At 40.4% G+C, this 144,179-nt stretch overlaps 2 protein-coding genes, 1 long non-coding RNA gene and 1 pseudogene across 5 annotated transcripts; 2 read left to right on the forward strand and 2 right to left on the reverse strand.

The window, feature by feature from the left end:
- Positions 1–1,746: 1,746 nt before the first annotated feature.
- On the reverse strand, positions 1,747–34,081 carry CCNC (cyclin C). 3 transcript variants are annotated; one of them, XM_066254449.1, is made up of 13 exons: positions 33,322–34,081; positions 25,529–25,635; positions 23,215–23,299; positions 22,987–23,056; positions 19,733–19,784; positions 11,528–11,583; positions 10,659–10,694; positions 9,887–9,978; positions 9,195–9,262; positions 5,641–5,720; positions 4,399–4,517; positions 3,544–3,638; positions 1,747–3,009 (listed from the first exon to the last, which is right to left on the reverse strand). In XM_066254449.1, exons 1-12 carry the CDS (start codon positions 33,582–33,584, stop codon positions 3,587–3,589), a joined length of 1,080 nt encoding a protein of 359 aa, XP_066110546.1. In that variant the 5' UTR covers positions 33,585–34,081; the 3' UTR covers positions 1,747–3,009; positions 3,544–3,586. The 3 variants fall into 3 exon arrangements, with proteins under 3 accessions (XP_066110546.1, XP_066110552.1, XP_066110540.1); XM_066254443.1 differs by lacking the exon at positions 3,544–3,638 and having other exon boundaries at positions 1,776–3,009; positions 33,322–34,066; XM_066254455.1 differs by lacking the exons at positions 3,544–3,638; positions 23,215–23,299; positions 33,322–34,081 and having other exon boundaries at positions 1,752–3,009.
- A 13,465-nt stretch (positions 34,082–47,546) lies between these two features.
- LOC136319905 (uncharacterized) lies at positions 47,547–51,085 on the forward strand. Its single transcript, XR_010728240.1, has 3 exons — positions 47,547–48,165; positions 48,911–48,952; positions 49,802–51,085. It is a non-coding gene; the product is annotated as an uncharacterized lncRNA (long non-coding RNA).
- Positions 51,086–70,251: 19,166 nt separating this feature from the next.
- PRDM13 (PR/SET domain 13) lies at positions 70,252–78,473 on the forward strand. Its single transcript, XM_066253035.1, has 4 exons — positions 70,252–70,550; positions 71,980–72,111; positions 72,412–72,532; positions 75,968–78,473. The coding sequence occupies exons 1-4, from the start codon at positions 70,407–70,409 to the stop codon at positions 77,713–77,715; spliced, it is 2,145 nt and encodes a 714-aa protein (XP_066109132.1). The 5' UTR covers positions 70,252–70,406; the 3' UTR covers positions 77,716–78,473.
- A 2,137-nt stretch (positions 78,474–80,610) lies between these two features.
- LOC136321664 (U6 spliceosomal RNA) lies at positions 80,611–80,727 on the reverse strand (annotated as a pseudogene).
- Between the last annotated feature and the right edge of the window lie 63,452 nt (positions 80,728–144,179).

Here is a 144,179-nt window from a genome sequence, read left to right on the forward strand (position 1 = left end):
TTACATTTGTTTTATACTTAGTATTTGAAATCCAGTGTGTACTTTCTTACATTTCCAGCACATCTCAATTCAGACTGGCCACACTTTTGAGTGTTCAATAGCCACATGTGGCTAGTGGCTATCACATTAGACAGTGCAGCCTACGGCAACACTTGACTTTTTTTAAAAAAATTTATTCATTTTAGATAGGAGAGAGTGAGAGAGAGAGAGAGAGAGAGAGAGAGAAGGGGGGAGGAGCAGGAAGCATCAACTCCCATATGTGCCTTGACCAGACAAGTGCAGGGTTTCGATCCGGTGACCTCAGCGTTCCAAGTTGATGCTTTATCCACTGTGCCACCACAGGTCAGGCAACACTTGACTTTTAAAAACAATACATATCATCAATGATTGCTAAATCACAGAAAGACACAACCAGACATTATAGCCTCCTGATGGAAGAGTCTTAAAAACAAAAATTTTCTGAATCTGAACCTGACCAAACCTTTAAATTCAATTACTAATTTGTACAAGGGACAGGAGAAAGGAACATGTTAAGGGCAATCAGCAAAATCCAATATGGTGGCAAACTCTTAGTAAGACAAGCAAACCAAGACTTAAAAATGAGATGGAGGAATCTATGAATTTTAAGATTTAAAGTACTTATCAATGAATCGCAATGTGTAGTCTTTAATTAGGTCCTGACTAGAATTATTTTAACTATTTTTCATATGTATGAGAGAACAGAAAATTTGAACACTGAATATTTGATATTACAAAATATTATGACTAATTCTTGTTTAGGTACAGTAATATTTTCATAGTTCTTTTCCTAAAAAGCAATTATCTTCTAGGAATACATACTGAAATAATTACGGATGAAATGTTATGACAGCTTGGACTTGCTTCAACATAATATGCATGTTGTGGGAAGTGGGTGTAAGTTTACATGAAACAAAACTGGCCATGAACTGCTAATTGTTGAAGCTGGGTTATAGGTACATGGAGGTCCATTATATTTTACCTACTCTTATATCTGTTGTTTTAAAATTTCTATAAGAGATTGAAAACAAAAACTTTAAGTCATATGTATTAATTCTCAAAATAAAAATTTTAAAATAATATAGTATAGGTTAACTTAAAGGAAAAGTTATGGTTAAGTCAATGATTATGATATATAATCACTCTTGGAACATACTGCTCTCCCAACCCAAGCCCAATCTTTTTTTGCAGCGGGGGGAGAGAAACAAGAAGGTTGAGAAGCATCAACTCCTAATTGCTTTCACTTTAGTTGTGCATTGATTGTTTTTCTTTTGTGCCTTGACTAGGGCTGAGCCAGTGCCCCTTGCTCAAACAACAACCTTTGGGATCATGTGGACTATCATCCATAACCCCCACCCCCACCCTAAAGCCAGTGACCCTGTGCTGACAATCCTACACTCAGAGCCAGCAAGCTCAGGGTTTCAATCCGGTGATCTCAGCATTTTGGGTCGACGCTTTATTCACTGTGCCACCATTGGTCAGGCACGAAACCTTAATTTCTTCCGACCTCAGGAAAGCTTTTTTTTCTTCTTTCTTATCTTGCCCAAGAGCTTAGGAGACCTATATTTGCATTGGTACTGACTTGACACATAATCTTCCTTTCCAGATTCTCTGCTCCTCTCCACAAGGAAGTAGAACTTTAAAGACTATTTATAAACCATGTGAAATTACCTACTTAACAAACTGTAGAAGACTTTAATATGTCTAAAGAAAGGACTCTCAGAAAACAACATAAAACAGATTCAAAAATGATAAATATTCAAGACACTGGTCAATATAGCTGAAGAACGTACTTTATTTTTGCAGTTTTATACTAGGAAATCAACATTTAATTTCATAATTCATTGTTCACAATTGATTTATAAAAAATTTTTTGATCCTTAAATTGTACATCAATATCCTATGACTCCAAATTTCATTTATCACTCTCCTTCAAGTCTGAAGAAAATGATTAATTTATTAAGTTCCACAGACAGCACGGTCCCACTGACATAACATTTAGTCTTATGAGAATTAAGAGCCAGTATCAAACTGGCCTGAAACCTGATTGCGTTCCTGGCTCAGGATACCTGTAATAAATTTGTAAATCCACACTAAGACATAAAAATAAACTAGAGTGTGTATGTCATATAAAAACTTTTCACAGTAGAGTAAAAATTAACATTAAAATGTCACCAATTTCAACCATATGTTTCATCCAATTAGCTCTCTAGATGCCTGATTTAGTTGCGAATCAAATGCAAATAACTTCATGGAGGTTTTTTTAAGTTTGCCCAGCATTTCAAAATGGTTACAGAATTAATATAACTTTTAAAATGTCAAAGTATGCTATACATATTGCACTTTTCTGCTAGGCTGGGCTAGTATCTTCCATGGCAAGATACTAAAACTACTGAATAAAATACACTTTAAAATCAATAGGTACTTGATTAATTTCCCTGAAATTATCAACATCATTACCAAAATCTTCCAGGATTTTGTAAGATTTGATTCCTTAAATACAGATTTAAAGTTTAACTTAAGGAGGGGAAAAAAACCCTCATATATTTCACTTTTTATGTCCTTTTTCGGTCTTCAATGACCAAAGAGAATTTTAAACAAATTATGTTTCATGTTTTGTAGCTTAATAAAAAGCTACAATTTCCATTATCCAAATTAAGAAAAATTATACTAATCAAAAGCTATTAATTTTGAAATGTCTGTCTGTAGGTCCGTTTAGAACCTTTCCAAACTTTTATAATCAATAGACTTTAATTAATTATGTACTAGAACCAAATTAGGTAAGGAAAAACTTATTTTGCAAAAATAAAATCACTTCCCAATATGCTTGACAGAAACAAGCTATTCATTTTCAATTGTGTTCCATTGAAGACATTACTGAAATCTGTCCAATGGTTTATTTCCAACTGGTCCACTATGGAATTCTTCGGAATGTGTTAAGATTGGCTGTAGCTAGAATTCTGACTTCCATTTGGACCCTGCTCTCCTTCACTGTTCAAGTAGGGAAGAAAGAGATTTTATACCAATTAAAAGACTCATTCATTATCAACACCCTGATAAGCCTACTCATTTTTAAAGTTAGTTATTCTGTGGTACAAACATATAAAACAAGGACATTCCCAATTGTTAAGACAACGATGTAGAAAAATTAAAATCCAGAAGACTAACATTTGTTTTTATATTTTTATTCTTATGTAACTTAGTGCCCTCACACATAACAAGCATTCTGAAAGTTAGTGTCCATATACACTTAAAAATTTAGGGTATGGTACTTCATTGTCATTACAGGTATCATTCAACATATATGATTAGAGATTCTGAACAAGTTTCTTATAAAGTTAAATCTTACATAAGAAATCTTATTCCTACTAATCAATTATGAAAATCAAGTGTTCTTTCAAAAAAAAAAATTGTCCAAAGGCATACTAAAATTGTATGTAAATACAGCAAACCTTTATAATCAGAAATGTTATTTCCTGGACAATGTTGAATATTTAAAATAAAAATAACTAAAACTGAAAATACCAGTAACTGTTGCAATAGGATTATTGCCTTATCTTGTCCATCATCATCTTGTAGCTTCAGGCCCTGCTACTAGTGGAGAATCACTCAGGGAATTTCTGCAAAAAATGCATCCAAACGTAGCTGTTTGAATGACTGCTTAAAACAGCTCCTTGTGTAAGTCAAGTATTTATTTTTTCCAAACAGTTATAACTTAAGTATAAGATGGGTACCATTTCTTTCCTGTCTGAACTTGTTTCCCTATCCCAAATGATCTGACGTACAGTAAAAACTAAGAACCACTGAACTAAATGTGAATATTTTATTAAAGCAACAACAAAAACTCCTTAGCACAATATTTAGCTAAATCATGTTATTGGATGCCATGGATCATTTGGGTCACTCAAAAGCCAAAATTCTTTATCTTTATAAATCAGATCAATAATGTTAAGTTTTTAAAAACTGCTACTGAAATTTATACAATAGGATTAACAACTAGTAGTGGGGTGTGGGAGATGTCACAGAATCATACTGACATAGGAATACTACAGAATTCTTTCTCTCTGAATTTCTGATAAACTGGCCTAATTCTGTACTGTTTAAATGAATATATGTATATATGTATAATATATAACCATATGTTGAGGGATACCTGTAATAGACCTGCCACTGCATTAGAAAAAAAGTTACTAAACAGATGACTGGATTAACTTTTTAAAAGAAGACAGTCTTCATCTATTAGGTCACAAGTTTTTTAAAAAAAAACGTATTACAAAGTTTTGGAAGAAATTTTAGGTAAAAAAACAAAATGTAATCTACGAAAAATGTGATAATGCGTATAAAATATATAATTAAACAGAATTAAAGTCTACAAAGTACCTGTTTGGAGGAGGTTTTGGTTTTGGCATCTTACTAAGAATAGTTGCCATCTCTTTTCTCTCATCAAAATTCTTCCATTGTTCATACAGTTTTAAAATAACCCTGATTATTTCCAAAATCTAGAAGAAAATATTTGAAAAGTACTCAGTGGCAACATCAAGCAGCAATTAGCATATAAAAAAATACATATCTCATACTAGGCATCCTTCACAAAATAGTGAAAAGACAGTCTCTGTCCTTAAGTACCCAGGCTGGACAATCCTGAGAAACGTGAGAGCAGTATTTTTACCACACTGCTATTTAGGCTCTTCCTTCTAGCCTCTCATCTGTTAGCTCGTATGATTTGTCCATCTTTATTCATCTCTCTGCATTTCTTTATTCATTTCCTTCTATCTGCTGAAAACTAAACCAAAACAAAACAGTGAGGTACTAGGAACAGAGGTCTAAATCATGGTTTATCACTATACAGTATGTTCTAATATCAACAGTTTCGACAAACCATTTAATGGGAGGTAGTGCACAAAAGACATTTTCTCTGTTAACTATTGTACATGAGCTAAGGTGCTGTAAAACTGGCAGCTACAAATCTGTCATACTGAGTTTCCAAATTAGCCTTTTGTTCCTCACTTAAGTAGACCTAACCTTGTATTAAGTGTAATGCTATGAACAACAAACATTTCAACAGGGAAGATGGAAAAAAGGGCAAACATCACTTTGCTGGGAGACAAGCTGTGTTCCAGAAGTTGACAGTAGTATTTAGTAGTCACTAGGTAACTTTAAAAATAATCCTGAAAATTGGAGGTTGCTCTTCAAGTAATCAAATAAAAGTTTACTATTCTGTTTAAGGCTACACCAAAAAGAGAAATAGAACCTAGTCAATATCAATTCTTCCTACCAAACATGTTTCTTCATTTCTAATTTTTATTAATTTTAATTTATTGTGTTTACATGGATTCAAGTGTCCCACTCAATATAACACCCTCATCCCAGTGTCCCCATTTATACCCCCTTTGCCCCATCCTTCCCCTAAGTCCCTCCCCTCATCCCTCTGGGATTTGTTGCCCTGTTATCTGTACCTCTGTGTTATGTATATATATAGTTCCACTAATCCCTTTACCTTCTCTGATCCCATCCTCTCATCTTTTTAGCTTGGCAGACATAAGATTTTAGGCTCATGATAAGTATGACATTAACTTTAAAATGTTCAAGTTTATATTCCACTAAGGGAATTTTAAAGAATACCTTCTCCATATCCACAGAAAGCTCAGCAAACCACTGCCTGGCATCTTTCTGCTGTACAACACAGGCTACATGTAGGCAAGCTGGAAAGAAATTGGGAGACAAAGGCCCACATTTAACTACAAACATGTGAAGTGTGAACTCAGAACTAAAAATGAAATTTTCACTTAAAATTTTCATGTAGGCCCTGGCCGGTTGTCTCAGTAGTAGAGCATCGACCTGGCCTGTGGATGTGCTAAGTTCAATTCCCAGCCAGGGCACACAGGAGAAGCGACCATCTGTTTTTCCACCTCTCTCCTTCCCCTTTCTCTTTCTTCCCCTCCCGCAGTCATAGCTCAATTGGTTCCGGGGCATGTTCCTGGGCGCTGAGGATGGCTCCCTGGAGCCTCCACCTCAGGCACTAAAAATAGCTCAGTTGTGGGCATGGCCCCAGATGGGGGTTGCCAGTTCGGTCCTAGTTGGGGTACATGCAGGGGGGTCTGTCTCTCTATCTCCCCTCCTCTCACTTGGAAAAAAAATTTCATGTATATTTTCCAATAATCTTTTTAAAAATTGCATAGGTTCATATAATAGTTACCATCAACCATTCCATCAAGTTAATCTGATACAGACAGAAAAAAATTACAAGATACTGAGGTTGTTGACATCTCTAGTTCTGCACTGTGTGCTGCACATGATGATGCAGTTGCCTTGAGAGTTCAGGGCATATTAGAGAGGGAAAAAAATCCAGTAAGGAAATCAGAGCAGGGAAATGGTCCCTGAAGAGTGATACAAAGTAGTGGTCAAAATGTAACCAGAGGTCAGTGTGATGAAAAACAAAACAAAACAAAACAAAACCCCCAGTCAATCAATACACTAATAAATTTCAAAAGTACTGACTATGTTTTGATACCTCACCTAAAAGTAGTGTTTGCTGCCTCTGCTTTTTAGTTATTAGAGTATCAAATTAGGTGAAAACTGGGCACACTAGTACAGAATTGAGTATTATAATAAAGTAGAACTTAGAAAAATACACAATGCATTCTACATAATTATATTCATTATATACAAATAACAAAGATAGTAAAAATGCTCAAAGAAACAATCTACATCATAATTTTGCCCAAGATAATTCCTATGAGCAGCCTGACTAACCTGTTCCCCACTCCAGCTTGTTAAGAGTTATATTTGTTGACGTGGTTACACAATAGGACTTTCCAAAGGATGACATTCTAGGAAAATGGTGACTCAAATGTGAACTGTTGCAGTGGCTTCCCCAAGACAAATGAAGCAATAAAGGAGGGTTTAGGTCCAAGAAGGACTGAGAGGCCAAAAAATGAAATGATAATAGGTAATTAAAACACAGTGACAAACACCATGATAAGGGTCTACCTAGAGAACATTAGATTTAGAGACACCCTAAATCAGTGTGATCTGATGTAGGGAGTTTAGGTAGGGGGATGGTGTCACTAGAAAGGTGAAATCTGAGCCAAGAGTTAACAAAAGGTGAGAGTCGGAGCAGAGAATAGCATGCATACAAACAGTAAAAAGAGGCCCTAACTGATGGCTCAGTGGATAGAGCATCAGCCTGGCATATGGACATCCTGGGTTCAATTCCCTGGTCAGGGCACACAGAGAAGTGACCATCTGCTTCACTCCCCCTCCAGCAGCCAGTGGCTGGACTGGTTAGAGTATGGCACTGGGAACTAAGGATGGCACCGCTGGAGTGCATCAGCCTCAGGCACTAAAAAAGCTCGGTTCTGGAGCAATGGTGCCAGATGGGGGTGGATCCTGGTCAGGGGGCATGCAGAAGTCTGCCTTACTATCTCCCCTCCTCTCACCAGAAAAAAAAAAAAGAAAAAAAAAGCTGTGGATGAATTTTATACAAAAATTGGAAGAAGCACTTACAATTTTTAATTGGCAGACAAATTCTACATCAAAGTTTCTCTACCTTGGCCCTTTTGACACTGTGGGCTGGACAATTTTTTGACACTGGCTTGCGCACTATCGGATACTGAGCAGCATCCCTGGCTTCTACCCACTAGATGCCTGTGTCACCCACCACAGCTGTGAGAACCAAAACCCCCGTCAAACATCCCCAGAGGAACAAAATTATCTCTGGGTTGAGAACCACTTGCCCAGCTCAAGTGTGCAGGATAGACTGACTCTCTGAGAATAGGGATGCTGGAGGTCTACTGGTCAGGAAGAAGACTACTGTGGTAATCTGAATAGAAATAAGATGATGACTATGAGATTACGAAAGGTATTGGTTACCAATTCTCAACAGTGAGTATTGGTTACCAACTCCAACTATGTGGAGATCCTAAGGGAGATGAAAGAACCTAACAACTGCGTTTCCAACTAAAGTAACTAGTTAGTGTTATTCATGAAGCTAGCAAAGACATTAAAAGGAACATATCAGGGGACAAAGTAATGAGGTCAGGCCTGTTCATGAGTCTGAGGTGCCAGTAAGAATGCCAAGTGAAGCTATCTCTAAGGCAGAAGGATATAAAGAAATGCTCAGAAGCAAGATCTTGGTTAAATGAAGAAACTTAAATGTTTCAGAAGCTAAGAAATAGAAGCCACAGGCCTCAGTGAGACTACCGAGGAAGAATAAAGACAGGAGGGATTACAAAGATGTGACATATGGGCTGCTAGTCCCTCCATCCTATTCATGCAGATCCCAGCATTCTTTCCACTGAACTAGAGGCCGCTTTAGAATCCTCCCAAATATAATGCTTTCAGGGAGCCTCCAGCACTGCAAAACTGTAATAAGTATAACCTATGTGCCACCCCTGATGTAAGAAAGGTAATAAATACTAATATTTAAGGAACAACTGAAAAAGGAGAAAACAGTAAGTTTAGACTGATAAAGAATGAAGGGGACAGAATCAAGAAAACAGTTATGGATATCAACAGGAAAAAGAACAAAACAAAAGCAGTAAGTACCTAATACATTACAGACAGTATTTGGTGCTCTACAAAATAATCTCATTTAATTCTTAAAACACCCCTATATGAGGTTAGTATCCCCCAAATTTTACAATAAAGGAAACAAACTCAAAATGGTTAATTTTCTCACAATTATAAAAGAACAAAATTTAAACCTAAGATCATCTGATTCTAAAAACCATGTTCTAAGCCATTTCAGTACTGCCTTCCAAATATAATAGAATGGTAGTAACTTCTCCCTCCAAAAGTGTGTTAAGGGACCACAGAGGCTTCTTTACACTCAACCACTGAGGACTTGATTAAGCTCAGGAAATGAAAGGCCCAGTTATTTATGTAAGTTATATCTAATATTATCAGGCTTAACTCTTAACTTTCCCCCCTAAACAAATACTGGCTAAAATTATTTTAAATGATTTAAAAAAACTTACTAAAAAAAGGGCATGGGGGGACAATAATCCTGATTTGTGACAGTTACAGTTCATATTATTGAAAGCTCACATGCAAGGATTAGTCTACTACTTCATGAAATATAAAAACATAAAGTACAATAGGGTGAAATTTATTTTAGGATGACCTAAATAGCTTTATAACAATTTAACTAATAAAAGTACACCACACTTACATACCTAAAGCTATCATGAAAGGAGGATACAGTAGGCAAAGATCCGTTCTGTAGGTATCATTCACTATCCTCCTATAGAAATGTAAATCATATTATTACTGAAGCAGAACTACCTCATAGGGTTATACAATTCCCTCCAAGGAGGGCTGTATTTCCCATCTTTGTATACATTATTCCTCTTTTATATTACTGAAGCACAGATATAAAAGTGAAAATATCACGGGAAAATGATGGGTACATGAATGATTTAATAAATAAGCATATTTTAATAAATAAAATTACAGCTAAATATATTTAAAATTTTAAATCACACAAATTTTAAACAGATTTTTTTCTAATTTTTGAAAAATTAAAAAATCAGATAGGAAACTAGAAATCATACAATGAATATGTGTACTGAATACCACTAAAAAGTATTCTTATAATTTTAAAGATAAATTATCTTTTTATGTAAACAGTCTGTTTTTCATAATAATTTTAATGGGAATATTCATTAAGTAGGTAATTTAAGGATCCTTATAATTTTAGCATTTGTACCAATACAGTTATTAAAATTCAACAAGTAGATATTTTGTTCAACATAAAATATCTTGGGGCACTACTTGAATTACCTTAAAATTACTAAACTTAATATTTAGTCATCAATCTTCCTAGCTAATAACATGTTACACTATGAATAACTTCTGTTCTAATTACCATGCAAGGGGAAGCAACATGTCTTCTTGGCCCATGTCCTGCACATACTGGAGCAAAGGTCTATAAGGATGATACACTATCAAGCAACAATCCTAGAAACAGTTTAAAAAATGTGTATGTATAAAAACAGCTTTATTACATCACAAAAACCTTATCATTACCCAACTTACTTGTAATTGTGTGTTTCAAATGTACTTCTCTAACTCATGCTTGCTTCCCTCTTATTTTCTTAAGAAAGCAGTATGGCAGCCCTGAACTCTACTATAATAGTGAAGGCAGTGCTCTCTCTGGAATATACCTTGGTAAATCGGTTGGCAGTCAGTCAGCCAGCATCCATTCCCTTAGAGACTCAAAGTGTCACATCTGCAACACACTGAAACCTCTTATTAGCCTATAAATCCGTTAATTCCCACCTAGAGGAGCAGAATTCTGCCAAAGACATAATCTATCTTTAAATAATACCACACACATACACAAATTGTGCAAATAATTGACAGTGGTTTAAACACCTGTCAGGTTTTTTTGTAATCCTTTCATTATAGTTACTATAGAATAGAAAAATATTCCCATCCTAAGTAGGATATACAAATTATTTTATGGGCTTCCAAGAGGATACAGGTGATAATGCTACTAGGTACTATGATTTCACTATCATGTATCACTTGGATGGTTTTAAAATGCACCTCCCTACAAATCATTTTTTAAATTTCTGACATCACTAAATTTGAAAATAAGTTTTACTCTATTAATAACAGGGAAGAAATATACTTACCATTAGTTCTAAAAGATAGAATTCACATTCTAATATCTGTTTAAAAAAAGATTATAAATGTCAACATGAAACCAAATTAGATGTCTACTTAGTCTAAAAAAATTTATAGACATAGCAATTTATCACAAATTTTTACTAAATTTTTTTTAGATCAAGAAAATAAACACAATGGCTTATATTAGAATTAACAAATGCCATGAAAATTATTTTTTTGCTACTACAATGCATGCAGTTATGATTATAAAGCATATTATTCCCTAAAGAAAACCAGCCTTATATAAGCATTACTTATTTTTATTTAAAATATCCTGTGTAAACTTCAGATTTTCCAATATACTTTCCATTCAACAAATGTAAAAATTATTTTAAATGTTATTCTTATTATTCTATAAATCAGTAAAAAAAATAGTGAAAAATAAGAAACCAAAAAATACAGGTTAAATGGAATGAAGAAATTCCTTGCAAAGTGGAAAAGAACATGCCTATTAAAACGTCACTAAAGATTTACCTTCTAAAACAATGTAAAATTTCAGATATGGTTTTCATACTATTCCATTATAGTATATAGTTCCAGCTGCACACAATCATCACCTGGGAGCTTTTAGAAAATACCAAGTCACCAGGCCTCAAGTCACCATTAGGTTCCCAAAGTAATTTAATGGGCACCCAAGGTTTAAACCACTTCTACAAGCTTATTTTTAAAACTAGTAGTAGCACTTTTGCTTTAATTTAGAATTAAAAACTACTACTCTATATTGTAGTACTTGAAATCATCATTTCTAGGAGACTATTCAGTTCATTCTAATATAAAATAGAGCTAATTTATATGCAACTTTGACAAATAGTTTTATTTTATACAATATACTTACATGGTTCATCCTATAAGGAAATTCCTTTGGAAAGGCATATGAAAATCTAGTTTTTACTGCAGAAAACAAAAAACAACTTAAACTGAGAAAATGAGAACATGAATTAACTCTAATTTCTTTAACACTGTATAGTATATTGAGGTGGAGCGAAGTCATTTTTAGTAAGGAGATGCCTAGAGACCCAGGTATGTTTTGTTTTCAGGAGAGCAGAAAGCCCATGCTCCCATCTACATTACAATTACAGAGCCCCAGTTATATGCTTAATACATTAAGCATTCTGCAGTTTAAAAAATAAAGGGATTAGAAAAAAACCCACTAGGTTTCATCTCTAAAATCTCTCTAGCTCTAGACTGGTATCTTCTTAAGCACCATTTCCAAATAATTCACACCCAACTGGACAAAACACAGAAAATTTTGGTCATAAAGATTTAAAAAATATACTATAAGTAAATATGAAAAGATACATTCTAGAAATAGTTTTTTTATCCAAAATTCTTAAAGCAAAAACTTCCACTTGGTAATTTAGGTTAGAAGGAACATGTTCATAAATACACATATATATAAACTGGAAGGATAATACAACCAAAAAATGTTAACAATAGTTAACTCTGAGATTTAAGGATTGTTACTAATCTGTATTTTCTAAACTTGTTATAATAAATTTATTTCTATATATTTCTATATTAAAAGATGTATTTTCATAAAAGCATGAATAAACATGCAAAGGTCTCTAAGACTTTTTTCATACCACACATAAAGACAGACATACACAGTTACTAGTCTTAGCCACTAAGTACAAATGAGAAAACTATTAATCAATCCTCCATTTCCTCAAAATGATATGAGTATATACATTTAAGTATTATCTGACATAGTTATACTCGTCATTATGATACATTTCATTTAATCAAGTGACTACTGACAGGTTTCAGAGGATCTAGTTCTGTGATCCCTTCCATTTGTACAAAGCCCATGTGACCTCGTGGAGATAAAAAAAGAATTTCGTTAATTTTATGTACTGTATTTTCAAAGTTTTATTTTGTAAACTGATTATCCCAACAGCTAATTTAGATAGGTAACATCTGCCAAAATTTGAAACCTAAAGCATTTAAACTTGACATTAAGAAATTTATGATCTTTCCTTTCCTATTCTTTCGGTTTCTGAGTTTTACAAAATCTTTTTGTGTAAACAAGATGTAAAGCGTTCAAGTAAAACAGGTACTTTTATAACGATAACCAATCAACAAGGTAAAATGATCTCTATAAATAAAACAAAGCTATACCCCTAATCCCTGGACCTTGATACGTAACTTACTGAGATTAAATTTACCTATGGTGTCAACTTCTCTCCTACTCCATGGTAAAAACTACTACTCTGCATTTTGATTTTCTATCTTCTAATCCTTTAACTCTAACTTGGGAGGAAAATGTATCCCTCTTCTCTCTATTGCTACTATACCACTTGTGCATTTGCTTTCATGTACTCAATTGATAGTTCGTACATTTTTTTTTTTGCATCTTTAACCATTCCTCCAACAATAAATCTGTCCCATCAATTACTAATATGCTCAAATTTCCCTTAAAAAAAAACACCAAATCCTCTATCAAATTACATTCCTGGTTTTTTTTTTTGGAGTAATCTGTATTTTTTTAGAACAGTTTTAAATTTAAAGAAAAACCGAATAGAGCCTGACCAGGTGGTGGTACAGTGGATAGGGCATCAGCCTGGGATGCTAAGGACTTATGTTCAAAACCCCAAGGTCACCAGTTTGAGTGTGGGCTTATCAGCTTGAGCATGGGGTCACCAGCTTGAGCAAGGGATCACTGGCTCAGCTGGAGCCCCCAGATCAAGGCACATATAGTATGAGAAAGCAATCAATAAACTAAAGTGCTGCAACTATGAGTTAATACTTCTCATATCTCTCTCTCTTACTGTTTATCTTGCTCGCAAAAAACAAACAGCCTGCCCAGGTGGTGGCGCAATGGATAAAGTGTCAGCCTGGGATGCAGAGGACCCAGGTTCAAAACCCCAAGATCGCCAACTTGAGCAGGGGCTCATCCGGCTTGAGCGCGGGCTCACCAGCTTGAACACAGGATCCTAGACATGACTCCATCGTCTCTGGCTCAAGCCCAAAGGTCGCTGGCTTGAGCGCAAAGTTGCTGGCTTGAGCAAGGGTCACTTGCTCTGCTATAGCCCCGGGTCAAGGCATATATGAGAAAGCAATCAGTGAATAACTACGGTGACACAACAAAAAATTGATGCTTCTCATCTCTCCCTTCCTGTCTGTCTGTCCCTATCTGTCTGTCTCTGTCAACAACAAAAAAATAGACAAACAAAATAAAAACCAGAATAGAATTCCCATACATACCCTATTACAGACTGAATGTGTGTTCCCCAAAATTCATATGTTGAAACCTTAAACCCCATAGTATGTTATTTGGAAGTTGGGCCTCTGGGAGTTAAACAGGTTTAGATGAGATCATGAGGGTGGGAATTCCATGATGGAATTCTTCTTATAAGAAGGAGAGAGACTAGAGATCTCTCTTCTCTCTGCCATGTGAGAACACTATGAGAAATAGCTGTCTGTAAGCCAAGGAACAAAGAAAATGGCTGAACCAGAAAATGATCAAGGTAGGCATTTTGATCTTGAACTTCCCAGCCTCCAGAACTGTGAGAAATAAATGGCACCCCATCCTCAAGTTTCACCTGTCATTACATTAGTATGGTACATTTGTTATCATTAATGAACCAATCCAGATACATTGTTATTAACTAAAGTCCACAGTTTATTCAGATCTTCTTAGTTTTTACCTATTGTTCTCTTTCTTTTCGAGGCTCTTATCCAGGATACCATATTATATTTACATGTCATGCCCCCTTAGATTCCATTTGGCTGTGATGTTTTCCAGACTTTCCTTGTTTTTGATGACTTCTGATAGTCTTTAGGTGTACTGGTCAAGTGTTTTGTAGATTCACCTTTTACTGAAATCTGTCTGGTTTTTAATAGTTAGACTGGGCTTTAGGGTTTTTGAAAGGAAAATTACAATGGCAAAGTGCCACTTATCGGGTATATACTATTTAACACTATTGATACTGACTTTGATCATCTGGCTGAAGTAGTTTGTCAGGTTTCTCCACTATCAAGCATGTGCCCCGCCCACTTTTCAATATGTATACATTAGAAAGGAGTTACAATGCACAGCACCTAAGGAATAGAAATTTATATTTCCCATACTTAAGTACAGACTTAGCTTAGTACAGTATTTGAAATTCTACATGGGAGATTTGTCTTTTCTCCTCCCATTTATTTAATTATTTATATTAGTATGGACTCATGGATATTTATTTTACGCTTTAAGTTATAATCCAATACTTTTTTCTTTTAATTTTGTTGCTGAAATTCTTCCAGCTTTGGCCAGTGAGAGCTCTTTCAGCTGGATCCTGTGTCTCTTTGACATACTCCCAATTAATGTAGGCTTTTGGTTTTGACTATTTCCTTACTTAATGGTACTATAAGATGTTCCATCTTGTATTTTTCCTCTCCCAGTCCTAGAATCAGCCATCTCTCCAAGTAGCCCTACTTCCTTTTACTGGAGATTGGTATTAAAAACAAAGATTGGGGCACTAGGAGAGCTCACTGCTTCTAGGATGTCTCAATGCTTACAGACCCTATTAACTGACAAAGCCTACATACACATGCACACACATAAACATTCATTCACACACATAAATCCATGTATCTACACATACTTATGTGGATCTATGTGAAGGTAAACATGAGTTCATACTGATGTCTCTAATCCTAAACTGATTACCACAATGACAATTCTGGTCCCCTTTCCTTGCTTATCTATAAATTCCCATTCAAACAGTGAGAAACCCAGGTCTTAGCACCTGCAATCTATTTACCATGAATATAACCATTTAGTGGAATCGTTCAACTTCACCATACATTTGTAGCAATATCAGAATCGTTAACTTGTACCACTGCACCAATTCTTGCAATATGGCTTCTACCTACACCCCTTAGTGCTTAATCACATCATGTTCTCTAAGGTCACAAACAAAAGGTCTGTTTTTTTCTTTGGTACACATTTTCTAGGCAGCACAACACACTATGCAACTCTATTGTTTTCTTAAAATTTATCAAGTTCCGCCTGACCAGGCGGTGGCAACAGTGGATAGAGTGTTGGACTGGGATGCGGAAGACCCAAGTTCGAGACCCCAAGGTTGCCAGCTTGAGCGCGGGCTCATCTGGTTTGAGCAAAAGCTCACCAGCTTGGACCCAAGGTCGCTGGCTTGAGCAAGGGGTTACTTGGTCTGCTGAAGGCCTGCAGTCAAAGCACATATGAGAAAGCAATCAATGAACAACTAAGGTGTTGCAACACGCAACGAAAAACTAATGATTGATGCTTCTCATCTCTCCGTTCCTGCCTGTCTGTCCCTCTCTCTGACTCTCTCTCTCTCTCTGTCTCTAAAAAAAAAAAAAAAATTATCAAGTTCCAAGTTCCTATCACTGGCTTCACATTTCTAATGCAATGTTCTACAGATACATTCACATCCATGTAGAATGTCTAAGATCAAATTTAATTCCTTTCAGAACCCACTTATTCCCCTCTCCTGGTAACACTATCACCTCTTCAATGCCCAGGCATAAAAGCTCAAAATTCACTTCTGACTCTTCTCAAATCTTTTCTCTTTAAAAGTCCTGCTGACCCTGTCATTCAACCTAGCTTGCTTGTTCTTCTTGTTGGCTGCCAAAATGTTTTTTAATCCTTCATTAGTGCTGACCTGGATTACTTCAATAAGTTAAAAAAATTTTCCCACCTTAAACCTGTTAGTTTTTATTTCTCAAAGCACCCTATAGTGACAGCACTCAATAGTTTGCAGTTTTATATGTATTTCAGAGGGCTTTTTTGGGGGTTATTTTAAAATTATGGTAAAATACACATTAAATAGAATTTACCATCTTTACCCATTTTTTTTTTGTTTTTTGTATTTTTCTGAAGCTGGAAACAGGGAGAGACAGTCAGACAGACTCCCGCATGCGCCCGACCGGGATCCACCCGGCACGCCCACCAGGGGGCGATGCTCTGCCCCTGGGGGGGGGGGGGTCGCTCTGCCGCGACCAGAGCCACTCTAGCGCCTGGGGCAGAGGCCAAGGAGCCATTCCCAGCGCCCGGGCCATCTTTTGCTCCAATGGAGCCTTGGCTGCGGGAGGGGAAGAGAGAGACAGAGAGGAAGGGGGGGGGGTGGAGAAGCAAATGGGCGCTTCTCCTATGTGCCCTGGCTGGGAATCAAACCCGGGTCCCCCGCACGCCAGGCCGACGCTCTACCGCTGAGCCAACCGGCCAGGGCCATCTTTACCCATTTTTAAGTATACAATTCAATAGCATTAAGTACATTCACACTGTTGTACAGCCATAACCCACAGGTCATGTCCAGACCCTTTTCATCTTATAACACTGAAACTCTACACTCATTACATAATTACTCCCCGTTTCCCCCTCCTTCTGGCCCCCTCAGTCACCCTTCTCCTTTCTATCTCCATTATTTTGATTATTCTAGGTAACTCATAAAAGTGGACTAATACAGTATTTATCTTTTTGTGACTGGCTCATTTCCTTATAATAACGTCTCTAAAGTTCAACCATGTTGTGTAGCATGTGAAAAACTTCAAAATGTGTCTAATTCAATTCATACTCTCCTTCAATTCATCTAACAGTTCTGCCAAATTCACCTTCCTGATGCTTAATTCTGGCATCAACCTCATGTGGAAAATAAAGTTTTCAAATGTACCACTACTGCCAATAGAATAAAATGCAGACTCCTGACTGAAAGCCTTGTTACCTGGCCCTCGCCAGGTAGGGCTGTCCCCCACTATTTCCTTACTCAACATTCACTGAATGTAAATCATTTGCTTTCCCTATTTTTGACCAAACTGTCCAATGTTTTTAGACTGTCTTTCCCCTGCAATTCCCCAGGTTCAAATTTTATCTTTTTTCACCAAATTCTTTTTAAGCCTTTCTGGATTCATCTAAAAAGTAATCTTTTCCCACTCCAGACATTCACTGAATTCTCTAAGTCTCTTATGCCAGTGGTTTTAAACATTTTTACACTTGGGGGCCAGTGAAAATAGGAGAATTATTTCGGGGACCGCTAAAGCAAAAATAAAAACCACAATTAGGCCTGACCAGGCGGTGGCGCAGTGGATAGAGCGTCAAACTGGGATGCAGAGGACCCAGGTTTGAGACCCCAAAGTCACCAGCTTGAGTGTGGGCTTATCTGGTTTGAGCAAAAAGCTCACCAACTTGGACCCAAGGTCGCTGGCTCGAGCAAGGGGTTACTCGGTCTGCTGAAGGCCCACAGTCAAGGCACATATGAGAAAGCAACCAATGAACAACTAAGGTGTCGCAACAAAAAACTGATGATTGATGCTTCTCATCTCTCTCCATTCCTGTCTGTCTGTCCCTATCTATCCCTCTCTCTGACTCTCTCTGTCCCTGTAAAAAAAAACACCAAAAAAACCCAACCATAATTAGTATTTTGTACATTATCTTTTAATACTATAAAATGAAAATTCTCTAAAATAACCAGAAAAACAGTAATATATTTTTAATAAAATATAACTGAAATTTCTAGAGAGCAATATTTAATTAAGTCAAGCTAATCTGAATGCTTTTTATCTATTGCACATGATTTATAAATCTCTGCATGGTGCACAAGGTTGTTTGAACAAGCCTACAAGTTCCAAAGATATCTAAAACAACCTCAATGATATTTTCATCGATGATACAGGCTGATAAGTGGCAATCACCCTTAGCATAAGTAAATTCAATTAAGATCACTGGGTCTATAATCTTTATACAATATCAGGGTGGTTAACTCATCTGCAGATTTTGACATGAAATTTCTGGCAGACCAGCATCAGTCTGCAAACTGGTAGTTGAAAAACAGTGTCTTATGACACTTACTTTCTTCTGTATTAATAGTTGCTTATGCATGTCTTATTTTCTTGTTCTTAAAGTACTGTGTATTTCTCTGTGTATCCACTACTGCATGCATACAGCATTTTCCAGTGATAACAATGCTGCTGTTAGTGATGACAGTAGCCACTAAAGTTTAAAAGGATTATGGACTAAATTGTGTCTCCCTACAATTTCATATGTGGCAGCCCTAACTCCCAATGTGACTGTACGTGGACAGAGCCTTTAGTGAGATAATTAAGGTTAAGTAAGGTCATAAGGGTGGAGCCCTAATTCTATAGGACTGATGTCCTCTTAAGAGAATAGACACTAGGGGTACACATGCACAAAGAATGGGCCATATGAGCCTGACCAGGCAGTGGTGCAATGGATAGAGCATCAACCTGGGGCACAGAGGACCCAGGTTCGAAACCCCAAGGTCACCAGCTTGAGCCCAAGGTCGCTGGCTTGAGCAAGGGGTCACTTGGTCTGCTATAGCCCTCCAGTCAAGGCACATATGAGAAAGCAATCAATGAAATAAGGTGCTGCAATGAAGAACTGATGCTTCTCATCTCTCTCCCTTCTGTCTGTCTCTATCTGTCCCTCTCTGTCACCAAAAAAAAAAAAAAAAAAAGAAAAAAGAATGGGCCATGTGAGAATACAGCAAGAAGGTGACCATCTGAAAGCCAGGGAGAGAGGTCTCAGGAGAATCTAATTTGTTGATATCTTGATCTTGGACTTCCTATGTCGAAACTACCCTGGTGGGCGTGCCGGGTGGATCCCGGTTGGGCGCATGCGGGAGTCTGTCTGACTGCCTCCCCGTTTCCAACCTCAGAAAAATACAAAAAAAAAAGTGGATAGTGCTTGACAGAGAGGAAAGAGGGGGAGGGGTGGAGAAGCAGATGGGCCCTTCTCCTGTGTGCCCTGGCCGGGAATAGAACCCGGGACTCCTGCACACCAGGCCGACGCTCTACCACTGAGACAACCGGCCAGGGCCAGGAACTATCTACTTTTTAACAATGTCTTAAATGTAATACTATTTTTAAAATTTTGTATTTTTTTTAACTTTATTTTTAGTCAAATACACTAGCCATAAAAGTGACCTCAGGGGATTTAATAAACCCAACTAATCTGTCACAGATCTTATAAACAGATCTTATGTCACAGATCTTCATCTATGCCTTATGAAGCTTTCCAGAGAATTACAATGTTAAAGCAGGATATAGTTTTTGCACTTACATACAGAAGTAGCAGCAGCACTCAGTCTTGTATTTGAGACTACTCCGAATTCCTAGAGAAAGAAAAGTACACAAGATCAGGTACATAGAAACCCACAAACCTAAGGGTATCTGAAGTCCATTCAAAACAAACTATTTCCTGTGTTCTTCCCATTTTATAATATAGTCTGTTCATCTTCTGCCTATTTGAAGTATGATGTATTTAAATCCCTAAATGTATACTTTTTAAAGAATTGCTACAATTTAAGACAAGTGTTTAAATAATTTTATAATTTAACATTACTGAAATGTACCAACTAGAAATCAAGCCTTAAAATGACATGATAGTTTTCTGCACTCAAATTAGTTTACAAGGAGATTTTTTACATTCTACACTTAAATGCAAGAATATTAGGTATGCTTTCTATTTAATTGGGCCTGGACTAACATGTATTTCATGTCATTTAATAATAAAATAACTGAATTTCTGAAGAAGATAAACTTTAACCTAACAAGATTACAAAAGCCTTCACTTCATTTTAAAATGGAAAAATTAAGAATTGGTTCCTTAGCCTACAAAAGAAACTAAACTAAATCGAGTCTGTTCAAATATCTCAACCTACATCCCTACCCTTGAGAATGGAGGGTGTTGGGGACACGTATGCATATATATACTCACATTTAAACTTCAAAACTATAACAAATCAAAAGTAAACACCTGAGACATCTTTTTAAGTACCATCTCCATACAATCCCCACACAACTGGACAAACACACAAAGATCTGGTCATTGTTAAAAATGTGCTATAACCAAATGTGAAAAGACAGTGAAAACTTCCACTAAGTAAATTATAAAACAAGGTTCTACTTAGAAAATCACATAATAAAATCAATTAAGAAATAAGAGAGCCTGACCAGGTGGTGGCACAGTGGATAGCCATTGGCCTGGGACATGGAAGACCCAGGTTCGAGACCCCGAGGTTGCCAGCTTGAGCACGGGCTCATCTGGTTTGAGCAAGGCTCATCAGCTTGGGCCCAGGGTCGCTGGATAGAGTGGGGGTTCACTCAGTCTGCGGTAGCCCCCTGGTCAAGGCACATGTGAGAAAGCAATCAATGAATGGCTCTAGGGTGCCATAGCAAAGAGTTGATGCTTCTTATCTCTCTCCCTTCCTGTCTGTCCCTATCTGTCGCTCTCTCTGATTCTGTCTGTCACAAAATATACAAACAATAAGACAAATGAAAACTCCCAAGTTAATCTATTAAGAGTACAGTTTTATCAAAATTTTGTTTAGGTTCTCACACTGGTTGTGCTTCAAATACATAAAATTACATGGTAATATTTAGAAAAACCACCCCATAATTCAGGACTTTTATAAATATTTTCTTTTCCATTAAAGAACTTAACAACAACAAAGCTGGTTCTGCCTCCTTAAACTATCACTTATGATGAGAAAACCTTAAATCTTTAGTAAGCTTGTCTTTTTTTTTTTTTTTTATAATTTTTTATTTTTTTTTTATTTATTCATTTTTAGAGAGGAGAGAGAGAGGGAGAGAGAGAGAGAGAGAGGGGAAGGAGAGCGAGACAGAGAGAGAGAAGGGGAGGAGGAGCTGGAAGCATCAACTCCCATATGTGCCTTGACCAGGCAAGCCCAGGGTTTCGAACCGGCGACCTCAGCATTTCCAGGTCAACGCTTTATCCACTGCGCTACCACAGGTCAGGCTAGTAAGCTTGTCTTAATATAATTTCCAAGAGTCAACTCTCACTATTTTAAGTAATAAATAGGAGAGATGTCATGAATAATCCTAGATAAGGGCTAAAATAAAATTCAAAATGAGTATCAAAAGGAATGTAAACTACTAAATTAAAATTACATTTAAGCCCTGGCAGGTTGGCTCAGCGGTAGAGCATTGGCCTGGCGTGCGGGGGACCCGGGTTCGATTCCCAGCCAGGGCACATAGGAGAAGCGCCCATTTGCTTCTCCACCCCCACCCCCTCCTTCCTCTCTGTCTCTCTCTTCCCCTCCCGCAGCCAAGGCTCCATTGGAGCAAGGATGGCCCGGGCGCTGGGGATGGCTCCTTGGCCTCTGCCCCAGGCGCTAGAGTGGCTCTGGTCGCGACAGAGCGACGCCCTGGAGGGGCAGAGCGTCGCCCCCTGGTGGGCGTGCCGGGTGGATCCCGGTCAGGCGCATGCGGGAGTCTGACTGTCTCTCCCCGTTTCCAGCTTCAGAAAAAAAAAAAAATTACATTTAATATTCAAGAATATAATTACTATTCTAAATACCTAAACTAAAAATAGAAACATTACACAAAACTTTCATTATGCTAATGACTGCATGGATTTTTATATAACCCAGTCATTACCTGCTACTATTATCTGGACTTTACCTGAGTTCTCAAAAATACTAAAAGTAAGGTAAACAGAGATTTGGTTTCAGCTGCACATTTCCTTCTCTCTTCTCTCCTCACCTAATTTCTCTACTTACTGCTGAAATGACTCCTCATAAGACTCTACATAGCTTGAGCCATCCCCAATCCTGGCCTTCCCTACTGCTTCCCTGTGGCTTTGTAGGCAGCCAGTCATCAGGAGGCAGGAGGGAAGACAGTAGGACATAAACAAATAGAGAAGAGGAGATACTGTCCGGTTATAGCAAGAAGCTATAGCACTTACAGAATACTACTTAGTGCCAAACAATAAATCTTAGTGCCTGACCGGTGGTGGCACAGTGGAAGAGCACTGACCCAGATTGCTGAGGTCACTGGTCACCAGCTTGAGCCCGAGGTCTGATCCCTGATCAAGGCACGTATGAGAAGCAATCAATACACAACTAAAGTGAAGGAACTATGAACTGATGCTTCTCTCCGTCTCAAAAAAAACCTGTCTTAGAAGCAGCACAGCAAAGCAGTTAAGTGCATGGCATGGGATCAGGAGCTAGATACCCATTGTCCAAATACTGGTTTTGCTGCTTAAAAGTTCCACAGGCAAGTTTCTTAACTCACTGTGGCTCAGTTTCCTCATTTATATATCTCTCTCTCTCTATCTCTTTGTTATGAAAATTAAGTCAGGTATAGTTGTAAAATAGCACTTAGTAAATGCTATAAGTTTGTTAAATGAATATAAAATAAAGATATATGTATATTTCTTTGTTTTTGTACAAATTTCAATATTTTGCAAAGATCTCCATATATTATTATTATTACATAGGTAATGTAAAGACAGGCAGAATAGCCAATCCACATTGAGGACACTTTGATGAAAAACAGAAAATTATTTCCTACCTCTACTTTGGATGCCAAAAACACACACGTAGGAGCCATTAATACAGGATCTATACTTTTCAGAGAATACCTAATAAAACAATAAAACAAAGTTAAATATAGGAAAAACACTGGGAAAAAAAATTAAGATAATTCTATGGCAAGCACATGATCCATCTATCCTAATGTGCATCAAAATTAGTAAGAGTTTCAAATAAGCATAACATTCCCGAAATAGAACAGTCCTACCTGGCATAGAATCTCTTGAAGTAGACTGTAGCAGTAGCAATAACTTGTTGTCTTAATTTAAGATGTTCACCTAATGCTTGGATAACTAAAAAAAATAAAGTTTTAAATATTTCTAGTATCATTATAAGATTAACATTGAACAGTAAGTTCCACGTGGTTAAATCATAACTACATTCATTTTTAACAGAGAAAAACCTATGTGTGCTATAAAGCTCTACTTGGATCACAGTGCTAATATTAGAACTTATAAACTTGTCAAAAATATATAGGTATGCATAAACAACAAAAAATACAAACTGCTCCACAGCAAATCCTATTCTTGTATTAAGGAGGTTGAATGATAGGTATTTCTCTTCTTCTAAGAATTTTCAATGCCTTTCATATTACCTTTAAAATAAATATAAAAAGAAAATATTAAATACCTATCAAGCTCACTTTACTACTGATTTATAAAATTTATTTAAAAATCCATAATGGTCCCTGGCCGGTTGGCTCAGTGATAGAGTATCAGCCCGGCATACGGATGTCCCAGGTTCAATTCCAGGCCAGGGCACACAGGAGAAGTGCCCATCTGCTTCTCCACCTCTCCTCCTCTTGCTTCCCTGTCTCCATTTCACTTTCTTCTCCCCTCCTGCAGTCATGGCTAGATTGGAGCAAGTTCGCCCCCAGGCACTGAGTACGGCTCCATGGCCTTCCACCTCAGGTGCTAAATAATGGCTCCAGATGGGCAGAGCATTGCTCCCCAGTGGGCTTGGCAGGTGAATCCAGTCAGGGCACATGTGGGAGTCTGTCTCTGCCTCCCCGCCTCTCACTAAAAAAAAAAAAAAAAAAAAAAGCTTCCCTCCAAAGCAAACTTGTAAGATAGGAATGCCCAATATAGGCTATCAATCCAAAGAATCACTTATCCTCAAAGTAATCTCCTTTAGCCAATCTTAAACTTAGTTTAATAGGCCCTGGCCGGTTGGCTCAGCGGTAGAGTGTCGGCCTGGCGTGCGGGGGACCCGGGTTCGATTCCCGGCCAGGGCACATAGGAGAAGCGCCCATTTGCTTCTCCACCCCCCCCTCCTTCCTCTCTGTCTCTCTCTTCCCCTCCCGCAGCCAAGGCTCCATTGGAGCAAAGATGGCCCGGGCGCTGGGGATGGCTCCTTGGCCTCTGCCTCAGGTGCTAGAGTGGCTCTGGTCTCGGCAGAGCGACCCCCCGGAGGGGCAGAGCATCGCCCCTGGTGGGCATGCCGGGTGGATCCCGGTCGGGGGCACATGCGGGAGTCGTCTGACCGTCTCTCCCCATTTCCAGCTTCAGAAAAAAAAACCAAACAAACTTAGTTTAATAATGCATGATAAAAAAAATGCATTATATAGGCTTAGAAAGATTGATGAATACTTTGAAAAAAGTCTTGGATGTCTCAAATACTAAGATTCAAAATAACTTTATTTAGATCACTTAAAAAGATACTCACTGGCCTGACCAGGTGGTGGCACAGTGGATAGTGTCAGACTGGGATGCGGACGACCCAAGTTTGAGACCCGGAGGTCGCCAGCTTGAGCGTGGGCTCATCTGGTTTGAGCAAAGCTCACCAGCTTGGACCCAAGGTCTCTGGCAGAGCAAGCGGTTTCTCCGTCTACTGAAGGCCCACGGTCAAGGCACATATGAGAAAGCAATCAATGAACTAAGGTGTCCCAACAAAAAACTAATAATTGATGCTTCTCATCTCTCTCCATTCCTGTCTGTCTGTCCCTGTCTATCCCTTTCTCTGACTCTCTCTCTGTCTCTGTAAAACAAAACAAAACAAAACAAAACAAAACAAAAAGATAGGCACTGGCCAGTTTGCTCAGTAGTAGAGTGTCAACCTGGCATGTGGAAGTCCTAGGTTCGATTCCCAGTCAGGGCACATAGCAGAAGCCAACATCTGCTTCGCCCCCCTTTTCCTCCCCCTAGTCTCTCTCTCTTCCTCTCCTGTGGCCATAGCTTGACTGATTTGAGTGCGTTGGTCCTGGGCACTAAGGATGGCTCCATGGAGCCTCTGACTTAGGCGCTAAAAATAACTCGGTTGCGAGCACTGGTCACAGGTGGGCAGAGCATTAGCCCCAGATGGACGTTGCCAGGTGGATCCCAGTCGGGGAGAGTGCAGGAGTCTATCTATCCTCCTCTCACTTATAAAAAAAAAAAAAAAAGATAAATGAGCTGTAAACAAATTACATGTATATTTCAAATGTTAATTAGGACTAAAACAGCTCATCACAAATTACTATACAAAAACATTTTAATTCAAAGGTAAAAAAACTGTACCATTTAAATCAATTAAAATAAGTTTACCATTTGTAAAAAATATTTGTAATTTCCAATATTCTTCTTCTGAGAGAAACTTTAAATCCTTTTGGCGTTCCTTCAACAAATCTTGTTTATCCAAAATCCATTGCAAACTAGAAGCAAAGATACAGACACGCTATAGAAAATCAACTAACAAAGTCATAGAAAAAATTCTAAGATTGAACAAGTTATTAACATTCTGAGAAATATGTACAAAGTACACATAACCCTCAGCCAGTATTCTCCACATTTCTTGAAACTCCGACACAGAATTCTCTTACTAATGTAAATATTCCCTAAAAAAAATTTATCTTTTGTCTGCTCAGCTTTGCTGTATTTCATTGATTCTAAGATTTTTATATCAAGATGCATCTTATAATCAGTGATGCCTTAGACCAGGGGTCTCAAACTCAACTCAGCATGTGGGCCGCAGAGCAAGATCACAGCCGCTCAGCGGGCTGCACTAGGTCTACAAAAGGCAACTGTTACGCAATACTTTTCTCACTGCAGTTGAAAAAAAAAAAAATCAGTACAACAAGCACAATCCTACATGCAGTTTACTCAGTGTCACAAAACGACCAGAAACTGTAGTTCGCATCACAACTGCTGTTAACTAAGCTAATATCTAGCTAGGATGCTAGAGAAATGAAAAATACAAGTAGGCCCCTAGGCTTACTTAATTTTATCCAAAATATTTTGAACTTCGTGGATTAGTCTGCGGGCCGCGAGTTTGAGACCCCTGCCTTAAGACTTTTAATTGGCAGCACATTTATTCTTTAGTGATACATAAAATAATGGTGAAATTATTTGGCACCTAATGATGGTGCCCTGCATGTGACAAAGTATATACATCTTTTCTCAGTTGTTCACGGGTAACTCGAGTATAGAGTATTTAATTTCCCTACTTCACAATTCCAAGCATTTTAAAAGCTGATTCAGAATTTATTCATTGATAGCTCCCTTCCTCCTATCTAGTTGCTTTTTTTTTTTTTTTAAGTGAAGACAGTCAGGAATGGAGAGATAAGAAGTATCAACCCGTAGTTGCAGCACTTCAGTTGTTCATTGATCGCTTCTCATACATGCCTTGACCAGGGGGCTCCAGCCAAGCCAGTAACCCCTTGCTCAAGCCAATGACCTTGAGCCTAATCAGCAACCACGGGATCATGTCTATGAGCCTGTGCTCAAGCCAGCAATAGGGTTTCAAACCTGGGTCCTTAGTGTCCCAGGTCAATGCTTTATCAGCTGCACCACCACCTGGTCAGGCTAGTCAAGTCTATTTTTAATCAGAGATATGAAAATCAGAGACATGACCCCCCCCAAAAAAAAAAACAAACCCATTCTCCACCTGCTTTGGTCACTCAGAATGTACTGGAAGTCTTTTTGTCATTTTATTATTCAGCATCCTTTTAAATTGCTGTACAGCGCTATAGCTGAATCATTATTTCGTTAATCCCATTGATAAGCATGTAGTTTATTTTTCAACCATTACAAGTAATAGTTTCATTACTATCTTTGCAATTCATCCTTGTATATTTGATTAATAACATATTTGGAATAATTTTGTAGAAGTACAACTGATGGGGCAGTTTTGCTGGTAACTCAAGATATAAATTGTCAGTTTAAGCTCCATAAGTCACACAATTTCCACTTCTATTAACAGTACATGGTTTTTTAAAGATTTGATTTTTTTTAGAGAGGAGAGGAGAGGGAGAGAGAAAGGAAGACAGGGAAGCAGCAATTTGTAGTAGTTGCTTCTCTTATGTGCCTTGACCAGGCAAGCCCAGGGTTTCAAATGGGCGACCTCAGCATTCTAGGTCCATGCTTTATCTGCTGCACCACCATAGGTCAGGTCTACATGGGTATGTTTTAAAGTATTTAACCCTATGGTTATTGACAATCTTTTAAATACTTTACAACTTATAGACAAATTAGTGTCTTACTATCTTGGTTTTAAGTGTACATCTGAGATGAAATATTTTCCATGTCTTTATTGGCCTAATATAGTTTTTGTACATTATAATTCTAATATGTCCATTCTTCTAATGAGATAGTCATCTTTTTAAAGATATTCTGATCTACGGTTTGTATATTACAGATAATCATTTGTCTTATCCAATATGCTACAAACATTTCCCATGTTTAGCATATCTCCATTTATTTGTATACAGAAATCTGAATCACTTATATACTGAAATCTACCCATATTTTACTTGAACTTTATGCTTGTTATGCATAAGGCCTTCCCTGACAAAATAATAACCTATATATGTATTTACTCATATTTCCTAATATCCTTAAGGGTCTTTCCTTTGATCTGTGATCCATCTGGAATTTGTTTTGGTACAGTGTAGAGATCCAGCTAAACGTTTGTCAACGGTCATCCAAATGTCACCAAAGTATTTTCTAATGTATAATTTTATTATTGTATTTGTATCTTCTTTATAATTTCCTATTTTTAATTTTTCTTTTTTCTATGCCAGGCTATTTTAAAATATATAAAAGTAAACAATTAAAATCTGGTATGAAAAATACCCCTCCTTGATACTGTTGTTCTTCAGAAAATTTCTGGCTATTCTAATTATTGCTCTAATAGCTGAATGTTACGTCCCAAGAAAAGAAATTCATTCAAAATTTCCTTTGGAATTGCATTAAATTTAAATATTAATACAAATAGAAATAACTCTACAATGCTAGAATTCAAACTCTATTTATTGAAATTTTTATGTTCTACTTTAGAATTTAAAATTTTTCTTCCTGTAGGTCCTGTACATTTATTTTTGAATATTCCCTATTTTTTGTTGCTATTGTAAATTAAATTTTTCTATCATTCACTTAATAGAAAACTTTCTACTTCAATATTTTATAAATTGTGATGTTATTAAACCTTTATTTCCAATAATTTTTCAATTAACTGAATTTTCTAATTTTATCTCCACATATTGATACTTTCATCCTTTTTGTATCTCTATCAATTGCATTAAATAGTAAATTCAAAACTGTTTATAAAGCACAGTAATTTTTCTAATGTTTCATTATTAAATATCTCTTGTTGATACTTTGTTTTTATCAGGTTAAGAAAACATGCTATTTTCCCTGGCTGGATACCTCAGTTGGTTAGAGCACCTTAGTGAAGCAGAGGTTAACAATTCAGATTCCTGGTCAGGGCATATACGGGAACAAATCGATGTCTCTGTCTCTCTCATTCTCTTCCTTCCTCCCTCTAAAAAATCAATATAAATAAATAAGTAAAACAAAACAAGAAAACATCCTATTTCTTTTAGTAAGAGCGTTAGTCAAGAATAGATGTTGAGCCTGACCTGTGGTGATGCAGTAGATAAAGCATCGACCTGGAATGCTGAGTCTGCCAGTTCAGAACTCTGGGATTGCCCGGTCAAGGCACATCTGAGAACTATGGCCTGATGCTTCCAGCTCCTCTCCTCTACCACACCTTTCTCTCTCTCTAGTATCAACAGTAATAGTAATAATAAAATAGATGTTGAATTTTATTAGATGTCTCTTTGATACCGTCATTGTCTATTAACAGATTTCCTAATATTAACTATATTACTGTAATAAAAATCATTCATTTTTATACTTTTAATGTAATGTTGGACTCCATTTGTTAATATTTCATGATGCCTACATCAATATTCAAAAGTGAGACTGTTTTTAGTGATAGCTTTGCTATATTTTACCAGTGTTGTAGCTTCATTAAAAACAAAACTTGAAAATACGTGAACAGGACCAAATTCAATAGCAGATCCTCTTGAAAGTGAGAAAAAAATTTATCCAAGAAATAATGTGGGCCTGAGCAGTTTTTAAGGAGTAGCTCTTTTTATAAATGTTTTGATATTTAAATTTATTGCCATGGAAATAATCCAAATGTACATCTGAGTTTATTTTTCTTATTCCTAATTTTGTATCAGTGTATTATCCCTTTTTGCCCAATTCAACTAGTAGTAGCTCAGTCTGTTTTGGTTTTCCCTTCCAAAGAACTAGTTCTTACATAATTTCTATTTTTTTTCCTTTAATAGATTAACATCAGTGTTACTTTTATTGTTTCAATTTTTCCCCCAGGTGTATTTCCTTTTCAATATTTTTATTTGTATGTTTTCTCAATTATGCAGGATATTAATTTTCTTATAAATTTTACTTTGTCTACAAATATATATGTATATATGGTCTACCGGAAAGTTCTGTCCATTTCTATCACAAGTTTCGACACGTAAGCACGTTTATTTGGCGCATGTGTGCTTCTCTATTTTTATCACTTAATGTATACATGCTGGTGTAGCAAATTAAAAGTTGATTCACGTTAGTCTTATGTGTGAAGCGATAGTGTACCCATGGCTACTGATAAAGTTCAATTACACCACTGTATTTTGGTAACTTGTCAAAAAATTGCAGAACTAGGCTGGGAAATTCTGTCGCATCCACCATATTTCCCGTACTTAGAACCCTCCGACAATCAGTTGTTTTTGTCCTTACAAAATTTTTTGAAGGGCAAAAAATTCAAAAATGAAGAAGATATCAAACAAGCACTGGTTCAACTTTTCGCATCAAAAGATAAAACATTTTTCAAAAATGGGATATACAAATTGTCCTCGCGCTGGCAAGAAATCATTAATAATGGCAATTATATTACTTAATAAAGTTTATTGACGGTAAGAAAAATTTGTATTTTTATTCCAAAACGGACAGAACTTTCTGGTAGACCTTATATATCTATATCTTGACCTCATTGTTATTCCTTGATATTATAGAACTATTTTCCCCTCTTTGACACAATAAAGTATCCAAAGTTGGTTTTATACTTTTAATTTTTGTTTCCTGTTCATTAATTCATTCAGTCTGCCAGCCAGTTTTTAGTGTCCTCATTTGATTGCATCATGATCAAAGAATATGTTGTTCTAATACAACTTTCTGGAAAATATCATGCTCTGTTGCAGATTTATCATTAATTTCATCTCCACATTCATTTTACGTTTTTTTAAAAAAACAAACTTCAGCCTGACCAGGCAGTGGCGCAGTGGATAGAGCGTCGAACTGGGATGCTGAAGGACCCAGGTTTGAGACCTCGAGGTCGCCAGCTTGAGCATGGGTTCATCTGGTTTGAGCAAAAGCTCACCAGCTTGGACCCAAGGTCGCTGGCTCGAGCAAGGGGTTACTCAGTCTGCTGAAGGCCAGCAGTCAAGGCACATATGAGAAAGCAATCAATGAACAACTAAGGTGTTGCAAGGCGCAACAAATAACTAATGATTGATGCCTCTCATCTCTCTGTTCCTGTCTGTCCTTGTCTATCCCTCTCTCTGACTCTCTCTCTCTCTGTCTCTGTAAAAAAATAAAATAAATAAAAATTATATAAAAAAATTTTTCAAAGATTTAAAAGTTTTCCATCATAGTACATAGCATGTAGTATAAACCAAGACGACACATAAATACTACATTTCACCAAATTTAAGATGACATTGATTTTGAGTCACCATTATTTTATGTGCTACTAGGAAAAAATGCCTCACTGAAATGTTAAAATGTGCACCTTAAAGCCATAAAATACAGCATATTTCAATGGGGAGAGATAGACAGAAACAACAATCTGTTCCTGTATGTGCCCTGACAAGTGATGGAACCCTTAACCTTTGCATACAGATGCCAGGTTCTAACCATTGGTCAGGGCTATTTTGTGTGTGTTTTTTTAGAATGGTCTTGTGTTTCATACTTGTTGCCTTTTGGGCAAGGGACTGCATGATTCTTAAAGAACCAGAGTAAACCTAACCAGGCAGTGGCAAAGTGGATAGAGCTTCGGAATGGGATGCAGAGGACCCAGATTCGAAGCCCTGAGGTCATGGGCTTGAGCACAGCTCACCAGCTTGAACCCAAGGTTGCAGGTTTGAGCAAGGGGCCACTCTGTCTGCCGTAGCCCCCAGTCAAGGCACATATAAGAAAGCAATCAAACCTGACCAGGTGGTGGCGCAGTGGATAGAGCATTGGACTGGGATGTGGAGGACCCAGGTTCGAGACCCTGAGGTTGCTAGCTTGAGCGTGGGTTCATCTGGTTTGAGCAAGGCTCACCAGCTTGAGCCCAAGGTCGCTGGCTCCAGCAAGAAGGATCACTCTGTCTACTGGAGCCCCCGGGAAAAGCAATCAATGAACAACTAAGGAACTGCAATGAAGAATTGATGTTTCTCATCTCTCTCCCTCCTGTCTGTCTGTCCCTATCTGTCACCCTCTCTGACTCTTTGTCTCTGTCACCACACACACAAAAAAAAACCCACAAAAATAATCAATGAACTAAGGTGCCACAACAAAGAATTGATGCTTCTCAGCTCTCTCCCTTCCTGTCTGTCTCTATCATACATACACACAAAATAAAGAATCAGAGTAAGGCAAAGTGTCCTCTTTCACCAGGACTATTCTAATTGGGAAGCAAGGACAATTTCAAAAAAGCACAATTAATGTTACAATAGTTTGATATTTGAGAAGTGGAAAAAAAAACAGAATTATTTTTATAAATTAGATCCAGCCCCTGTTTTGATAAGCATTCTCACTATAGCATAATGCTTATCAATAGGGAAGCATGATCTTTTTTTTAAAGTTGAAAAGTCTATAAACTCCTAGAAACAGCTAGCTAGTTACCTGTCAATTCTCTCACCTTCATTTCAAGTTTGTCATAATACCTTTCTCACTTTCTGAATTTTGTATTTTAATTTTACCCAAGCAAATATTTCAGTGAGTTTACAGTGAAAATAAAAATAGCAGAACTAAAGCTTCTGTAGCATTTCATCGACACGGAATTACTCTACAGCAAGAGGAAAACCTGCTTTTCTGAAAATAGACTTCCAAGCCTATTGTTTCTCCCCCCCCCCCCCCATAAAGGGCTAAAAAAAGAAGGAACAATCGAACCATCTTTTTCACAAAATCAAAAACTAAATTACAATTACTAATGCTCTCTGGACATTAAAAATTATTTATACTAAGATATCTTTTTATCAGGTTGGATTCATCTTTCAACAGTACAGTCTAGTCCAAGTACAATTAGTCCCATCACCCACCTTCCTGACTAGTTAAACAAATGCATTCAGGGAAAAATGTTTTTAATATTACTCTAGCTCTTCCATGGTTACTAACAGAAACAAAAACTTATTCATGAAAAAGGTTAAAGAAATCGGCGTTACTGAAAAAATACACTGTTAAAATAAAAGGCACTGACTAATGGCATGGATAAATTTTTAGAGCACCTGCCTTATATTTTACTAACATAAAACTCCCTGTAGACATAAAGTAGAGGTAGAAAGCGGTTAGTGAGAAGAAATAAGCCTCACTCCCTCCACTCGAAATAATTTGAAATCTACTTAAGACAGGAGGTGAATGACAAAGGAATATGATACCCACCCACTGACGAGATCCCAAGCAAAAAGTGAACCACAGCTGTCCCGAAGAGCCAGCGTCACAGTTCTGAACTATGTCACGCTTCCCATACCTGACCCCACGCCACCCCCTTTCCAGGCCTCGCTAAACCAAGAAGCCGAAATTAAACTCTCGAACCTTTCTACCTCGGAGACTGAACCCCCTTCCCCCATCCTTCCCGCTCACAGATCCCTTCCTCTCGAAACCCGGCCGAAAGGCGGGGAGAGGGGAGTTGCCAGAGAAAGACGCGTCCCGCTTCCAGCCGCCGCCGCCTCCCGGAGACTCCGTGGCGTTCGGGACAGGGGTTGGGAACCAGGCCAAGGGGAGTCGCAGGCCCCGTCCTCGCCGACCCCCAAGAGCCAGCCCCGGCGAGAAGACGGAAGATCACTTACTAATGGGAGCTCTGCCAAAAGTTCCCTGCCATGAAATACAGCTTGCCCTGATAAAAAAGCACCAGCCGGCGAAGCGGCTCGCGGAGCGACCATAGACCCAGCCCGCCCGGTAACCGCGCTCTTCGATTTGATCTGCTCGGTCCGCTCCGCGGCGGCGACGGTAAGAGGAAGAGGATGGCACCCTTCTCTTTTTGACGCCGGCCTGCAACACTCTCCTGTGTATACCGGTTCCTAAGGATAAAAGTTCCGGGCCGCCCCGCCATAGGAAAGGAAGCTGGCTGGGAGGAAACAGCCTGGGACGCTTTGAGATAGTGGATAGGAATTGGTGCTCACGAAAGCTCGCGGCGGTCGAGAAGCTCTCGCGAGCGCTTACTGCCGGTTCAGGCCTAGACCCTGCGCCGCTTGGACTTCTGGGGGCAGTAACCATACGTTGAGTGGGAGTGTAATGCTTTTTTGGTTTTGTTATTCATCTTACAGTCCTCCAAAGCAGCACAGTGGCGTGTTGTATTAAAGGTTTTCCGACTTTAATTCTTTCTCTTGCAATTGGGAAGAGAAATAAGAGTTTATTTTGGCTTCAAGGACCTACCAGAATTTACTGGCACCAAGTGGAGTACCTTCTTAAGGGAGTTATGTTGGAGTGAAGCGGCAGCATCATTCTGTTTCCTTTAAATGCTAGGAAACCACTAGTTTTGCAGAACAATATTTGCATATGTGTGTATAAATATATCTATAGTGTATTCTCATATATGTACTAAATAGAAACAGCCAAAATGCGTTAAATTTTGCAAGATGAAATAATCCGATTCTCATTTCTATTATCATTGTGACACTTTAGTTATTGTAAAACTTTCCCCAAAAAAATGGATACACGTGAAAGTTGTTCATAGATAACCACTGTTCTGAGATAGTTTGAAAAAGTATTTTTCACTCTGGGTGAAGACCAATTAGGGTGTGGTGAAATTGAATATAATAAGCATTTTCCTAAATGAAATAAAAAAAACAGGTATGTTAGAAATTGCAAGGATATTATTTAAATTTTTCATTCAGTTATATATGAATGAATGTACAATGTTGAGATGTGAAATACCATATGATTTCACTTATATGTGGAATCTAAAGAACAAAATAGAAAAAACTCATAGATAACTGAGAACAAATGAATGGTTGTGAGAGGGGGTTGGGTGAAAAAGGTGAAGGGATTAAGAAGGAAAAATTGGTAGTTACAGAATAGTTACTTGGATGTAAAGTACAGCATAGGGAATAGAGTTAATATTGTTATAACTGTATATGGTGCCAGGTGGTTACTGGAAATAACTGGGGAGAAATTTTGTAAAGTATATGATTGTCAAACCATTATGCTGTACACCTGAAACTAATACAAAATAATACTGACTGTAAACTGTAATTGAAAAATAAAATTTAAATTACAAAAGAGGTATAAAATGCATCTTAATAGTTTAACATAAAAGTATTTTATATCACATATTACTCTCATAAAGTCCCATGAAGTCTGATGTGGATTAGATTGCTCTCCTTGATGGTTGTTCTCTAGATCTTCAAGGATCTAGTGTTTCCATCTTTCTACTACTCTATCTTGTCTCTTTGCCTCCATGTTGGGCAGATAAAATATATTATGCTCACTTTGTTAAAGATGGTGCTGCCCACGTGGAAGCCCGTCACCCAGGTGATGGTATTGGTTGCCCTGCTTGCTTGGGATGGGCGTGATTATATTAATGTGTGTTGGGGGCAGGCAGTGGGCAGGCTTTGGGACTAAGCCTTTCCCACCCTTTTTGATGTGGGGTGGTGCACTCTCATGAGGAATCCCATTATGCCTCAGATAAGTGACTTTGTATCAGAGACTTCCTTGTTTGTATATTGGATTAAAGGTTTTGGTTTCTATACTATAAAGTGGGGCAGACCGGGAGCTTGCTCTCTCTTGGTTCCTGAGATTAGCATTAGAGGAGAGAGCAGAGAGGAGAGCAGAGAAAGGCCACAGGGAGGAGATGAGAGAAGCAGCCAAGATGGCAGAGTGCTGAGGGAGAAGCCAATTTGTGCAGTTTGTGCAGAGAGAAGAAGATGGGGAACAGAGGTGAATGGGGCTGGTGAGCTAGAAACTGATTCTAGGAAACTTGGATAAGTCTTTGTGACTCGCTTTGTGAGCGCTAAATGAGTGGGTTTTGAAGCCCAGTGTGTGTTTTTACTCTCCGGGTGCAAGCTAGGATTAAAGGTAATGACCCACCAGTTCCTGGCTCCATTGTTTCATTACCATCTGTCCGAATCCTATGAGAACCTGCATGTGAATGGCCACAATGGCGGCTCCTGGCCTTACACTCCAGTCTTAAAAATCCTTTTAGAAAGAGTCCCTTAATCAGTGTGAAGAGACTTGAACTAGAAACACGATCATCACTTCCTCCCTTCCCATTGACCAGAATAGGCTCGTCTTTCTATTGATAATTTAACTGCAAGGGAAGCTGAGAAATGTAGGGAGCCTGTGGTATATTTAATGAACACTACTTTCTGCTACACTGCAGGTTACACTCAAAAAAAGTTTGAAAGGCAGTAGCTTGAGAAACACCAGACCCAAAGCTACTTCACATTGGTTTGGAATTTCTTCAACTCTCTCAGAGGTTGCCAGCTAAAAATTGAAGATACTGTGACAAATTAGTCCTGTTAAATGTTTTGTTCTGTGTTCCCCAATTACACTGTTTCTACATCTAGGCTAGTATTGTTTCATACCTAATTCTGCACTCTTCCCACAAAACTGTGAGCTGCTTCATCCTTTTTTTTTTACGCTATTAATTCATGATCTAACAGGCACAGCAGATTCCAGTAGTTGTGGGGAGGAGTGTTTAAAGAAAAACAATATGACATTTTGAATACACAATTAGGTAAAAATGTATTTAGAATGCAAAAAGAAATTGTAAATTACTAGAACCTTAATATGTAGGTCTCTTCCTTCTGTGAAGTCTCTTAGGAAATTTACCAAAAATACTAAGTAGAAATGCTTCCTGCCTGCAACCTGGTTTCTGCTTCACACCCAGAACTCCAAATACTCAGCAGCTCCCAGTGCTGCAGGGGCTGGCTGCAAAAGTCAGACGCCTGAAGCTTAGGCTTCATTAGTTTCAGAATAAATAATCTTTGAAGGTACCCTATAAAGGTTGGTTTAATTAAATAACTTGAGCTAAAAGCTAACTTCATTTAAAGATATCTGATGTAAAAGCAATTTACAAAAGCTGGGGTTTTGTTGTTGTTGTTTTTATTTTTTTACAGAGACAGAGAGTCTGAGAGAGGGATAGACAGGGACAGACAAGAACGGAGAGAGATGAGAAGCATCAATCATTAGTTTTTCATTGCGCGTTGCAACACCTTAATTGTTCATTGATTACTTTCTCATATGTGCCTTGACCGCGGGCTTTCAGCAGACCGAGTAACCCCTGGCTGGAACCAGCGACCTTGGGTTCAAGCTGGTGGGCTTTTTGCTCAAACCGGATGAGCCCACGCTCAAGCTGGGTCTCGAACCTGGGTCCTCTGCATCCCAGTTCGATGCTCTATCTACTGCGCCACCGCCTGGTCAGGCTATAAAAGCTGTTAAAATGCCTAGTAATCCCAGTTTACCTGGAATCAAAAGATGATGGTCCATATAGTTTTGCTTCATTTTATTAACTATATATCTTTTGTTTTTATTTTCTTTATAGTTTTAAGAATATTGTTTCTCAGTCCTTACTACCTACATAATTTAAACTTACTGGAATCAATCTTGTTCCTTTTAATTTTTCATTTACTTTTGTGCTTTCCAAATAAGAATATAAATTCTTGATACTAATGTTGATTCCCCTATGATAAAAAGAAAAAAAGCATTTGCCCTTTTTATTATAATACTTTCTCCAGCAGCATAAGTACCATTTTTCAGAAACAAAAGCCTAGAAATTTAGTGCCTTTATCAAGCCCCCTTAGCTAATTAGTGGCAAGAACAGCTAGAATCCATTTGTGATTTGCAATGAAATGAGCTTTTCACCCAACTATTCAGCTTCAATTGAATTATAATGACTAAACTACTGTTAACAAACACATTATTCCAGGTTTGAGGTAAGTTTCTCCTCCCAAACACTATTAATGAAGACTATCTTCTCACTTTTAATTAAACTATTATTTTAATTTGCTTTGGTACTAACAGTCATTATTGTGAAAATATTCTTTCCTTTATCTAATCATTTACTGTACATCCTTTATTTAAATTCCTAAATACCTATGTTTATTGAAGATGACTAAACCTCTAAAATTTCTGGTAAAGTGTTAGTTAGGAACTCAATCTCTAAACTAGATTGATCAGGTTCGCATAATAGATTTGCCACTTCCAGTAACTGTCTTGGTCAGCTCAGACTACTGTAGCAGAATACCATAGTTTGGATGGCTTAAACAACAGACATTTATTTCTCACAGTTCTAGAGACTGAGAGGTCTAAGATCAAAGTGTCATCCCTGTTTCTGGCACCTGGTGCTTCAGTTTCTGGTAAAAACCATCTTTCTTCTTGCTGAGTCCTCACATATCAGAAAGAGAATAAAGAACTAATTCCATCATGTAGCCCCACCTTCATGATCTCATCTAAATCTAACTAACTCCCCCCTCCAAATATCATCACATTGGGGTATTAGGGCTTCAGCATATGAATTGGCAGGCACATACATTCCATCTATAACAATAAAATTGGTCATGCTACTTAACCACTCTGAACCCCAGTTCAGAGTTAATAATAATATTTAACAGTTTTTCATCTGTAAAACAGGAATAATTGTAGTTCCTAAGTCATGGTGAGATTTAAATAAGCTTTAAATGAAATTAAAATAATGCCTATTACATGGTAAGAGCTCAATAACTCTTTTCTTTTACTCTTAGCTTTTATTATTTAAAACAAATTTAGATTCTACCATCTGGACAAGAAAGAATTCTGTTTCCACAGATAAGGAATATAGTGCTGCCTTGATACAAACAAAGATGTACTCTACTATGATGCTTTGTCCTAGCCCTTTGTACTTTATTGCATTTGTACTCCACAGGACACAATAGTAAAATATGTTGATTTATAATGTGCCAGTGTGCTCATGCCATTAGGCATTTGTTCTGCCCTGTACACTTCTAGATCTGGAAGCTCCAGTTTGAGGGGTTCTGGAGTTCACTTTCTCCTTTCAGTTAGTCTGGAGTGGCCTTTGAAAGAGCACAATGTATCAATATGAAACCTTAGAGCTGCAGCCCAGTATTCTTATTGTCTGAATATTCCAAAGACCAAGAAATGTCTCATTCTCAAAAAGCTTCCCTAAAACAAAGAAGTGTCAAAAAGTTAGAAAAAACCATATTCAGTCAAGGTGATTCAGCTGGGGAAGACTGTCTGGATTGCAACTAAAAGTTTACACCAAGTTGTATTATTTTGCAATAAGTAGAAAATATTTAAGGAAGGGAAATTTATGGAGCAGATAAATGGAAGTCAGAAAGGTTAAATTTTGCAGGGTGTATACATGAGTTTTCATTGCTGCTATAACAAATTACCATAAACTTAGTGTCTTAAAACAACACAAATTTATAATCATGCAGTTCTGGAGGTCAGAAGTCCTCACTGGGCTAAAATCAAAGTGTCATCAGGGCTGTGTTCCTTCCTAAAGGATATGGAGAATATTTTCTTGCTTTTTCCACCTTCTAGAGGCTGCTCACAGTCCTTGGCTCATGCCTCTCTTTCTTTCATTTTCAAAATCAATAATGGCCAATTGACTCTGACATAGCATCATTCTTATACTTACTCTTCTGACTCTTCTTTCCATATTTAAAGTATTCTTATGATTACTTATTTGAGCCCACTTGGATAATGTAGCATAATCTAATTTTAAATTTAACTGATTACGAATCTTAATCCCATCTGCAACCTTGATTCCATTTGCTATGCAATCTAACATACAGAGATTCTGGGGATTAGGGTATCTTTGGATGGGAGTATTATTCTGACTTTTGCTGTTATTTCAGATTGTTCAGTGGTGCTGGCTCATAGACAAGTATCTAACTAAGCTCTTCAGCAGATATATTCTTAGAATAGCAGTGGATGCATCAGAGTATTATAATTTGATAAAACTAACTCCTACTGATCTAAATTATGTATTTACCAAGCAATCTTCCAATAATAATTCATTTTTCCACATGGATTTGTCTATAGAAATATGATGCTTTGAGCAATGAACAAAAGCATCTGGTCAATTTGGCAATTATTATTATCCTTATAAGTGAACTTATATAGATTTAAAAATTTTTTTTTTAATTTTATTTTATTTATTCATTTTAGAGAGGAGAGAGAAAGGAAGAGAGAGAGAGGAGAGAGAGACAGAGAGAGAAGGTGGGGAGGAGCTGGAAGCATCAACTCCCATATGTGCCTTGACCAGGCAAGCCCAGGGTTTCGAACCGGCGATCTCAGCATTTCCAGGTGGACACCTTATCCACTGCGCCACCACAGGTCAGGCAAATTTTTTTATTATATTGATTTTAGAGAGAGGAAGGGAAAGAGACAGAAACATTAATCTGTTTCTGTATGTGCATTGACCACGGGTTGAACTGGGAAACCCTGCATATCAGGACAATGCTCTACCCAGCCAGGCTATCCGGCCAGGCTATATTGGGTTTTTAATATAAGGGCTTTTGTGGGCTTGATCATTGTGTGCCTTAAACCTAAGAGGCTTAGTAAGCTGGCAGCCCAGTTTTCTGAGTCTGCAAAAAGGAAGATAAATCTTTGGACCTTGAGAAAGTCCTTCTGTCTCAGTGTTTTTCCAAATGATTAAAATCTGACGTTAATATACTTTTTCTCTTCAAACTGAAAAAGAATGGATCTCACCATATGGCTATGAATTAAATGTTCTCCTAACTTCTTCCATGACATCTGTATCCCTGAAACATTGGCAAATGCTCTTTTCTTTTTACTTTTTTTTCTTTTTTTGTGAGACAGAGAAAGAGACAGACAGACAGACAGGAAGGAAGGAAGAGAGATGAGAAGGATCAATTCTTTGCAGCAGCTCCTTAGTTGTTCATTGATTGCTTTCTCATATATGCCTTGACAGGGGGTGGGGGGGTTGGAAGTGGCTCCAGCTGAGGCAGTGACCTTGGGCTTCAAGCCAGTGACCTTGTGGGCTCAAGCTAGCGACCATAGGGTCATGTCTATGATCCCATGCTCAAGTTAGCAACCCCGCATTCAAGCCAGATGAGCCCGCGCTCAAACCAGTGACCTCTAGGTTTCAACCTGGGTCCTCTGCATCGCAGGCGCATGATCTATCCACTGCACCACTGCCTGGTCAGGCTCTTTTTACTTATTCTTATTTCAAATCTGTATGCACATCTCTTTTCATTGTGATTCACTTTATTGAACTTCACAGATGTTTCCATTTTACAAATAAAAGATAAGACCCTCCACCAGCAAAAAATCACAGCTTTCTTTATTGTGATACCTGCTTTATTGTGGTGATCTCTGAAGCCAAATCTGCAATATCTCTGAGGTTTGCCTGTATTTTATTTATTTTATTGATGCAATCATTTCATTCCTAGAACTGATCTACCTAAAATGGCTAAAATATGCCTGTATTTTAATTAGACTCTTTTAGTTGCTTAAATTACTTCCAGATATTTACAGTTCATTATAAAAAGAAAATGGATAAACAGTAGAAATTGTAACTAGAAACTATCCAGAATTGAGGTATGCTTCTCTCTGGTGTGCTCTTTGTTTTCCTGTTCATAGCCAGTCCAAACTGTTTCTCCACTCTGTTTACTTCATAGTTTCTGCTCACTTAAACTTAGTTTGTATGTTTTTTAGAATTTCTGTATATCATGAACTTTTAGCCTCACTTCCACTTTACTATAGTCTGTGCTCATTTCTTTTGCTCACTTGTATATATATATAGCTAGCTAGCTAGCTAGATGATAGATAGATAGATAGATGACAGGTAGATAGATAGATAGATAGATAGATGACAGGTAGATAGATAGATAGATAGATAGATAGATAGATAGATAGACAAAAAATATTTGTCTGAGGACCCACACACCTAGAGATAGCCCTGATTAGAATTACTATTATTGGCTTAGAGTGATGGCCCTTAATCTTGACTGTACTTTAGAATTACTTGGGTTCCTTCTAAAAAATTCTATTTCACAAACTACTACCAGACCAAGTCTCTTCTATAGAATACACATATATAGATATTTATATGCCTGCATTCTTATTGAGATATGATCAAAGAGAAAAAAATGTAGATAAATATGCATTAAGACATTAAAACGATAATGGGATTAGTTGGATAGATAGAACAAGGCCACTGCTAGGTTGTGGTATCTTGGGAAAAAATTTTTGTGGGGTTTATTTCTTTTTTTTTTTTTTTTTCCTGAAGCTGGAAACAGGGAGAGACAGTCAGACAGACTCCCGCATGCGCCCGACCGGGATCCACCCAGCACGCCCACCATGGGGCAACGCTCTGCCCACCAGGGGGCGATGCTCTGCCCATCCTGGGCGTCGCCATATTGCGACCAGAGCCACTCTAGCGCCTGAGGCAGAGGCCACAGAGCCATCCCCAGCGCCTGGGCCATCTTTGCTCCAATGGAGCCTTGGCTGCGGGAGGGGAAGAGAGAGACAGAGAGGAAGGCGCGGAGGGGTGGAGAAGCAAATGGGCGCTTCTCCTGTGTGCCCTGGCCGGGAATCAAACCCGGGTCCTCCGCAGGCTAGGCCAACGCTCTACCGCTGAGCCAACCGGCCAGGGCTGTGGGGTTTATTTCTGCATAAACATTCTGATTAAAAAATATATCCAGCCTGACCAGGTGGTGGCGCAGTGGATAGAGCATTGGACTGGGATGCAGTGGACCCGGGTTCAAGACCCCGAGGTCGCCAGCTTGAGCGCGGGCTCATCTGGTTTGAGCAAAAAGCCCACCAGCTTCAACCCAAGATTGCTGGCTCCAGCAAAGGGTTACTCAGTCTGCTGAAGGCCTGTGGTCAAGGCACATATGAGAAAGCAATCAATGAACAACTAAGGTGTTGCAACGTGCAATGAAAAACTAATGAAAGATGCTTCTCATCTTTCTCCGTTCCTGTCTGTCTATCCCTCTCTCTGACTCACTCTCTGTCTCTGTAAAAAAATAAATTAATTAAAAAAAATTTGTTAAAAAAAAAATACAAATATGGCTGGGTAGCTTAGTTGGTTAGAGCATCATCATCCCAATATGCCAAGGTTGTAGGTTCAAACCCTGATCAGTGCACTAACAAGAATCAACTAATGAATGCATAAATAAGTGGAACAACAAATAGATATTTCTCTCTCTAAAATAAATTAATAAATTTTTAAAAATGTATTCCACTGGAGATCCTGTATAGCTAACCACAAAAGGATCTGTGCATAGACATTGTACTCTGGCTTGCAAATTTGTTCTTGAAGGAGTATAGATGAACAATTCTGAACCTGCTTTATATGCATGCTGAGACTGAACAAATAAATGAACTGTAGATAACGGAATCCAGGTTTTTCACCTGGATAGTTATAAGTCATTAAAGAAGAAAAGATAGAATTTATTTTATGATAATAGATTGGAGTCGGAGATTACTGAATTAACTCTGTCTACTAAATTGCCAAATTACCAACTCTATCTGAAATCTTACTTGATCTTGGAAACCCAAGAAACAAGTTCCAGTTGTTGTTGAGATACTCAATTGAATACTTTCATTATATTAAACTACACTAATTTTATTTGTGTAGGAAGTATATATATTGTGTAGGAAGAATATATACTCAGGAAGTATATATTACACTAGTTATATATTCTTTGAGGAAAGAACTGTAAAACTTCTCTGTTCAAATATATTTAAAATGCTGAAAAGAAAAAATAGCATGATCTCTTTAAATCTGCAATTTAAAAATATTTTTTGAAACTCAACTTGGAAAATAATTTCTCATGTCAACTATTAAAACATTGGGTAAATGTGACTATTCTCTTTTCTTTTTCTCTCTCTCTCTTCTGATGTAATAAGAGGGGGAAAATCAAGTAAAAGGCTTTATATGGTCTTATAGGAGCTATTTTACAAGAGATGATTGGTGGTAACATTAGAGGCAAGAGAATCAGGCATGGCCAGTGAGTGAAGTGCCTTGGATAAGCTGATTTAAAAGTTTTCTCTAATTTGAAAGTAATGTTTCAATCAAGTTGTAACAAAATTTAATGAGCTAGTGACACAACATTTTATCTAAGATTTTATCTTATGCTACTCTAATGGTATTTCTCCTTACAAATTGTAAATTTAATAATGATTAAGAAATAGTTACCTAATTATGTGGTGGTGTAGTGGATAGAGCATTGGCCTTGGATGCAGAGGATCCATGTTCAAAACCCAGAGGTCACCGGCTTGAGTGTGGGCTCACCAGCTTGAGTGCAGGGTCTCTGGCTTGAGCATGGGACTATAGACATTACCCCATAGTCACTGACTTGAGCTCAAAGGTCACTGGCTTGAAGCCCAAGGTTACTGGCTTGAGCAAGGGGTCACTGGCTTTGCTGGAGCCCCTGGTCAAGGCACATATGAGAAAGCAATCCATGAACAACTAAGGTGCTGTAACTACAAGTTGATGCTTCTTATCTCCTTTCCTGTTTGTTCCTGTCTGTCTTTCTTGATAAAATAAATGAATGATGATTAAGAAATATTTAATATGAGTAGACCTTTTAATTCCCATTATTAAATACATAAATCTTAACTCAGCTACTATGTAATCAATTTTTGACCTCCTTTATGTGTAAAATCTATTTGCTATCTAAAATGTCACCATGGTTAATAATCATTACATATTCATATTTTATTTAGACTTATTAACAAGCCTATTAAGTAGATATTATTATATTTTTATGGATAAAGATAACAGGTTTAAAGGTTAAATAATAAGCCCAAGTCTGCATATGTAGTATGGTGAAGCAGGATGCAGTAACAGTCTATGTGCCTGTGGTGTGTATAACTTCATATTTTACTGATGGTACCAAGAAAAACAAACCAGCTATGTGACAAGATTAAACATACTAAGGAGTAGCAAATATTACATTCTCACAGGCTCTCCCACAGTACTGAGCACTTAATTACCAGTGGTTCCTCAATAAACGTTTATTGACAAATTTTATTTTTACTTATTTTTTCCTTGTTATGGAATTTATTGGGGTGACACTGGTTAACAAAAGTATACAGGTTTCAGGTGAACAGTTCTACAACACATGATCTATATACTGCATTATATGTTCACTACTGAAAAGATTTTAAAATGTCATTGCTAAAATATAATTACCATTGGCCCTGGCTGGGTAGCTTAGTTAGTTAGAGCATAATCTAGATATGCCAAGGTTGCAGGTTCGATCCCTGGTCAGGGCCCAAACAAGAATCAACCGATGATGACATGAATAACTCAAATTCATGTTTCTCTCTATCTCTTCTTTGTTTCTTTCCCTACCCCTCTCTCTGAAAATGAATCAATAAAACTTCTTTTTAAAGATTTTTATTTATTTTTATTCATTATAGAGAGGGGAGGGAGAGAGAGAGAGAAGGGGGGGAGGAGCAGAAAGCATCAACTGCCATATGTGCCTTGACCAGGCAAGCCCAGGGTTTTGAACCGGCAACCTCAGCGTTTCCAGGTTAACACTTTATCCACTGCGCCACCACAGGTCAGGCTCAATAAAACTTTTTTAAAGAAGAACTATAACTACAGCACCCAGCTAATCGTCAGACCCAGATGCTATGAAGGACTCTTCTATTAACTAACCATGCGGCCTTGGAAAAATTATTTAACTTTTCTGAAGCTTCATTTAAAATCAGAATAACAGCCTGACCTGTGGTGGTGCAGTGGGATAAAGCGTCGACCTGGAACACTGAGGTTGCCGGTTCGAAACCTTGGGCTTGCCTGGTCAAGGCACATATGGGAATTGATGCTTCCTGCTCCTCCCCCTTCTCTCTCTCTCTCTCTCTCTCCTCTCTCTAAAAAAATCAATAAATAAAATATTTTTTAAAAATCAGAATAACAGTGCCTGTGGGCCTATTTGCCAAGTTTTGGGCCATATATGGAAAATATGATTTGTTGAACAAATGAAAGGCTTTACAGACTCAAATTCTAATTTCAAAGAAGCCCATTAGATAGGGAGCCACTCCTTTGGAAAACTGGCTCAGCCTAGCTCAACATCCCACCATAAGTCCGGCTAACAACTCTGGAATCCCTTATTAGATTCTACTTCCTGAACCTTTCTGACTTCTTCATTTAATTTTATCACCCCTCCACTCAAACTAATCAGCTTCCTTTCCAAAGTCATTTTCTATAGCTGAAGAGAAGTATGCTGTCCAGAGGTTAGACTCTTCAGGCATTGTATTCAAAGAACATAGGAATCAATGTCCTTTAAATTTTCTGTATGTTATGATATTTTGACATCTTTAAAAATATCTTTCTGGCTGGGGAGAGACTGCCCCTTACAGGGGTAGCCAATTCTTAGAGATTACAGAAGGCCTAACCTGAAGCATGTTTTTTCAAACTATCCAATCCAGAGCCACACCTCCTCTTTCTGGCCCATACATCCTGAGAAACATATTCTTTTGCCTTAATCATCCAGGGCCAGATGACAAGCAATTAGGGACCATCCTTATATCCCCAAATCCAAGGAAATTATTCAAAATAGTCAATCACAAATGCTTCCCCCTGCCTTGCCTTACCTTTTCCACAGAAGCCTCGATACTCTGGCCTGAACATATTGCTTGCTCCTGCCTTTGCTTTCTACCAAAACCTGATGTTCCTCCAGTGCTCGTGTGTGGTGATTGGTGTCTTTTGTTTCTAGGGGAGCTGTATCATTAAACCTTTCTTCAATGGCATTGACCTCTCTGTGTTGTCACTGAGTCACCTTTATAATTAACATCTACGCACAGAATATAGGCCCAAGCCAGTCTTTTCAAACCCAAACGCTAGAGTAGCTTAAGGGGCAGTGGAATAGCTAGTATTATCAAGATTTCTACTTCAGGGTGAGGTTGTCAGGATATACTCATGTTATGATCCTAATTTCTTTAATTGGCAGTCCTTGATCTAAGTTGAGACAGTAGAGTTGCTATGACTTAAACTCACGTTTTTTTTTTGAAAAGGGAAAACGGATTCCAATGTTAGCCTCACCATTTTGTTTTTAATCGTTGGACTGCCAGTGTACATTTTTCTCCTCATTCCATGTTTTTTTCATATTAGTCAGCTCTCCTTCTTTTTGGGTGTTCTAATTCAGACTACATTAGCAGATTATGTATAGACCTTAAAAACAGACCGACCTAACCTGGTATATAAAATACACTGAATATCTTAGTCCATTCAGGCTGCTAAACAAAATATCATAAAAAGGATGACTTAATAACAGCAAACATTTATTTTTTTTATAGTTCTATAGGCTGAAAAGTCCAAGAGCAAGACTCCAGTAGAGAGCCTATTTCCTGGTTCTCGAACAGGGAAAGCAGTCCTCCCAGGATCCCAAAGGAAGGCAGTTCTCTGGATTCTCCTTTATAAGAACATTAATCCTACTCACTATAACTCCACTTGTATAGCCTCTGCACCTCCTAAAGGCCTCACCTCCTAATACCATCACATTGGGTATTAGAATTCAACAAATAAATTTTGAGAATACAAACATTCAGACCATAGCACTGAAAATAGGTTGGTAAGGGAAGTACGTAATACTTCCTTAAACCCTAGAACACAGAGCTGATACTTCAGGAGATCCCGCCAATCATCCCTTGCCTCATCCCCTCTCCCTAGAGATACAGGGGATGGTTCTATCTTCGGGCCCTGTTTTCCCTTCTTGTTTCCTGTCCTTTTTGAGGTGACTAAAGGGGAAGAGGCCAGAGCTGTCATTTTCTTTTCTACAGTTGCTCTTGATACCTGACTTTTTCATTTTTTCAACGAACGGAAAATGTAAACTTGCTGAGGCCAGATGCCTTGTTTGTGTTGTTCACGATTGTGTCAGTGCCTGGCACATAGTGGGCGCTCTACAAATACCTGTTAAATGAACGAACCATTATTTTACTGAGCGCTGCTGTGTGCCCGGAACCTCTCCGGGAGCTGAGAATAGGGACAGAACGACTGAGCGCTGAAACCGACGCGCTAAGCGTCCTGCCTAGCAGGAACTCGGGGCTCAGACAACGGCAAGGCGGCGCTGGGTGGCGTGCGTGTCTGCAGAGTCTATTCCGGTCGGATTCAAGCTTCTCTGGCTCCCACGGCGCGGACAGATCTGCAGCTCCAGCAACAGATCCGGGAGCGGCTTGAACGCCAGATGATCCCTCCCGACGGACTCGCCGCGGGCATTCCGCTCTCATTCCCAGGCGCCTCCTGGTGCCCCGGCGGCCGCAGCACACACCTGTCGACCTCCTCCGCCCAGCTGAGGCTCAAGCCTGCGGGGCTCCAGGAAGCGACCCCCACCCCATCCGCAGGCTGCGGGCCTAAACGGCTAGCCTTAAAAACAAACAAGCAAAGGAACAAGCCAAACCGCAAAATTGTTCCCGGCGCCTTCCCCCACACCGCTCTGCGGATGAAGGGTGGACTCGGGTTCGAAGCCTCGGGAAGTGCGTGGGACACAGCCTAGAGTGCGGCTGAGGCGCAGCGCGGCCCCGCCTTGCTTCCCCCTTGGGTCCTCGGCGTGATGCTTCCACCTCGGTCGGGGCAAGGTCGACTCCCCTCTATAAGGCTTCTCTCCAAGCAGGTTTAGCTGGAGCCAGAGAAACCCGCTGTGCCCAGGGGCCAGTCTCCGGGTGCAATTCCAGAGATATCTTGAAATTTCTCTCTTATCTTAAACTCCTAACAGGTAGGAGAGACCCAGAGGAGGGAGCGTGGCTGCCCTGAAGCTGGCGGGATGGGGGGGGGGGGGGGAGGAGGCGTTAGTAGCAGCACCAAAAGCTGCAAGCTGTGCGGTTTGCGCTCCTCCTTCTGCTCGCAGAGTCTGCCTTTGCCAGTCTGCAACCGCTCGGACACCTGGGGAACCCACTAACCATGCTTTACTTAGGCAAAGAGCTGTGAAGCTCTATTACCGCTGCCCGACACCCCAAACACTGTCAACCCTGCCACTGTTGTGGTGAATTCGTGGGTGGAGGTGGGAGGGAGGACTAGCAGAGGTAGAGTTAATGACCCAGAGAAATATTGCATCTGTGCCCTCTTGTCACTGTGTTTTATTTAAAGATAATGTTAGATAATGTTATTTCAACTGACAATCTCAACATTTCACCTACAAAATGTTCTAAAAAAAATCCTCCTTCTTGATAAGCACGCGTTCATTTCTGTTTCATAATACAGTACACAGAATTAAATTGCCCACTGTAGACACAGGGAACCAGCCACTACCTTTTACAACCAGCGCCATCAATTTTCTGTATTTTTTCCTTAGGATATGGATACTTACATTGACACAAGTTTATTCAGATGTGGTAACTTTTTGACTAACTAGAATAGATTTTACACATTCAAATCTTTGGGGGGAAAAAGTAAAAAGTAAGGATGATAAAAATCATCTTTAGAGTTTTCCTAGTCTTGACGTTGGTCTCTTTTCTCCCAAGCATCAAAACCTGCACCTGACTCCAGACTTGACCTAGGACCATGTAAGCGAATTGGATAACCTTCTTCTGTGTGTCATCATGCCTTTCTTTGTAGAGGCCATCAAACTCTTCAGATCCTTTGAAAACTATGTAACAGCTGCCTTGCAGTGCTGCTGAAAACGTGTGTGTGTGTGTGTGTGTGTGTGTGTGTGTGTGTAGGGGGGAGATTATACATATATCTAAGTGCCTGGAAAGGCCTAGGATGATGCTTGTCAAGCACGTAGAGCCGCCCCATAATAAGTGCTCATTGAATGTTCATGGATGGAAACCATGAATGATGCCTAAATTAATATAGGGTGCTTATATCAAGAGGCCTGTCACTCAAACTTACAAAAGAAGTGAGCTCCTGCTTCTCTTTTATTATCACTTATGTCCTCCTCAGTAAAATGTATTTAATGATATTATTTTTAAAGTCTTCCTGTCTTGGCAGTGCGATGCCAGCCTGGTACAACCACGGAGGCCCAATCTCCGCACGACTGTCCCAGCTGTGCTAGCCGTGGGGCGCTAAGGCCCGGCTCGCCGCGCTTTACCTTAGCATGTTAGGTAGGGGATCTGGCCAGGCGGGGCGCGGAGCAGGGTCTGGGCAGCAAGTGCTGGGCAGTAGACCAAGGCAAGGCGGAGGGGTCCACGGTGAGCCGCGGGGCTCCGCCTGGCCTGTGGGGGTCACCCTGGAACCCGCCCTGCGCGCGCCGCTACACCTACTGCGGAGAGTACTAATGTCAGAGCGCGGAGCTCCGGTGCCACCGCAACGCCAGCCCATCGCTAGGACGGCGCTACCGCGGCCTGGAGCCTCGGGGCACGGCCACAGGGAAGAGGGCAAGGTCGGCGAGCATTTCCTCTCTGTCTCCGCAGGAAGCAGCCTGACCTGCCGGCGAGTCCAACCCCAGGAGGAGAGCAGAATGGACCCCGCGCCGGTTCTCAAGCCCAGGGGGAGGCCCAAACGCTCCTCCGCCTTGCGGCGCCAGACTAGGGGAGGAGGCGGGGCCTGCGAAGTCGGCTCCCGAAACCCGCTGTCTTGCGAAGCCCTCTCCCCGAGCCCCACGTGCGGTCCCGCCAGACTAGGGGAGGAGGCGGGGCCTGCGAAGTCGGCTCCCGAAACCCGCTGTCCTGCGGAGCCCTCTCCCCGAGCCCCACGTGCGCTCCCGGCCTCCAGCCCAGGGAGTGGGCGTGTCGCCTTCGCAGCAGGGGCGAGTTGCGGCCGGTCCCGCAGAGAACCCCAGCGGTCCGCTCTCTGCCTGGGTTTCCTCAGCATCCACGTTTCTCCTGACACCCAAGAGCAGAGAGTTTTGCAAGGGACCTGAGGAACCAAATGGGGGACCTGGTGAAGGCTCACACTTCGTTCCTTTCTCACTTCTGTGTTTGTAGAAGGGCAGTTTGTGTGGAGCTTTCTGCACCGGAACGTCAAATTAATGAAGTGAAGTAAAATCTTACGCCCTGAGGCATCATTTCTTGTCCGAGATGATCCATTTAACCATTGGAAAATCCGGCTAATTGCATTGCTCCAACAGTACTCGTTGTAATATTTGGTACCTCCAGAATGTAGAATCGATTGTTCGAATTTATTTTCTAAAAAGGGGAAGCAGTTGTAATGTTACAATTTTTAACCAGTTTTTAAGAGACCAAACAATGCTCAAAGGTTAATTAGTAGCGAGCACAGGAGGGAAAATACTAGTTAAAAATTAGTTAAAACACCTACTTAAAACTGACCCCACTTTTAAATCCTCTCAATAATTTTCTTTTTTCTATGTCAGCCCCCAATTTGCAAGAGGAAGAAGCAAAGCAAAATATCTTTATCTCACATTCAGATTACAGATATTATCGAAGGGTTCAAACTAACACCCAACATTTCTTTATTCTTTGATGTGCAGGTCCGACTGCCCTGCTGTAGAAACTTTCCTCAGGACAGAAACTTAGGCAGAAACGTTCCTGAGGACAGAACTTTTCCATAGTTGAAGCACCGGCTCTTTTTAATGTATAGATGTAACCTGAAATCTGTATAGTTTTATTAAGTAATATCACCTCAATAAATTCAATAAATAAAGAAAAACAAGCTAACTTCCTTGATCTCCTCAGATTGAACAATTCTACCAAGCAACGAAGAAAGTACTGCCTAATTTGGAATGTGTTTTGGAAGGAATAAATTTATGGTGGTGAGAGTATAACTTCTTTCCTCTTTTTAGTAACACCATTTCTATGTAAGTACTTTCTTTTAAAATGAGTGTTTCAGCTAGGCAGATCTAAATATCTTGAGTCATAAATTTATTTGGTAATAAATACATGTATTAAACAACATGGTCATAGTCTTCATTTTAACTTTTCCCATGTTTATCGTCTTTGATGCCAAGAATGAAAAGTTATAGGTTACAGTTATTTAATAAATCACAACCATCCTTTTTTTTTTTTTTTTAAATTTTATTTATTCATTTTTTTTTTAGAGAGGAGAGAGAGAGACAGAGAGGGAGAGAGAGAGAGACAGAGAGAGAAGGTGGGGAGGAGCTGGAAGCATCAACTCCCATATGTGCCTTGGCCAGGCAAGCCCAGGGTTTTGAACCGGCGACCTCAGCATTTCCAGGTCGATGCTTTATCCACTGCGCCACCACAGGTCAGGCCACAACCATCCTTAATTCACAATTTCTTTCCAACTTGGAAGAGGGTGTATCATTCTTCCTGAGGTGAAACAATATTTACTTTTCTCTTTCATATATTATTTCCTTGGCCTCCCATTCTAGTAACAGGGAGCCTTGAAAATCTGTTCTCTATTATATAGACAGTATGAAAGAAGTAGGAATGGCTTCAGTGGTCAACACACAAACTGAATTTATTTTCCTTGTTAATATGTGGAGTCTAGTTATTCTCCATTGTCATTATCTTCAAACCTAAAATAATCAAAATCAGAATTTTGAAGGTAATGTTATCCAGCATTGAAATAATATTAATCATTAAAAAATTGCTTCATTGGCTATCTGGGTAATTTTGTTCCGACTGAGTAGCTATGTTTCTGTAAAACGGAATAAAAAATTTAAAAATGTAGTCCAGCCTGACCTATGGTAGCACAGTGGATAGTCAACTGGGAGCGTTGAGGTCACCAGTTGGAAACCCAAGGTCACTGGCTTGTGCTTAGGGTTGCCAGCTTGAGCTCAGGGTTGTTGACACGATCTGAGGTTGGTTGCTGGCTTGAGCAAGGGATTGCTGGCTAAACTTGAGTCCAAGGTCACCAGTCCCATCCTCAGTCAAGGCACCTTTGAGAAGCAATAAATGTATAACTAAGTGAAGCAAAGAATTGATGCTTCTTGCTCTCTCTCCCTTCCTGTCTCTGTCTCTCTATCTATCTCCCTCCCCCGCAAAAAAATGTAATCTGTATCTTTAGTATTCTTACTATTAAAGAAACATTTTGTCACTTTTTATCACTCTAGATATTTCAGTTGCCCTCAGGTGAAGTCTTTAAAATTGTTTGCCCTCAAACACATCAAAATCATGAGGTGTTTCTACAGAGGAATATTATGCTCTTTGATGACATTAAAGAGACTTTGTGGAGGTTTTCTTTCATTTTGGGGCATAATTTATTTGCTATAAGGAAAGAGGAAGTATCTCTCTTCGTTGTATCATATAATATTGAGCCCAAGGAAGCTCTAATGAAACTCAAATAGAGGAATAAAGAAATGAAGTAGAACCTATAGCTCTCAGTTGGTCACCTGTTTCAGTATCAGTAAGAATTAAATTAAGATGTCTTATGGGATTTATTTTAATTGAGCAACCTAGAAGAGTCCTATTTATTTTATTTGACTTATATCATACCTATATAAATTTGAACTTAAAAATAATTATCTGAAGGTTGGGACCTGAGCCTCTAGATGTGCCATTGGTTCTGAGATATTTGGCTTCATGAGATATAATAAAAGTGGCATTAAGGAGTTACTTAGTAATTAGGTTATGGTGGTGTTTGGTAGGGCTGTGTATAAGGATGAAGTCAGCCAAGCTTGTGAAAAAAAATAATGGTTGCCCAGAGGAGGTGGTCAATTTAAACTAGACTATAAATTAACTTAATTTCAGACCCCAGAATCAAAACTGTTTAGAAGAATACATCTAAAAGTTTATTTAGATCCTGGTCACCCAAATTAACTGGAGCCACAGTGCTTTTAGAAGGAAAGCTGTTGGGTCACCCTGGCAATTCAGGTTAGCTTTGCTGCCTGCAGCAGAAGAGCACTAGGGACAGGACCAATGGCTCTGACTTCCAAGAAGAGGATGAAGATGGAAAGCAAACATTGTTTCTCTCACTTCCTCCCTTTAAACTGTGCTGGAGGAAGCATGGTGAGACAGAAAGGGAAGGTCACTCCTCTCACTGGTTTTATGGCTTTGGGGCAGGTGTGACTACCTTCTATGCCTTCGTTTTCTTTTATAAAATGAAGGGGGTTGGACTAGATGATCATTAAGGCCTTCAGTTTTGTGATTTGATGAGAGAGGAGAAGGAATAGTAGTAGGGCCTGAATCTTTGAGCCTGTTTCCCAATGTGCTAGAAGTTTGCAGAGATTTGTTGGTTATCAATCGTTCTGATGATATTAACTCATTTCTGATGAAATGAGTTAACTCTCATTTAACTCAGCAGTTGTCTCCTCCTCTTTCTTGCATTATCAATATTTTCTTTTGAGAATCAATGTAATGATACAAGCCTGTTGGTAAATATCAAGAAACTTTTTAAAAATTTTTATTTTTTTGAGAGAGAAAGAGAAAGAGAGACAGGAAGGGAGAGAGAGGGTGAGAAGCGTATCAACTTAAACTTTCTCTTTAGTTGCACATTGAGCTTCTTGTACATGCCTTGATTGGGACAAGCCAGTGTCCCCTTGCTCAAGCCAGTGATCTTGGGCCTTTCTTACCAGTGACCTTTGGGCTCAAACTGGCAAGCTTTGGGATTTTGTGGATGATTCCCCTCCCCTCCCAAGCCAGTGACTTCGGGGCTTTGAACCAGCAACCTCATTGTTCTGGGGTGATGCTTTATCCACTGTGCCATCACTGATCAGGCTCCTAATTCTAAATTTATGCATTCCAACTTCCACCTTAACTACTTCACCTGAATGCTAAGAGCCACCTCAAATTTAATACAAACTTGTGTTTCTCTTCAAATTTGCTGTTCCTTTTCACCTGAGTAAGTGACAAATCCACACTAACATTTTGCTTAGGCCAAAAACCTAGGATTCACCCCCTGAAAAAAATTATGTTTTTCACATCTCAACCCAATTCATCAGGAAATCTTGGTGGCTCTGCCTTAGAAACATCTTCAGAAGTTTGCCTCTTCTCATCAGAACTACCATTCTGGTCCAAGCCACTGTCATCTTTCCTTGGATGTTGTTATAGTCTTCTAGTTAGTCTCTGCTTCCACCTTTGTTCCCCTTTAGCAGTCTTTTTGATCCTTCTGAAGTAAAATTCCAATTCTGTTACACCCCTGTTCAAAATCCTGTAATGATTGTTCATATCACCAGAATAAGATCCACAATCTTTAACATGACTCTAAAGCTCCTACATGAATAGGCCCTATTATTTTCTCTCTAATATCATCTCTTGTCATTCTTCCCCTCTCACACTCTCTGCTAGTCACGCTGACCTTTTTGCTATACCCAGAAGTTACTAGGCACACTTCTATCTTAAGGCCTTTGCACCTATTTCAGATATCTTACATAGCCTTCTCTCTTACTTCCTTTGAGTATCAAACATTATCTTATCAGAGAGACTTGTCCTAGCCATCCATATAAAATAACACTTCCCTCCATCAGTCTTTTCCATTTACCTTGTGTTTTTCATATCACATCATCTCAGATATCACAGAGTTATCTAAACACAGAACTGTTCTAAGGTTGGTTAATTCAATGGCTCACAATGACAAGTCTCTGGCCTCCTTAGTATGTTGATTTCCGCCTTCTGATTTGTTCTCTCATGATAGTTATTATTTCAGGAATCTCAATCCCACACAACATTCAACACCTCTTTTTAAGATCAGGATAAACCTTACCATGTGTCTCCAAGATACTTTCTTTTTTTTTTTTTTTTTTTGTATTTTTCTGAAGCTGGAAACAGGGAGAGACAGTCAGACAGACTCCCGCATGTGCCCGACTGGGATCCACCCGGCATGCCCACCAGGGGGCGACACTCTGCCCACTGGGGGCGATGCTCTGCCCCTCCGGGGTATCGCTCTGTTGCGACCAGAGCCACTCCAGCGCCTGGGGCAGAGGCCACAGAGCCATCCCCAGCGCCCGGGCCATCCTTGCTCCAATGGAGCCTTGGCTGCGGGAGGGGAAGAGAGAGAGAGGAAGGAGAGGGGGAGGGGTGGAGAAGCAGATGGGCGCTTCTCCTGTGTGCCCTGGCCGGGAATCGAACCCGGGACTTCTGCACGCCAGGCCGACGCTCCACCACTGAGCCAACCGGCCAGGGCCAAGATACTTTCTCTTATGTCTTTTTGGCCAGAATTGTCCGACTTGCCCATTCCTTGACCAATCACAAGCAAGAGGAAAAGAACTGTCATGGTTAATAAAAATGAATCAAGATTCACTTCCTGAGATTTGGAAGGATTTGGCATTCCTAGAGCCCTTGACCACTTTGTATACAAATAAACTCAGGGTTCTGTTAGCGAGAAAGGAATGGGAACAATGGTTGTTGAGTGAACATCTTAATAGTGTTTTCTATACTTATGATCAGTCAAAACCCTCATGTTGTTGGCCATCTCTTTTGATAAATAGGTTACCCTCTCACATTTCTACAGCTGGGTCATTTGAATCAAGATAATCCCCCCATTTTTCTCTCGTATTTAATTACATTCACTTATAGAAAATGTATCTATTATGTTATACTGAGTAGTTAACTACCTTGAAACATAGTGGCATAGAACAATTATTTACTTACTTGAGATTCTGCAATTTGGGCTGAAATTTCCAAGATGGATCTTTTGCTGATATCACCTAGGCTCATTCAAATGGCTATAATCATTTGGTGGGCAGCTGGGGGCTGGATCCCTCTCTTTCCATGCGATCTTCTATTAAGAAAACTAGATCAGGGTTCTTCACACAGTAATCAACAGTGTATTAAAGGGAAGCCCCAATGTGCAAATATTTATCAACTTTGTGCTGGTGTCACAGCACCAGCATTTGCTAATTCCCATTGAGCAGAGCAAATCACACGGCCAAGCATAGAGTCTTTGTGATAGGAAATTATACAAAAGCACAAATATCAGGACATTTGATCACTGGGGATGATTATGTAACTGATACCATGGAGATAAAACATTATACAATTTCTTTAAGCTGTGACTGAGCTAAATGTAAAAATGAGAGTACCAAGTTTATGGAATAAAACTTTTGCTATGTATGATTTATTATATATTTTAAAATTGTAAGTTAATGAACTAAAACTAAACTTAACCTGTTCTTACTTCTTGAACTTAACACAGTTTTGCATTTGTTACTTTTTCCTGAGAAACCTAAAATGTGTTACACAGCTATTTGATATGAGGAATAAATAAGTAAACTGATTTTAAAAACTAAAAAACTGAAGAAGATAGATGCTGCGCAAATAGTTTACTTTTTTATTTTATTTTATTTTATTTTTTGCATTTTTCTGAAGCTGGAAACAGGGAGAGACAGTCAGACAGACTCCCGCATGTGCCCGACCGGGATCCACCCGGCACGCCCACCAGGGGGCGACGCTCTGCCCACCAGGGGGCGATGCTCTGCCCATCCTGGGCGTCGCCATGTTGCAACCAGAGCCACTCTAGCGCCTGGGGCAGAGGCCACAGAGCCATCCCCAGCTCCCGGGCCATCTTTGCTCCATGGAGCCTTGGCTGCGGGAGGGAAAGAGAGAGACAGAGAGGAAGGCGCGGCGGAGGGGTGGAGAAGCAAATGGGCGCTTCTCCTATGTGCCCTGGCCGGGAATCGAACCCGGGTCCTCCGCACGCTAGGCCAATGCTCTACCGCTGAGCCAACCGGCCAGGGCCCAGTTTACTTTTTTATTAAGCAGCTACTGAAATATATTTAAACCTTGAGTCACTAACAATGTCTATAATTTATACCACAGATCACAAATTTGTGAATACACAACAGAACTTACAGAACCATATCTTACAGAATGGGATTTAAAGGAAGTCTTTGTTTTAAAATTTTTAATGGCAGTTTTCTGGAGAATCATTTTTGTTTAATAATAACTTGAAATTTTTATTCTCCAAGTGTTTTGGGGTAAATTAAAATCAGTAGTATCTCAAGTTAAAAGGGTTATTTCTTGGACAAGAGTGTGGTGGTTACCGGGGGTAGGGAGGGGAAGGGAGGGGGGGGAGAGGAAGGGCACAAAGAAAACCAGATAGAAGGTGACGGAAGACTATATGACTTTGGGTGATAGGTATGCAACATAATCAAATGTCAAAATGACCTGGAGATGTTTTCTCTGAACCTATGTACCCTGATTGATTAATGTCATCCCATTAAAATTAATTTTAAAAATACCAAAAGGTAGTTTATTATTGCATGTATTTATTAGTTAAATATGAGCAATAAAAGAGGTACACAAAACTACATTGTTATAAGACTTTTAAAATATTAATGAGGCCTGACCTGTGGTGGCGCAGTGGGATAAAGCGTCGACCTGGAACACTGAGGTCGCCGGTTCAAAACCTTGGGCTTGCCTGGTCAAGGCACATATGGGAGTTGATGCTTCCTGCTCCTCCCCCTTCTCTCTCTCTCTCTGTCTCTCTCTCTCACTCCTCTCTCTCTAAAAAAAAAAAATCAATAAATAAAATATTAAAAAAAATATTAATGAAAAAATATTAAATAATATCTGACAAAAACCAATAAAACTATTATATATGAAAAAAGGGTTATTTCTTTATAAACTTCTTGAATATAAAAATTAACATAAATTACAAGGAAATCTAGGAAGTCAATTCACTGATAACAAAAACAAAGGCAAAGCCCCACCCCACCCCACCCTGAATAAATCAAGATCTTTTAAAAATACATTGTATTGACTTTAAGTAGAGAGGAAGGGAGAGAGAGAGACAGGAACATTGATCTGTTTTTGTATGTTCCCTGACTGGGGATTGAAGCAGCAACCTCTGCTTATCAGGACGATGCTCCAACCAACTGGACTATCTGGCCAGGCCCAACGTCTCTCACTTGTCAGTAGTATCACTTAGGAACTGCTTTCCACTGTAATAAGACTGTCTTTCTTTATCCTCCTTCTACTCATGCACCCAAAGTGTGCTTTAGAGAGACCAGTGTTTATTTCAACTAAAAGAGTTCAACATATAGGTAACCCAGGGTCAATGTGGTGTTTCCATTAAGTTATCTAGGATTCTGCTTCCTTCTGTCTTCTGTTTGGGCATCCTCAGTACATGGTTTCCATACACAGAGTCATTTCATAGACTAAGATGGCTTCTGTAGTGTCAGCCATTGTGTATCTGTGCAGGCATGAGAACAAGCAAAAGGTGGCTAGTTGTCTTCTTAGTCACAGACAACTCTGCTTACATCACATTAACCAGAACATACAGAACCACATCTAGCTACAAAGAGGTTGGGGACACACAGTCTTTGTTCACGACAGCATTATAACCAGCTGTAATGTAAAGCAATCAGGGTTGTGTTAGAAGATGGGGAGAATGGATATTTGGGAGGCAAATAGAAGACTTTGCTACAATGACTAAGACAATGTAGTCAAATTGTGTTATGCATTTTTCCCCACCAGAATGTATGAAGCTCTTTCAACTACGAGTGGGAATATCCTCTCTGTAACCCCATTCTTCTATTTGTAAGTCAAAAGCTCGTTTTCTCAGCCTTCCTTTTGCTTCTAGGGCATTGCAGTGCAGCTTGGGATCCAAGTCAGATGCTAACCCACAGGACTTTTGTTTGGAAGTGATGTGAAAAAGACAATGCCCCTGTGGAATCCATTTTTGTCCTCATCAAACTTTTGAGGCAGCAATGGCAAAGGTCCATGCTCAGTGATGACAGTGCAATTTGTGGTTGTTTTTTTTTTTTTAATCAAGTGAGAGGCAGGGAGGCAGACAGACAGACTCTTGCATGTGCCCAGACTGGGATCTACCCAGCAACCCTGTCTGGGGTTAATGCTCTGCCCTTCTGGAGCCATTGCTCCATTGCTTGGCAACTGAGCCATTCTAGCTCCTGAGGCAAGGCCATGGAGCCATTGGCAGCAGCAGCAGTATTGGGACCAACCTGCTCATTTGTGCCATGGCTGTAGGGAGAGAGGAGAGTGAGAGAGAGTGAGAGTGAGAGAAAGAGAGGAGGGGAGGGAGGGGTAAAGAAGCAGATAGTCCCTTCTCCTGTGTGCCCTGACTGGAATTGAATTCAAGACTTCCACATGCTGGCCCACAGTCTACCAATGAGCCAACTGGCCAGGGCCTGGGTTAAGATTTAAACATATAGCCTGACCAGGTCGTGGCGCAGTGGATAGAGCATAGGCCTGGGATGCTGAGGACCCAGGCTTGGAAACCCTGAGGTTGCTGCCTTGAGCACAGACTCATCTGGCTTGAGCACAGAGTCAAAAACATGACTCCATGGTCATTGGTTTAAGCCCAAGGTCACTGGTTTGAGCAAGGGGTCACTGGCTTGGCTGGAGCCCTCCACCCCCAACCCGGTCAAGGCACATATGAGAAAGCAGTCAATGGACAACTAAGGAGCTGCAATGAAAAATTGATGCTTCTCATCTCTCTCCTTTCTTGTCTATCTGTCCCTGTCACTCTGTCTGTCTGTCTCCTTTGCTAATAAACAAGCAAACAAATAAACTTGGGGGAGACACAACAATGTAACCCATAATAATGCATAAGGACCCTCACTGATGCAAGTATGTATGTCTTGGGACACCAAGTTAAGGATATAGTACCCCCAATCTCAGTAGTAACACAGAAGACTCTTCCCCTCCCCTCCACCTTCCCTCTTTTTTATTGGCGTCAAAAATAAACTGCAGGCCTTCAAAGATCAAGAATGAATAACTAACATTTCTGAGTGCATCCTACAACCCAAGTGCTATACTAAGCACTTCCCATCAACATCTCATAATCTTCTCAACAACCCTGTGAGGTAGATTGAATCACTCACATTTTACACCTGAAGAAACTGAAGAATAGAAAGGTTACCCTAACACATGTTTAGTAAGTGGCAGAGGCAAGATTTGGATCCAGTCGGTTTGACTCTGGAGTCCACTCTCTCAGCCACTAGTATATCCCATGAGCACTTAATGATCCTCATATAGAAGAACAGATAGCAATCAATTAACCTTCTGGGTGTGTGTGGTTAAGTTAAAATAGCCTGGGCTTTTAACTCAGAGGATGTGGGAGGAATTCTGTCTCTATTATTTACTGTATAACCCTAAGCAAACTTCTTAGCCTCCCTGAAAATGTCTTATTGGTAAAAAGATAAATAATGAAATCTACTTCATGGTGTTGTTATGATGGTTGAACCTAATAAGCTGTTTTGTGTTGGGCATTTGAAAAGTTATTTTAAAATGTTTGTATGCTCAACAATAAAAGACAAACAACTCAATTAAAAATGGGAGGCCCTGGCGGGTTGGCTCAGTGGTAGAGTGTTGGCCTGGCGTGCAGGAGTTCCGGGTTCGATTCCCGGCCAGGGCACACAGGAGAAGCGCCCATCTGCTTCTCCACCCCTCCCCTTCTCCTTCCTCTCTGTCTCTCTCTTCCCCTCCTGCAGCCAAGGCTCCATTGGAGCAAAGTTGGCCCAGGCGCTGAGGACGGCTCTATGGCTTCAGCCTCAGGCGCTAGAATGGCTCTGGTTGCAACAGAGCAACGCCCCAGATGGGCAGAGCATCGCCCCCTGGTGGGCATGCCAGGTGGATCCTGGTTGGGCGCATGAGGGAGTCTGACTGCCTCCCCGTTTCCAGCTATGGAAAAATACAAATAAATAAATAAATAAAATTTAAAAAAATGGGAAAAGAATTTGAATAAACATTTCCTCAAAGAAGATATACAGCCTGACCAGACGGTGGCTCAGTGGATAGAGCATTGGACTGGGATGCAGAGGACCCAGATTCGAGACCCCCGAGGTCACCAGATTGAGCGCAGGTTATCTGGTTTGAGCAAAAAGCCCACCAGCTTGAACCCAAGGTCGCTGGCTCGAGCAAGGAGTTACTCGGTCTGCTGAAGGCCCGTGGTCAAGGCACATATGAGAAAGCAATCAATGAACAACTAAGGCAGGAGTCCCCAAACTTTTTACACAGGGGGCCAGTTCACTGTCCCTCAGACCATTGGAGGGCCAGACTATAAAAAAAACTATGAACAAATCCCTATGCACACTGCACAGATCTTATTTTAAAGTAAAAAAACCAAAACGGGAACAAATACAATATTTAAAATAAAGAACAAGTAAATTTATTTTTTATTTATTTATTTATTTTTTTTTATATATAATTTTATTTTTTTAATGGGGTGACATCAATAAATCAGGATACATATATTCAAAGATAACAAGTCCAGGTTATCTTGTCATTCAATTATGTTGCATACCCACCACCCAAAGTCAGATTGTCCTCTGTCACCTTCTATCTTGTTTTCTTTGTGCCCCTCCCCACCCCCTATCCCTCTCCCATTCCCCCCTCCCCCCCCGTAACCACCACACGCTTATCAATGTCTCTTAGTTTCACTATTATGTCCCACCTACGTATGGAATAATACAGTTCCTGTTTTTTTCTGATTTACTTATTTCGCTTCGTATCATGTTATCAAGATCCCACCATTTTGCTGTAAATGTTCCGATGTCATCATTTCTTATGGCTGAGTAGTATTCCATAGTGTATATGTGCCACATCTTCTTTATCCAGTCATCTATTGATGGGCTTTTTGGTTGTTTCCATGTCCTGGCCACTGTGAACAATGCTGCAATAAACATGGGGCTGCATGTGTCTTTACGTATCAATGTTTCTGAGTTTTTGGGATATATACCCAGTAGAGGGATTGCTGGGTCATAAGGTAGTTCTATTTTCAGTTTTTTGAGGAACCACCATACTTTCTTCCATAATGGTTGTACTACTTTACATTCCCACCAACAGTGTATGAGAGTTCCTTTTTCTCCACAGCCTCTCCAACATTTGCTATTACCTGACTTGCTAATAACAGCTAATCGAACAGGTGTGAGGTGGTATCTCATTGCCGTTTTGATTTGCATTTCTCTAATAGCTAAAGAAGATGAGCATCTTTTCATATATCTGTTGGCCATTTGTATTTCTTCCTGGGAGAAGTGTCTATTCATATCCTCTTCCCATTTTTTTATTGGATTGTTTGTTTGTTTGTTGTTGAGTTTTATGAGTTCTTTGTATATTTTGGATATTAGGCCCTTATCTGAGCTGTTGTTTGAAAATATCATTTCCCATTTAGTTGGCTTTCTGTTTATTTAAGAACAAGTAAATTTAAATCAACCAACTGACCAGTATTTCAATGGGAACTATGCTCCTCTCACTGACCACCAATGAAAGAGGTGCCCCTTTCGGAAGTGCGGCGGGGGCCGGATAAATGGCCTTAGGGGGTCACATGTGGCCGTAGTTTGGGGACCCTTGAACTAAGGTGTTGCAACGCGCAATGAAAAACTGATGATTGATGCTTCTCATCTCTCTCCGTTCCTGTCTGCCTGTCCCTGTCTATCCCTCTCTCTCTCTGAAAAAAAAAAAAAAGAAGATATACAAATGCAAGAAGCACATAAAAGGATGCTTAAGCATTAGTTTTTTAGTTATTAGGGAAAGTGTATTGAAACTACAGTGAGATACTAGTTTGCCTCCAGGAAGGGAAAAATAAAAAAGACAGATAACAAGTATTGGAGGATATAGAAAAGCTTATACCCTCATACACTGCCGTGAAAATGTAAAATGGTGCAAGTAGCTTGACAGTTATTCAAAGAGTTAAATATATGGTAAACCCTGAAAAATCACACACACAAAAGAAATAAAAACATATACTGGGAGTGGGGGGCAGGGTTACAACACAGTTCCATTTCTATGACCGTGACACAAACGGAACACTTGCATGTTTTTTTTGTATTTTTCTGAAGTTGGAAATGGGGAGGCAGTCAGACAGACTCCCACATGTGCCCAACCGGGATCCACCCGGCACGCCCACCAGGGGGCGATGCTCTGCCCCTCCGGGGAGTCGCTCTGCCGCGACCAGAGCCACTCTAGCACCTGGGGCAGAGGCCAAGGAGCCATCCCCAGTGCCCGGGCCATCCTTGCTCCAATGGAGCCCCGGCCCGCGGGAAGGGAAGAGAGAGACAGAGAGGAAGGGGGGGGGTGGAGAAACAAATGGGCGCTTCCCCTACATGCCCTGGTCGGGAATCGAACCCGGGTCCCCCACACGCCAGGCCGACGCTCCACCGCTGAGCCAACGGGCCAGGGCCAACACTTGCACTTTTAACAGTCCAAAATGGCCTAGGTAAGCAAACTGGGAAACACCAACTCCCTTACTCATATGCTGTATTACTGCCTATTCTTTTGCCCGGGCAAAACCAAACTAGTTCATCCACGTAGTCCATAAGTACGATGCTGATGGCGTAAGCCGAAACGCTCACATCTAAATTTTTAAAAATTTTTATGGGAGTGAGCGTCATAAACTCGAAACATTGTATATCGATACAATTGTAACTCAAGAACCCCCCATGTACACACACAAAATTGTGAGCAAATGTTCCTTAGTGGCATTATATATACCAGCAAAGAAGTAGAAAGAACCAAAAGTCTATCAAGTAATAAATGAATAAATAAAATGTGATATAGCTGTACAATGGAGTATTATGCATCCATAAAAGGAAGAACATACTGATACATGCTACAATATGGATGAACCTTGAATAATTATGCTAAGTAAAAAAATACAGTCACAAAAGACCACATATCATATGGACTCACTTATATGAAATGTGAAGAATAAGTAAAACTCGGCAGACCGAAAAGACATTTAGTAGTTGCCATAACTGGGGAGTTTGGGAACAAATGGGGAGTAATAGCTAATGGATATGGGTGTTCTTTGGAAAGGGTGAATAAAAATGCTCTAAAATGAGCTTATGTGATGGTTGCACAATCTTGTGAATATACTTTAAAAAACCCACCATAAACATTGAATTATACCCTTTAAATGGGTGAATTTTGTGGTATGTAAAATATATCTCAACAGAGCTATTTGGCCAACAAGACATTTTCGTGACTATGCATAAAGATTCACCTTTTGTAACCTTATCTAATTTTTCTTATAATTATGTATATATTTGAAAGGTTGTCTGAATGTGAATCCCTACTGTAAAATGAAGGCTATAAACACTTCAATCATCTTTCAGGAACTTGAAATGCATCATCATTAGATCATGGACATGAATAACATGAGTGATATCACTGCATTTAAAAACAAACGTAATTAGCAGTGACATTAGGAGAGTATACAGGGTTCTACTAGTGAACTTACTAATTGTTATTCAGAGATGCTGGTTATGAAACTGAATGCAGTTTTTGGTTGTGACATAAGCCATATATTTTTATTGTCCCCCCTCCCCCATTGCTATCATAATGACCACTTAATGAACTCCCATCACTCACAGATTGTCCTAGTGGCCAGGACAACTTCTTTCTGTTATTCACCACTTTCTGAAGAGCTGAAAAATGGGTAATAGATTAAAGGAAAATTCTATCCTTTCTGAACACATATTTACAAGTTCTTTCTTCATGATGTGGGCCAGACTGGGGAGAAAGAAGGGTCTTAGGTTTGCAGAGGAACTAAAATATAGAAAGAAAAAAGCCTTATGGCTCACCAGGGCTCACCACGGGGGCTTCTCCCAAGCTGAGACACCCGGGGCTCCTATCCCCACAGGTGGATTTAAATAAATTTAGAAACAAAGAAAGAAATCCAGATAAGTTTGGAACTACCTGCTCTCCCTCACTATTTTTTGTTTGTTTGTTTGTTTGTTTAGTGTCCACTTGTCATTTCTGGCTTCTCTGCTCCTCAGGGGCTAAAAGAGGCTGTCACTGCCCTCTGCTTTTTCAGTTTTTAAAAGGTTTTGTCACCTTCATCTGTCACCTCAGGGTGGAGATTTACAAAAAACTCTATATCTAAGTACACTGTCTGAATGTATACGAATACTTATCCTTATGTTTGTGTTTTCACATAGGGTGTGTATATTTTACACACAAAAGCACAGAGAAGGAAATATTTTCATTGACTTGTTTGGTTGTGAAGTTCTCTTTAGCGTACAAAAGAAGACACTTTTGTTTCTTTTGACTTTCCCCCCTTTTAATTAAAATACCAAATTGTTCTTGTTATTGCTCAAGAGGGGGGGTATACGTTCTTTGGGGGATGGGAATGGAAGGCAGAGATAAAGAAAGCAAGCCAGCCAGCTCTTCAAGAAGAAGGGGGAAAAAGAAAAAAAAAGTCTGGGAATCTCAAGAACATCTTTATTTAGCCTTTTAACTCCCCCTTCTTTCTGATTAAAGAGTTCAGACTCGCTCCTCCGCCCGCGTTTAATTATGCTCCAGCATCTTTTCTCTGAAGCTGTCACCACCACTTTCTGAACTGCAGCCCCCACCGTGAGCCATTAGCCCGGGTCTTTTCCGTTTCGCTTTTCTTTCCTCAGTTTCTCCCTGCAAGCTTTATAAATCTCCCTTGGAGGAGGAGTGTCCAAGCGGGTGGAAGTCTGAACACAATGCAACCTGAGAATTTCTGTCACTCTCTGCATATGCTCCTAAGTGCTTTAATCCCAATTAGGGGCGGCTGACACACGGTCCTATTCATTTCCATCAGATCTTGAATACATTTGCCTAGAAATGAACTTCACAAATAGAGCGCTCCTAAATGTGCCCAACAGCAAGGAAAATCGAATTGAGTGCGGGCTCATTCGGCAGCGGCCGGCAGAGGAGCGTTGAATGTGGAGGTGCCCCGAGACATTGCAATTCAACAACATGCTCGCTGACTTTTCTTTGCACCATGTCAACCGAAAGAACCGAGAAATAAGTTGGGGAACTCCGGTTAAAAGGCAACTTGAGAGAGACTCTGAATACTTTTATTGAGCCGCTTCCAATGAAGGACTTAAAAACAACAAAAAAGGCATCACAAAACCCACCAGTGGCGTCCGGGATGCGTCCTAGCCTCGCGTTTAGAGCCTCTCCGCCGCCACTGGCCTCGCAATTAAGGGGAAAAAATGGTCCCGTCGCCCGCATGTCATCTGGTGGCATTCCCAGAGCCCATCCCCGCCGCCCTATTCAGGCGGGGCCTTAATGTCCCACCCGCGCCTCAGGGGCGGCGCAGCTGGTCCGCGCTGACCCCGCGGCCTTGCGGGCGCGGCACCCTCAGGGGGTGCGGCCCGGCCACCTCGGACCCCGGCTAGACTGTGTCTCCAGGCCTCGCCTGCAGTCCCTGACTCCGCGCGGCTCCCTTCAGCTCCGGGTTCGGGACTCCGAGCACCGTCGGGGAAGGGGGGGCTGAAATCGAGGGGGTTGGTGACTCCCCCACACCCAGGTCCGCCAGCCCAAAGGCCACAGCAGGGTAGCCGGCTGGGTCCCCCTGGGGTCCTCAAGCCCGAGAGCTTTGCGCGCCCGAGGCCGGCCGCTTTGGAGAACAGTGTTCCCAAAGGAGATCGCATCCCCGAAGTCGGGTGGGGAATCTTTTCGTCCAGGCGGAGTCCAGCTCAAAGCACACGTGCGCGGCGCTGGCAGCGTTCGGAGCACCGCGCAGGGACGCACACGGGGGTGGACGGGCTCGCCCCTGAGGCAGCAGGCCCGAAGCAGGGCCGCAGCGCGGGCAGCGTTCGGAGCGCCGCGCAGGGACGCACGCGGGGGCGGGAGGGGTCGCCCCTGAGGCAGCGGCGCCCGGAGCAGTGCCGCGGCGCCGGCAGCGTTCGGAGCGCCGCGCAGGGACGCACGCGGGGGCGGGAGGGGTCGCCCCTGATGCAGCGGCGCCTGGAGCAGTGCCGCGGCGCCGGCAGCGTTCGGAGCGCCGCGCAGGGACGCACCCAGGGGCGGAAGGGGTCGCCCCTGAGGCAGCGGCGCCCGGAGCAGGGCCGCGGCGCCGGCAGCGTTCGGAGCACCGCGCAGGGACGCACGCGGGGGCGGCGCCCGGAGCAGGGCCGCGGCGCCGGCAGCGTTCGGAGCACCGCGCAGGGACGCCCACGGGGGCGGATGGGCTCGCCCCTGAGGCAGCGGCGCCTGGAGCGGTGCCGCGGTGGCACTCAGCGCCGGCGCCCCGCTCCTCTGGCTGCTGCTCCGAGAATCCAGCGGCGCTGGAAGCAACCTGTTACCGGGCGCGCTCCCGCGGTGGGCGGCGAGCAGGGCGTCCCCGAAAGCTCTTCTCCCCGCATCTCGGTGCAGAAGGGATTTCGCTTTATCGCGGCCTCTGGACGCCCATTTTAAGTCTATAAAAAAGCCGAATGGAATGTTTTGATTGAGTCTCAACATTGTCTTTGACTAAGGCTGAGACCATGTAATTAATGTGTCTTTTTAATAAGGGACAATACGGCCGTTCAAGCTATTTAATTTCATTTAATTTTCCATCCCATTTGCTGCACAGCCCGCTTTTACTTTTAACATCCAGCCTTTCACGGCCCATCTTGCTCCACTGGGCACATTAGATTGGTTTCACCCTTGCTTTTTAGGGGAGGAAAAATAAAAGAAAATGTGTTCCTTTCCTCCTTTGTGGACAATTTATTTCACTTGGAGAACTTCAACTCAGAGCCACAGGACAGAATAAAACTCGGCGAGCTGGTGTGAATGCCTCTGGCGCAGTCTCTTTCTTCTCGTGGGGCTGGGAACCAGCCACAATTGGCTATATTAATAAATAACTTTCCTCACAGTCGGCCTTTACATGGTCCTATTGATAAAATTGTTCGCGTGTCGTTCACGCTTTTTCACTCATTAAGGAGGGCCGGGGAGGAGCCTCAGACCCAAGCCCTGCGCTCGCCCCTTCCCGCTCACAGTGCTGGCAATTTAAACGGGGTGTCATCTCGGAGTCGCCAGGCCAGAGGTTAGAGGGACATGTTCATGGCTTAAATTTATTGCCCTCGACTCTTCGGAGCGGCTTCCTCTCCGCCTCCCCTCCCCCGGCTTTTGCCATTCATGGGCCGCGGGATCAAAGGCTCCCTCCTCTGTCGCAGGCAGCGCTCGCGGCCCGCGGAGGGGCGTTTGGAGTGGTAGGAGGAAGAATCGGTGCAGCTCACTCAGAAAGTGGCCCTGGGCAGGGTGGGGCTGCAGGGTCAGAAGTACCGTGGCGAGCGGCCACCCAGACCCGCTCCGCGCCGGTGAGTGTCCTCTGCCCCGGTCCCCGCGTCTACACGGGTCCTGGAGTGAGCGGTGAGGCCGCCCTTCCTGTGTCATGTGGACCTGGCCTGATTCCCCCCTTGAGCAAACCACCAGTTTCGGAGCGCCTAAAACCCATTCACTGTACAGATCATTGTTATTTTTTTAAAAAGATTTTATTTATTCAATTTTCAGAGAGGAGAGAGAGAGAGAGAGAGAGAGAGAGAGAGAGAGAGAAAGGGGAGGAGCAGGAAGTATCAACTCCCATATGTGCCTTGACCAGGCAAGACCAGGGTCTCGAACAGGCGACCTCAGCGTTCCAGGTCTACGCTTTACCCACTGCGCCACCACAGGTCAGGCCAGATCGTTGCTATTGACCTTTGCAACCACTGGGTGGAAACCAAGGGTCTGCACCATCTTTCCCATTTTAAGGATTAAGAGACTGAGGCTTTGAAGCAACTCACAGAAGGTTCCCTGAGTCTTGAGCGACAGAGCACAGACTGAGTGAGCCTCAGTCGCCTGAAGGTGTCCAAGTCTCCATCGAGGGGTGCTACACAGAGCTTATTTGGGGGCCTTGCGGGACAAACTGCTGAGTTACGGGAGTCACACTACCTTTGTGAATCAGAGTCACTCAGTCAAAGGCCTAAGAACCACATCTTTCCTGGGCCTCGCAGAACCCGGTGGAGAATTCGACGTGAGACTGCTGGGAGGTCTCTTCCCCTCTGTACAGCGTCTAGCCCGCCGACACCAGGCTGGAAACCCAGAGTCACTCAGACCTTGCCCGGAATTCCCCGTCGGGCTCCGGTCCAAGTCCAAAGGGTTTGAGGGGCAGTGCCTGGGATTAGCAGCGCACGGCTGGTGTGAGCAAAGCTGTCACAAATATCTGATGAGCTCGATTACTCAGATGTATATTATGAAAACAAATGTCCCCGTACAAATTGAAGACTTCCCTAAAAGAAAATGCGGAGTAATCTGATTTAACTTCCAAGTACCCATTCTCCTAGTTCACGAACTGGGCTTTTCAACGCCCACCTCAGACTCTTTTTCCCCCCCAATCTTTGATAGAAAGTTTTCTGATTTGCAAGTCCGGTTTATTGATTCTCAGGAAATTAGTCTCAAACACTTCTTAATTTTTTTAAATTAAAAAACAAATCATGGTTTGGGGCAGTTGGTTGGCACGTGTGGGGAGACGTGATGAAAACCCCAGTGAGCAGAAGCCTTCTTCTCCCTCGGGTGCACTCAAGGTGGGGCGGCCCCGCGGGCCCGGGCTGCTTCCTGTTCTCCGCAGCAGTGGTCCCCGCAGCGTCCGAGACCAACGATGCACAGCTGACCTCGGTTCCCAAAACTGGCCAAGACGCTTCATATTTCGGGGGTGAAACTGGACAGAGGGAACGATAAAGCTGTTCTAAATAGACCACTGGCCTGAAACCAACCCCCTCAAATGGTAATATGGTCGTTATTTAAAAAGTGTAGGTATTTTCTGGTGTTTTCCCATCAAGTACCTGCCTAATTTCTGTATGGCACACGCCAGAAATCAATAGAAGTTAACAAGTCCTCCTAACAGTCCACATCTCTTTGTTTAATCTCCTTTACAATAAAGCCAAGGGGAGAGAATTAAAAATCTTTGAAGTAGACCAAGGCTCAAAGGAATCAGCCAAGTAGACTTAAAGTAGTCACTTATTTCCCAAAACTGGTTTGTCGGCGAACAATAAAAGGAAGTAAAATTTATGGAGAAATTATACAGTGGATTTGTCACTTAAAATATCGTAACTGTCTCGAGGACAATACCCCATGCTGAGGATTAATGGTCCCGCCGGACCTTTGATTCACCAGCGCCTTTTCTTCGCCCTTGACAAATTGGATTTTTAGGAATGGGAAGGTCGCCTGGACCATTGTGCGCCAGCCATTCAGAGGCCTCGATTATGCAGGCGGCTGAGGGAACCACTCCATGTGACCCTCTCGGGTGGGACTTTGCAGCTGCTTCGCAGCGCAACTCTCTCACCAAACTCCGCGCCCTTGCGCTGGCGGTGCCAAAAGGCGCCCGCCCAGATTGAAAAGGCGCAGTGCTTGCCTGCCCGCGTCACTCCGCGGGCGGAGGGCGCACGTCGGGGCGCTGCTCCCTGGCTCGCGCGCCACTGAGTCTCTGTCACTGGCGCCCTGCGGAGGACTCGGAGCACCCAACCGCCTGCTCGGCGCCGTGGCAGCAATGCACGGAGCCGCCCGCACTGCGGCCACCAGCGTGAGTGCCGATTGCTGCATCCCAGCCGGCCTGCGCCTCGGGCCGGTGCCCGGAACCTTCAAGCTGGGCAAGTACCTGTCAGACCGCAGGGAACCTGGGCCCAAGAAAAAGGTATTAGCCATTCCGACCTTCGACCACTGTCGTTATCCCCCCCTTATCCTAGCCTAGGAGATGGGTAGGAAGCGTAGATAAGAAGGGGGTGATAGAATCGTTAGTTACCTGTTAACTATGCCAGGTGGACGGGGACTCCGATTATTCCCCTCAAGTAGCATTAACTGCGAGTTGAACGCGGGTAGGGCTGAGGGAACAGGACGTGGCTGAGAGGAGGCAGCCGCCGAGAGAGGTGCGCCGGGATCTTTGCGGGCCAGGACCATCGGAACCCGCGGGTTCCTCGCACTCTCAGCAGAAGCGTGGGGGTCCCCGGCCTCTGACCGCAAACGCTCCTCTCCGCTGTTTTACAGCGCTCAAGCGTTGAGGACTTTTCTTACCTTTTCCCCCTTCATTATGCTAATTTAAGACTTAAATTGACCTTAACATAATTTAATTTCATTAGTGAAAAAAAAAATCTTTGAGAAATCTTAGTTTCTAGAACCTCGCCGGATCCCCCCCCTCCCATGTCTGCTTGTGGGTTTAGGATAAACGGATAGGAGATGAGCCCAGCAATGGCTCTGACGTGGGCTCGAAGGCGAGGAGCGCCCACTCGCGTAGGGCACTGGGTTCGGGTTGCAACTAGGCGGCGTCAGGAGCAACAGTCAGCTCCGACTCCCCGAACGATGTCGCGACACCTGACCTGAGAGGCGTTTTCAAGACCCCCGCCCGCCCTCCGGCGCCCCGGCGGGCGTAGACCGACTAACAGCCCCTGGGAAATAAAGGTGGTGATGTGGGAGAAGACCCTGGCTTGCTCTCGCCACTGCCTAGAGCTTTCTTTTAAGAAATTGCTAGGTGCTCAGCCAGCGGGACCCACATCTGGCGGCTCACGCAGTCATCTCTTCCATGGTTTAAAGCCGGGTTTGCAGCGCACCACTCCTTTAAATGTGCGTTAATTGCTTTTAAATTGCCAACGTGCAGCCGCTTTGTTCGAACATTTTCTCTGCCGCGGTTGCCGGCACTTCCTTGCGGTGCAGGGAGAACGGGCGTGGGGGGGGGACACGAGAGGAGTTCGGGGGACACTGGGTCCTGGCACCGACTTGGAAACGTCATTACCCTGGTAATGGGGCTGCTCTCAGAGCCGCAGGACGGAGAAGTGGAGTGGGGGTGGAGGATGTCTCGGTACAGATGCGCCCAGCAGCACAGGGGTGACACTCTCACCCCCATGGTGCTAAGGTGAAGGGAGAGGAAGGGACTGTTACACTAGACAGCCTCCCCTCTTCCCTCTTCTCCCAGCAAGGGTGTTAAGTGATGATCCTCCTTCCAGCAGCCCACAGCGGTCTGGCTACACGAACTGCCATTTTCCTGTGTGGGGTGGGGTAAAGGACGCTTTCCCTCTGGGTTGTGGACTTGACCGTGGTGCAGGGAAGAACGACCGCTGCTTGTGTTGCAGGTGCGCATGGTGAGAGGGGAGCTGGTGGACGAGTCGGGGGGCTCCCCTCTGGAGTGGATAGAGCTAATCCGGGCAGCCCGGAGCCCCCAGGAGCAGACTCTGGAAGCCATTGCAGACCTACCCGGAGGACAGGTACTGTGGGCTTTCCACCGCCAGTTCTATCTACCTGACTGTCACCGAGGGGGCCGCCAAGATTAAGAGCAAAGAGCTTTAGTTCCAACTCGCCTTTAAACTTCCCAGCAACCACATCATATGGTAGATATTATTTTTCCTGTTTGGAGAATGAAAGAAGTGAGGTTTAGATAAGTTCAATAACTTTTCCAAGGTCACAGAGCCTCAGAGCAGAGATTCAAACCGAACCTTTCCTGTCAGTTGCTTTCTGACCAACTACTCGGGAAGTGACAGCAAGCTGTCTTGTTCCTTGTGTCCCAGATCTTCTACAGAGCGCTGCGAGACGTCCAACCAGGGGAGGAGCTGACTGTGTGGTATTCCAACTCCTTGGCTCAGTGGTTTGACATCCCCATAATTGCAACTCCAACACACGATGAGAAAGGTACTACCTCTGAGAGGGCCTCTGAGCGGGTGGGCAACAGTCCAGCCCACCCGGGGGTCTCTGGGCAAATCCCCAGACTTGAAAAAGCCTTTTTCTTGTTCTGTGGTAAAATCGAATTCATGATTCCTGTCTGTGTGGGCAGAGAGTCACGTCACCACTACCTCCTTAAAAGCAACATTAAATTACAGTGACAATAATCTGGTTCTCCAATGGCAGGGAAAAAAAATCTTTATGAACTTCACAGAGTTCATCCTTTCCTACTGTATATCCAAAGAGACAACTATTTACTCAGTTAAGAATCAATAGAGAAGGCTTAACATATTATTAGAGTAATCGCATCAACTCCAAAAAGCATAACAAACTTGGAATGCTTTTAGAAGGTGGAGGGGCGTCTCTTCTATACTGGTTTGAAAGAGAGTAATGTACTTCTACAGCATTTTAGAAGCATTACGGTACTTACAGCTGGTCAGTTGGCAGGTACTGAGGCCCTTTCATTTAAATGGTATTTATACACGTCCCCCTCCTTACTTAAATTGAATTTGGGATGTATCCCGGTTTCTTCTCAGATTTATTTGATTCCTTCCAAAGCTAAGAGTGAGTTTATGCAAATCAAGGTGTACTAACTAAAGCAGAAGACATTTTCAAAACCTTTCCAAAACACTGAAGAACACTTCCTGTGGAAAAAAAAGCTAGGAAGTGCTAACGTATTTAAATCCTGAGAAGCCCTTGAAGTGATTTCATGACTTTTTCCCTGGCCAATTGTTTGATTATCTGTAATTTCCCCTAAAGCACAGTTACTATTTGAAGTCAACATAATAAATGCTGTGAAATATTTTAGCATACTTTCCTCCTGAATTGCCTGCTCAATCTCAGCTTTTTACAAATAGGGTGAAAAAAAAATCAAACAAATGTGGGAATTAATGAACACTTCATGAACAAGATAGAATAAGTTTATTCATAACAATGAGTTACTTCACTTCAAAGTATCACTGTCTTCAGTAAATTAATTTTATTCATTTTGTGGGTACATTTGTATGTACAGTATTCATAAAAATTATCCTCAAGTAGTTCGTTACTTGCATTACATTACATTAAATTCTCTTGTCAATTTCTTCCAGTAAAAGGAAACATGATAAAAGCCCCATAGTGGAGAACTTAAAAATCTGCCACTACAGAACAATCCCAAGGGTTACTGGCCTTTAGGGGCCGGGCATTTACAAACAGAACGCTGTTCTTTAGGCACTATCAAATAGTATAAAAACAACTTGAGTGGTGGCCCTTGTGTTTTCATTGTAACCAATCAAGTTTATAAAACATTATATGGTGACAGATGCCAAAATATACACTTTTCCTTTTGGAGAATGTATGGGTTGTTTTAAATTCTGCTTTCCCCACCTTTGAGATAATTAAAAATCTTGGCAACCTTAGGGTTACATGAAGGAAAGGAGGTGAAGTCACTTATGAAATATGTTTGATATTTTTGGCATAGGTTGGATTTCAGAGTCCAGAGGACATTTCAGTTGGTTAGATAAACTGAAAAAAGAATCATATTGAAACTGAAAATATACATTTGCTTTAATTTTAAAAGAGAGGAAGAAATAAGTAGAGATGGCTGCTATTCTTCCAATATTCACTAATTCCAGTGGATTTCAATTCCATAGTAACAGTTAAGAAAATAATGATCCTTTGTTTTTAGGAACAAAGCTAACTTGGCTTTGCACTCAGCTGAGTCATTCTGGGGTGGCTTCTGAAGACCCCCCTTTTAAAAAGCAGCGATGGCAGGGAAGTTCTGAACATAGGAGAAAGAAAGTTATTTAAAATATTACACCAACATACCCAGGTCTCTTCTCTCTTTTCTTATCAAGATATATTTTGGCTTTTCAATACAAGGAACAGAAATGTTGAAATAATTTTACCCAAGTCTTCCATAAACAACTGGGATGGGATCTGATAGGCAACCCCACCCCCTTTTCCTTTCTGCTTTCCCTTTGGCTTCAGTTGGAATAAACTGCTTCTTACTTGAACTTTCACTTTAGTTATGGGGGGGTGGGCGTGGGTGGGGGGTGGGGGTGGTATTGCTTTATGCAAAGCCAGATGTAAAATACACGAAGGGAGGAAGATCTGCAGTTTGTTCCCGTTGTTGTTCTCTAGTAATGTTTTAGAAGTTTGAGCTGCTTATGTGCAAGGAGGGAATATTTAGCTTTTCCATTAAATTTAATGAGACTAACTTTTACTTTGTATACTTCCTTGCAGCCCAACTAACTTCTTTTTCACAGAAATCCTTCCATTCAGTATTATCAAGAAACCACAATATTAAAAAAAACACCCAATTGCAAATATCTATTCTCTGTACAGATGTAACACAACCTTTTTGATGATCAACTTTGACCATGTGATGAGAATCTGTTTCATACATGTATCTTTGTATTCACAGACTCTGGCAAAATTAAAAACTAGTGTTAATAATACTGAACACAAAAAAGATTTGACACAAAAAACACGTATATAGATCCTGGTAGAGAATTGTACACTTATTACAAGCTGAGTAGTTATATCTATATCACTTAAATATGTTCATGTAATAAAAATAAATTATATAGCTTTCCCAAAGACTTTTCTAAGCTTGAATTTATGCAGCTATCTAGAAGTGAATTAATTAAAAGCTGACAATGTAATGCAACATCATTCTTCAGTTTTTAGAACATCAGGACATAGGACTTTTTCTTTTCTTCCATCAAATTAAATGGGGTTAAAGAGGAAATAAAGATACAAATAATTTTGAACAACAAATCATAGTCCCTATGTGGTCCTTCAGTTGGTCACGCTCCAGGAAAACCCCCAGGCAAAGTGTTTAAGGCTGGGAGGGGGTGGGAGGGTGGGTAGTAACATAAAAGACATTGTTTTGTGAAAAGGAATGATTACATATGGCCCATACATACAGGATATTGTCTCGCTTGGTAATGAGGAGCTCACGACCATTAGATTGGCCTTTGTTCAGTTTATCCAAACTCCTTGACATACGCCACTTATTCTGCAAACGCCAACAGATGGGCCCGGACACAGCGCAGCCTCAACACTTGATTTAAAGCAACAGCTGCTCTCTATCTCTTCCCTGGCCAGCCTGCCTGAGTTCTGCTCTCCCAAAGATTTGCTCCGATGGCCCGGAGGAAGTCTTCTTTGAAAAGGTCCAGATCACCCCTCTTGGCCTCCAAGTAGTCCTAGAGGATGGAGATGATGACAATATTGGCGATATGGGCGCTTTTTGAGGTCCTTGTTATAGTGAGGCTACGAAACTCAATTATTCGCGGGGACCCAAAAATACTGCTTTTCTCCACAACACTGGTCAAAACTTGGTTTTTACCTTGGGTTAGCCGGTTCTTTCCCTCTTGCTTGTTCGACTTTCACGGGGTCGCTTTTCTATTCTTTCTTGCCCAGGGGAGGAGCGCTACATTTGCTGGTACTGCTGGAGGACGTTTAGATACCCCAACAGCCTTAAGGCGCACCTGCGTTTCCACTGCGTGCTCAGCAGCGGCGCGGGCCGCGCCTACCTGCACCCAGAGCACGCGTCTCGCCAAGGGGCTGCCCTGGCCGCGGATGGCCTGCGCTTCTCCCCGAAACTCGCTGTGCCCGACTTCGCCGCGGCCGCCCCGGCGGGCACTCTGCGGTCACACCCGCAGGCCCCACAGCCTGTCCAGGCCTGCGGGACGAGGGAGCACATCAAGCGCGAGGCCTCCTCTGTGCCCTCGGCCACCTCTGTGCCCTCGGCCACCTCGCCGTCCCCCGGCAAGTGGGGGCCATCCAAGAAGAGCAAGGAGCAGCCTGACCGCGCCCTGGACATGAGCGGCGCCGCCCGGGCACACGGCCACTTCCTGGGCATCGTGGGCGGCACCCCAGCCGGGGGCGGCGGCTTGGCCTTCTACCCCGGGGTGCGCTCGGCTTTCAAGCCCGCCAGCTTGGCCCGGACTGCCGCGAACCCTCCAGGCGACGCCTACCGGGAGGAGGGTGGCGGCAAATCCGGGGCCGGCCTGCTGGGCGGGGGACGCGCAGGAGGGCACCCTGGAAGCAGGGAGAACCCGACGGCGGGCGGCGCGGGCCACCACCATCACCACCACGCTCACCACCACCACCCGAAGTGCCTGCTCGCGGGGGACCCGCCGCTGCCTCCTCCGCCCGGCTTGCCCTGCTCCGGGGCCGCCTTGCGCAGCTTCCCTCTCCTCCGGGGCCCCGCGGATGAAGCGTCCGCCTTCAAGCACGTGGAGCGCGCCCCGCCTGCCGCCGCGGCGCTGCCCGGAGCGCGTTACGCGCAGCTGCCCCCGGCGACCGGGCTGCACCTGGAGCGCTGCGCGCTGCCCGCCCTGGACGCGGGCGGACTCAAAGCCTGCCCTAGCGGCGAGTGCGGCCACCTGCCCGCTGTCCTGCCGGCCTTTACTGTCTACAACGGGGAGCTGCTGTACGGCTCCCCGGCCGCCGCCGCCGCGTATTACCCGCTCAAACTGCACTTCGGCGGGCTGCTCAAGTACCCCGAGTCCATCTCCTATTTCAGCGGGCCGGCGGCGGCGGCGGCGGCGGCGGCCACGCTCAGCCCCGCCGAGCTGGGCTCCCTGGCCGGCCTCGACCGCGAGATCGCAGTGCACACGCAGCAGCTCTCCGAGGCGGCGTCCGGGAAAGGCCGCGGCCGCCTGGACGCAGGGTCTCTGCCCCCCGCCGTCGTGGCGTCGGGTGGCGCGGGCGGCGGCGGCAGCGGGGGCGGCGCGGGCAAGCCCAAGACAGGCCACCTGTGCCTCTACTGCGGCAAGCTGTACTCGCGCAAGTACGGGCTCAAGATCCACATGCGGACGCACACGGGCTACAAACCGCTCAAGTGCAAGGTGTGCCTGCGGCCCTTCGGCGACCCCAGCAACCTCAACAAGCACATCCGGCTGCACGCCGAGGGCAACACGCCCTACCGCTGCGAGTTCTGCGGCAAGGTGCTGGTGCGCCGCCGCGACCTGGAGCGCCACGTCAAGTCCCGTCACCCCGGCCAGAACCTGGTCGCCAAGGCCGGCGACGGTCCGGGCCTGGAGCCTGACTATCCCCCAGAGCCCGGGGAGCCCAAGAGCGACAACGACAGCGACGTGGACGTCTGCTTCACAGACGACCAGAGCGACCTGGAGGCTGGGGGCGGCGGCGAGCGCGTCTCCTAACCAGTGGTCCCGGGAAGGGTTGCGTGCGCGTGTGTGTGTGGGGCGGGGCGTGGACGGAGAGAAGTGGGCATTTTGTTCCAGAAGAAGAAGAATCCCAGGGGGTGAGAGTTCCGGTTGACAAAGTTGTTTTTATTTGGGTGGGGGCCCCGGTTTTAGAACAGGGAGTGGCCCCAGGTCCGATGCTGACACTCAGAACAAAGATTGAGAGGTGGCTCACAGAACCCTGGCCGCCTGGGCACCCTGCGGGGCCGGGGACCCGCGAGCTCCGGCCTCTGGACTCCGTAGGTGGGCTCCCCACCAACGCCCAGGCCGTCTGCTCTGGGGGTTTAGGATCACGTTAGTGTGAACATCACAGAGCTCTTGAGGTCGTCGATTTAAACTGCCGCATATTTTTAAATTGTTCTTTTTCTGTGGAGGAGATTGTGCCTTTTGAAACCATGTTTTGTGTATTATACTTTAGCATTTCACTACGTAGGGAAACAGTAGTCACAATTGGGTAGACGTGGCATCCATACAACTGTTCTGTCAAAGACTATGCCTTGCCGCATTGAATATATAGTAGTAGCAGGTGTATAAATTGGTTAAGTTGCAATTATTTATAAGAGAATAAAAACAAATGTAAAATACCTGAAGCATGAATTTAAGAGCACACAATTTATAACTTTAAAGATGTCCTACTTGGTAGCGTACAAATGTGATGTATGTTGTTTTATAATGAATGATGTACAGTGGATTCAGTATTTTGGTCTTGGTTCCAGTTTGTGCAATCTTTAATATAATAAAAATAAAGATACAGATGAGAGTTGTTTACTTAATTTCAGCAGGTTCTTAAATTATTATTATTATTATTATTATTATTATTATTGAGAGGCAGGCGGAGGCAGGGAGGCAAAGACAGACTCTTGCATGTGCCCCCACCAGGGATCCACCCAGCAAGTCCCCTACAGGGCGATGCTCTGCCCATCTGAGGCCTTTGCTCCGTTGCTTGGCAACCGAGCCACCTTAGTGGGTGAGGCGAGGCCATGGAGCCATCCATCCTCAATGCCCAGGGCCAACTTGCTCGAACCATAGAGTCATGGCTTCTAGAGGGGTGGAGAAGCAGATGGTTGCTTCTCTAGTTTCCCTCGATTGGGAGTCGAACCCTGGACATCCATTGCCAGGCTGACGCTCTACCGCTGAGCCAACCGGACAGAGCCTAAACATTTAAAAAAATATATATTGATGTTAGAGAGAAAGGAAAGGAGAGAGAGAGAAACATTGATTTCTTTCCCACTTATTTAGTATTCACTGGTTGATACCTGTGTGCCCTGATGGAGACTCATACCAACAACGTTGGAGTATCAGGAGGATGCTCTAACCAACTGAACTGCCCAGCCAAGGCCAATTTCCGCAGATTCTTTAAAGAAATTATTAAATTTGAGAACAATTTTTTGAGATGACACATAATTAAATAAATTGCAGGGCACTTGAATATTTTGATTATTCATAAAATAAGTATTAAATAGTGTTGTAGTAGAAAAACACCATTTTCAATGTGAATTTCCCAACAGCAGGCAGGAACACTGTTTTCTGAAACCATTGTTAATCATGCAAAGTGTCTTCATGTTTATGGGAAGAAGCTAATGACCTTCAATAAACACACACACACATTTCCTGTCAAAAAGAGTTATGGAACTGTACAATCACTCTTTCTTGTTATGTACTATTTTGACAGAACTTTCCTTGGAAGGCAAAAAAAAAAAAAAAAGGGAAATTGCTGAATACATTTTATGATTCACACACTTTAATATTCATACAACAATACTAAAGGAGGATCAATTTTTATTGGAGGTTCTGTTCTATTTGCTCTATTTAGGTTTCTTTTGTGCATGTATTCCTTCCAACAGTTTCGTGCTGTGGTATAGGTCCTACTTTGCCGAAGAGAAAATATACTCTTCAAGGTCGCTGGGAAGGTCCATAATTAGAACAACAAAGTTAGAAGCAGCCCTTTATCTCAGGGTATAAAAATTAATGTTAGCTAATATAAGGGTATCCATTATATAATTTTGCTGGCTAAATTGGAAAGCACTGTTTTTCCTTTCTCCCCACTTCTCTCCCCACACAGACCCTGGGGAGAATTGTTCTTCAGTTACACAGAAAGTGGGAGGTTAGTCAGCCCCTCAGCCAAGGGGCAGGCACTCTAAGAGGCGGGTCTGCAGTGCCCTTCCCAGGGGATGGTGGGAAGATTCTAACCAGTCACTAAAAGTTCTGGGTTAGTTCCTGATGATTTAAGTCAGTTAAAATACCCTTTATTCTTAAATCCTTGAGTACTGCAGCAGTCTTCACCCTGCTGCCTCCCAGTTAGGAACACGGCCTCAGTCCTATGGCGGCTGGCAGGGACTTTGCCTGCTCATCACAGTGGGAGGCATGGTTGCGGAGGTAGGGTGTCTGACTTGCTGGTGATCAGTAAAATGATTTTTTTTTCTATGAGAAAACTTTTGCTGAGAATTACAGTTTTTTAAAAAGTGTCAATTGATTGAAAATGTGTTGCTTTGTAAAAGGAAGCCTAAAGAGAAACAAAAATATGTGGATTAACACCTACATGTGGTGATAAGAATAGTACATTTGTTGAGGACCTACTTTGTTCCAGATCCTTATCTATTTGCAATTCCTTCTCCTCCACAGATGATGGCCGTCAGCTTGTTCCACCAGGTTCAGTGATGGACCTGTCACACCGCACAGAACTGGAAGTGAGTCTAAGCATCTGCCTGTTCAGCCTGGGGTCTTGCCCTTTGAAGCAATTATTACTTAAAACCAAGTCTACTCTCATAGAGAAATATTGGAACACTTTTGTGAAGTCATATCATGCATATCATTAAGAAAAGTGAGAAGAGTTGTCCAGATTTGAAACACAGGAAAAATTATTTATCTTTCTAATGCGTCACAAGTTTTGTGTGTCATTCTTGTGCAGTGGCCATGCTTATCTGCCCTGTATTATTTCAATTTTAGTATATGTGCTGCCAAAGTGAGCACAGGAAAAGTTTTTATCAGCTATAAAAATTAAGTTTTCTTCTCCCATTTCCTAGTTCAGTACTAAGTCTTAACTTTTGTTGTGTAAAAGTATATGTTAAAGAAATAAATTAAAAACAGTTTGATGAAAAGAAATACACTTAGAATTGATAAAGATTTAATAAAACAAACAAACACCCCCCCAGCCTTCTGTTTTCATCTTCACAAATTGATATCTGCATATTATAAAAAAATGAAAATTGAATATAGATTTAAAAGGCTTTTAATGGTAGGTCATTTGTAATTCTCTATAAGTTGCCTCAGTTAACCTGTTTATATGTCAATAGATGTGTATTCTCTTGTACACAATTAATGCAGTTATTTATTTCAATGGTAAAGTCAAATCAGCAATATACAACCTGTAACAATATTACTGTACCTATTTCAAATGGCTCAGTTGAATTAGTGTTTCTTAGATTATTTATTTCAATCTCCTGTCCCCTTTTCTCCACTCTCACCAACAACCCTCAATCCTTCTCATCCTGGTGACCACAACGTTGAGGCTTATGCTAAAAGCCACTGGCATTCTCTGACATTTTAACTGACTATTTTGTACCAATTTTTTTTTTTTTAAAGGAGGATTCATGCGTTTCAGAAGTGAAAGACTCTAGGTTGTTTTGGTCTAGTTAATTTGATTATTAAAAATGTTTTGCTAACCTAAATAAATTAGATAGAGGTGAGTAACAGGCTTCTCTCCACCACTTACTAGCTTGACCTCCACCACTTCCTATCTTGGGAAAAATCTCTCTAGTGCTTCAGTTTCCTCATCTGTAAAACATGTCGAAAAAAACAACAGGGTAGCTGTGAAGATTGAATGAGTTAATGCAGATAAACCACTTAAAATCAAGCTTGACAGATATTAAGCTGTCAAACAATGCAGGGAGCGGTAGACATCAGGAGGAGGGAGAGGAGAAGGAGAAGGGACAGATGAAAGGAAGAGAAGAGGAGAGAAAAGGAGAGCAGAGATAAGGAAAACCCAGCCTGACCAGGTGGTGGCGCAGTGGATAGAGCGTTGGACTGGGATGTGGAGGACCCAGGTTCAAGACCCCGAGGTTGCCAGCTTGAGCGCGGGCTCATCTGGTTTGAGCAAAAGCTCACCAGCTTGGACCCAAGGTCGCTGGCTCAAGCAAGGGGTTACTCGGTCTGCTGAAGGCCTGCGGTCAAGGCACATATGAGAAAGCAATCAATGAACAACTAAGGTGTCGCAACAAAAAACTGATGATTGATGCTTCTCATCTCTCTCTGTTCCTGTCTGTCTGTCCCTATCTATCCCTCTCTCTGACTCTCTCTCTGTCCCTGTAAAAAAAAAAAAGAAAAACCCAGAGATCAAGTTATAAAATGAAGAGGGAGAAGAAGAGAGAGAAGGGAAGGGAAGAGAAGGGAAAGGAAGAGGAGGGGAGAGGAGGGGAGAGGAGGGAGAGGAGGGGAGAGGAGGGGAGGGGAGGGGAGAGGAGAGGAGGGGAGGGGAGGGGAGGGGAGGGGAGGGGAGAGGAGAGGAGGGGAGGGGAGGGGAGGGGAGAGGAGGGGAGAGGAGGGGAGGGGAGAGGAGGGGAGAGGAGAGGAGGGGAGAGGAGGGGAGGAGGGGAGGAGGGGAGGAGGGGAGAGGAGGGGAGGGGAGAGGAGGGGAGGGGAGAGGAGAGGAGGGGAGAGGAGGGGAGGGGAGAGGAGGGGAGGGGAGAGGAGGGAAGGGGAGGGGAGAGGAGAGGAGGGGAAAGGAGAGGAGGGGAGGGGAGAGGAGAGGAGGGGAGGGGAGAGAGAAATGGAGAGAAGTGAGTTTTTGTGCAGGGTTGGTGTGTGTGTATGTAGGGGCGGGCTCTTTGGCTTCCCTCCTCCCTCTTTAAACAACTCAGAGATAGTAGTAAATTCAACATCTGGTAGGGTCCAGCCTTTTCTTTCAACATCCAAACAAACTTTTTAATTATAATCTATTATAATCTTATTATGGTTCCACAAGCCATACGCTATATGCGGTAGGTCAACCACTAAAACTATGCCTGCCTGACTATATTAAAATAACTAACAATTCTTTGTGATTTAATCTTGAAGACGTTAAGAACCGATATAAGGCTTGCCGCCCCTTTAAAATGTATTTATTAGCATGTTTTCACAGGGGTACTCGCTCTCCTCTTGGTTCGCTTCTACTCCCGTATAAACTCATACCAACTCCAGGAAATAAAGCCTTTAACACTTTTGCTAAAGAGAAACTTTTTCAGACCCCGTATCAAGCCATCTTTCTATTTTGAACTCAGACACGGATTCAGATGGCTCACTACGGTTAAGTGAACCTAAAGAAGAATACCTTTCTTCTGTCTTCACTATTCTTTCAAATGCTGAGCGATGCAGTAGGTGAGGAGTTTCAGCGGAGGAACGCAGAAGTGAACGGCCGTTCCTCTCTTTTCTTGAACCCAGCAGGGAGCGGGGCGGACGGCAAGTGCTGCAATTCCTCCAGGCTGTAATCTGGGGAAGTTTATAGACTCTAAGCCTAAAGCAAGGAGCTGAGTGGCGGCGACGCTCCAGGTTGAAGCTGCAGTTTAGAGGAGCTGCAGGAACACTGGTGGGGCCGACGCTGGGCTTCCTAAACCGAAAGGGCGTGGACTAGCCGCCCCTTTAGTCCCAGAGATATCATTGGCTCATCTTTTGGAGACAAGGTTGCAACTGGTGACCCGCGGGCAGCGCGCTCAGGTCCGTGCAGCGCTGGCCCCTGGGCTCACCTCGCCCTGGGGCCGTGTCGACGCTGGGGAGGGTGCTGCGGGGGCAGCCAGTGCGTGTGGTGCACTTGGCAGCTCACAACTTGGCTCTCTCTGCGAACAGGGGCTCTCGGGATCTGTGTAGGGGCAGAGATCGGGGAGTCTCCCAACGTTTAGGTGTACAGTCTGGAGAGGAGGGAGACTTGAGAGCCGCCTCCCCACCCCCTCTCGGCACCCCGCTAGTCCTTGTTTAAATGCCTGTGCCCTGCTCTGGCGGGAGCCGAGGCACCAGCGCCGTGCGCCCTCGCCATCTGCTGCTTCTCCAAAGCGAAGGGGCAGAGGCGCTGGCGCCATCGGGAGGTCAGACTTGACCCTTGGCCACCCAGGTGTGAGTTGTGAAGCGGAATACTCAACAGACGGCGTGGGCAGCGTATTTAGTTCCAGAAGGAGCGTGGCGCTCTCTCTGGGCTGGGTGACCTTCTTACAAAAGATGAAAGGAGCGCTTCTGTCATCTGCGACTGTAGTTTAATTCAAATTAGGTGTAACTGGTTGTAGACAGACAACTTTTCAATGGCTTTGGCTTGCAAACCACCCGAGGTTCTTTCAAAAAGGGACCGATTTTGGGTGGACTGCATGTATATATGCGTGTGAACTCTGAAGATACTGATTTTATTTCAAGTACAATTTGTTTTAATTGTTTCCATTTATCTTTCTATGTAAGGTAAGTCGATAAAAAACTAAAGCACAAGTTAAGAAAGAATATGAAAGTGATAGCATGAAAACAGTATTTTGGTAATAAAAAAGAGATTAAGAGGACTGTTTTCATGTTGAATGAGGAAACTTTATTAAAAAAATAAATTAGATATCCAAATATCATGAGTATTCTCTACTTTTTTTTCCCTATCCACTGATGAGTTTCCAAAATTCAGTATTGTAGAAAATGGCTGCAAATACACATTTCCTGTTCTTTTTTTAAAAAACTTAATTAACTATTTATTTATTTATTTTGAGAGAGAGACAAGAATGAGAGAGAGAGATATGGGGGAGGAGCAGAAAGCACCAACTCCCATATGTGCCTTGACCAGGCAAACCTGGGGTTTTGAACCAGCGACCTCAATGTTCCAGGTCAATGCTTCAGCCACTGCACTACCCTCATGTCATATTTCCTGTTCTTAATGCTGGCAGTACTGTAATGTTTTCAATTCCAACATTCCATGGCAAGTTGTTTGAATGGGAGAATTTCAACTCCATGATTTGTGTTGAAAGCCTTAGGTGGAAATGTCTTCTGTGACAGGAGATGCAGTGAAAGGAGATGCAAAGCAGAGAGCTTTACATAAGAACAGAGTGAAGGTCAAAGATAGTTCTTAGTTTTTTTTTTTTTTTTTTTTTTAAAAATCCCTTTCAACCGGCAGGAAGATAAGCTTTCATACTTGACACTGAGCAGTTGATTCCTGAGTTATCACCTTAAGGTAAATGGAGACATGACCAGGTCAGGTTTAAGCTCACTTGAGTGCATTGGACCAAAGCAGAACACATCGATGGGTAACAAAATGCTTTCAGGTATGCTAAAAGTCAATTCAATGAGAAATGAGTCAATGTAAGATGTCACATTCTATAAGGTTATTTGAGATGTTCAGAAAGCTGGAGAAAAAAAAAATGCCTTAGCAACCAAGAAGATGTTGAGAAAAGAAAATGTTTTTGAGTTATTTAAAGCTAACATGCTGTAATGTGGTCTCAGAGTACTGGCTTTGCCATTTATAGGTGTTTGTACATATGCTGTGCCTATGTTGTTTTCAAAGTCAATTTGTTTATTATTGTCTTGAATTAGTAGTTTGGAACTTCATGATACACATAGCAGCCAATATTTTCCTCGTAAAGGGAGAAATAAAATAGCTTTGCCTTGAGGTTTCCTTGACAGCACTCATTTCATTAAATCTTCATAACAGCCTATTTTACAGGGAAGGGAAATGCGGTTCACATGGCACAGCCAGCTAGAAATATATATTTCCAAGATGTATTCCTAGGCCTGTCGACTCCACAGCCTCACTCTCAAAGTGCGGTTCGATGTCCTTTTTAAAGCCCTGTCATCTGATGTAGAAAGAGCTCAGGATCCTTGTGTCCATCCTTCATAACTAGATCCGGTCAATGTTTTAAAGGACAAAGATGAGGTGAGCTGAAACATCAACGAGTTCTAAAGCTTTTTCAGCTGAACCAGAGTTAAATTAGAGATCACTTTGGCTTGTCTTGTACTTGAAATTATTTGAGATCTGGTAAATCCCTATAAAGATGAGTTCTATCTAGCCTTGCTTGGTTAGGGCCAACCTACACATGGCCCTAATAATTCTAGAAAGAAAGGTATGATAGTCTGAGTCTGTTGAGAATTTCCAGACTAAGTATGCTCTGCCAGAGAATCACCCAATTCCTAAATTAGGACTTAAAATTTCCCCAGTCTTCTTGCATTTCTTGGGACTGATCACCTGTGCTATATATTGGTCTGTCAATTTTTAAACTTTTTTTTTTTCACAGGTAGCAGGCTAGATTCCTGAAAGTCTGAGCCAGGGAAGGTACAGGGATGGGGCTGGATTGGTCTAAAGCTCCTGTACTGATGGTAGGGCTGAGGGTGATCAGAAAGAGAACTACAGGGACCAAATCAAAAACAATGCCAGGTACACTACCATGTAGAAAGAACCAGGCTGAGGCAGAATCTCAGTATATACCAGCCAGCAGAATGAAACCAAAGTAGAACAAGAAGTTTGGGATAGAATGAAAGGAGGAGGAGAAGGCATGAGACCTTGAACAGCTAAAGCATCACATTAAAAAAAAATTAATTTTGCTTTTTAAATAGGTAATATGCTCACGGGTTCAAACATAACTGTATAAATGAGTTTATATTAGAAGTATTAATTCAATCTTATTTCCATACACTCTTATCCACCCAGAGATAATTATCAGAGATAGATTTATTATGAAGCTCACTGGCATGAGTTCCTTTCAAGACCTGTACCTAATTTTGTCTTCTTTTTTTTTTAAAATTTGTATTTATTTACTTTTTTTTTTTTTAGATTTTATTCATTCATTTTTATTAGAGAGAGAGGGGAGAGAGAGAGAGAGAGAGGGAGAGATAGAGAGAGAACAGGGGGAGGAGCAGGAAGCATCAACTCCCATATGTGCCTTGACCAGGCAAGCCCAGGGTTTTGAACCTGGGTTTTGAACCAGTGACCTCAGCATTCCAGGTCGACGCTTTATCCACTGTGCCACCACACGTCAGGCCTGTCTTCTTTTTCTTAAAGTGGTTCCCCCAAATCCTATGAGAGTCAGAACCTACAAAATCTGGATCTGTACTTTGTAACCACTTATTCCAATTTCTTGTATACTTCCAGTGTTTCTTTTTGTAAGTATAAACACTCAAGAATGGATACATATAATAATGTATCCTGGAGGTCTTTCCAGAAGAGTCCAAGCCTTTCTTGTTTTTCTTTTCTTTTTTATTTATTTAAAATTTTAGAAAAAATTTATTGATTTTAAAAAAAGAGAGGATTGGTGAGTGGGGGAGGGGAGGGAGAGAGAGGCATTGGGATGATGCTCTAACCAACCTAGCTACTTGGACAGGGCTTATTTTCTTTTACTGCTGTATAGTATTCTATTGTGTAGACCTATATAGATGATTTAACTAATTTTTCTATTAATGAAAATTTGGGTTATTTTGTATAAAGAATACTTTAATGAATAACTAGTGCTAAGCAACTTTGTAGGTGGAATGCAGGTATTTTCAGAAGGTGTCACTGCTCTGATTATAGTGGGGAGTTGCTTAGTGAAAACTGTGCTAGCGGTGATAAGTGTCAGAGCCAGATCAACCTCTAGGTGGTGGATAAGTGACAGGTTGCTCTTTTTCTCTGTGGTGCAAATCTCAGAGACATACCTTTAGCTCTTGACCATTCATTCTGCAGTAGGGATATAAAGATGGGTCCCCCATCCCTGTTTTTGTTCTTTGGGAGTTGGTCGAAGAATTCATGGGAGACCTTAGATATAGAACTGTACTTCTCCAGACCAGGCAACATGGAAAGCCTTTGTGTTTGTGTGTATAGACATTTGAACCTTTAAAGTTCTCTCCTATCAACACTACCATAAAATTTTGATTTCCTTATGATGTCTATTATTTAAAAGTACCTTATCTAAACCCATCTTTGGGATTATGACTCAGACCTGTAACTGGAGTGTGGGCCTATGGTAAGTAGCAGGTACAGAGCATACCCCACACCAGCTGTAAAATAGTGGCAAGCACTCCAACAGGGAAACAAACGAATGCAAATGAGATGCACTTGGCCATGGAACAAAGATGAAAATAACATTCACTTGTAAATGAGTTTTCTGTGTTTGATGTAAACAGAATGACATGTATTTTGTAGGAAGACCTCTAGGACCTTAGGATAGTTGTTGAATTCATTACATGGGGCTGCACATGTTTCTGACATTTTGTCATTATTAGTGTATCTCATGATCTAACAATCTCTAGGTTTTTCATTTATTTAGAAGCATTTCCATGATTTTCCTCCCTAGGATTTGGTCTAAGAGTTAGGGTGAGATGCTCACTGAGAGATGAAACACCCTCGCATAAACCTTGAATTCGGCACCTTGTACTTGGATAAGGGCAAGGCTGATCAGATAGAACTCAGGATCAAGAAAAAGGAGATCAACTTTTCAGCTTTGCCTTTCACTGCCAACCATGGTCCTCAGCCTAGAGATTTGTTCAAGCATTTGACTTAGATGATTGGTATGTATATAACTTTTCTTTCTGAGCCTTACTCATCTTTCAACTTCCATTCAGCATTTTTCCTCTTCTTGGTAGCCTTCCCTGAGTGCCCCAGCCCAAAGTGCTCTTTTCCTCCTCCAAACTTCCAAAGCAGATGGTCCACGATACTCAAGAATCACTTATTTTGATAAATGCACATATTGAGCATAAATTATATCATTTGATTTAAAAAATATACTTGACATAATACTTTAGACATAGATATTTAACAAGTTTTCCAGAATTGATTAAATACTCTTTGAAGCCTGACCTGTGGTGGCACAGTGGATAAAGCGTCGACCTGGAAATGCTGAGGTCACCAGTTCGAAACCCTGGGCTTGCTTGGTCAAGGCACATATGGGAGTTGATGCTTCCAGCTCCTCCCCCCTGTCTGTCTCTCCTCTCTCTGTCTTTCTCTCTCCCTCTCTCTCTTCTCTCTAAAATGAATAAATAAATAAATAAATACTTTTTGAGTTTCTCATTCTTCTTTAAAAATTTTTTTTCAAAAAGCTTTATTCATTTTAGAGAGAAGAGAGAGAGAGAGAGAGAGAGAGAGAGACTGTAAGATGGGTGGAGAGGAGCAGGAAGCATCAACGTCCATATGTGCCTTGACCAGATAAGCCCAGGGTTTCGAACCAGTGAACTCAGCATCCCAGGTCGATGCTTTATCCGCTGCACCACCACAGGGTAGGTCCTCATTTTTCTAAACTTTATGATGAAGCACTAAGAGCCTGTTACATGCCAGGCACAGTACTGGGTGGGACACAGGGTGGTTAAGATTTATCAAGCTGCTCGTGGCCCAGGGGGAAAAGGTAAACAGAGGAACAAAATTGATAACATAATGTACTCAGAATAATGATGAGATAAGTACAGAAGAAGGGCACCTCCTCAGTCAGAGAGAAGAGGGTGAGGTCAGGAGCAAGTTAAATAAAAAAAGACTTGCTAGAGGAGGTGACACCTGCAATGAGTCTTAAAAAATAGGTAGGAGCCACTTAGTCCAGGGTAAAGAGAGATGGAAGGACATTTTCTAGAGACAGGGTAGCATGAATGCAGAGACTGAGTGGAAAATTAGCATGGATGTATGTGAGAAATTCCAGGCAGTACAGTGTTGCTGGGGTGGGGGACAGAAGGGCAGGCTATTGCTGAGAAATGAGGGCCCATCTCTGAGGAGGTAGGGCCAGGTGGCTTTGGAGTGAGGCAGAACTAAGTTTGCATCCTGGCTCTGCATCATCCTAACTGTAGAACTTCGTCAAATGACTTAAGTTCTATATACCTCAGTCTTCTCATCTGTAAAATGGGAACAGCAGCAGCATTGTATTTAAATGGTTCTTGTACCTGACCAGGCAGTGGCGCAGTGGATAGAGTATTGGACTGGGATGTGGAGGACCCAGGTTCAAGATCCCGAGGTCGCCAGCTTGAGTGCAGGCTCATTTGGCTTGAGCAAGGCTCACTAGCTTGAGCTCAAGGCCTCTGGCTTGAGCAAGGGGTCCCTCGGACTGCTATAGCCCCCCGGTCAAGGCACATATGAGAAATCAATCAATGAACAACTAAGGAGTTGCAATGAAGAATTGATGTTTCTCATCTTTCTCCCTTCCTGTCTGTCTGACTCTGTCTCTGCCACCAAAAAAAAAAAAAAAAAAAAAAAAAAAGGTGAATAATTTAAGTAATATTTGCAAAGTGCTTGGCACAAGGTAAACATACAAAAGCATCCTAACCATTGTTTTTTTGGAGGTTGGAGTGTTGCAGGGGCCATAAAAGGAGGGCCTCTGGAAGGTGTAAACTGACATCTACAGGACTGTCTTTCTGGAGGCAGGGAGATCAGTTAGGAGGCAGTTACAGGCAACATTTCGTTTGACAGATGATAAGGGACAATTGTGATAGGGATGGAGAGGAGAAGATAGAGCTAAATATCTGTGCGGTAACTGATAGGATTTTGTGACTGGGAGTAGGAGAGATTAAGGAGTCAAGTGGATTATGATCAGTTACGAAGTGTTCAGTAGTATCAGTGTCAATGAGGTTCTAGAAAATGCATTTTAGGTCAAGATAATCTTAGAGGTGTTCTGTTTTGTTGAGAAATACAGCCTAAAAATGGGAGAAAAAGATCGATACATTTGAATATATAAATAACAAAAACTTATCCCCTCACAAAAATAAAAATCAGGTAAACAAACAAACAAAAAATGTAACAGAAGGTAATTGCAATATATAAATAACTTACTAAAATTAATGCGGAAGCTTTGTAATTTCTATAACTAAATGGCAAATAATAAAAATTAACCAAATTGATGGTGAACAAAGATGTGCAAACATCATAGAAATTACAGATATGCATGCTAAACTACCCTTAAATATAACAATTAGATAAAAATTTAATAACATTCTAGTAATGTTCTGAAAGGGAAATATTTGTGAAGATTTATTCTAGAGAAACAATTGAGCAATTTAACAACATGGTTTTTCTCTGCGGCATTAAATCCTATAGCAAAAAAGAGAAAAAAAAAAAAAAAGCAACCTAAGAATTCAAAACTAAGGTATAGTTATCACTTAGGGAGTAATAACCATAATTAATCTTATGGCATATTATATTTTCAAGTCATGTTAAAATAATTACTAAGATAAAACAGTAGAAAACTGAATATATTAAATGAGAAAAGTGGAATGAAACTGCTTATCTAGTATTAATGCAGTTACTTAAGAATATGCATGTTTTCAGATAAAGACTAGAAAGTAATATGCAAAATATGAAAGTAGTTGCACTGTGCTTGTGCATATTCTCATGTGCACTACATTGCCTTTTTTGATTGAATTAAGCAAGTGTAATTCTGACAAATTACTTAACATTTGTGAATATTTTGCTATTTTTCATTGTTGAAGTATTTTAAAGCACATTATAGTTATCATGACATATTACCCCTTACTAGTTTAAAACCAAGAATGTTTTCTGCTATCACCATATTCACATCAAGCAAAGTTAACAATTCTCTAATATCCAGTGCCCAGTCCACATTGATATTTCTCTCAATTTACATTTTCTTTTCAAAATAAAATAGTTTGGTAAATCTGTCCAGTCCAGTGTGATTGCTGACTGCTGAGTGGAGAGAGGCTGGTTCCGTGGCTGCGCCTGTCCCCCAGCCTGTGAGCGATGGGCTGTGGAGCCCTAGGAGGAGGAGGACAGCTGCTTCAGAGATGGTCGGCTCCATCTGCAAGTAGAGTGGCCTCTTTTTTCCTGCCCCCTGCTCCCGGGAGCTGGGGGCACAGGCTCTGAGACCCTTGGAGCCAGCTGGCAAGGAGGAGTGGGAAACCAGCCAGCAGGTCTGTGCTCCCAGTAAAGAACTTGGCTTGCTGTCTTTGTCAAGCCAGCTGTGGAAGGTCCCAAGATTTCACACAACCCTCTCTATTCTACTTGGTGCTGCCAGCTCCTAAACACCTGGCTGAGTTGCTGACTTAACTTTTCTACTGTTTGTGCAAAGAACTGTCTCTTCTTTTAATTAGCTAAATCTTCTGAATTAAATCAGGTTTTTAAAAAATCGAAAATGAGGGATAGGACTATCTAATAAAGTTATCAAGGCTGTTTTGTAACTTCTGTAAAAATCAAAGCAGGCCAACCAAAAACATTTACTATGGAAGTTTTGTAAAGTTCCCTAAAGTACAGAGAATGGTAAAATGAGCCCCCTGTTGTTTTACCAATCATGTCATTTGCTTTTGCTTAAGTATTTTCAGTTTCAAGCATTGTTTGTATTCTCTTCTTAATGCTTTACATTTGAAAATATTGACAGTTATTCCCTAATATCATCTATTTTTTTATTATTATTGAGAGGTAGGGAGGCAGAAAGACAGACTCCTGCATGCGCCCCAACCGATATCCACCCAGCTAGCTGTCTATGGGGTGATGTTCTGCCCAGCTAGGGCCGTTGCTCTGTTGCTCAGCAACCGAGCTATTTTTGAACCTGAGGGGAAGCCATGGTGCCATCCTCAGTGCTAGGGGCCAATTTGCTCCAATAAGCCATGGCTGCTGGAGAGGTGAGAGAGAAAGAGAGAGAGAGAGAGAGAGAGAAGTGGGGCTGGAGAAGCAGATGGTCGCTTCTCCTGTGTGCCCGGACTGTGAATTAAACCCAGGACTTCCACACGCTGGGCTGATGTTCTACCACTGAGCCAACTGGCCAGGGCCCCCTAATATAATCTAATACCCAGTCTATGTTGAAATTTCTCCAGGTGTCTTACAAGCATCTTTCTATATTTAAATTTGTTTGAATTGGTGGCTAAACAAGGTCCACAGAATACTTTGATTTATGTCTCTAAAATCCTTTTATATTTATAATGGTTTCCCTCCTTCTGCTCTCTCTACCCTCCATCACTTTATTTGTTAAAGAAGCCAAGTGATTTGTCTTTTATAATTTCCCACATTCTGAATCTGCCCTTTGCCTGATTGTGTTCCATTGTGTTGTTTAACACATACCTCTAACCTCACACCGCCCCGCAATATTTTCTGCAAACTAGTAGTTACATTTAAAGGCTTCATTAATCAGGATTCAGTGTTTTTACTTGGAGGAGAGGGCAAGAATGCTTCACAGGTAATGCTACATACTTCTTATTGTATCATATCAGGAGGTGTGTAAAGTGTGCATGTCCCACTTTTAGTGATGTTAGGATTGATTATTGCATTCAGATATAGTCCTTATCTTGCCAACTAGTGGTTTTTGGCAGCCATTGATGAAACTTGCTTAGATTCATTCTTTCATTAGGTATGCAAAATACTGTTTTTCTAATTCTGCTATTCCTCTGCATCTTTTATTTCTTTTGTTACCTTTTAAATGTCAGGTCTCTGCAGCTGGTTGCTTTAGCCAGTTCACCCTCACTTCCTCCAGGAGTGAGCTATGGCTAAATTCTTGGCAGTGCTGTAATTTGGCTGCTCTAATCCGATGCTGCATTGAGAAATAGCCTCGAATCAGGATTTCAGAGGGAGATTTCTCTCTTCCTTAGCTGTAACTTTCGAAGTAATGACAATTATAAACAGTGTCAGCTTTATGCCCGGCATAGTTTTGATGTTTGTGTAGTATGATTTGAGAAGAGCTGAAAGATCAGTCTGATGAAAATATTTTCCTCTTTTTCTGCTATATTGTCTGACACCCTCAACAATGGTATTCTCCCTTAAGGGTCTTGTGCAGACTAGTGAATTGTAAGCAGGTTAAAGTACAATGTTATCTGGACAGGATCAGTACATTAATGAACATATCAGCAGGAATCTGCTTATCTTATTGTTAGCTCCTTGCCACCTGTAGTTTTCATTTTTGGGTCTGGAATAGGTGGCTGGGAATGGAACATGAGAGTATTAACTTGGACAAAGGAAGGAGGTTTCTATGGGTACACATGATGTGCATAGCTGGGGCTTGGTTCAGGTTTTTTATGTGGGATCTCTAAGAAAAAAGACTGTTGAGAGGGTAGAGTGTAGAGGAAGAAAAATGTTGAACGTTGTGAGAAAACTAATTAGTGTTATATCTTTTAGTTTAGATAACTCTACTAAGCCTTTAAAGTAGGCTAAAAGTCAAAACAAATCTGCTTCCTATTATTTATTTATTTATTTATTTTTTAAGTGAGAGGAAGGGACATAATGAGACAGACTCCCTCATGCACTCAGACTGGGATCCACCTGGCAACTCCTGTCTAGGTTGATGCTCGATTCAACTGAGCTATTTTTAGCACCTGAGGCCAAGGCTTGGACCAACAAGTTATCTTCAGCTCCTGGGACTCATGACCAAACTAATCAAGCCACTGGCTTCGGGAGGGAAAGAGGAAGAGAAAAAGGAGAGGGAAAGGGAGAGAAGCAGACAGTGGTTTTTCCCATGTGCACTCACTGGGAATTAAACTGGAACATCCATACATCAGGCCGGCGCTCTATCCACTGAGCAAGCCGGCCTAAACCATGCTTCCTATTCTTTTCTTTACTATCATGTTGGCTGGGAAGCATGAAATGGTGGGATTCTAAGGAATTTTCCTTACAGTTCAGCATTAGTAAAAAGTAAATAACTGGAAAGCAGAATTTAAGCAAGATGGGGGGCTTGAAAGGATATGTGAGAAATCACTTTTTTTAAAATTTTAATATTTTATTTATTATTTTTTTTTGAGAGAGAGAGAGAGAGAGAAGGGGAGGAGCAGGAAGAATCAACTCCCATATGTGCCTTGGACAGGCAAGTCCAAGGCTTGAACCGGCAACCTCAGTGTTCCAGGTCGACACCCCATCCCACTGCGCCACCACAGGTCGGGTGGAATCACTTTTTGTTAAAGGTGAAAAATGCCAGGCTGGTTTCTTTTGCCGCAGAAGAAAGTTCAGTTTGGCATTTTAGAGAAACAGATCACTATCCCTTTCCATCAACTCAACAACCATTTCTAATAAGAAAGTTTCAGTATTTTTATCTTTGATAATTTCAGAAACAGTAGCCCTTTTATTTCTAATAATGTTACTGAAAAATACCAGTAATTATATAATGACTGTAGAAATCACATTTTTTAAGTAAATGAAGAGGGAAATGATTTTTTTCTTATTATGTGTCCCCAATTTATATGTAATTACTAGCTATAAAAGAACCTTCCTGGTATGCCTAATAACCACCTTTTGTCCTTGCATGAAAAGTCGAGATTTTTTTATTCGTGGTTTTGTTCTGCTCAGCTTATTTCTGGCTGGTTGGGGAGATAGAGGCAGCTGTTTTGTGACATGTCTCACAGGCCTTCCTCAGACCAGGGAGCGTATTGCTCTGGAAACCAGCTGGCCATGTTCATCTCCTGTCAGGCCTAGTGCAAGCAAATAGAATTCAGCAAACCAGTGGAAAGCTGCCAGGACAAGGAGAAGTGGCTCTTGATCAAAAAACATGGTTACTTTAAGCCAACAATTTCTAATTACCCGCAACTCTTCTGATTGGTAGATTATAACATACGATATATAAACATGTATGCTTTTCCCCGTTATCTTTGTCATTATTGGTTATTTTCTTTGTTATGAACCATCCTTTGAAAAAAGGCAGAAAATTGAAGAGAACAACATAAAAGCTTTTTTTTTCCTTTTTAGTGATAGTGTCAGGTGGTTATATGTCTACTGTTTATGCATCACAACAGCAATAATAGAATATTTTTTCTTTTAACTATAAACTTTTGTTTTTTCTATTTTAATATATTTATTACTTCTCTATAGATAAATAGCTACCATTCTATTTTTTCATATTTAGTAAGTTCAGTTATTATATACCATAGTGTCTTTATTAAATTCTTTCTAATGCTTTCTAATGAAAAAATATTGCTATGTGGAATAATATAGACTATAATATTTTTGTATTTGTATATATAGTATTATAGTAATAAGAAGGATATGTACATGTTATAAAGTCTTAAGTTTAGTCATTTGTGGGTTCTTTTGTTCATTTACTCACTCGTTCATGAAATACATGTTGAGCGCCAGACACTGTGCAGTCATAAAAACTATAAAGATGTGTGGTCAAAATATCACATTGGTGCTGGGTGGGGCAGGGACTGCGGAGTGAGGCAAGAGTGCAGTCAGAAAGGCTGGCTGGGGGTTGTTAAGAGGTACATAGTTTGCCAGAAGACCCAGGCCTGTAAACAAGGATTTCAAAGTCCTGTTGGAGTGTAAAAGAGGGAGTGACTAACCGATTTACAATTCTGTGGTGATGTTGATTTGTTATCAGAGTACGATAAAGAAGGTGTTTGTTTGTTCTGCGTGTGTTAGGTGGCAGGAAAAACGATCTCAGAAATCCATCATGCATATGTAGACAGTCCATGGGAGCCAGGAAAGGCACACATACACCTGATTCAGAATGAAGTAAGTAGGTGACCCAGAGAGAAGAGCCTTAGCTTCACTTGGTCTCTTGTGACCTTGGACACATCATGATGTCACTGAGCCATCTCATCACTGGAGCAGGGGTGAGATTGAGTTTGCAGGTGGGAAGATGAAGCTGATGGAGGTATATGGAACTGAGGCATGACTGATGTTTACCAATGCTGTCACCTCTACTTAGAATGCTTTTTCTTTCCTCCTTGTGGAGGAGAGGTCCAGCTCAAGTGTTATCTTTCTGGTAAAGTCTTCTTGATTTTTTTTTTTTTTTGCAGCAGTAATGGTTCTCAATGCACTTGATACATATTGATATCATATTTATAACACATCTTCAGTCTTTGTTTAGGAATCTGCCATCTTTACTACAATGTGAGCTCTGAAACTATATATATATATATATTTGTTTTGTTAGCAAAACAGCAAATGAATGGAAGACATTAGGCAATTAATACATATTTTTAAAATGAAATTAATGAATCAGTATGTGGTTGTTCTGACAGTTTTTTCTACTGGGTGGTAACCCCCTCTTTTAAAAAAATTTTATTCATTTAACAAATAATAATAATAATAGCAAATAGCGTGCTGGACACTTTCCTGAACCCTTTATACATATTAACTACTTTATCTCCATAATTATCCTATAAGTTGGGTAATACTATTATTCTCCACCTTACTGATGATAAAACATAGTAAACCATAAATTTATATTTGTTGCCAGTCTACATTTATTAAAAAATGTTTTTTAAATGCTTATTTTTTTCCAAGTAATATTTTAGGTGCCAGTGAATAGAATGGTGAGCAAAGTCCCTGCTTTCATGAAGGTTACATTCTAGTGGCAGAAGAAAAACAGAAACAAATATGTAAGTAAACAAGATACCCCGGCTAAGTGCCATGCAGGTAAAATTGGGTAATGTAACGTGGAGGGACTGGGAGCTTCTGTGAATCAGATTGTCAGAAGGACTTTTTAGAAGAGACACTTAGGATGAGGTCTCTGAATGACCTCTGAATGAGAAGCCAGAGACTGGATATCAAGAAAAAGTCCTTTGGGGCAAAAGGGCAAAACTAATGCAAATGCATTATGCCAGCCATGAGTCTGGTGCCCTTAAGAAAGAAGAGCCAGTGTGATGAGGGGAAGGCTGGGATGAAATGGGTTACCTGGGGTAGACAGAGGTGAGGTCAGTTAGGGCTGTATAAGTCAAGGCAAAGAAAGCAACTTTGGTTTTCACTGTGGTAGGAAGCTATTAGGATGTTTTACGCAGGGTAATGATGTTTTTAAATGATGTTGGCTGCTGGGTGGAGAAGGTATTGCAGAGTGAGGCAAGAGTGGCACCAAAAAGACTATCCAGGAAATGATGGGAGCATTTCAAAAGAGAGAAGATGGTAGCTTAGAGAGGACTCTAGTGTTAGTGATGGAGGTGGTGACAAGTAGAGGGGGTGCTGACATGTTTTGGAGACAGGGTCAAGGCACTTGCAGATGGATTTCATGTTAGAGGTGAAGGAAGAAGATGAATCAATGTTAACTTTTAGAATTTGAGCATACAAAGTGGAGTGGTTGGTGCTGTAACTGAGATGGGGAGGGCTTGGGGAGAAGCAGCTGGGGAAAGGGGGAAGCAGGAGCTCTTCGTGATTATGATTTTTTCCAAAGGGTTTAGCAACAATACAAGATTAAGAGGATGTGAGTGGTTTATACTAATTTAGTCTTTGCAAAGGAGCTGCATGAAAAGCAGTTTGTATAGGTCATGTACTTGGAGAAGAAGAAAGAGTTGAGATGTCTCAGCATGATGCAATCAAGACTGCATGTACACTTCGGTCAGGTAGAGGTTTAACTATAACTGAACTTGGACAAAGTTCTGTATGTCTTACTAACACCTTTTTATAGAGAAAGGCATAATGGTTATGATATTGGCTTGAAATCAATTCAAGGGGGTTTGATTCCTTCTTTTTTCCCTGAAGTTTGAAATACGAGGGAATATTGGAGTTTGGGATTTTAGATGTGGAACTTTTCAAGGTGATGATAAGAACCAAGATATAGCTATGGTTGTGGACTGTGAAGTACAGTGGAGATAACATCATTTTTTTTAACAGAGAGAGAGAGAGAGAGAGAGAGAGAGAGAGAGAGATAGACAGGGACAGACAGACAGGAATGGAGAGAGATGAGAAGCATCAATCATTAGTTTTTTGTTACGACACCTTAGTTGTTCATTGATTGCTTCCTCATATGTGTCTTGACCGTGGGGCTATAGCAGACCGAGTAACTCCTTGCTCAAGCCCCAAGCTGGTGAGCTTTGCTCAATCCAGATGAGCCCGCGCTCAAACTGGCGACCTCGGGGTCTCAAACCTGGGTCCTCAGCATCCCAGTTCGACACTCTATCCACTGCACCACTACCTGGTCAGGCAAGAGATAACATCTTTAGGGTTTAAAATGTTAAGGAAATGTGGCACTGTTGGAGAAGTTTTCTTCTCTTTCTCTTTCTTCTTCTCCTCCTTCTCCTTCTCCTTCTCCTTCTTCTTCTCCTTCTCCTTCTTCTTCTCCTTCTCCTTCTTCTTCTTTCTTCAAATGATATTGAAGTCCCCCAAAATGATGAAAGGAACCAAGGCAGAGGAAACAAAGTAACCAGATGCCAATACCATGGGAGGAAAGATCTGGGGGTTGTCTAATAACACTCATAAGGAGATTTAGAGGGTGGTACAAAGGCATGGCTCAGGAAGTACAGAGCACACTCTGTGAAATATTCAGGGTGAAGAGGACTTGCTGATGAAGGAATGTGAGCCCAAAGACTGAGATGTAGGAGGGCAGCATAGAAATAAACAGTGGAATAGGTTGGAGGGGTGAAAAGAAGACTGCGGGAAGAGGCTCAGAACAAGATGGGGAGAGGATAGACTACCAGAGAGACCTGAAGGTGAGGCAGTAATAAAAGCCATACAATTTCTGCATAAAACTATAAAACATTGAAGCAGTTTTTGTTACAACGTAGTATTTTTTTTTTTCTGAAGCTGGAAACGAGGAGAGACAGTCAGACAGACTCCCGCATGCGCCCGACCGGGATCCACCCGGCACGCCCACCAGGGGCGACGCTCTGCCCACCAGGGGGCGATGCTCTGCCCCTCCGGGGTGTCGCTGTGCTGCGACCAGAGCCACTCTAGCGCCTGGGGCAGAGGCCAAGGAGCCATCCCCAGCGCCCGGACCATCTTGGCTCCAATGGAGCCTTGGCTGCAGGAGGGGAAGAGAGAGACAGAGAGGAAGGAGGGGAGGGGGGTGGAGAAGCAAATGGGCGCTTCTCCTATGTGCCCTGGCCGGGAATCGAACCTGGGTCCCCCGCACGCCAGGCCGACGCTCTACCGCTGAGCCAACCGGCCAGGGCGTTACAACGTAGTATTTTAAAAACAATAGTTCCATACCACAGATTACTTATTAAAGTACCTCTCCAATCTATCAGAAATAACATTACCAACTTACACAATTTAACATACCAGTAATAGAACAAAATAACTTGCATATCCAGATGAAATGCACTTTGAATGACCCAACAGCAACCATGTAGTACTCCAAAGATGTTTAACCTGAATCTAATCATGAGGAAGAAACCAATTTAAACTGAAGAACATTTTTCAAAATGTCAATGTCATGAAGGACTAAAAAGCTGAAGAACTGCTTTATATTAAAGACATGGCCCTGGCCGGTTGGCTCAGTGGTAGAGCATCAGTCTGGTGTGCAGGAGTCCTGGGTTCGATTCCCAGCCAGGGCACACAGGAGAAGCGCCCATCTGATTCTTCCCCCCTCCCCCCTCCTTCCTCTCCGTCTCTCTCTTCCCCTCCTGCAGCCAAGGCTCCATTGGAGCAAAGTTGGCCCGGGCGCTGAGGATGGCTCTATGGCTTCAGCCTCAGGCGCTAGAATGGCTCTGGTTGCAACATAGCAACGCCCCAGATGGGCAGAGCATCGCCCCCTGGTGGGCATGCCAGGTGGATCCCGGTTGGGCGCATGAGGGAGTCTGTCTGACTGCCTCCCCGTTTCCAACTTCAGAAAAATACAAAAAAAAAAAGAAAAAAAAAAAGACATTAAAAAAGATTAAATAATTAAATGGAATGTGTGATCCTTGATTGGATCCTGAATTGGAAACAAACATACATACACAAGAAATCCCCAAAACCCAGTTTTAAGGGACATTATTAAGACAATTAGGAAAATATGAATATGAATTATATATAAGATGGTATGGTAGATTATTGTTTAATTATCTCTGCGTTAATTGTATTAAGATTATAAAGGAGAATGTCCTTTTCTTAGGAAGTGTATATGAAGTGTTTAGGGGTAAAGTGTTATAGGCACTTTACCCCTAAACTGGTTTAACAATATCCATATACCTAGAATATCTACATTTTATTTCTCAATAAAATATATTAATATCTCTATTCTACATTTAAAGAGAAAGAAAGCAAATATTAAAATTGACATATAAAGGAAATGCTTTAAATATACATTAAAAGCACTTTAAGATATGATCAAAGTGAAAAATGTTTTGATAATTACATTAAATAAAAGTAATTGTTAAATAATATTTAAATAAAATAATTTTAAGAATGATATTAAAACCAATCATAGAACAAGATCAACCTCTGAGTGTTAGTAGTCTATGGCCAGATCAATAACCAGTAATCATGACCATCTCAACACAAAATGCCTTATTTTACATTCTGGAAGTCATTCAAAAAAGCTGTGAAGCAAAAATACTTTATTATTTAAGCAAATTAGTACTGATTGCTCATTTCAAAATACTTTCTTCATTGAGAAGGAAAAAGAGAACTTCTCTAAATGGACATTTTTCTTTCCTTCTATACATCTATCTCTACTATTCATGGTATCTCTGGGGTAGGAGTCCACAAGCATATGGTGGAATTATTGCCACTGGCTGCATTATTCTGGCTCCTCACTCTCTTTCATCTTTGCAAAGTGGAATAGCCACTAATTCACAAAACATATGCTCTGTTTCTGCTGTTAACAAGAGGAAAGGATGTTCCAGAAGCAGGTGGTATAAGTTGCGGCTAACGGGAGAGTGGAACTGGGAGTGAGATAAAAAGTTGTCTCAAAACCTACCTCCTCTACCATGTGAAGACATGAGACGGTGCCAACAATGAAGGAGGACGTGGGCCCTTACCAAACACCAAATCTGCTGGTGACATGATCCTGGACTTCCCAGCCTCCAGAACTATTGAAGAAATAAGAACTTAGGTTAAATGAACAATCTGTAAAGAAAACTAGAAAAAGATTCCATTTACAATTCCATCAAAAAGAAAAAAGATACTGAGACATAAACCTAACCAAGCAAGTGAAAGACTTGTACATTGAAAACTAAAAAACATTGATGAAAAATATTAAAGAAATTCCTACGATTTTTTTTTTCAGAAATAGAAAAACCCTTCCTAATTTGTAAGTAATTTCAAGGGACTGCTGAATATTCAAAACAGTCTTGAAAAAGAAAAAATAAAACAAAGTTGGCAGTCTCATACTTCATGATTTCAAAATTTACTATAAAATATTTCTAATGAAGATAGTGCGGTGCTGGCAAAAAAAAAATAAATGTATGGACTAATGAAGAAGAATAGAGAGCTCATAAATAAACCAGTGTGTATATGATCAAATGACTTTCAACAACAGTTTCAAGACTTCTTAATGGCAACAGAACAGTCTTTTCAACAAATAGTGTTGGGCCAACTGGATATCCACATAAAAAAGAAAGAAATCAAATACTTATGTTACATGGTATATGGAAATTATCTCAAAATATGTTAAAGACAGGACTCAAACTATAAAACTCCTATAGGATCCAGAGGAGAAATTTTCCTGAGTTTGGATTTGGCAATGATTTCTTGGATATGACATGAAAAGCATAGGCAACAAAAATAAACAAGTGAGATTACATCAAATATAAAAGTCATTGTCTGTTAAAGGTCAAAATCAACAGCATGAAAAGATAACTTCCAGAATTGAGAGAAAATACTTGCAAATTGTCTATCTCACAATATCTAAAATATATGAAAAATCCTATAGCTTAACAACAAAAAACAACCTGATGAACAAAGACTAGAATAGATATTTTCTAAAGATGATATACAAATGGCTAATAAAAATATAAAAATATACTCAACATCAATAATTTTTAGAGAAATGCAAATTGAAACCAAAATGAAATATTACCTTTCACACATTAAAATAGCTACTATTACCCCCCCACCCCCGAAAATAACTGTGGGTGAGGATGTGGAGACATTCAAACCATTGTGCACTGTTGTTGAGATTATAAAATGGAACAATTGCTATGGAAATCAGTGTAGCAGCTCTTCAAAAAATTGGAAATAAAATAGAACTGTTATATGACCTAGTAATCCAAATTCTAGGTACATCCAATGTAATAGAAAGAAAAGCCTCAAAGAGATATTTACAAACCTATGCTCACAGCAACATTATTCACCATATTGAAAAGGTGAAAACAACACAAATGTTTATCTTTGGATGAATGGGTAAACAAAAATGTGGTGTATAGATACAATTGGATATTCATGTGTTAAAAGGGAGTACTGTCACACACAACAACATGGATAAACCTTGAGGACAATATGCTAAGTAAAATAAACCAGTCACAAAAGGAAAAATGCTTTATAATTCCACTCAAATGTGGTATGTAAAGTAGTCAAATTCATAGAAAAAAGTAGAATGGTGATTACCAATGGCTGGGGCGGGGAAAATAAGGAGTTGCTGTGTAAAGGGTTATAGCATTCTGTTTTACAAGAGAAAAAAATTCTAGAGATCTATTATATAACATCAATCCTATTGAACAGTTCAGTAAAAACTGGTTATACAGTAAATTTTCTTTTTCTAACAACAACAATAAAAAAAACCCCAAACCAAACCAAACAAAACCCCTATCTTTCTATGCAGTGTGTTTTTGGTATAGAGACCCATCTTGTGCTAAGAATACCACTTTCAGTACTACATTATCAATTGCAGTATAGGGAGAACATGTGTAATTTTTCTTTTCTTAATTTTAAGAAAATTCTCTCTTTGTTTATTAATGAAAAAGTCGCATCTGTCTTTGAGATAAAATATTTTAAAAAAGAATAAGGCTTGATTTTCTTCAGATTATATTGAGGTAGAAGACATGAAGAGATATTAGGGAGTCCAGTATGGGTTCAGATATCTGGATTAGCAAGTTAAAAAATAGTTGTAAGGTATCAGTTGTTAATGATATCAAGAAAAGAAAGGAAGATGTGTGAGGCATAGATATTTTAATTCTGTTAAAAACTTTATAATACAATATCTTTATAATTGTCAAAATGTCTGTAAAACTATTAAATAACACTTATATCTTCCAAAAATAAATTTTCTTGATTTATTTCATTGATTCAGTTGATGATTAAAGAGATATTTTTCACCTTGGCTGGGTTGTTCAAGTTGATCAGAATGTTGTCCTGATACGCCAAAGTTGTGGGTTCAATTCCTGATCAGGGCACAAATAGGAGGCAAACAGTGAATGCACAACTAAGTGGAATAATAAATTGATGTTTCTCTCTCCCTTCCTTGTGCTCTCTAATATCAATAAATAACTTTAAAAAAGAAATATTTTTCTATTATTCACCCCCTGTACTGATATAATGCAGTCCAACACATCTTTTAAAAATAATTTTATAAAGCTCAGCCTTTTAAATTAGAAAATATGTACATACTTATTGCAAAAAAACCCCAGAAAGTCCAAACCAGCAAAAAGAAGACATTTAAAAAATGTCCACAATATCTTGTGGACTTGATGAAAAATGACATTAGTGAATTTGGTTTGTTATCTCCTAGACCATCTTCTGTTATGTATACAAACATATGTGTTTTTTATATAAATGAAATTGTACCTTACATAATTTTGTAACTTACTTTTAAAAACTTAATATATCAGTGACAGTTTTGATTTTTAGAAGTTCTTTTAGAAGAAGCTATGAGTTTCCTTTGCTAAATAAGGACATATAGACACTGTAATTTTGACATTTAGACATTTTTTTTTTTTTTGTATTTTTCTGAAGCCAGAAACGTGGAGAGACAGTCAGACAGACTCCCGCATGCGCTCGAACGGGATTCACCCGGCACGCCCACCAGGGGCGACGCTCTGCCCACCAGGGGGCGATGCTCTGCCCCTCCCGGCCGTCGCTCTGCCGCGACCAGAGCCACTCTAGTGCCTGGGGCAGAGGCTAAGGAGCCATCCCCAGCGCCCGGGCCATCTTTGCTCCAATGGAGCCTCGGCTGTGGGAGGGGAAGAGAGAGACAGAGAGGAATGGGGGGGGGGGGATTGGAGAAGCAAATGGGCGCTTTTCCTATGTGCCCTGGCCGGGAATCGAACCCAGGTCCCCCGCATGCCAGGCCGACTCTCTACCGCTGAGCCAACCGGCCAGGGCCATTTAGACATCTTAAGTTAATCTGTGATTAAAATTCATTTACTAAAGACTCGTCCCTAGTCATGTTTAATCTTACCAATTTCAAATGCTTCTGGCAGGAATGAATAAGGCTTTTCTGGTCCTAAAGGATTTGGTATGTCTTATTTCTTTTCCAATCTAGAAAGCATTTTACTGATTTGAACTCTGCTATGAATATTTCCAAGAAGTTGTGGTAGTTGTACTGCTCCACACAATCCCTATATCTCATCAGATCACACTACACAATCTTGTGGGGAAGAGGATGATGGGGAGAGACCAAAAGGGCCAGGCTGAAAGATAAAACCACCAAATAGCTTTACAGAGATGTCAGTTGAGCACACATACAGGAGAATTAGACAATGGAAGTGACATTCCAAACAACATGTCTTTTTTTTCTTGTACACACTAAAAATGCTTGTATTAATTGACAGCAGATAAAAGGTGAAAGAATACAATGCATAGAAACTCATGTTAAAGCCTACAGGTAAAAGACTGAATTCTTGTGTGAAACAAACGGCTTCCCACTTAATACACTGGAGTTGTTCCAAGGACATCTTTTCATTTGTGGAGCAGGTGCAGATGAAGTTTTGAGAAACTTGTGCAGTATTTTTTAAAAATAAAACCTTTAATTAACAAGCTTGAAAACAGTGGAGCACTTGAAGTGGAAATAACCAATTGTTTCATATCAAACAGTGCAAATCCAATTTGTGAATACAGCTGTATTGAAAAGCTTTAAAATATTAATAAATTACTGTGAGCTTTAAAAAAGAAGTTTTAATTTTCTTTCAAGGTTTTCCCTTGAGACAAGTTCTAAACCAGAAAAGATGTTCAAATGAATGCAAAAAAAAGTATATTCTTTCCCAAGGTTCAAAAGATTATTTAAAAGAAACAAGATAAAAAAGAGTTAGAATATTTATAAGCATTAAAAAATAAATAAAATGCAAACATCTCTATATGTGGATTTTTTTTGGTCAAGGTTGTTTTTGAATTGTAGTTGCTACCATGACTCTTAAATAACTTGTTCTTAGGTTTTAAAAACAGTGGATTTAAAAATTAACATAATATTAAAGATACACCTTATTTTCCAAGGGTATAACCATAAGGAAAGTTATATAATAAAAAAAATCTTGAGAAAGATACCATTCTAAGATAAGAAAGTTTCTATCAAAGGTTTAAACGTTCTTCACATTAAATTTTCCATAAAGCAATCCAACCTTTTCTGTCAAAGGCTCTGGTAACATGTACTGTTGGTCATATTAATTTTGCTTCAGGTCACAGTGTTTGCTGGGTTCTCAGTTATTCGTTCTTGAGTGACTTGGGTCAGGTTAGGCAAAACTAAATGGATAAAGTGCAGGACAACAGTCAGATCTTTTGATGGAGTGTCCAGAATTGACGGGCTACCAGGGCTTCTTTCCCTAGGGTGTCTTCTTTAAAAAAAATACAGCAGATAAAAAATACTAAACACTTTTCTGAGATAGTCTGCTTGCACAATGGGGACCTAATGAGATTAAAGAAAAACGTGATTCTTTTCTCCTTTCTGACAAGGGAGAAGTGATTCTGAAGGTGCCAGAAAACTAAAGGCACATAGAATATTGTTTCTTAAGGCATTCACAGGAAAGGTAAAACAGTGGTCAACTTTACATAATCCTGGGTATTCTATAGTCCACAAACCTTTTTAGCAGATATTCTCATTCCTTATAGTGCCAAATAGATAAAAAACAAATGGTTGAAAAAGAGATACTGCTCTGATTTTCCTCATAAAAAAACTAAGAATCTTGATTCCATATGCTTAATTGTCCATATTTTGAAATAATAATACCTGGACTCTGAGTGTATTAATTTGTTTTGGTTTAGAAAAAGAAAACAACCATCAAGAGGAAAAGACAAGGCAATGAATAGAAAATAGAGAAATTGAATGGCTCAATACATAGCATATTAAGCATTCTGTGCTATTAAATTATGTTAGTTAATGCTTATACTTAAAAAGTGCTCCATTTTCTCAAATGTATGCTGCTCTTACTCATCTAAATGAATTCCTTATTAAGCTGCCCAGTTTCACTTCCCTTGTATTTCACATGGGGTGTAAGTCTTTTGATCTTTCTGTAGCCCTTTGCCTTCAGATCCCTTGCTTCTCTTCGACCTGTTTGCTTAATTATTTAGTCTCCTTAATTCTCACCCTCTACCTCTACTCTCAACCAACCTTTCATCTTTCTTTTCAGGTGTTCTAGCACATCTTAGTCTTCTCACTAAACTTTCATTGTATTAAACTTTTTGTTTATTGAATAAAACCACAAAAATTAAAGATAATTTCTACTTACCTAAAAACATCACAATATTTATCTTTCCTTTTGGTATATTACTATGAGTAATGCAATACAAATATCATTTTGTTCACTGTTTCACATACTATTACATCCTTGCTAGTCTATTTTTCACTATCTTAAGAACAACAGAAAATTTTAGATATTATAGCAGCTCTTAACCATAAATTAAGAGAAAGATTTTATAAGCCACTCTTCTCATAGACCCTTCATCAGCAGAACTCTATTTACTAAAGTCTGATAATATGATGGAGGTCTTCATGTGATAACTGGAAGAACTTTAACCTCCCTAGGATTAATTTGGCTAAATCTTGCCAGGCCAATGGCTTGATTAAGGACAATATTCCAAGACAGAGGAGAGTAGCACTTTGGTCAAGCACATATATATGAGAACATTGGAAAATAATTTTGACAGAGATATTAGAATATTGTATTAAATATATGAAACTTGGACAAATAACCTCTCTAAACCCAAGTTTCTTACCTCAAAATGGGGAAGGTCATGATAACATTTATCTCATATGGTTGTGGGAATTGAGTTATTAAATATTAGGAAATATTTAGATAAATGGAACTTATTGTTAAATATTAAAACCTATGATTCATCATGTCTTCTTAAACATAGTAGGCAGAAAAGATTCCTTCCTCACCCTTTCTTTCTCGTTAAGAGTTATAATGCATAAATAATCATGATATCCTTGGGCACCTTTGAAATAGGTAGGAATATATATTTATACTACCTTAAATGTCTCCAGGTAACTGGGCTTTGTTGAGTTTTTTGGTCTCCCTCTAGTTGTAGATGCCATTTTTGGCTGCTGTCAGTATTCTTTTGTTGTTTTATTTTGCATATCATTTATTCACTCCATAGACCAGTTCTATCTGATAGCCAAATATGTTATTTAAGATTTTCTAGTAGTCTGAGCATCTCTGATGTATATAATGCATTAGGTTAGAGACAGGTTATAAGACAAGATGCTCTCCCCTGCCTCCAAAGTAAGGGAGCAGAGTACAAAATATAACAATGGTCTGAGAATAGTTCTTCGCTTCTTCTTATAATTCTTCTAATGTGAATTTATGGCTCACAGGACTTTTTCTGGTTCCTTTAGAGTTAGTATCCATGACCAAGATCAGAGGTTCTTGATAGTCTGACTTTTCAATAATAAGACATTATTTTATATTTGTATGTGTCTCACATTCAGGATTTTGTATGCTTGTTATAATTGTACATGCTTTTCATGATGAAATAAAGCACCTTCCATTTAAACTGTAGCTTTAAACAAATAGCCTGATATTTGCCAGTACACAATCATATTTTTTCACGTCAAAATGTATATATTTGTTGACTATTTCTGCTCCCTATCCATATTATTGTTAATTTCAGATTTCTATTTCATTTTGTACTTTCAAATAACTAGCTTTTTCTCATTATTTTCTGCTATTGAACCCAATGTTGCACATAAAAGTTGATTTGTTAATTAGTTTAATCGCCTCTTCTCATAATGGCAGGGTAAGATTGGCGGAGGAAGCTTATTTTCAATCCGTGCTACTGGTAAGCAGTAATTATAGATAATGACACCTTTGTCTTGCCTATTTTGAAGATTGTCTTGAAATCCTCCTTGCTGAATTAGCAGATAGACTGTCATGTTGAATTCTCCTCGGGTTTCTTGCCATAACTCATCCCCTACTCTCTCCCCACCCCGATGAAACAAAATTGCAGCTAGTTAGGTGGGAGCTCATTTGAAGTCTCAATTTTCTTGAGTATTCAGCTCTCATAGGGAAGTAAGTGCCAGGTGCTCAGTCGTGGCCACAGCACTTGCCTTTGGTTTAAGGTTTCAACTCAACTGGCATCCTATAAGTCTTTGATTTTCTTTTTGCTTGAAGAGGCAATTGTTGTCTTGACAGCAGAGCTAAAGCTCTGTCCTTGTACTTTGATGCATATTGTGGTACAATCTAATAATCAAAGTCATTTGTCAAGAAACTGGATGTTCACACTTTTCTCTGAAGAGCATGAACTAAATAGCAGATTTTGTATGGATGTAAGCCAGAAATGGTAGCCATCACCACTTTAGAAATGTGCCTGAAATGCAGAGCCTGGAGTAGGTTTTAACCAAGACTATATTTTTATATTAATGGTTTTCAACCAGGAACAGGGGATATTTGGAAATGTCTGGTGATATTTGTGATTAGAGAAATGGTGCTGTTGGCATCTGTCAATAGTAGGCAGTGGTCGGGGATGTTGTTAAACATCCTACAATGCATAGGACAGTCCTCCACAATAAAGAATTATCTGACCCAAAATGCCAGTAGTGCCAACGCTGAGAAATCCTGCTTTATACAATTATGAAGGGACCATTGTGGCATATTTGATCCTCTCCCTCTTCAATAGTAAAATTTTGCTTATTTTCTACTGTTAAAGAAGTGTAATAGAAGTGGTATACTAAACTCTGACATGCTTCAGAGTCACCTGCGCATTCCTTAATAGAACCATATTCTTTCCAGCAGGGAGAAATTACATGGTCTGTGAATGCTGTAATCAGATACATCTTGGCCAAAGGCTGCTTATATCTTTCACTTCTTGAGATTAGACCCCATTTGGGGAAAACTGTAATGTTGTAGTCTTGTATAATTCCAAAGCCTGTTTAATTCTGTGCAGCTTGGAGAGGTTCAGATGTGAATTTATCTCATGACAGTGAAGTTTGCACAGACACAGTCTCTACGGGACCCTTGGACTGAGATGAATCTGGAACTGTGGGTTAGGCTCTTCTTAGAACTAAGACTCACAGTCTTTTGTGATATATTCAGCTTAGCAGTGCCAAAACACAAGCTTATTCTTGGCACTTTCAGGCTGGCATGTGGAAATGGGGTGATATGTTTAAAAATATTTCTATATTGCCGTGGCTGGAAAGCTCGGTTGGTTAGAGCATTATCTGGATGCACAGAGGTTGCTGGTTTCATCTCCTGTCAGGGTACACACAAAAACAGACCTATGTTTCTGTCTCTTTCTTTCTTCCTTCTTCTCTCTCTAAAAATCAATAACATAAGGTTTTTAAAAAAATTAAAAAAAGATTTCCCTATCTCCATAGATCAACTTAAGAGAACAACAGTAACTCTGTAAAGAAGACATTCCTAACCATTTGAGTTCCCTTTCTCTTGAGAGATGAAGAATTTTTCTTTCTCTCACTGTAAATTTTTTGGTGGTGGCTGTATGACCATATGTGGATATTATTATTTATTGCACTGAGTTGAAAATCGTATTAGATGATGTTTGAGGTCTTTATAACTGGGAGGTTCTCTGATTTAATGGTTCTGTGAGTCTTTCCTTAAGAACTTACAGTTGTGCAGTTTTTCAGTCTCCAACTCCCCATTTTTCTATGTACAGTTCTCCTTAATTTGGTTTTACCTATTGCTGTCTCCATCATCCCCCAAATGAAACAACTGCTATTCTGTCCCTTGCATATTCCTAGCTCTTCTAGTCTCCCACTCCCAGAATGTCTTCTGCCCTTTCTTTAAGGTTTAACTCCAATATTGCCTTTCCTGAAGTTCTTTCTTATTGTTCTAACCTAAACTGATTGTTTGTTTTTCTTATTTCTCTCACATTTGTAATTTGGATTGTAGAACACGAAATTTTATGTTATGAAGTATATCAATGTTTTCATAAAAGTAGATGTGCTAGCAGAGGATAAGTGAATTGTACTTTAACTTCTACAGTTTCCAGTGTTTACTTTTTATGAAAGAGTCCCTCACTTCTTCACAATTAATAATGATGAGAGTATTTAGCCTTAATTATAAGTTCTTTAATAAACTCTTGCCTCTTTAACCAGACTCTAAGTTTTCTGAAGTCATGTATTTGCTTTGGGTCTCCTTTGGTGCCTTTGCATCACTGGGGTCATAGTGGGCAGGCAATAGAGCGCTGCTAAACTAAATGAAGGACAGCAGAACCAGGTGACCTGGTAAGCTTGGTATGCCAGTGATTCCACAGAATAGGGCTTTCTGCTAGAATGGCACATGCCAAACTGTTTTTATGATGTTTCCTTCCCTTGTATGAATAATTTGGGAGAAGGCTATGTTTTAGTTCTTTCCCCCCCCTTCCATCGTCTTATAACAGCAGAATGAAAACAAAAGAGATGGAAGAATTGAAATGGCTTAGAAAGAAAAGAAGAAAAGTACAGGACTAACAACATTTTCTGAATCATAACAACTCTTTTTTTATTTCTAAGAAATGGATGGTGATATCAAAATGTCAGCATTTACTTTATTTTTCCTGTCTCTGCCTCTTGATATTTTCAGAGGTAGAACCACTGATGTCTTGAGCTTTTATGCTGAGTCTTAGCCACACGGGTCTGTTCCTCCAGAGACAAGGAATGTCTATCAACAGTGTTGGTCCCGTCATCTTGTACTGTTTATGATCTAGGTACCTTCCTGGATTTTGGATTCAGTGGCTACTTGGCTGATCACCTTGACCAATTCCAGAGATAACTTTAACTAATCTTGCCAGCAACTTGGTGTCTCGTGCATAACCTTTGAGTGCCAATTTTTCCCTTTAGATGAAGAATTCTGCTACTCAGTTTTGGTCATGTTCTCCAATGAGTATCATGGTTTACCTAGTAAAACTATGTAACTCAGCCTAAACCTTTGCCTGATGATGGGGACCCTATTGTTCTTTGTCTTGTCCTGTTGATACCAGTTGTCCTTCAGGCCTGGAAGCTTCCTTTGTATCCTGACCTAATTATTGCTGTCCTCTGTGTAAGAAGAGTCCACCAAGATGTTAGCTGTCCATTTCTTTCCACAATATTACCTGAAGTCTAGATTACCTTCTACCTCTCAGAATTAGATATGTTTCACTGGCCTGTTCAACAGCTAAGTCAATTTCTTTGGGTGCTTGGACCTGCTGTTAGGTCCGCAGTTGTTAATTCCCCTGCCTCAGTCTCTGGTGACTCAATCATTTACCTGACTTAAATTATGTCTTACAAACCTAACTTGATATTCTAAATGACCTTTGTCATTTACTAAAAGAAAGGGAGCAGGATTGTTTTATTTTTTACAGTCCAAGATCTAATGGGTTATTAATAGATATTGTTTGAGAAAATGTTTCCATGGTCAAACATTTTGGGAAACACTGAGTTAAACATAGTTACACAGATTTCTTAACTGAAATATGACACTCTGAGAGGAAGGTTAGAGGAGCAGTATTTTCCAGTTTTATGACCATGAAGCCATTTTTTTAGGAACATCTCTTAGCAGCTCAGTGAATACTAATGATCCTTATAAAGCCCATTTCAATTTGAACTGTTCCTATAAGAAGAGTAATAAAATTTGAATTATATATACATAACACAGCATTATAGAGAGCAGAAAAGCAAATCCTGGAGGGAAGGGGAGAAGGCATTGGGGGGAGGGGGGCAAGGGGGATGTTGAGGGGAACACGAGGGTTGGGGGGTTGTATTCGGTGGACACTTGAATCTATGTAAACACAATAAATTTAAATCAATTAAAAATAATAAAAAAATGAGTAATAAATTTTGGGAAATAGCACTATATAGTCATAGTAGGTTTTATAGGATAGAGTAAAAAAGCCTTGTGTGAATACAATGTCAATTAAAAATAAATCACAATTTAGATTGTTTCATGAAAAATAACCTCTGTGTTGAACAATATACATATAAATATTTATACTTTAATAACCTATAATTAAACTAGAGCAGATAGGAATAAATTTTATAGCAAGAAGAATTCATATCATATTAACGAATAGAGAGCTTGTCAGGGAAACTATGTTCAAATCTTCTCCCAACATTTTATTTTTAATGAAAAGAGCACTGATTATCAGTGTCTGTTTATGTATGTCTCACTGTCAAATGTACTTGCCCAGAGCCAGGATTGTGTCTTTCTGATTTCTGTATATTTGATACCTAGCGTCCTGCTGGACACAATGTGATTGTTGTATTGATGATTGTTCATAGTAAAATATTTCATTTTCTCTAAGGTTTTTGATAAGATTCTAAGAAAATTTTTTTAAAATTTTTATTAATTTTTAATTTATTGTGTTTACATGGATTCAAGTACTCTCTGACTATAACTCCCTCACCCCCCACCCTGTGTCCCTCTTTATACCCCCTTTATCCTCTCCTCTTAACTCCCTCTCCCCTTCTCTCTAGGATTTGCTGTCCTGTTATCTATATCTCTGTGTCATGTGTTTATATATATAGTTTCACTAATCCCTTCATCTTCTCTGATTCCATACCCTCATCCCCCTTCCCTCTGACTGCTGTCCCTCTGCTCCCTGTGATCCTGCCTCTGCCTCTATTCCATTCCTCAGTTCACTGTGTTTATTAGATTCCACATAGAAGTGAGATCATATGATATTTGTTTTTCTCTGCCTGGCTTATTTTACTTAGCATAATTTCCTTCTTTTTCATGACACTGTAGTATTCCATCATGTATATGTACCCCAGCATTTTTATCCACTCATCCACTGATGAACACTTGGACTATTTCCAGATCTTGGCTATTGTAAACAATGCTGCAATAAACATGGGAATACATATCTTCTTTTGAATCAGTGATTTGGTATTCTTAGGATATATTCCTAAAAGTGGAATAGCTGGGTCAAAAGCAGTTCCATTTTAAATTTTTTGAGGAAACTCCATACTGTTTCCACAGTGGCTGCACAAGTCTGCATTCCCACCAGCAATGCAGGAGGGTTCCCTTTTCTCCAGCACTTATTGTGTGTTGTTTTGTTAATGAGCGCCATTCTGACATGTGTGAGGTGGTATCTCATTGTGGTTTTAATTTGCATCTCTCTGATGATTAGTCATTTTTTCATATGCCTATTGGCCATTTGTATGTCCTCTTTGGAGAAGTGTCTATTTATTTCTTTTTAAATTGGATTGTTTACTTTTCTGGTGTTGAGTTTTAGAAATTCTGTATAAATTTTGGTTATTAACCCCTTATTAGACATATTGGCGAATATGTTCTTCCATTTTGTGGGTTGTCTTTTTATTTTGTTAATGTTCTTTTGCTGTGCAAAACTTTTTAGTTTCATATAGTCCCATTTGTTCATCTTGTCCTTTATTTCACTTGCCCGTGGAGATAAATCAGTAAAAATATTGCCATGAGAGGTATTGGAGAGTTTACTGTCTATGTTTTCTTCCAAGATGTTTATGGTTTCATGATTTACATTTAAGTCTTTTATCCATTTTGAGTTTATTTTTGTCAATGGGGTAAGTTGGTGATCTAGTTTCATTTTTTTGCATATATCTGTTTAATTTTTCCAACACCATTTATTAAAGAGACTGCCTTTACTCCATTATATGTTCTTGCCTTTTTTTGTCAAATATCAATTGACCATAGAGGTGTAGGTTTATTTCTGGGTTCTCTGTTCTGTTCCATTGATCTGTATGCCTGTTCTTATGCCAGTACCAAGGTCTTTTTGAGTACAATGGCCTTGTAGTATAATTGGTATAAGGAGGTGTGATACCTCCCACTTTATTCTTCATTTTCAAGATTGCTGAGGCTATTCATGTTCTTTTTTGGTTCCATATAAATTTTTGAAATATTTGTTCTATATCTTTGAAGTATGCCATTGGTATTTTAATAGGAATTGCATTGAATCTACAGATTGCTTTGGGTAATATAGACATTTTAATGATGTTTATTCTTCCTATCCATGAACACAGTATATGCTTTCACTTTTTTGTATCTTCCTTGATATCTTTTTTCAATGTTTTATAATTTTCTGAGTACAAGTCTTTTACAACCTTGGTTAAATTTACTCCTAGGTACTTTATTATTATTTTTTTGCAATAGGAAGGGAATTGTTTTCGTAATTTTTTTCAGACAGTTTATTATTGGTATATAAAAATGCCACTAATTTCTGAATATTAATTTTATATCCTGCCACCTTGCTGAATTTATTTATCAGGTCTAGTAGTTTTCTGACTGAGACTTTAGGATTTTCTATGTACAGTATCATATTATTAGCAAAATATGATAGTTTTACTTCTTCTTTTCCAATTTGGATGCCTTTTATTTCTTCTTGTCTGATTGCTGTGGCTAGGACTTCCAAAACTATGTCAAATAAGAGTGGTGAAAGGGGGAACCCCTGCCTTGTTCCTGATCTCAAGGGGATTGCTTTTAATTTTTGTCCATTGAGTATCATGTTACTCATAGATGGTTTGTCATAGATGGCCTTTATTATGTGGAGGTATGTTTCCTGTATTCCCACTTTGCTGAGAGTAAATAGGTGCTGGATTTTATCAAATGCTTTTTCTGCATATATTATTATAATCATGTGATTTTTATTCTTTCTTTTGTTTACATGATGAATCACATTGATTGATTTGCGAATATTGTACCAGCCTTACCTCCCCAGAATAAATTTCACTTGATCATAATGTATGACTTTTTAAATGTATTGCTGGATCTAGTTTGCTAACGTTTTGTTGAAACTTTTAGCATCTATGTTTATAAGGAATATTGATCTATAGTTTTATTTCTTTGTAGTGTTTTCACCTAGTTTTTGAATGGGGATAATGCTTGCCTTATAAAAGCATCGTGGAAGTCTTCCCTCCTCTCGAAGTTTCTGAAATAGCTTGAGAAGGATAGGTGTTAGTTCCTTTTGAATATTTGGCAAAATTTGTCTGTGAAGCCATCCGGTCTAGGAATTTTGTTTGTTGGGAGTGTTTTGATAACTGTTTCAATTTTGTTTGTTGTAATTGGTTTGTTTAGGTTTTCAATAGTTCAGTTTTATGCCTTGTAAAACCATGGCTCCGTTGCATGGGTATGACTGAAATTATTTCTGTGGCTCTTTTGGTTATGCTTTGCCTTGGTGATAACCAGTGGCTCATAGGTTTTTCAAAGGGCATGATTTCAGTCAGGCAGTGCTGAGCTAATACACAGTGTGACAGAAGCCCTGGCTGTCCTTTTCTTAGCTGCCTGTTTTTACTGGAAGAGTGAAGACTAATACCCATATAGCAAATCTGAGCCTCAGAAATAAATTTACTGACCTCTAAGGAGAAAGCATGAAAGCATTTTGCATCAATCCCTCATCCCACATTTTGCTGAGAATAGTAACTGTGGAGGGATTCACTCTTAAGAAGAAAGTTCCTTCCTAAGTGCTGTCCTTTTGTGTCTTTACTGTCTCTGTTGTGTGTGTACAATGGAGAAAATAGCTCAGGAGAGCCTGGGCCCAAGCCTTTTATGCTGTTATTCTATCTGTCTGTGGCAAACCAGAAAAAAACCAACAACATATTAGGTCTTGCCTTATGGCAAATTCTGACCCACAGTTGCTGTTTTCCCACACCTACTTAAGCCTCTTTGCACATCTATTGGCACAAAGGCCCCAGGGCCTCCGTCTGAGTGTGAGATACTTTTATACATTGACCCACTGGCCTTGCCTCTGGCAGATGCAAACAAACAAACAAACAAACAAACAAACAAACAAAAGGCGGTTTGGAGCTGACACCCAACAGTAAAAACTGGGTCACGGCCATAACAGGAGCAGGCATAATAGAACTGCAAATATGTGCTGTCATTTCTCTAGAGATTGGCAGCACTTTGTAATTTGGAGGGGGTAATAGATCTGTTTTTATGCAATATTTTAAAATGAATTATCAATATCGCACCCTCTTTCTTGCTGGTGTCCTCCTCCATGGCTCTATGATGCTGTCTCTAGATTTTTTGGATGATGTGTGGTGGGTGAACAAGCGGTAGCTCTATTATCAAGTCCTAAAGTTTGGAATGATTGTCTCCTCAGCAATAATGACCTGGAAGGGGTTAATGGTCATAACTGGAAGTGAAAGTCCAATTGTGGCGGTGCTCAGTGGCAGCAGGGAACCTGCATTTCATAGATTTTTTTTCTTTCTAAGAAACCAAGTTGAAGATCCCATAGGTGTGGGAGAAATTGTTTTTTAGAATAGAAGGAGGAGAGATTCCTAAAGTTCACTGAGTCTTGAAGATTCATAAAAAGCAAAATGGACATACCCCGTTTTTGACCAAAGGAGGTCAGATCGTACCCTCGCCAGGTCGAGGTGCAGTTTTGTCTCTTGATCCCTTGCCCTCTACTGCAGAAAGCAAATTTTTCTTTTTTCCCCCTTTTCTTCTTTTGGCTTGCCTGTCTTTGCAAGCCTCCAATAAATTGGTATGGCTCACTATAAGGCCAGGGGCCGCAGCCGTCATCACAGCCGCCTGGCCTGTGCAGGTTCGCATTAGACTCAGATAGAAATTAGAGAAGCAACAGAGCCAAGAAATGGTGGGCCATTTTCTTTATTTCTAGCCTTGCACTCAGCAAGCGAGTAAAAACAAACACACAGGCATCAAAACTCATTCACACATTCTCCGGTACCACAACCAGGAGACTCTTTTCCGAGTTTTCCTAGAATCAAAGTTCCCACTAGCCTCTGCCACCTCCTTTTCCCCATCTGCAGACCTCTGTCTTGGCTGCTTCTTCTCCAGCAACCATGTGGCCTCTCTCCTATGCAATAACGTGGTCTCCCAAAATGGCCTCCTAGCTCCTCCTTTTAAAGCTTTTCGGGGGGAGGGGAACCTCTCCTCCAGTACACATTAGCATAACCAAGCCTATTTCTAAGCATGAAGGTAATTATCTGTATCACCTGGGCGACATTCAAGTGGGCAGTGCCACTTTTAACAATAAAAGTGAGCAAAACCAAATAACACAAATTTTACAAACTTATTTGCCCAACACTCACCATTTCCCAGCTCCACAGTTCCTTTACCATCTCCCCCAATTCAATGCAAATCTGCATGGCCATGGCCACCTGCCTTACAGGGAGGTACTAGATCTGTTTTTATGCAATAGTTTGAAATAAATTAGCAATAAAGAAAAAGCCTTCTTGGTGGGAAATGATTTTTCATGAAAGCCTAATTAAAAATGTGAAATTTGAAATTTTATTTTATTTTTTTTATTTTTTACAGAGACAGAGAGAGAGTCAGAGAGAGGGATAGACAGGGACAGACAGACAGGAATGGAGAGATGAGAAACATCAATCATTAGTTTTTCGTTGCGCATTGAGACACCTTAGTTGTTCATTGATTGCTTTCTCATATGTGCCTTGACCATGGGCCTTCAGCAGATTGAGAAACCCCTTGCTTGAGCCAGCGACCTTGGGTCCAAGCTGGTGAGCTTTGCTCAAACCAGATGAGCTCACGCTCAAGCTGGGCAACCTCCAGGTCTTGAACCTGGGTCTTCCACATCCCAGTCCAACGCTCTATCCACTGTGCCACCGCCTGGTCAGGCTGAAAATTGAAATTTGATTAATAGTTCCAAAACTTAGGAGGAGGTACCTAGAAGATGAGTATTGGCTTGTATATTATCATGGTACTGATAGAATGTAAAAAAATGTCCATGTCTTACAATGTTTTCTTTTACGTTACATGGAATGTAATCTTGGCTTCTGCTGATGAAGTATTATAACCCTCTCACCTCCTGTATCAACAATCAGGGTCTCAGGGACTGGAGAACAACTCCATAGACAATGGAAGTTTTAGGAAAAATAGAGCATACCTAAAGCACTGGGTTATCTAAGGCTTCTATTTATTTTGGCTATCCATTTTCCACCTAAACACAGATGAGAAGAGTAACTACTATTTTGAAGTTTGATAAAAAAATAGAGGATGATTGAAAATAATGGTTAACCCTGAACAGTTAGCTCAGTCAGTTAAGAGCATCATCCCTAAACAACAAGGTTGCAGGTTTAATGCCTAGTCAGGGCATGGAGAAGAAGCAACACATGAATGCATAACGAAGTGGAACAACAAATGGATGCTTTTCTTCCTTTTCCCCTTTCTCTCCCTTCCTCTCTCTGTCTCTCTAAAAAATCAATCAGTAAATAAAAAATATTAAGCCCTGGCTGGATAGCTTGGTTGGTTGGAGCATCGTCCCAGAGTGTGGAGGTTGCTGGTTCAATTTCCTGGTCAGGGCACATACAGGAGCAGCTCAATGTTTCTGTCTCTCCCTGCCTGTAAGGCCAGTGGCTGCCGCCATGGCTGTGTGGGTTCTCATTGGATTTGGGCAGACAGTAAAGGAACTGTGGAGCCAGGAAATAGTGGGCCATTCCATTTTTTAAAGTCTTGTAATGGTGGACGAGCAAATAGGCAGGGAAGACTGCTTCACTTTCTCTCTCCAGATTCTCCCAGACTCACAGCCCCCCATCAGCCTCAGCAGGGCTCTCAAGCCCCTCAGCGCTCTCTCTCTCTCTCTCTCAAAAACCTAAACATGCTTGTTTACCCAACACTGCCACTCTAAAAAAAAAGGTTAGATTAGAAACTTTTGGAAAACTTGAGCTTGAAAAAATTATTTTTAGAATAAATAAGAAATAATGTCCCCTTGCCTCATGGATAATAGTGGTTAAATGTATTTCCACAAAACCCAATTTTAAGATACCCCTTACTAGAGAGAATGAGAAACTGGAAATTTATTTATAAAAACAGCATCAGTTGGGGCTGGCTTTACCTCAGCGGTTCCTTTGAGTGTCAAGTTCACTTGATGAAACAGCATCAATTGAATTTTACCAATATTTTAAATAAAGGAAATAAATAGATGTAATTGAGAATTTTTAGACTTTGAAGAGAAACATACTGGAGTAGAATAATTAGGTAAATTTCTCTGCATTCCCACCTGTATTCTCGAAGCACCGTTTAGCTTTTCACAAGTCAGAGGCATTTCCATAGGAAGATGAAATTTCCCACTTGAAAGATGAGAAAGCAAATGGGAATAAGCTTTCCCAGCCTGGCCTCTTCACTCTGTCCAACCTATAGATAGAGCTTTTGGGTTCAGCTTCATCTCTGGTCCATTTAGCTGTGACCTGAGTGGGAGGTCAGATACCTTATGATGTGAGGCTACTTCTCTGCAATCTATCAGGAGTGGCTGCTTTTCTTACGGGGGTGGGGGATAGGGCTCTGTGTGAGGTAGGACTTGGAAAATCATAGAGTGCATCCTTATGTATCTCTCCAAGTTACCTCCAGCTCCTGTCTGCCGCCTTCCCAGCCTGCACTGCAATTTGTTGTGATTTTTCCAGTGCTGCTGCTTTTTCCTTATTTCTCTTTTTCATATTAATTTATATGCCCATCATTTTCAGAAACATTTCTTTAGGACATTTTTTTTTATTTCATAATTTTAATTTAATTCAGCTTGGATTAAAACTAGATGGATGAATGATTTACAATTCTGGTGCAGTTTGCTTTCCTTTGTTATTTCAATCCAGTCAGAAGATGACTGACCAGATAATAGCTATTTGTTAAGATTTCCCTGGGATTTTTTTTCTGACACATCAGTGTGTTTGACTTGAACTACTTAATTTCTGATTCTTCCTGCCTATGGGTGCAGGTTGCTTGATTGTAACTGATACATCTTGACATCTACCACTTCTTTGGGGGTTTCTGGGAAGTTGGGAGCAGACCATATCTACGGATATTATATTATATATTGCATGTTTCAGGGACTAGTATTTACCTCTTTTATCATGAGTTGCTTTCTACTGACCAACTGGATCAGGAATATCCAATCACTTTTCAAGAGATTTAGCTGAGGATTCCCAAAATATGTGCCATAGAAAAAGAGCTTTCAAATATGCTGGTAAAATGCTACATAAGCTATTATCCTCTTAGAAATTTATAATGCATATTTGCATAATAAAGACTCTAAGATGTCCTTCAGTCAAGAAGCCTGTTTGTATTTTATTTAGTATTTCTGAAATTTGTTTGACCTCAGAGTCCTACAGGTTACCCTTAATTAGATATTAACATCTTCTGAAATTTGTATTCAAAAGAATACATTTTTTTGGGGGGGGAGAGGAATTCTGATTTAGGTTGTTTGGTTTTATGACATTTGAAAGTACATGTTGCAAAGCAACATTTTCTCTCTATTTTCTATTATTATGATGAACCCCATGTACTGGGTACTAATTGGTCAGTAAAAAAAGTTTTATAGTCATGGAGGTTCAAAGGAAATATAAATTGTATGTTTTTTTTTTTAGGATGTCTTAATGGAGATCTTAATGCTCAATGCTTTAAGCCTTTTTCAAACTTTTTTCTGCACCTTTTGTACAGAAGTGGGAATGTGACTGTGGCAGCAAATAAAGGTAATGTTGAATAAGTTCAAAATGAGATTGTCTACCTCCCCTGATAAGCCAGGCCTTTCAAAGGGAAAATCACCCAGTTAGGAACAGAAAGGTGCTTCCAGATTCAGATCCCACGGTGTTTTATTGTGGTCTATCCAGCCCAGAGCTCTTTCTTGGCCAGACTATGTGGCCTTCTTGACAAGTTTGTTATATGATCTGAGTGTCCATTTTGTCCCTTAGTAATCTCTAATTATTCATGAATTTCTCTGAACTAGTTCATATTTTCAGTCTGTTTAATTTTTTAATATGTTAGACTAAACTCATACTTTCAATGGATGAAAGTCAGGCTATGTCTTCTGTCCCTCTGTCTCCTCTTCTTCCGAACCTCACTGCCCAGGTGCAGCCTTCAGAACCTGTTGGCCTTGCCTGGCTCACTACAGCTTCACTGTTCCTCACGTTCTGCTGCTTCTCCAGACACTTGTATTGTCTATGGATGTACCCCTGCCTTTCCTTCTCCGTCCCTTCCCCAGCAAGGGCTATCGGTTCTGGTCAGTTTATTACACATTTATCAAGTGCTTATTCTTTGTTCAGGATTGTGTTTGGAGACTGAGAAATTAAGAAGAATAAGGCATGATATCTGCAGTTTCAGAGAGGAATAACTAAGAAGAGACCAGCAAATAAATGGATCATTTTAATATAATGTGATGTGTGATTATAGAGATAGTACAGTATTCTATGGAAGGTATAGAAAGGGTCACCACACCTAGCCTAGGGCAGTCAGAGAAGGCTTCCTGGAGGTTGTGAACTGAGCTGAGATATGAAGGACAAGGAAGAAAGGAGTAGATGAAGAGGGTCATGGTGTGGAGGGCGGGCTTTCCTGGTAGAGGAAGCTCAGCTCAGACTGTATGGCTTCCTGAAGGATGGCAGAAACAATTTACTCAAGGGGAGCAATGAAGAAAATGATCCTGTCATTAGAAAGATTACAGTATAGAAAGCTGGGGATATATGGTGAGATTCCCCAGTCTGTAGGGTTTTTCCTGGTTTTTTCTACTTTATATTTGAAGAAAGTATATTTCTTGGGGATAATTGGTCTTTTCTTTTCTTTTCTTTTTATTTTTTTGTATTTTTCTGAAGCTGGAAACGGGGAGAGACAGTCAGACTCCCACACGCGCCGGACCGGGATCCACCCGGCACGCCCACCAGGGGCAGCGCTCTGCTCACCAGGGGGCGATGCTCTGCCCCTCCGGGGCGTCATTCTGCCACGACCAGAGCCACTCCAGAGCCTGGGGCAGAGGCCAAGGAGCCATCCCCAGCGCCCGGGCCATCTTTGCTCCAATGGAGCCTTGGCTGCGGGAGGGGAAGAGAGAGACAGAGAGGAAGGAGGGGGTGGGGGTGGAGAAGCAAATGGGCACCTCTCCTATGTGCCTTGGCCGGGAATCGAACCCGGGTCCCCCGCACGCCAGGCTGACGCTCTACTGCTGAGCCAACCGGTCAGGGCCATAATTGGTCTTAATCAATACTAAACTGAGGAAAACCTGGAAAGCACTGTCTTATATCCAAATGCTGGACATAGGTGTACCAATGTAGCAATGGGGACTGGAGTTAATATGTCGTTTACAATTTAACCATTTATTCAACAAATTTCCTTTTTCATGGGTAAGCATTGTTAGGGGCTGGGCATATGTTGATGAACAAAATAGAGGCAATTCTTGACCCTTACCCTGTTGGAGCTTCTTCTCCAGTAGGGAAGAAAGAAATTTAAAAAGTAAATTATAATTGAGTTGTGTACAATGAGGGATTGTAACTAGTATATGAGTAACGGTATACTTGGCAATGCTATTTTCAAATTTAGTAGTGGTCTGAGCATTTATACACACAAGAGAATATATAAAGAGTTTTACGCTTATCACTGGAGTAAAAGCTAATAACTCTATGTTCACAATCATTAGTATAAAGGAAGTCTACTACTGATCAAAATTAGTCTTACAAGTGATCATTTTATAGGTTAAAGCAAGTTGCTAATTTGAAAACCAAATATAACTCTTTTTTTTTTTTGAGAGAGAGACAGACAGACAGGAAGGGAGAGAGATGAGAAGCATTAACTCATAATTGCGGCACCTTAGTTGCTCATTGCTTTCTCATATGTGCCTTGACCCGGAGTGGGGGGGGGGGGCTCCAGCTGAGCCAGTGACCCCTTGCTCAAGCCAGCAACCAAGCCAATGAATTTGAGCTTCAAGCCAGTGACCTTTGGGCTTGAGCTAGCGACCATGAGGTCATGTGTATGGTCTCACACTCAAGCCGGAGACCCCATGCTCATGTTGGCAACCTTGGGGTTTAGAACCTGGGTCCTCAGCATCTCAAGCCCATACTCTATCCACTGTGCCACTGCCTGGTCAGGCCCAAATATAAGTCTTTTTACCAGAAGTTTAAGAATAGTTTCACCAAGCGCTCCATCTGTCAGTAGGGACTGCAGTGTGGCGCCAAGAAGGTTAGGTAATGTCTCTAGAAGCTCCACTGACTGCAGCTTGTAACTAATGACTGACCTCTAGGGCCACCAACCCTGGCTGCCTATGCTTTGCCTGGCCCCTGTGGAGTGGCTGCTATTCTCTCCATTTCTTTCTTTCTTTCTTTTTTTTTTTTTTTTTTTACAGAGACAGAGAGAGAATCAGAGAGAGGGATAGACAGGGACAGACAGACAAGAACGGAGAGATGAGAAGCATCAATCATTAGTTTTCCGTTGCGCATTGCAACACCTTAGTTGTTCATTGATTGCTTTCCCATATGTGCCTTGACACAGGCCTTTAGCAGACCGAGTAACCCTTTGCTGGAGCCAGTGACCTTGGGTCCAAGCTGGTGAGCTTTTGCTCAAACCAGATGAGCCCGCGCTCAAGCTGGCGACCTCTGGGTCTTGAACTTGGGTCCTCGGCATCCCAGTCCGATGCTCTATCCACTGTGCCACTGCCTGGTCAGTCTCTTTCAATTTCAACTGGACCACTCCTCTAACCTGAGGTGGGTATTTTCATCATGATCCATAATAACACTGAATAGACTTTGTAACTGAATGAGCATCCTACCCTGGAGACTTCTGATGGTCTCAGCTAATCAGGAGTTGAAGAGGGCTGTGTTAGGGAGAGTGGATGGTGGGGGGTTGGGTCTGAGATGGCAGCTGAGGGACCCAATTGATTGCTTTTGTGTTTGACTTTAGCCACTTGCTGAAGTAAATCAGAAACAAGGGGTCTTATCAGTTTATTGTGGCATGAATTTTAAACAAAAATTTGTGTCTTTAGTAACAAGGTTACATGCAAATAGGAAAAAATTCCTGGTTGGAAAAATCAGCTTGCTATGTCTACTACTACAGAAATGAACTGTCCTTGGGTGCCAGGATTTTTTCCTGTGGTATGACAGGTACACCCAGATCTGACCCGGATGAAGGCAGCCTCTGTCTGGGTAAGGAGTGCAGGAAAAGGATGAACCTACATGTTTTTATTATCTTCCTCAAGCTAATTATTTCTTTTTTCTTTTTTCTTTTTTTCTTTTTTAATTTTCTTTTTCTGAAGCTGGAAACGGGGAGAGACAGTCAGACGGACTCCCGCATGCGCCCGACCGGGATCCACCCGGCACGCCCACCAGGGGTGACGCTCTGCCCACCAGGGGGCGATGCTCTGCCCCTCCGGGGCGTCGCTCTGTCGCGACCAGAGCCACTCTAGCGCCTGGGGCAGAAGCCAAGGAGCCATCCCCAGCGCCCGGACCATCTTTGCTCCAATGGAGCCTTGGCTGCGAGGGGGGAAGAGAGAGACAGAGAGGAAGGAGGGGGTGGGGATGGAGAAGCAAATGGGCGCTTCTCCTATGTGCCCTGGCCGGGAATCGAACCCGGGTCCCCCTCACGCCAGGCCGACGCTCTACCGCTGAGCCAACCGGCCAGGGCCAAGCTAATTATTTCTTACAGTTTCTATTGTTTGAATACATATCCTATTCACCAATATGAGACACTTTCCAGTGAGGCTGTTGCATACAATACTGTGAACAGTGAATGAGGTTTAGTAAATTATGTAGTAGAGGGAGAAGGGAGAGAGAGTGATTGAACATATGCATGTGTATTGGGTGAGGTGAAAGTATTTGGCACTGCTTGGCCAGTGAATGTGGCCTAAATCATACCAAATGGAGGGAAAAACTAAGAATTATATCCAATAGAGAATGTGGGTTGTAACTGGCATTTCCAATGTGCATATTTGGATAAATGGGAATTAATATCACCCTTGATTCATTCAGTGTACTCAATGATGTTTGTTAAATCACTTAAGCATCAGCAAAAAATTAATTTTCTGCCTACAACATAGTATGAGAATCAAAACACATGTATGACTGGAAAATTGGATGGGAGATGGCATGAGTCAAGGTATGGAGATCGACTGAGGTAGGAGTGAGGTGTTTCCCCGAGGAAGCAGAGGGTTGTTAGGGGAAGCAGTACTTGCCAAGAAATGGCAGGTGTCCACTTGAGGACAGTTGGAGGAAGGTTTGAACATTATACAGATCCTTCAGGAAATAAGGAGCTGTTGCACGTGCTTGGTCAAAGAGAGACACAGTAGAGAGCACAGTTTGAGGCATTCAAGGATTGAACAGCATTGACAAGATCGGGACTCTAGGTGGGTCATAGCCTCTTGTCTCAGCAGTGACATGGAGCTGAGATGATGGTTGAACTATGGCTTTGAAAGTCAGACAATTTTTAGATAAAAGATTGGAAAAAGGCGGTGAAGAAGTAGATGTGGGGAGGATGGGGAAAATGTGAGTCAAAGGTAACCTCCAGTTATAAATAATAAAATTACAATTCTAGTGGTGCAAAAATGTCAACAGACTAATAAATCCCTTCACTTAGGACATGTATTAGAAGATGTTAAGGGGATTTCTCTGAAACTAATGAATGCTTTACATTATGGAGAATGTGTCATGCGTTTTTATGTCTGAGTGTTTTTGTTTTCTCTTTTTACTTTCGATCTATAATGGATGAAAAAAGAATTCTCCTTTTATTTAAAAGAGCACACACAGAATAATTACTACTTATACTGGTCTAAGTAGTATACTTATACTTTTCTTTGTAATTTAAAAATGTTTTCTCAAGAAGTATAGACTTGTAGAAACAAACTTCTGACAGTGGTACTAGGAAATGACAGGTGACAAAGTTCAGTATTTAACCCGATAGTGTATTTAGTATCCAGACAGATGGTTTTCTTTTGGAAATCCCTTGTTATGCTTCCCAGACAGTGGGACTACTGAAATGAATGCTTGATATTAAAAAACAAACTATATAATGATACACAATTACCTCTTTAGGATCAATCCTTAAGATCTGGACCAGTCTTGATTTCTGGTTCATATCACAGGTTATTTGAGCTTTTTCTTGCAGTTATTATATGATTTGTCACATTGTTAATTTATTATTGGGTAACCAGGAGGTAATTCCATCATGTGTGGATTCTGTTAATTTTGTAATATCTATAACACATATCACATATCACATCTTCACCATCATCTGTCTGTGGCTGCAGACAGTGTGCACAGCATGGTTACACAAATAGTCACCAACGCCCTGTACAGTTCAGTCTGGGTGCCCCAGAATGAGCAGAGGAGCAGGTGGTGACTTTCTTACACAAAATTTCATCGCCAATTTTTGTACCTATTCTTACCAAAATGTCTACTATCATGGAACTCTTCTGAATCTCATTGCAATGTAAATTCATATATTGTAATATTTGCTTTGAAAATTTATATACTGGCTCACCATATGAACATGTTCTCATTGCCTACTCAGGCCTTTGAGCAATTTGCAGTCTTTTGTTAGCAAATAAAAGCCCTCAGAGCCTCCTATTTTGAGCCCCAAGTTTACCAGCTGCTATCCACTACTGGGCCTCATTAGAGGCCTGCTGCTCTGCTGAGAACCACACCACATGCTACACCCTCTCTTGTCTGCATATTAGCCTGTTGCTGCTCCTTAAATTACCTGGTACAAAAGCTTACTCTATTTCTCCACAGAGAGCTACCACTCCTATCCAGTTTGAAGAGGCTCTATATCATGATCCTCAAACTAATTAAGGTTTGTGGGCAGGCCACAGGTTGCTACAGAACTTTCCTGAAGGCTGATATCTATGAGGATTTTTTTTTTTGGCTAAAAATTATTGCTTCTGTAGCTTATGTTCAAAAGTTTGATTTTAAAGTAAAGAAAATATGCGCTTTTTCTGGTTTTAATTTAGGTGATATAACTCATTTTATAGTTTAAAAATTATTTCCTAAGGGAAGTAGAATATAATATTAATTGAAAACATTTGAAATAAAAGACAAAGTATTTTCAGGGGGTGAGGCTAGTAAAACATACTGGAAAAGTATTGTCATGAATATTTATTGAATATTATAAGTTATTTTCAGTATTTATGCTAATTGGGCAGTATTAGTTATATTTTTAAATAAAAATCTTACATATATATATATAAAACTTTTAGGAAAATTTATTTGCAATTTTGTAATTTAAGAAATGACTTAAATAGCATCAATTTCCTTCTGCCAAATAAACAAAATAAAATTTTAGGATATCTGGGATGAGGATTTGGATATTTTGGTTATCAATTCAGAGGGAATAGTGAAATTACAGATGCTCAGGATTTCCAACAAAACAAATTGATAAAAACTGACTTGCAAAATAAAGAGTTCCAAGTAATTTACATGTGTCACTGAACAGTGGATGGTGAGTGTATCTGCCTGGCATTGTCCTTAGAGCTTCAGGAAAGTAGTGCTTTTGGATTCGCAGGAAAGTAAAGAATATTTAGGCTAATCAAATTTTATCATGCAAATCTTTTCTGTAGGTGCAAATAAACACTTTTTAAAGTAACTGTTGGGTAGGTACAGGGATTGTGGCAGCTTCAACTGTGACATCGTTGTACAGAGCCCTTAAACAATTTGTTGATCAGAAATAAACTCGAAAGGGCATGTTTATGGAGGTCTGCTCTGTCTTGTGGTGTGGATGGATAGATGGGGTTAAAAGAGCTGTCTTCCTCTTGGAAGATAGCCACTGTGATTATTTAAACAAACATTTATTAAGTACTTACTAGGTGTCAGCTATTATATTAGGTACTGGAAGGAGAACAGCACCAAGACAGATGTAGTTCCTGTCCTCATGAAGTTCACAGACTGGTGGAGGATAGAGGCAGATAAACAGAAGATTGCTTTGTGTGTTAATTGGAGCTATCATGGCAGAGAGCGGAATGCTGAGAGGACAGATTGGTCCTGCAGGTAGCAGAAATCATCCATGCGTACGCTAGACCAGAGATACAAGCCTGGGGTTTCTGGCCTTCACTCTCCTACTGGGCATTTTGGGCCTGGAAACATCAACTTCACCTACAGGTCTAAAACCAGCTAATGTGGTAGTTATTTCAGGTGGCTACTTAGAGACTTGCTACCCTTTTTAGTTTACCAAGTCCTAGGGTGATGTTATCTGTTCAGTGTGTGTGTGTACACACTACAGATGTATTTTTTTTTTTTTTTGTATTTTTCTGAAGTTGGAAACGGGGAAGCAGTCAGACAGACTCCTGCATGCGCCTGACCAAGATCTACCTGGCATGCCCACCAGGGGGCAATGCTCTGCCTGTCAGGGGCATTGCTCTGTTGCAACCAGAGCCATTCTAGCGCCTGAGGCAGAGGCCACAGAGCCATCCCCAGCGCCCGGGCAAACTTTGCTCCAATGGGGCCTTGGCTGCAGGAGGGGAAGAGAGAGACAGAGATGGAGGAAAGGGGGAGGGGTGGAGAAGCAGATGGACGCTTCTCCAGTGTGCCCTGGCTGGGAACTGAACCCGGGACTCTTGCACGCCAGGCCGATGCTCTACCACTGAGCTAACCGGCCAGGGCCCAGATGTATTTTACTATACTATTTGAATGTAAGTTTTAGACAGCATTAAACATTAATATGCCTTTTCAAAAAATAAGGTTTATTTTTAACTAAGAATGAGGTTTATTTTCTACATAAATTATTATTATTATTATTTTCCTAAAATTCAGTGAGAGAAGGGGAGGCAGAAAGACAGATTCCCGCATGCCCCCTGACCGGGATCCACCTGGTAAGCCCATGATGCTCTGCCCATCTGGGGCTTTGCTCTGTAGCTCAGCAACTGAGCTCTTCTTAGCGCCTGAGGTGGAGGCCATGGAGCCATCCTTAATGCCTGTGACTAACTTGCTCCAATTGAGCTGTAGCAGCAGGAGGGGAAAAAAGAGAAAGCGAGAGGGGGAGGAGTGGAGAAGCAGATGAGTGCTTCTCCCGTGTGTTCTGACCAGGAATCAAACCCAGGACATCTACACTCCAGGCCAATGCTCTACCACTGAGCCAACTGGCCAGGGCCAATTTTTCTACATAAATTATAATTACATTTCTAAGAAAAAGTAGTAATTTGATAAAAATTATCTATCTAACTCATATTAAAATTTCCCCATTAATGTATTACAATTAATTGTTAATTCTTTCTAGCCTTTTTCAACTCTACAAGTAACCATTACCCTACATTTTTTTAAATCTGTCAGGTCTATATTTTTAGCTTTTGTTACATATGTTATACATCTAAAATAATGTATAATATTGTTTTGTGCTTAAAATTTTAGTTAATGGTTTTGTATTGGATGTATCATTCAGGTTGTTTTTTTAGCTCAACGTATGTTTTCAAGATCTATCCATGGTACCACATGTAGATATGATTTATTCATTTTTAACAGCCACAAAATACTGTAATTTATGTATCAATTTCTCTATTAAAAGACATGAAATTTTTCAATTTTTTGCATTAGATAAATTATTTTATCTTTTAACATTAAACAATGTTTTAAAATAGGAAGGTGTTTTTATAGATTAGTTAACTTCTCAGTAAATCTCTTCTTTTGCCCAAGTCCTTCTGAGACTTCTGCTGTGAACCTGGTAACATTTTTAGTACCTGTTTTCTTGGCAGATCCAACGTCAGATGGCTGCACAATCTTCTTTGTCTTCCAGAGTGTCTCATGACCACCCTTTTGCTGATGTTGTGCACCTGAGGTCTTAAGTCTGGCAGCATATTAGTATTCTCTAGGGAGATTTAAAATGGATGAATGCGTAGGTCCCATCCCCAGAGAGTCTGCTTTCTTTGATCTGGGCTGGGGCTTGTACAGCCACAGCTGATCATTATGGTAGTCACACAGAATCTTACTGCAAAAAATTGGATAGCTGGGTTGTATCTTAGCTCTTGTGCCTATATTTCTCTGATTGGTGTTGACACTTAGAACCTGAAGAAGGCTGCAAAAAATGAATGCTTGTATTTTCCCCAAACCCATAGATTCTGGTTATGGTCCAAAATTATTGAAAATCTTCCATTGGAATGTGGCAGATGAGAGAACTAAATGTAAAGTCCCTTCTTTGATGTAATTTAATACATTTTATCTAATTTACTGGGGAACAATTTATTTTTCATTTTCTGTTGCATGAGGTTTTAGAACTGATTCTATATATTTCTGCATCACTGATTCCAAATCTGAAATCTGTTTTTTGGTGCATGCTCTAGTTTTTATGCAACTTTAATTTCTTTTTGTTATAGTTAATGGCATGCATTGGTTTTTAATTGGAGTTAAAGGGCAATGACTCTTGGATTGAACATAACCACAAGACAATTAATGTTTTACAAACATCACTTTTACATAATTGTAGTTATTTTTAAATGTAAAAAATTATTATCTAATAAAAACACCCTCTTTTTTTGTTTTAAGACTGAATCATGGCTTCTTCGAGTAGGCGTAAATGTAATAGTCCTGACACCTTCTGTTATATATATGGCTGTTACACACTTCAACGTCAAAGGCGCAATATTTCATCATTTGTGACACATGTATATATTGCCTATTTTCAGCGGTTCCAATTGGTTATTCAACTCATCTGTGAGAAGATTATAATGACATAAAAATTGTCCTCGACTTTCTGAAGTATGAGCAGCATAACTGGATCATTTGTGTGGATCTTAAAATGGTAAATTTCCTGCTAGGTCAACAGAGAGGTTTTACGAAGTATCCTTGCTTTCTGTGTTTGTGGGGCGTGCCGAGCTTGGGAGAAACACTGGACACAGAAGAAGTGGCTGAAACGTGAAGCTCTGGAAGTAGGGATGCAAAATATTGTGAATGAACCTGTAGTTAATCAAGACCGGATCATTTCCTCCCCACTTCACATTAAAACTTGGCTTAATGAAGCAGTTTGTTCAGGCTTTGAATAGAGAAAGTGAACGCTTTTAACATATTATTTCTGATTTTCCTGCCTTGTCTTTTTTTTTTTTTTTTTTTTTTTCATTTTTCTGAAGCTGGAAACAGGGAGAGACAGTCAGACAGACTCCCGCATGCGCCCGACCGGGATCCACCCGGCACGCCCACCAGGGGCAACGCTCTGCCCACCAGGGGGCGATGCTCTGCCCATCCTGGGCGTCGCCATGTTGCGACCAGAGCCACTCTAGCGCCTGAGGCAGAGGCCACAGAGCCATCCCCAGCGCCCGGGCCATCTTTGCTCCAATGGAGCCTCGGCTGCGGGAGGGGAGGAGAGAGACAGAGAGGAAAGCGCGGCGGAGGGGTGGAGAAGCAAATAGGCGCTTCTCCTGTGTGCCCTGGCCGGAATCGAACCCGGGTCCTCCGCACGCTAGGCCTGCCTTGTCTTTTGAGAAGATAAAAGCAGGTGTATGCAATGGCCCTCAAAATCGAACCTTCATACTTGATGAAGAATTTGCCAGGAAGATGAATAAGGAGGAGAAAGCAGCATGGCAGTCTTTTATGGCAGTTACAAAGAACTTCCTTAGCAACAAAAAAGCAGAAAACTATGAACTTCTGGTTCAAAGGATGCTGTTGGCTTTCCATGACATTGGATGTAACATGAACGTTAAGATTGACTTCCTGGACAGTCACCTTGATAAGTTTCCCGAAAATCTTGGAGCTGTTAGTAATGAGCAGACTACTGCTGGAGCATCAAACGAGACTGTCCTCAACAAGTACACAAATGCAAGAGCTACCGACACAAATTTTTGCCTGAATAGAATTTAAATAAGTTTTGCACAAATTTTATGATTAAAATAAATGTTTTAATATGTTCTATTTTGAAATTGTAGACTAATTCTGATGCAACCATGTCTTTTAGTGTATTAGTGTATTTACTGCATTATGTAAATTCTTATATTTTCACAAAGATGATGCCCAAGAAGACATTCTACTTCATTATGTTAAGCTAAATGTTGAAAATTTTACAATAAGATGAAAACCTAAAATCTTGAATTGCAAAAAACCTGTAGCTTACAGAGAAAAACTAATGTCAGATTTGAGATCAGCACACTTGAATTAGGTAAGAACAAGTGTTTTTGTGGATGCAACAAAAATTTTGTTCTCCAGTGTTATTTATCTCATTGTTTTAGCATTAAGGGAAGTTTGTCTCTTTGAGATGTTGATGTGTTCCTGTTATTAGATAATGAAAAAAATATTATGGTTGATTTCTTCTTCTTCTTGGCCCTCAGGAATTCTGGAAGGAAAAACATTTGCTGAGCCATACAGTGTGGCAGGTTCTTTACCTAAAATATCTCATTTAATCCTTTCGTCTCATTTAATGCCATCCTTTTGATGGCATTATCCCATTTTACACTTAAGAACGTGGAGGTTTAGAGAAGTTAAATGATTTGCTCGAATTATAAAGATAGCAAGTAGAAGAGTCTGGGCTGGAAACCAAGCTTGCCTGACCCCAAAATGCAAGTTCTCCCATGCTTTGCTATGCCCAGGAGGAAGGTTTATGGGGTTCCCACAGTGGCCTTTGCTCCAGCTGACGGGTGCCCCAGATGAAGCCCAGATCTTGTTTTTCAAAACTATGATTACAATCTGGACAGCATGAGGGGAAAGGTCTCTGGGGCAGAATGTAGTTGGTGAAGATGGGGACAAGGGTGTCTTCTGCTACCACACCTCTGTGAAGGGTCCCCCAGCTCTTCACCCCCTCTTTGCTCCCTCCTGTGATACTACTGGGCTGTGTGTGCCCCTCTTTAATACTGTAATCTTCAGATCTTTTCCTTTTTCCTGTGGCTTTGTCTGTAAGACTCTCTGCTCTAGCCCCTTTTCAGTGCACATTACTTGGTGGGGTTGTTTTGGACTAGAAATATAGGGGAACTCAGGTATACAGAATATTGGGATTGTTGGCTGCAAGAATGCCTGTGGTCTGATAAAAAGGGAATGTGTAACTTATGTTACTTATTATGTCAGTCTGATCAACTAAGGACCAAGGATCCTTTTATATCAAAATTGATAATAAGGTGAAATCTAGAAATTAGTGAATCTGAAAGCAGGGGTTGTACAAGGTTGTTCAAGTCCTGACAGAAATGTACAAACTTGTGCAGAGCTGCTTTGGAAAATAATCTTCCTATATTTCAGCTGATGTGAGAAGGTAGAAGCATAATGCATGCAAATGTGATAGGCGTCAGTGGTTGGTTTAGAGCTGACAATGATGCCAGCTTAGCCAATATATTTGATTAAATAAGACCTTGGAGTAAAGTAAGTTTTCATACAGGATAAGGAAGGGGGAGTATTGGGGGTATGTGCATCCCTGGAAATATAACCTCATTTAGGGTGGAAAAACAATGCCTAATTAAACAACCACAATTTTGTATCTCGTTGGCAGACTGATGGGAAAGAGGGGGTAAGAGAGGAAAGATTGCTGTGATTTGTTTAGGTGCCTAGAAAATTTGGAACAGGAAAAACCAAACCACCTGTGAACAGAATGCCCTGCTTGTTCTGGCAGAACTCTTGAACAAGATGTTGGCAGGGAATCCAGGTAGAGAGAATGTGTGGGGGCCATTTGGGGGATTGTAGGGTGCTGGAGGACAAGCTCTGTCGTTGCTTATGGCATGATGTTTCCTGTGTCTCTCCCTGTTAATGCAGATGGTACACAGAGGGGTTCGTGTTGACTGTTTGCAGCCTTGTGTACAGGCAAAGACATGTTTTCTGCACACATCTACTCTCTGCGTGGGATAAGATGCCTCAAGCAGAGTCAGAAAGCCATTGGTTATCTAAGCTTTGACAGGCTCATTGGGCTTGGATGGAAAACTGCACACTCCAATTTGAGAGACTCTTCTTTTGAATCTTTCTCCACAGAAAATTACGTTTTCTTCTAGGCAGAATATTTTTTAGGCTTGATTTAACTTCTTGAGCCCTAGAATCTGTTGGGAGCTAATTGAAGTGAAGCACCCCAACCACCCTTGACCTAATTCCTGGCTTTTTTTCAGGTCTGTGGAGGGAAGTTAACTTGTAAGAATTACCAGAATGTTAGTACATAATATAAGATTACTAAGTATAGCAGCTGTTATGGGCTGAATTGTGTCCTCTTCAAATTCGTATGTTGAAGCCCTAATCCCCAATATCTCAGAATGTGACAGTATTTGGAAATAGGGCCTTTAAAGAAGTGATTAAGTTAAAATAAGGTCATTAGGTTGGGCCCTAATTCAATCTGACTAGTCTCCTTGTAAGAAGATGAGATTTGGCCATATGGAAGGTCACCGAAGATGCACATAGAGAGAAAAAACCCTGTGAAGACACAGCAAGAAGGTGGCCATTTGGTAAGCCAAGGAGAGAAGTCTCAGGAGAAGCCAAACCAGCTGACACCTTGAGTTTGGACTTCTAGCTTCCAATAATGTAATGAAATAAATTTCTGTTAAGTCATCCAGTCTGTGGTACTTTACTATGACAGCCTTGACAAACAGCTTATGCTAATTTTCCCCCCACCTTTAATGAGGAATCATTTACTTATAAGCTACTGGCCAAATTCCACTTAACATCTGATTAACCAATCTGGATCTGGTCTCATTTCCATTACCTTAGTGAACTAGGGCAGATAGTTAAATTATTTTTCAATTTATTGATATTTTGAAATAGAAAAACATTTAAAAGTGTTTCATTGTAAAAAATTTCAAACATATACAAAAGTAGATAAACCATTAATACTGTTGAAAGTTTAGAAATAACAGAAGTCATTAGTAGAAGTTTATTGTGCGCACACCAAAAAGCCTATCAGGAGCACTTTAACCCAACATGGAATGATGCTCAGGGGTAGATTGATGAGAAAGCAGTGACTATTTTTTGCAGTGATTGCTTATAACATTAGAATTCTCAGTGGTTACTTTGTATCAATCTTGGAAAAAGTTCAAGAAATGGCCCAGGTTAAGTTAGTCTTGCAAAATAATCTAAATTACGTTTTGTATGTTTAAATTGGTTTTGTCTGCTCAGTAAATTTTCAAGGTTGGTTTCCATTATTGATTTTAACATAATGAACCCTCTGTACTCACTACCCAGCACCAACAACCACATATCACAGTCTGCTCCATTGACCCCTGTATTTCTCTTCCTCAAATTACCCTGAAGCAAATACTGAACACGATACCTCTTCATTGACAGATATCTCAGTATGTATCTGCAAAAGACAAGAATTTAAAAAAAAAACCCAAATACCATTTTCAACACTTAATATTTTAAAACAATTCTGTAATATGAGAAACAGCTAGCTAGTATTTAAAATGTATTTAAATTATCTCAATAATGGAATAATTTTAAAAACAGTTTATTTCTTTGGATCAGGATGCAAATAAGATCCACACATTCCAATTCATAGATATGTCTCTTAAGTAATTTTTAATCTAGAGGTTTTCTCCTCCATCTCTTTTTTATTGGTTGAAAAACCTGAGCTGTTTGTCCTACAGAATTTCCCGTGGCTTATATATATTTTGCTGACTGTGTCTCTAAGGTGTTAGTTGCCTGTCCATTTTCCTTTATTTCTTGTAAAATATGTAGTTAAATCTAAAGGCTTGATCAGATTTCATTGCATTATCATTATTTTTTTGACAAGACTACTCATAGAGGTGCTCTTTCATTAACATGCACTTGGTGATTTTTTTTCTTTTTGTAATGTTAACAGATGAGGATGATTAATTCCTAGATCATGAATTCATTAGGGATTGCAAAATGGTGATATTCTAATCTTATCAGTTCTCTTTTTATTAATTGACTAGAATATTCCTATAAAGAGAAACAACTCCTCATCTACTATTTGATACTCAGTGGTCAAGAAGTTAGTATAAGAAAGGCAAGATAAATGCTTGTTTCTTTTCTAGTCAAGTTTCTCAAAAATGCATTGATACCCTAGTATCTTTTACAGATGACTGAATTAAAGTATTATTAGGAATTTATGATTCTAAACACACTTGATATGTTTCAAACCATTGCAAGTTATTATTCTTATTGCTGTTCAGATTGTCCTACCTTTGGACCATGAATCATTTCCAGTTGGATCCTGATTCTTCTGGCATGACTCTAGTTATCTTTGATCATTTCTGTTCTATCTAGTAGGACAAGAGATTCCAGGCTTACCTTGCATTTTTCCTGCTAAAGATCTGGAAGGAGTCCTGAATTCTTTGTGGTACTGGGTTGGCCATCAGGGATAGAAACTGGTATCCAGGCATTATGAAAGTCATGCAGTCAACATTCTGAAGTTCTAGACGCCCTATTTCTGTGGTAGAGTCAGGGCTGATGCTAGATGTTCTCTTTTGTTTTTTATTCCAGACAAAATTCCATTGAAGAAGAGTGACTCTAGTTAGCTGGGTGATCATCAACACAATTACTTTACCCGTACATCTAGTTTCCTTCATTTCTTTCATAGAAATATTTCATGATTTTACATGTTGCCTAATCTAACACAATATATGTGATCAACTGGAAATAGTTTCATCATCATAGTTTAAATAATTGGGTCTAATTATTTGTTCAGGCATACTGCCATAGACCTTTGGGGTATAGTGAGTAAGATAAATGTTTGTATGTTTCCTATTTCAGAGGTTCCCCTGTAGGGGGGAAACAAATATTAATGACAATTGCAATGCAAAGTGGGATACATTCATGTGCATGTGCACACAGAAATGTCAGATCACTTAAGAATGTGAACACACAACCCTGGCTAGGCCTGGGTCAGAGGAGGTTTGCCAAGGGAATAACAGATGTGCTAGGTCTTAAAAGATGACCAAGAGTTTTCTAGATGGTAGGTCAGGGAAAGGGCATTATAAGCATGTGTGGTAGATGCTATTGTTGTTTATTCAGTAGCCATTCTCCTTCCTCTTTTCCCTCTTTCCATGAAAAAGGCTGAGAATACCAGCTATTTACTTTCCTGTATTTCCTGGCAGGTAAGACTAACCATACAACCTAGGTCCAGCCAACAAAATATAAGGTTAAGTCTGCTGGACTAGGGTGAGGAGGGCTTCTAGAAAAGATAGAGAAATGCCCAAGGGGAGATTCCTTTCCTTCCATCCTTCTTTGGAATGTACTATGTGAGTTCATAATCTGGAGCTGAGGCAGCCATTTTGTGGCCATGAGGCTACAGGCCTGAGGATGGAAATGCCTGCTAAGGCTGACAAAAGGGAAGGAGTAAGCCACCTACTTAGAGTCTTTTTGTGAAAAATAAAATGTGTTTGTTGTTAATCCACTGTCTGTCAGGAATTCAATTGCTAGCACACAGCAGTAGCTTATCGATTCAATGTGGAAACTATATTGTTGATTACTGGATTTGCTGAATAGATTGTATGAATGTGGGGCATACAGATAGAGATTAAATCTGGGTTAAAATATATAGGGACTATTTTATCTCAGGCTTTTCTTCTTGAAAAGTACTTCTCTTTTATACTAAGTGAAGCAATTTCATGTCAAATTTGTAGATATCTCAATTCTTCACTGTGGAACATTTTATTTCCTCAAGCTGAAGACTTCCAGCACGTCAAGATATTTCTGGGACAAACAGTTTTGGGAATATCTCAAGTAGAAAGGGATAGGAATGTTGTCATCCTACATTGTATCACTTTGAAGGGTGAAAGACTCTAAGGTTTAGAAATGACTTGAGATTTTCAATGAATATAGCCAGCACTTTGGCTATTTCCCAGAAAATAAAATCTTTAGCCATAGTGATGCTTAAGTTCTAATGGACAGTTTGTGTGGAGTTGAATACACTCCCCTGCTTTGCCAGTCACTGAGGATGTGAATAGATTGCAGGTGAGAGGTAAAAATTAAAAAAACAAAACATACTGGTAAAGGAAAAGTATACAGGAATAAATAAAAACAATACATATTGTTTATTTAATATATATTGTTTATTTAATATATGCAAGGTGCTTTTTAAAGCTCTTTATAGGTGTTAAGCCATGTATGTAATCCTCACAGTATTATGAATTTTACTAGCCCTATTTTATAGATGAGGAAACTGAGTCATAGAGAGGTTGAGTGACATGCCCCAGTGGCCAGCTGTCATTGGAAAAACTCAAATTCAAACCAATGCAGTATAGCTCAAGAGGCCATGTTCTTAACCTCTATTTCCTGTGCCTCTCAATATGGATTTATATGTAAGAGAGCAGGAATGAGAAATTCCGCATTTACAGAGATAGTCTACGGTTTGGTGTTCTGAAAGGACGTGGGGAAGCCTGTTTTTCTTCAACTTTCCAGGCCCTTTCTGTCTGTTATGGCATTATTGTATTACTGTCTTAACACTTGCGCCCTCTTTCTTGGGCTGTACAGTGGCACAGCTGTGTAAGAAGAGCAATTAGAGTTTAACAAAGAGATGCTAATTGTTTATAGATGCAACTGGGAAAAAAGATTTTGGAAGTTATTGTTGCGGTTGCTGAAGGCAGGGTGAGCGTGGTGGCATATACTTATGATACTTTTATCTGGTATCTCTAAGCTCAGTATACTGTCAATTACAATTGACTGTAAATTCTCTATACAATCTTATTTTGCTACAATTTTCAGACGTTTCTTTGCCATATATGCAGGGTGAGTCGCTTTTCATTGCTCAGTGAGAGCAGTAAAAAACTTGACCATCCTTAAGGATGATGGAAAAATCTTACATTAGGTTTTCCTGGAGTGAATTTTGTACCTATATAGAGGGGTGTTTGTTTATTTATTTATTAACTAACGATTGGGATGATACAGATTACATGGAAATTTAAAGATCAAGTCAGTGGCTTTTTATGTAAAATTAATATTCTCTTCTACCTATATCTGTCAGAGATAGTTCATATATAATATATTGAAAGAATGGAGAAACACTTGGAGTATTTAATTCCTAACACTGGAGGTTATTCTGAGGTATATTTATTTATTTTGGAAGGGGTAATATTTCTTAGGGCCACTTGTAGCATTCACAGTATTTGTGTATGTTAAAAAAAGGTGCAACCTCTGAGATCACAAATTACATAATGTTCCAGTTTAGGAGAATCATCAGAAAAAAAGGTGGCACTTTCTATAGGTGATGACACAAGTTTTGCAACAGAGTAAGGGCTGGATTTCCAAGCACATCTTAATTCTCCGGGCTGCAGGCTTTTGTTGAAGATTCAACCATACATGATGGTACTGGCAATCCTGCAGACAATACAATGAGATTATGAAGGGGCATGATTTATCTACACTAAAACAGCTATATGATTTTACACTGAGATAAAATTACAAGTACTACATGTCTTCAAGAAAGTGGGCACCTTTTGGTGGAGACATGTGTTTATAAGACTTTATTCTTTAAAGCATAACAATAACAGTGCCTAATACTAGATTGCCTTAAGACTTGCTCCTTAAAAATAAGGTTCATTTTTGTTTTAAGTACAGGTAATCATCAAGTAGCTCTTGTATGTAAGTTATTATACTACATGTGGAAAGTTAGGGACAGATGGAAATGAATGAACTTTGTATCATGATTTTCTCTAATTGTTCCCCATTGATCAAGATGCTTTGGTATCCCAGCAAATTTTATAATATTCTTTAATTTTTATCCTTTTAATGGCTCTTGAATAAGAACTGAGGTAAGCGAGAAATTATTTGGAATATCATAAATTATTGTTATTGGAAAGAGGATATTGATACTAATATCTTCTCAGTATAGCCAAAACTTTTTGCTAGATTTCTTACTTCATGAAACTCAGCAGGGAAAAATTTTCCTACATCTAAGATATATATGTATGTGTAAGATATATATGTACACACACATATATAAAGCATATATGTATAACATAGGATGCCATAATTGAGCGGTAAAATTTTTTTATTTTATTGCATTTCAGTGTTGCATTAACAATTTTAAAAATTTAAATTATCATTGACATACAATATTATATTAGTTTTAAGTGTACAACAGAATGATTTGACATTTATATAACTTATGAAGTGATTACCCTGATAAATCTAGGAGAGTGGTAAAATTCTTCAGATATTTTGGCTCAAGTCCTTTTTCAGGATGTGTTTTGCAAACATTTGCTTCCAGTCTGTTCCTTGTTTGGCATGGTATTCCTGCATTTGCAGTCTAAATATGTGAATTGTTACAAACAAAAGCTGAAGATAATTTGTGTGATACTGATATTCATTGAAAAAATCTTTTGTTATGAAAATGGAAAACTATACATGAATTATATTCATCCTTAGATGTACAGTTTGATGAATTTTAACAAATATATAGTCATATGATACATTCAAGATCTGGAATATTTTCATCATTCTCAAAAGTTTCTTTGTCCCTTTTTGTAGTCAGTCCTCTCCCAATACCCACAGGTTCTGGCAACTGCTCTCTGTCCTGTAATTTTGCTTTTTCCAGAATATGATATAAACGGAACCGAACAGTATGTATCCTTTTGAGTCTGGCTTTGTTTGCTTAGCATAATACTTTTGAGAATCACATATATCAGAAGTTAATTTTTTTTTTTTTTGTATTTTTCTGAAGCTGGAAACGGGGAGAGACAGTCAGACAGACTCCCGCATGGGCCTGACCGAGATCCACCCGACACGCCCACCAGGGGGCGATGCTCTGCCCACCAGGGGGCGATGCTCTGCCCCTCCAGGGCGTAGCTCTGTTGCGACCAGAGCCACTCCAGCGCCTGGGGCAGAGGCCAAGGAGCCATCCCCAGCGCCTGGGGCCATCTTTGCTCCAATGGAGCCTCGCTGTGGGAGGGGAAGAGAGAGACAGAGAGGAAGGAGAGGGGGAGGGGTGGAGAAGCAGATGGGCGCTTCTCCTGTGTGCCCTGGCCGGGAATCGAACCCAGGACTTCTGCAAGCCAGGCCGATGCTCTACCACTGAGCCAACGGGCCAGGGCCAACTCTTTTTTTTTTTATTGTTGAGAAGTAGTCTATTTCAAGCAGGTAGCACAATTTTTTCATCTACTAGGTAGTTAATAGATATCTGGGTTGTTTCCAGGTTTTGGCAATTATGAAGAAAGTTTCTATAAAGATTTGTATATGGCAGTGGTCCCCAAACTTTTTACACAGGGGGCCAGTTCACTGTCCCTTAGACCATTGGAAGGCAGGACTATAAAAAAAACTATGAACAAATCCCTATGCACACTGCACATATCTTATTTTAAAGTAAAAAACAAAACAAAATGGGAACAAATACAATATTTAAAATAAAGAACAAGTAAATTTAAATCAACAAACCGACCAGTATTTCAATGGGAACTATGGGCCTGCTTTGGCTAATGAGATAGTCAATGTCTGGTTTTATATTTGTCACTGCTAGCCGTAACAAGTGATGCAAGTGTGCATCAGTTAGTCTAGATCTGGTTGGAGATTTCAGATGTTTCATTCTGGAAAAAGTCTGTTCACAGACATAAGTGCTGCCAAAGATGGTTGCCATTTTGAGTGCATGGTTCCTAAGATTAGGATATGTCTCAGAGGGGAGAGATGCATAGAAATTAGGCAAGCTGCTTGACTTGAATGCATCTTTCAGAGAGTCACAGCGGCAGGCCTCTTCTGTGGGAAGCCCACTGCTGCATGTTTCCCCTATTATAAGACACCTCCCCTAAATAAGACAGCCTCCGTCTTTTGGGGGTAAAATTAATATAAGGGTATTATAATAGGGGAAACATGGTGTGTAGTAATGTGGGGGGAGACTTTTGGGCAAAGGGAGGTTATAGGGGCTATTATGTTGTTGTACATTGGGGGAGTATGGGGGCCACTGTACTGTGTAGTAATGGTTATAGTGCTTTGCTTTTCTTCCTACTTCTGCTGTTATTTCACACTGCTTCTGGTGATGTGGGGCGCCGCAGCTGCAGACCGGATGTGCGTCATATGACACGCTTCCGGAGCCGTGACGGGTGCGTCCCTGTCACTGGAAGTAGTACTGTACGTGAGTAAAGCTGCGCTTTGTGGCGCTGCCATGTACAGTACTCCAGGAGCACAGGATGCACCTCTCACTGACCACCAATGAAAGAGGTGCCCCTTCCGGAAGTGCGGTGGGGGCGGATAAATGGCCTCAGGGGGCTGCATGCGGCCCACAGGCTGTAGTTTGGGGACCCCTGGTATATGGTGACTGTGTGGATGTATGTTTTCATTTATTTTAGGTGTATGTACCTTGGATTCATATTGACATTGAGTCATATGGTCAGTGTGTGTTTCACTTTATAAAAATTTATCAAACTGTTATAGTGGTCAGCATAGCATAGCTGCCTTCCAAACTGCTTTCTAAAGTGGGTGTACCATTTTGTATTTCTGCCAGCAATATATGAGTTCTAGTCCCTCCATGTTCTTGTTAGTATTTGGTGGGTTAGTTATTTTTAACATTAAATTTTAGCTATTGCAATAGGTATAAAGTGCTCTCTTTTTTGTGTTTGTAATTTATGTTTTCCTAATTACTAATGATATTGAGCATTTTCTTTATTGACTTATTTGCCATCTGTACAGTCCATTTCTTCTTTGGTAAGGTGTGTGTTTTTTCCCTTTTTCATTTATAAAAATTAAAAAAATTAGTTGTTTAATTTTTTATAATTAAATTCTAATTACATTCTGGACACAATTCCTTTATCCAATATGTGTTTTGCAAATATTTTCTTTTACCCTATGCCTCATTTTGCTTTGTTTTTTGATGTCATAGCTAAAAAATCTTTGCCTGACCCAAGGTCACAAAGATTTTCTCCTGTTTTCTTCTGGAAGTTATATGGTTTTAGGTTTTATATTTAGGTCTATGATCCATATTGAGTTTACTTTTGTATATGGTGTAAAGGTCAGGGTTATTTACTTATATTTTGCATATAGAAATCTAATTAACTGTTTCAGCACTATATGTTGAAGTTACCTTAGCGTGTTTGTTGAAAATCAATTGACCATATATTGTGGGCCTATTTCTGGACTCCTTGTGTACTCCATTTTATAATCACACTGTCTTAATTACTGTGGCTTAATGGTAAGCATTGAAATTAGGTAATATGAGTCCTATAACTTAGTTCTTATTTTTCAGAATTGTTTTGATGTCTAGGATCTTTCTTTTTTCATATAAGTTTAGAATTATCTCATCAATTTTTGCCAAAAACTTGTTGGAATTTTGATTGAGATTACATTGAATATATAGAGCAAAATTAGGAGAATCGATATCTTAACAATATTGCATCTTCTAATCCACGAACACAAATCTCTCTTGTTTTTAAATTTAGGTCTTCATTAATTTCTTTCTTCAATGTTTTACAGTTTTCAGCTGAGAAATCTTGCATATATATATATATATATATATATATATATATTTAGCCTTAAGTATTCCATGCTTTTTGAGTCTATATTAAATGGTACTTAAAAATTCAATTTTAATACTTCATTGCAATAACACAAAAATACAATTGAGTTTTGAATATTGACCTTGTATTCCACAACCTTTAGTTCTAGTGCCTTTTTGTAGATTCTTTGGGATTTTTTATGAAGACTATTATGATGTCTGCGAATCAAGACTGTTTTACTTGTTCCTTTTCAATCTGTATGCATATTATTTCTCTTTCTTGTCTTAATGTACTGCCTAGGACCTCCAGTACAATGCTAAGTGGCAATAGCAAAAATTTGTACTTTGTCCTTGATCTTAGTAGAAATCCATTTAGTTTTTTGCTATTAAGTATAACATTAACTGTGAATTTTCATAAATGCCCTTTATCAGGTGAGAAAGTTTTCTTTTCTTTTTAGTTTGCTGACAGTTTCTTTTTATCATGAAATTATGTTGAATTTTATCAAGTGTTTTTCCTGTATTGATCTTTAGCTTTTAGTCAGTTGATATTGGCTTTCTAATGCAAAACCAACTTTGCATACTTGAGATAAACCCTCCTTTTTGGGGAGGGGTGAGAGGAGGAGAGATAGTGAGGCAGACTCCCACATGTGCCCCAACTGGATCCCCTTGGCAACTCCTTCTAGGACCAATGTTCCACTACCGAGCTATTT

The sequence above is a fragment of the Saccopteryx bilineata genome, chromosome 1, assembly GCF_036850765.1.
Source record: "Saccopteryx bilineata isolate mSacBil1 chromosome 1, mSacBil1_pri_phased_curated, whole genome shotgun sequence".
Taxonomy (NCBI): Eukaryota; Metazoa; Chordata; class Mammalia; order Chiroptera; family Emballonuridae; genus Saccopteryx; species Saccopteryx bilineata.

What these genes read in the sequence shown, in the direction of transcription:
- PRDM13 (XM_066253035.1), top strand. Translation starts at nt 70,407, where the DNA reads ATGCACGGAGCCGCCCGCACTGCGGCCACCAGCGTGAGTGCCGATTGC. An exon ending in AACCTGGGCCCAAGAAAAAG is followed by an intron (nt 70,551 to 71,979) that starts GTATTAGCCATT and finishes CTTGTGTTGCAG; the next exon opens with GTGCGCATGGTGAGAGGGGA. An exon ending in CAGACCTACCCGGAGGACAG is followed by an intron (nt 72,112 to 72,411) that starts GTACTGTGGGCT and finishes CTTGTGTCCCAG; the next exon opens with ATCTTCTACAGAGCGCTGCG.
- CCNC (XM_066254443.1), bottom strand. Translation starts at nt 33,584, where the DNA reads ATGGCGGGGCGGCCCGGAACTTTTATCCTTAGGAACCGGTATACACAG. An exon ending in TTTTGGCAGAGCTCCCATTA is followed by an intron (nt 25,636 to 33,321) that starts GTAAGTGATCTT and finishes CTTTGCTTCTAG; the next exon opens with TTTGCAATGGATTTTGGATA. An exon ending in ACAAATATTTTTTACAAATG is followed by an intron (nt 23,300 to 25,528) that starts GTAAACTTATTT and finishes TATTTTTTTTAG; the next exon opens with TTATCCAAGCATTAGGTGAA.